The sequence below is a fragment of the Cynocephalus volans genome, chromosome 8 (assembly GCF_027409185.1).
Source record: "Cynocephalus volans isolate mCynVol1 chromosome 8, mCynVol1.pri, whole genome shotgun sequence".
NCBI classification, from domain to species: domain Eukaryota; kingdom Metazoa; phylum Chordata; class Mammalia; order Dermoptera; family Cynocephalidae; genus Cynocephalus; species Cynocephalus volans.
Window position 1 is genome coordinate 32,556,787 of NC_084467.1, and position 126,358 is coordinate 32,683,144.

The 126,358-nt window shown below is 40.0% G+C and overlaps 3 protein-coding genes across 10 annotated transcripts; all 3 read left to right on the top strand.

The window, feature by feature from the left end:
* The first annotated feature begins 10,102 nt into the window (after positions 1 to 10,102).
* Positions 10,103 to 51,905, top strand: SMAP2 (small ArfGAP2). 3 transcript variants are annotated; one of them, XM_063105128.1, is made up of 11 exons: positions 10,103 to 10,374; positions 35,620 to 35,753; positions 36,990 to 37,075; positions 38,075 to 38,153; positions 41,287 to 41,373; positions 42,578 to 42,659; positions 43,844 to 43,953; positions 44,730 to 44,895; positions 45,346 to 45,662; positions 46,595 to 46,657; positions 50,508 to 50,557. In XM_063105128.1, the coding sequence occupies exons 1-10, from the start codon at positions 10,272 to 10,274 to the stop codon at positions 46,631 to 46,633; spliced, it is 1,203 nt and encodes a 400-aa protein (XP_062961198.1). In that variant the 5' UTR covers positions 10,103 to 10,271; the 3' UTR covers positions 46,634 to 46,657; positions 50,508 to 50,557. The 3 variants fall into 3 exon arrangements, with proteins under 3 accessions (XP_062961198.1, XP_062961199.1, XP_062961197.1); XM_063105129.1 differs by having other exon boundaries at positions 46,598 to 46,657; XM_063105127.1 differs by lacking the exon at positions 46,595 to 46,657 and having other exon boundaries at positions 10,116 to 10,374; positions 50,508 to 51,905.
* Positions 51,906 to 66,152: 14,247 nt separating this feature from the next.
* On the top strand, positions 66,153 to 76,051 carry ZFP69B (ZFP69 zinc finger protein B). 2 transcript variants are annotated; one of them, XM_063104792.1, is made up of 6 exons: positions 66,153 to 66,238; positions 66,683 to 67,143; positions 69,411 to 69,496; positions 70,982 to 71,108; positions 71,364 to 71,462; positions 74,789 to 76,051. In XM_063104792.1, the coding sequence occupies exons 2-6, from the start codon at positions 67,017 to 67,019 to the stop codon at positions 75,955 to 75,957; spliced, it is 1,608 nt and encodes a 535-aa protein (XP_062960862.1). In that variant the 5' UTR covers positions 66,153 to 66,238; positions 66,683 to 67,016; the 3' UTR covers positions 75,958 to 76,051. The 2 variants fall into 2 exon arrangements, with proteins under 2 accessions (XP_062960862.1, XP_062960863.1); XM_063104793.1 differs by having other exon boundaries at positions 71,367 to 71,462.
* Positions 76,052 to 108,427: 32,376 nt separating this feature from the next.
* On the top strand, positions 108,428 to 123,990 carry ZFP69 (ZFP69 zinc finger protein). 5 transcript variants are annotated; one of them, XM_063104796.1, is made up of 6 exons: positions 108,428 to 109,017; positions 110,123 to 110,601; positions 111,935 to 112,020; positions 117,295 to 117,421; positions 117,736 to 117,834; positions 122,630 to 123,990. In XM_063104796.1, exons 2-6 carry the CDS (start codon positions 110,475 to 110,477, stop codon positions 123,766 to 123,768), a joined length of 1,578 nt encoding a protein of 525 aa, XP_062960866.1. In that variant the 5' UTR covers positions 108,428 to 109,017; positions 110,123 to 110,474; the 3' UTR covers positions 123,769 to 123,990. The 5 variants fall into 5 exon arrangements, with proteins under 5 accessions (XP_062960866.1, XP_062960865.1, XP_062960868.1 ...); XM_063104795.1 differs by having other exon boundaries at positions 110,143 to 110,601; XM_063104798.1 differs by having other exon boundaries at positions 110,143 to 110,601; positions 117,739 to 117,834.
* Positions 123,991 to 126,358: the final 2,368 nt, after the last annotated feature.

Below are 126,358 nucleotides of genomic sequence, written 5' to 3' on the forward strand. Positions count from 1 at the left end.
TAGGTTGGTTCCATGTCTTAGCTATTGTAAACAGAGCTGCAATGAACATGGGGGTTCCGGTATCTCTTCGATGTGATGGTTTTCATTGCTCTGGGTATATACCCAGAAGTGCAATTGCTGGATTGTATGGAAGATCTCTTTAGTTGTTTGAGAAACCTCCATACTATTTTCCATAGTGGTTGCACTAATTTACAGTCCCACCAACAGTGCAGGAGCATTCCCTTCTCTTCATACCCTCCCCAGTATTTGTTATTCACTGTCTTTCTGATTAGAGCCAGTCTAACTGGGGTGAGGTGATATCTCAATGTGGTTTTGGATGGCTAGTGATGCTGAGCGTTTTTTCACGTACCTGGTGGCCATTCGTATGTCTTCCTTTGAAAAATGTCTATTTAGCTCCTTTGCCCATTTTTTAATTGGGTTATTTGTTTTTTTACTGTGCAATTGCTTGAGTTCCTTCTGCCTTATGGATATTAATCCCTTGTTGGATGCATAGTTAGCAAAAATTTTCTCCCACACTGTATGTTGTCGTTTCACTCTGTTGATTGTTTCCTTCGCTGTGCAGAAGTTTTTAGTTTGATATAGTCCCATTTGTTTATTTTTCCTTTTGTTGCTTGTGCTTTGGGGCTCATGTTCATAAAGTCTGTGCCCAGACCTTGTTCCTGAAGTGTTTCACCTATATTTTCCCTTAGTAATTTTACAGTTTCAGGTATTACACTTAAGTCTTTAATCCATTTTGAGTTGATTTTAGTATATGGTGAGAGGTGCAGATCTAGTTACATTCTTCTGCATATGGATATCCAATTTTCCCAGCACCACTTATTTTTCTTAGATTATTGTTTTTGCTTTTTGTTGTTGATGTTGTTGCTGTGTTATTTAATGCATAAACTTTTGTAACTTCAGTGTTAAATCTGGGGTCAAAAATAGGTCTGCTGTTCCTACTAATAATAATATAGATAGTACTTGTTAAGCACATACAATATCCCAGATACGTCTCAGATACTTCTTATATATATTATTTTTAATTTTCATAACCACCCTTTTATGCCCATGTTACAGATGAAGAAATTGAGTCACATAGAGGTTAAGTACCTTGCCTGAGGTCACACAGCTAGTAAGCGGCAGAGCTTCTTATTATTTTGAATTCTCATGACAAGTTATACAGTATTATTTTCTCTGCAATCCAAGCACAAGTTTTCCATACTTTCTAAGTTTATTTACAGGAGCACCTTGTCCCACATGGTTTCTCCACATTCGAAGTTGGTTGTAAATGGCAGAGCCTGGTGAGTCAGCTAGAAGGCAAGGATTGTCTCCTACCTTTCCACAGAGTCAGCGTGGGTGGGGTGAACAGTAGTCCCCAGCCATCTCAGAGCTGTGAGGTGAATCCCCCACAGTGAGGAGGAGCAGGTGTGTGGCCATGGGTTCCTACTGTCAAGAAGCTATGGAATGGCTGCCCAGCTGGGTGCTCTAGGTCACCGAATAGGTTACATAATGAAGCCTGTTGGCTAGATATCATTAGTGCCAGAAACCAGGCCAGGTGAACCAACAGAGAGGAAGCCACTGGTTTCCAGATTCATGGACTTCAGCACGGGTCAGCAGGGTACCCAACTGAACCAACTGTACCTAAGGATATGCCAGCACCAGATGTGTAGGAATCAGATCAGACCCACCACACCTTGTTGGAGATCAGCAAAAGCAGTGTGTAAACCTGAGGTCTCTACCCCGTGATACCATAAGAGCATGACCAGAAGAGGTTCAGCAATTGGCGAGGACTTCAAGAACAGAAGAAAGTAAGCTAGCCACAATGGGTGACACATCTGCTTCCTGGTAAGGGACAGAACCAAGAGGAAGTTTGTATTATTTGTGCAAAACTGAATTTGTCTGGCAATTTGCAAATCAGGGCCACTTCCTGTTCAGGAACCAGTTGTGTAATATATTGGAATAAGTAGAACCCCAACTAGTGAATCAAGGGAAATTCCCACCTTAATCAAGGGTCCTAACAAAGTTGCTTGGAGGTCTGAGTCTACTTCGATGAATATTTCAGGTATGTGTCACCCAAAGGACTCAAACTCCAGAATTAGTTGGAAAGAATCAAAGCAACATCATTAGTGAACTGATTTAGTCATGTAAAAAGAATTTCTGCATCTTCTTCTAAAACAAACATTTTTTTTTTATTCAGTTGTTCAGTGTGATTTTTATGAAGTAATTTCTCTTTGGATTAAGAAAAGTAAGTGGTAGTATTCTGCCCCACTCTGCTTGCTCACTGCAAGTAATGACTACAAGCCTCCAGAGTTGAGGCTCTTCTGAAGACTAAAAGTTAGGAGCAGATCCAAATTATCCTGCTCTTTACCAGGAATCACAGGGATAAATTATAGACAAGAAGTTCCCTTGCCCTTGTCCCACTCTCCTTGGAAAAATCCACTACTGTCTCATATTCTGGTGTCTTCCTGGGGGTGATATTCTGGAGTTCCCCAGCTTTGATGGAGAGCTGATGGACCTCTCTTCACAGATATCCCATCTCCTCCTTTCTCATAATTTGAGAGGGGTGATGGAGAGCAGGATGAGAGGTTATTGGGGACAGGAGGGACTCTGTGACCTGGCAAGCATTTTTCACACACAGGGGGAGGGGAGCTGTGCGGAGGGTACCTGTCTCTCTTGGCACTTGCTGGACATTGTCCACTGCAGAGATTGCACAGGAAAGGGCTCTGAGCAAAAAGACAGAACCCTGGCTCTAGTCTGAGCTTGGTCCTTTTTTAGTTAATGTGGATCTAGAGTCTGGTCTGTGTCTGAATTTATGGTGGTCATGAATACAAAATGTAATGACTAACTCCTTGACTCCTTAATGAAGTGATTCTTAAACCTGTTTGGGTTACATACATCTTTGCAAATCTGGGGCCCTCTCTGCAGAAGGCTGCACATACCCACCCACTCAAGAAATTTATCATGCAATTTCAGAGGGTTGACAAGGTGCTAAAGACCATCTGTTGACCCAGGTTAATGATAGTAGCTTTAATGACATTAGGAATAGGGTGGAGTTCAATCTCCTCAGCACGGCACACAGGCCCTTCCTCTCTCTCCACCTTCTCCTAATGCTCGTCACATGTACCCTCTCTAACAACTCACAGTTCTCCTTTCTCATTTCTGCACTTTCATGCATAATAATCTCTCTGCCTGGAATATTCTCCTCCCTGATTGCCTGGAAACTAAATCAACTCTATGAAGGCAGAGTTAAGCAGTTCTTTTTCTGTGTGATACCAAAACAAGGCATTTTTATGAACTGTTCAGTCAATGATATCAAAGCAGCTGCAATGTCAAATCACCGTGTCAAAATGTAAAAATAGTTTTTCTTTAAACCAGGGTGGCTGAACAAGATTTTCTGTTCTTTTTTCCCCCTTATTCCTCTCCACTTCCATTTTTGATGGAAAGGGATTCTTTTAGCATAATGAATTATGATCACAGCCTCTCCGTAAGAGGCTGATAATATTAACAAGAATGAGATTTCTATGTCTTATAGATTCTCCCACCTGAAGAATGTGAAAATTCTATGGCTACTTTTGCAGCTGAGCGTCAACATCTTCCGTTGCTTTCCCGGGGTGGAATCAGGAATGATGTTATCCATGGCCCTGACCACTATTGATAGACATTGTCTGCTGGCTGCCCACAGCCATTCCCGGCCCACTCTCTCCTGCTGTCTCCTGCTATAGGGGCTTTCCTGGCCTCCTTTGTTGTTAGGGGTTGAGCCATGCAACTTGGTTCTGGCTAAGAAGTCTTAAGGGAAAGTCTGCTAGGAGCTTCTGGGAAAATGTTTGCTTAGCTGATAAAAAGAAACAGCCAGAATTGGGGACATTCCTTTTCTCCTCTTCCTTCATTGAAAGATAATGTGATGCTTAGAGCTGTGGTGACTGTCCTGTGACCATGAGCTGATTAGCATGAGCAGTGCATCTCAAACTCGAGTGCACATAGAATCACCCAGAGGGCTTCTTAAAGCACAGACTGCTGAGTCCTAACCCCAGAGTTCTGATTCATAGATCTGCAGCAGGCCTGGGAACTTGCATTTCTGAGAAGTTTTCAAGTGATGCTGATGCTGCTTGTCTGGAGACCTCACTGTGAGAACCACTGAAGATGAAGATGAAAATTCAATAGGCCGAGGATGACCAAGCAAAATGACAGAATCTGGGTGCTGATGACCTTGTCAGATAGCTGATCAATGGAAACCACTGCCCTGCTTCTGCATTTCTTGTTCAGCAAGAAAATAAACCATTACTTGCTTAAGCCATGGTTATTTGGGTTTCTTATGACTCCCATTCAAAAGCATTCTGGACTTACAGAGAGCTGGGCTCTGTGGGGAAGGCAGAAGGAGAGAAAAGTCCAGAGGGATGCTTATCTGAGCCTGACTTAGTACAGAGTAAAAACTGCCTTAACAGGAGATGTTTTGAACCATCTCCAAGAGTTCATGGGTGTTGATAATAGTAAGATAATAAGGTCTTTTTTATTTTAGGTTAATCAAAAAAATTTTTAGCAAAGTAAAACAGGTACATAGTTTTAAAAGTTAAGTAGTTATATAAGGCTTATAATGACATCAAGGGTTCGCATCCCCATACTGGCCAGCAGCCAAAAAAACTCCAGAAAGGCTTATGATGACAAATACTAATGCCCTACCCCACCCCTACTCACCCTGATCCTTACTTCTCTGAAGTAGTTATTTTCTACTCTTGTAGCTGTTTCTTCTGGAATTTACAAATTTACCTAAATGACATGCATATTACTACCATTATTTACCTCTCCAGCTTTGTTTATTCTCTTCCTGCTATGAAGATGAGGATTTAGATTCTCTATATAAACTCCCCGCAGACTTCCTCTCCCACATTTTCCCAATGCAGTTAGATAACCACAATTTGTTCAATTAATGTTCGATGTTTATGATATTATGACTTAATATTATTGACAGCCAAGCCTTGTATTCATTGATGACATTTTTCTAGTTTAACTTTTTATTTTCCCTGAATTTAATAATTGCTCCATTTGGGGGCTTAATTTTTTTATTAATCTATGACTAATTCTTCTTTTAATCCTCTAGAGAGGAGAGTTTTCTCTTAGTAGGTTCCAACACACTGGCTGATCTATAAATTTCACTTTTCTTGGCACTGTCCGTTCTAAAGCATCTGTCCTGCTGCTCCAATCTGCCATAATCTTTCTGCTGCATAACTGTCATCCTGGAAATTCCCTTCACCAGGACAGTGGCAATAGCTTTTATCTTTTTCCTGTGTTGAATGCTCAGTTTTCTGGATTTGGTGCTTTTCTTTTTCTTGATTACTCTTTCGTTTTTAACAAAGTATGCATGGGAGATGAATTGGTCAGGGTTCCAATAGGAAGCAGGTGGCCAAAGCAAAGAGGCCATTGAGAAAAGATTAAAGAAGGGACCATTTTTACTAAGTCTCAGCAGGGTTATAGAAAACCCACAAAGGGTGTGATCTACCTTGGGGCCAACAACAGCAGATGCTGTTACCCGCAAAGCCTGAAGGGACAACGGGAAAGGGTATTACCAGAACATGGTGACAGCCATAGCTATAGGAGAGGGCCACACTCACAGGTACTCTGGCTGTCACCAGAGGGAGGCAGCAGCTCTGCTGGCAGGGAGAGAGCAAACAGATAATTCAACTTCTCTCTCTTCCTGCCTCTGGTTTCCTGCCCCAGCCTCCCATTGGTTGAACACAACCAGAAGCCAGCAAGAGAGCCAGGTCATCTTAAAGTCACCTCTCAGGGCATAGAGCAGGGTGAAGGGCAGGGAGGTTATAGAGGGCAGTGGAACACAGCCAGCACAGGAGATAAAATTTTGAAATCTGGTGTATCTGAAAGTGCCTTTATTCAACACTGCCGCTAGAATAATTGGCTGGTATAGAATTCTGGGTCAGCAACTTTTTTCTTCTAGAATTTTGGAGGCAATGTTCCAAAGTCTCCTGGCTTCCAGAGTTGCTGTTGAGAACTCTATGCCATTCTGATTCCTGATCCCTTTTCATGTGACTTGTTTTTCCTCTTCGGAAACTTAGGATCTTGTCTTTTTTCTCAGTGTTCTGCTATTTCAAGATGATATTCTTTGGTGTGGGGCAATTATTTATCATACTACACAGTGCCCAGAGTAGGACTTGGCCAGGTATACTTGCTCAGTCTCTCCTAGGCTCTGAAAATGCAAGAACTGTTTATATAGATGCCCACTCTCCTGTGTCATCACATAGTTGCAGCACAACTGCTTATGTCTGATATCTGGTCATTATTATGCCCCTGTGGACAATGTAGCATGATTCCAATGGTGGTGAGTTGAGCTGGGATTCAGACACTGTGAACACAAAACAAGTCTGCCTCCTTTCCCAGAATCTGCATCAGTTAATAGTCATGGAAGGTTTTATTGTGAAACTAGGGGAGAAAAGGGAAGAGGGAGAAGTTTGGTAGACATAGAGGGCACAGGTTGTCTTGAGGAAAATGGTGGGTTGGTAGGCATGAAGTCTGTTCTTATCAGGCTCCTCAGTCTTGGCATTGGGGCCTGAGCCCCTATGGTTAGAAGGAGAGCTTCAAAAGCCAGCCATGCTGTGTTTAAGAAAAACTTTGTGAGACTGCACACAAGCCTAATTTGGGGCCTGGGTGACAATGTGTGACACAGAGTTAGGGAGAGGTCATTCTCTCCATCTTTGTAAGAGACCATTGACCACTGCTCACCTGGGATCCCAAGTAGAACTGGTGCAGTGAGCATCAGGAAACGGTGCCATTGATAAAGACTCTGGCTTCCCACAGTGGGCACCATCAGCAATGGCAAATGGAGGCTCTTCCAAGAGTGTCAGACTGTGGAAATGGGCACATGGGAACCGGAATAGGAGAGGAGGAGCATGTAGCTTAACCCCAGGGCTCACAGAGTTGGCTTATGTAGCAGATACGTTTTTGAGGCTGAACATGTGATCCACTGCAAGGCAGTGGAGGCTTTTAAATAATCACAAGTTCTCTGCACTGAAAAAAAATCAACCATTAGTTGAAGAGAATTAACTGAATGGACTATGAGTTTGTTTGAGACCCTTAGCTCATTTACATGTGTCAAATAGTACAGAGCTGGCAGTAAAATGGGGAGCATAATTATCCAGCTTTCTTATTGAAAAAGTCATTTTATGAATATTACCCTGAGTAGGTAAAGTGACTGATCAGTGTGTCAGAAACTGTTTTAGTTCAACAAATGCCTTGAGATTTGATTGCTTATCTAGAAGATAACGCTAATGAAAACCTCCTGTGGTAATAGTCCAAAAATATTCACCATACCACCTTTTTTGGTGTACTCTGTGCATTTTACTACAGTTGAAAACATTTTCTATTTTGTCCTCTTATTTATGTGAGTTGGGATTTCAAAATACACTGATTTAAAGACCAGGAAGAGAAATCATCTGGAAGTCAAGCATGATATGTAGTGTCAGGGCTCTTCAATTCATCCCAAATTTCTAACTGAAATCCACAGATGCAATGCAACCAGGCTGTGCCCAGTACCACTGGGACAGCTAGGGAACTCTATAACTAATGTGAAACAGTTTTATAAAATAACAGTACATTATGGGTTAGAGTGAGCATTTTTGCAAGAATTGTTAAGGAAAAATTCAAGACTTCACAAAAAATATGTGTACTTGGGAAGAGGAGATGTTTGCTTTGTCCATATCCTCAGCCTATAGGATATGCATTCATCTTCCTCTGCTATTAATAATGATAATAAAAAGAGCTAATACTTGATATTTCAGTTAGGATAGGCTAGGGCATGCTGTGGTAAACAAACAAACAAACAAGCAAAACTCAGTGACAACATAAAGGTTTATTTCTTGTTCATGCTGCATATCCTTTATGGGCTGGCAGAGGGCTTTTGCTTATCCGCTACTCTGGAATCAAGGCTAATAGAGCAAGCAATGTCTTGAATGTTGATGGTTGCCATGTCAGAGGGAAAGAGAATCAGAAGAGTCTCAAGAAGCAAATAAATGCTACAGGCACAAAGTGACACATCTTTTTTGTTCAAACTCATTGACTGTACCCAACCATAAGAAGGCCAAGAATTAAAATCCTACCATGTGTCCAGAGGGCAAAAAGCCAGAAATATTTAACATCAATTGTCTATCATTCATTATGTGCCAAGAGCTATTCTAAATATATTACAGGAATTATCTCAGCTAAGCCTTGCAACAGTCTTGTGAACTAGATACTATTAATATCATCATTATTCCTATTTTCTAGATGAAATAACTGAGGGACAGAGAGGGTAAGTAACCTGCTCAAAGTCACACCGATAGAAGTGGTAAAACTGAGGATTTAAACCCAGACATTCTGGCCCCATAGTGTATGCTTAACTACCAGACCACGAGATCTCTCATTAGATGAAAAAATTTGAGAAGTATTGCCATAGGGGATGGAGAGCCACTGAAGGATTTCTAAGCAGGAGAGCATGTTTTAATCAGATTTGCCATTTAAAAGCTCTCTCTAAAGAGCAGGGTGAAGAATTAATTTAACTAAATTTAGACTATGACAGGAAGGCTATTTGCAGAGTGAAGGGATGAAGATGAGGAGGATTTGAACTAGGCATAATCACCCCAGTTAACTGGATTATCTTGACCCTCTGTTTCATCAACGGAAAAAATGGTTATGTTTTGATGGTTTTTCCTCACGAAAAACACCTTAGTGAACTTGTGTGTTTATGAAAGTCAAGTCTCTTAGGCATGGCTAGAAGTAAAGAGCTTTAAACAGAGAATTAAATTGTTCTGATTAATAAAGTAATAGAAATTTTTAGTTTTCCTCTGATAAGATGAAAGTTTTGAGGGGAGCTTGGTCTTGGGATGAAGTAAAGAGATAGAGGAGAGGGTTTCACTAGAGAGAGAATAACTCTGAGCATCTGGTCTTACCAGCTTCAGTAATCCATTATTCCCACAGCAGTCAGAGTGATCTTTTAAAACCACAAATCGGATCATGTTATTCCTCCCTCCCCCAGTACAGTGCCTGATAACTAGAAGTTTCTCAGTAACAATTTGCTGAGTGAATGAATGAATGAATGAAAACACGAGCCATATGGCAGATGGATTCCCTAAAGAAAAGGACAGCCACCGAGAAATTCTTTGTAGCAAGGGTGGCTTTGGACGATTTTGTTTAATCACCATTTTTAAGTTGTTGCTTATTCTGTGTTATGCTGTAATCACCCAAATAAACCCCCACCCCTCACCCAAATAACCTTCAGAAAAGTCTGCTACACAAAATCGCACTGTTTTGTGAGAATTTAAGAAATGAAAGAAGAAACCTGTCTAGGCGCCAGGCAAAACAAAGTCCAAAGACGGCAGTAGTCACAGGAGGAAAGCTAGTGTATATCGGTGGGAACAGGCACTCCAAGGGAGAGATGATCAGGATCCTCTGAAAGTATGGGTAGGTTGTGACGTCCCCTTGTCGTGGGCTAGTGGCTTGGGCCCTTCTATTTGGCTGTTGAAGGAAAGATTAAGCTGGAGGACTTTGGGGTATCCACAACCCTGAGATTACATAAGGATGATAAGTGCAGTAATTAACTCAACCAGTTGCTGTGAGGATTATATTGAGATAATTTACGTAAAACGCTTAGCACAGTGCATGGCACAGAGTAAGAGCTCAGTAAATGTTAGTTGTTGCTTTCCTTCGCTTTCTTGCATTCCCTTTCTGCCAGGTTCCATTCATTCTTTTCCAAGGACACGAAGGGGGCGTGTCCACTCCTCTCTCCGCCCCAATCCCCGCCCCCTGTTTCTCCCCGGATTGGTTCCTGAGAGGCAGAGCTGCGGGAAGAGCCCAGGGCGGCGCGGTAGGGGCGGGACGCATGCGCGGGCTGGGCTGGGTGGAGGCGGAGAGGAAGAGCTGCCGGAAGTAGGCGGCGGAGGTGGTGGCCCGGCGGGCGGCAGCTGCCAGGGAAACCAAGGCGCGGGACGCACAGCCCGTAGACAGGCAGGCCGGGGGTCATCTCTGCGTCCGAGACCCCCTTTGCCTCGGCCGAGGGTCCCAGCAGCCTCCTCTGGACGCGGGCCTTTCCCTAAGACCGCCAGGGGGCGCCGCACTGAGGGGGCTGCAGGGGGTGGAGGGGCGGGCGCCGCTGCCGCGAGAGGGGGCTTCGGGCAGGGCGGGAGGAGAGGACTCTCACCTGCTCATGAGGTGCCCCTGGGCGGGGGATCGGGAGTCCTCACCCTCGGACTGAGTCAGGGGTTTCTGGGGGCGAGGAGGGCGCGTCGCCCTCTGCCCCCGCCGGCACCCTGGCCATGACGGGCAAGTCGGTGAAGGACGTGGATCGGTACCAGGCGGTCCTGGCCAACCTGCTGCTGGAGGAGGATAACAAGTTTTGTGCGGACTGCCAATCTAAAGGTAGCGCACCCCTCCCGGTGGGCGAGAGGTCCAGCCGCCGGGTCGCGGCGCGGGGGCGGCGTGGGGGGGGTTCTGGAGCTGAGGCCGCCCAAGTCATCTTTGAATGGTCACGCGTGCTGCTCTTGCCCATGAGCCTGCTAGGTTTTCTGCAGCTGGGTGATTGCTGTGGGGAGAGGTGGCGAATGTGTGTGCTTGCCCGGGGACGGGGGTGATGGTAGGCGTGGAAGTGGCCTGGCGTGTTCGGGTGAGAATATCTGCGTGTCAGGGCTCTGAATGAGTTCTGGCTTCTGTCAGTGCAGAGCTCGCAGCCTTAGACTTGCAAAGCTGGGGGTGAACTGCAGTGTGTGTGGTGTGTGTGTGTGTGTGTGTGTGTGTGTGTGTGTGTGTGTGTGTGTGTGTGTGTGTGTGTGTGTGTGTGTGGTGACAGAGAGAGAGAGAGAGAGAGAGAGAGAGAGAGAGAGGAGGGAGGTGAGATGACGGAGAGGAAAACCGCTTAAATGATTTTTAAAGGTGGCGATTCTTGCTGCCTGCTATTGGGATAGCAGCTCTTTCTGTCATTTTACAGCCTTGCTGAGATCTGACAAGAGTGCTTAGAAGGCTTTCTTCTTCCTGGATGTGTGCGGTGGGAAACTGCCCGATGCAGTGACACAGTGCGGATTTCTAGACAGCCTAGCCTTGGCTTATGGAGTGCGTTGGAGGCCTGATGTGTGTGGTGGTGGCAGGAACTAGCAGATTTTGGCAGTAGTGCTGTATCCGTTTAATCAGTGGAGAGAACGAAGCAAGGAATTCATCGAATTCGTTGCTTCCGTGGTAATAATTACACTTCTGAAGGTGAATTGTGATCACCGTAAATTGGCAAAACCATTTAGTCTTTGTTTTATGTGCCCTCAAAGATACATTATTTGATACAATTAAAAATCATATGATAGGAAAGCTTGATTATTAGTGAAATGTTTGCACTTGACATTTATAGATAAAAGCGTCTATAAATATTTTGTTTCCTTATTTTCTTTTTGAATCGTTTGGCATATTATTGGAGGAGTTGAGAAAATTCTTTTCCTTTTCGTTGGGGAGAAATGAGTAGTTATATTTCGGGGGCTGTTATTCATTTACTTTTGTCCATAATGCAATGGATTTGCCAGGGTTGTTTGTCATATAGCACATTGGGCATATAGTTTAAAACAGAGATTCAAATGTTTTTGTATTTATCTATTTTGAGAAAGGAAGTACATGCTTCTTTTTTTTTTTCAAAAGATGACCGGTAAGGGGATCTCAACCCTTGGCTTGGTGTTGTCAACACCACGCTCAGCTAGTGAGCGAACCGGCCATCCCTATATGGGATCCGAACCTGTGGCCTTGGTGTTATCAGCACCGCACTCTCCCGAGTGAGCCACGGGCCGGCCCAGGAAATACATGCTTAATCGATGCTTTCACTTAATTACCTTTTCTTTTAGAAAAATAAGGTTATGTAAGGAGAACAGGGGAATGATGCATTGATTTAGACACCTAGTAGTGTATTTTAGTGACCTCTACCAGTACATAAATGGAACATGCCATTCCGAAAGCAGGTCCCCAGATTTCTTTCCTAAATTTTTGCATTAGCAACAATTCATTTAAAAAGGTATTTTAGAATCAATTTATGTTAAATACGTTAATTTCTTATAGCTTGATTCTTGTTAGATCTTGTGCTAGATCAATTGGAAGATTTGGTTTAAAATTTAGGAGTGTATCTTGGCCTTACTCTAATTCCCTTATGTCCTCAGTTGACAGATCTTGAGTCACAGTGAAACAACCCTCTGGAGAGAGCATTGCTACATCTGGGGAGTCAGATGCCATTGTGATGATTAGTACCACCCCTCCCCATTTCTCATATTACACTTATACTTACTTATATTCCAATAAAATATAACATACAGAAGAGAGAGGTTGATTCACTACTTTCTCCAAATTTCATGTTGCTGTTTATCAGTAGCCTTACTGGGGATCAGATAATGAAACATTAGTTAATTCTTAATGAGAACTAGTAACTGCTTGCTTGTAAACTTTATTAACTGCTGTTAATGGTAGAATCCTGGATCCTTAAACAATTTCTTTTCCAAAGTTTGTTTCACGTTTTGCTATGGGCTTCAGTGACTTGGCCATTGTATTTAAAATGAGATGATAATGTGTCAGTCCTCTTTCATTTATGTTAAATAGGCATCTGTTGAGGCTTGGTATATCCAGTTTCTGAATTATCTAGCCCATTCCACCCTGTCAACCCCTCTCACTCATTTTCCCCCTCCTCTTTTCTAATTTTGATTGTTGTAATGACAACTATCAGATTTGGGAAGGAATAGACACTTGCATCAGTATGTTAAATTACGTGTTAGCTCTGATAAAAATACATTTAGTAGGAGGAGGAATTTAAAAACTGTTAGCTAAAATGAGATTTGGATTTCAGTTTATCTGTATCTCTTGTGTTCTCTCAGAAAACTGAAAGCTAACTGTACAGGATCTGGTGAGTGAATGCTCATCCATTAGTATTCAATCAGGTGATGTAGCCTGCACTACAGACATTTGAGCAAGTAATTTTGTAATGTTCCAAAATAACTCTTTGGCAATAATTCTTCTTTTTAAAATCTTATGCTTATTTAGGAATGAGATTTCTTTATTAATTGACTCTTAAGATACATAGTTTAAACGTCAGGATAGAGAACAAGTGTGTGTTATTTTTACTTAGTAGAAGTTTTGTTGGTCCTGGAGTTTTTAACTCTCTTGAGCATAAGGTTCACCAGTTTCTGGGACCTCTAAGGCACTGGAGCGATTTCATTGTAGGAAAGGAAGTTACATTGGTACTGCTATGACTTGCTTGAGGTCCAAGATGTGGTTTCCTCATCAACCAAATCCCCCAAGTTAATGTGACCTTTGGGGTAAATTTTTGGATGACTTAAGAAGTGAGAGAACAAAGGACAAAAATACTGAAAATTCCAGATATGTCAACAGTAACTGGCTAGTTGAGGCCTGGTTCCATTTTGGGTACCATAAATGGAATGGGTCATACTTCCTTCATATTGGGGTCATACTGGTCTTTAGCTCTTCAGTTCCAGATTTTATCAGTGTGTATGGAATTACTCCTAAAAAATCTCTTCAGAGACTGCCATTTAAACTAGACACTATCTTATTTATCATAAAGGATCTATCTTTCTGATGACCCGAATCCTTGTGTCCACTATTGACAGACTCCTTTCTCAGTGTCAAGGTTTGTGAGAAATTGAGAGCTATTTGATGGGCAAAGAATTCGAGTGGAAGAAACTTGATGGGCTTGAGGAATATTTACTTCAGATTGTGAAACACCGCATGGAATTCTGGAGCCTGACAGAAACTTCATTATTAATTTTTCACTTTTCCCTTCTGCTACATCCTGTCTGTGAAATGTTTCACCTCTAATCACCTAGCCAGTGCCTCTATTTCAATTTCAATTATATACATTTTAAATTTAAATTTACTTTTTGAAAAGTGTAGCACTTTCATGTGGTTGAAATATGAAAAAGTCCCAAAGGGAATAATATTTCAGCAGTGAAAAATTATTCTCTTGTCCCCGATCCCTTAGCCACCATTTTCCCTCCCTGGAAGTAACCACTGTTGGCAATTTCTTACGTGACTTTTAAGAGATAATATATGCATAGATGACTATATTTAAATATATTCCTTTGCAGTGATTTTATGCAAATAGTAGCATATTACCCACAGTTCATGACACCTTGCATTTTTCCTTCAATACTACAACATGGAGAGCATGATAATTCTCTCTCCATGCACGTTGACGAGCTGCTTTATTCCTTCAAGGTATCGTCTAAGGCTATCCCCAGGTTATCTTGATTATGTTTAAAGATATTCTTAAGTGATTTGAAAGACAGCTGCTGCCATTGAAGGCATCTTAGAAAGTGTCCCAAGCCCATCCATAGCATACACTCAAGCCCACCTTTCAGGTGGCAAAGAAGCAGAGCAGTGGAAGGGGTTGTAGACATGATGTTGGAACATCCAGTTAGATTCCTTTACTCTGCTTACTGTAGCTTTGTGACCTTCAGCACACCACCTAACTTTCTCACCTTAATTTTCCTAGTATGAAAAATGAAAGTGCTTTATAAACTAACATGTTACTCAAATGTACACATTATTTATTTTTTCCATTGCCGATCTTATTTATCTTATCTTGATTTTATTAGTATCACTTTTTTACTTTACTTTATTCCCTTAAAGTTCTTCTGTTACTGGAAGCCACAGTTGGAATGACTCACCCAATAATTCCCTAGTCTTTAAGCCAAAACCATTTCCTATGTATGGGAGTTCTGGCATTTTTGCAAATGTGCTTTGTGATACCCTTTAGGATGGTCTCTGATGTTTCCTGACTTTTCAAACTTGTATGAAAGATTACACCAGGGAATAATTTCTTTGTGTAGAAATTTTCTAATAGTAGTCCTAAATTTTAACTCCTGTAAATTAATCTCTAGCTTTGCTTTACATTTGTTCTCTGTTGATAGCTAAATCATTGCTTATTAAATATCATTCCTTAGAACGTGAACTTTCCTATCAATTTTTAATAATTTTAGCTGTATCTGTGGCACCTTTTGAGAAGTAAAAGAAAATTCTATTAGATCTAGACAACAGAAGGGGTTTTGCTTCTCTTTCTAGTTGTTAAATGCTCTTTTCCAGTCAAGATCAAATAACTTTGTGGGTTTTTTAGCTAATGCACCTTAACTCTGACAGTCATGGTTAGATTGACACAGTTTTACTGAAAATAATTTATCAAAGTTCCCATTAGATTGTCTTTTAATGTCAGCATGTTATACCTGTTCCCGGGGAGATTTTTTCCTATAAATATCATTCCATGGCAGTGAGATAGAGAGTATAAAATGCCATATCTTTAAAGGGAAACTCTTTGCAAGCTTGAGATCCCACACTACATATCTTCATTCAGAAAATATTTCTTAAGCACATACTTTGTGTCAGACACTGTACCAGGACATACAGATTAGAATATAGGGTCTTTGGTCTGAAGGATTTTACAGTCTAATGGTAAAGCAGGTGTGTAAATACATAAATGATGCAATGTAGTAGTTATCATTATGGCATTGCCTACAGGGAGAAATGAAAGCATTGAAGAAGGCAAACAAGTCTTCCTCAGGAAGTCATGGCTTCAAAGAGACAATTAGATTGTGTCTTAAAGGATAAACATGATTTTGCCAGGTGGATGTAAGGGACTTTGCATTCTAGGGAGAGGAAACAAGACACAAAGCCTCCAAGATGTGCTGTATTTGTGTGTGTGTGTGTGTGTGTGTGTGTGTGTGTGTGTGTGTGTGTGTGTGTGTGTGTGTGTGTGTGTGTGGTGGGGGGGGAGTATTCTTTAGTATATTTTGACTACACGTTGGGGAGTGGCAAGGGGTAGAGTTTGACAAGTAGTAAATCCTAGCTCTGTAGTTGACTTGCTCTGTGACATTGAGATTATGAATATGCATTATGCTTTAGGCTCCCTGTTGTGTAAGAAACCCAGAGTACTGTAGGTCCATCTGTTACTCAAATGGAATTATAAGTATTACAGGCATGGCATGATTTCTAATTGCTGAGTAGTAAGAAAGGTCTACGTATTGTGCCCATACTCCATGGAAATGTACCTTCATGGGTACATTAAATTATCTTAGAAAAGTCTAGTGAAATGCCAGGAGTAGATATTATGTCATTTGTGGAGCTGATCGTATTGGGATTTTTTTGTTTGTTTGTTTGTTTTGGGTTTTTTTGAACCTGAAATATAGCCCACATGCTATATTTCAGACTACAACACTGTGGGGCCAGCTTCAATATGATTTTTCCTCCTTTTGAAGCTGTTGATTTTTGAGGCTGAATATGCTCTTATGCTTAAGCAGGTCATATTTTGAATATGTGATGTGTGCTCCTGGTTGCTCAGTGCTTAGGATGTGTAAACAGGTAGTTGTAGCCTCATCGCTCAGTATACTCTTCAGCAAATCTTTTGTTTCCAGATAAATCAGAAAACTATCTTCTTTCTGCATTTTTCATCTGATGTCATTATGGTATGTAGGTGGCAGCTTTCTTGGGCACAGTAGTCTATGTAACTGTTCACCACATGAGTCATTTTCTGCTTCTATTCTTCTGCCTAAAAATTCATCTTGGAAATAATGTCATTCAACTGATGACTGTAACACTCTACACATTACATACATTGTGGCTGGCTTGGTATGTTATGTTGATGGAATCTACCTGTGCCATAGAGAAGGGATAAAAGAACTTATTGAGTTAGACTTAATTCCTCTATCCCCTTTGAAAAAGGTGCCAAGCAAGAGCCTGCATAAAACACACGTAAGTTTTACATTCTAAGTATACGGTGCCTAATTTTCATTATCGTGTCTGTTTAAATCCTTATCACAGTTGTTCTTCTGTTTGAGCAAGTGGCCAGTTTAAGTAGATACTAAACTTTGAAGAAGTTCCGTATTGGCCCCTGGAATGTGACAGTTCAGCATACCACATTGAAAAGGTAGGAACCAAGTCTATGTAGAGGAGAACACCTTAAAGTTAATCCACTTTTAACAAATTCCTCTCTTGTTAAAGCAAGATTCCTATATTGGCTAACTTTCTAAATCATAACTTGCCACAGTTAATATGTCCACTGGAATGTAAGCTCCACAAGGGCCAGGTTCTGTGCCTGTTTTGTTTACTTTTGTATTCCCAGCACCTAGAAGAGTGCTTGGCACAGACCAGGCTCTCAGTAAATATTTGTTTGAATGAATGAATTGATTTTGTCATCTATAAATCTTTTGTTCCTTATTAAATGAAGTCTTTTAGAGGTTATCCAAATAGTTGTTTTAATTCTTAGGAAAGCTATTAATTTTCTGAAAAATAAGTTTTAAAATATGTTTGGAAGGCCCTATATATCAGTCAAGGACCAGTCAGGGAAACAGAAACCATTGTATGTCATACAAGCAGAGGGAATTTAATATAGGGAATAGGTTACACTGGTGATATAAGAGCCAAGAAGCTAAACAGGGGCTGGTGAGGCACCCCAGGGATTACTACAACCTGGGAGCTACTATGTCCCTAAGGAAAATAGAGGGTGCTGGTGTCACCAAGGGCCTTAGCCGTCTGGTATGAGCTAGAAGCATGGGAAGAGGAGCTGTCTGATAGTAACTGGAACCCAGACCGAGTAAGAGAGAGAGCACTATTACCCTGACTTCTCCCCACTCCTTCCTGTTGTCCCCACCAGTGCCTCCCATTGACAGAACTTATCCAGAAATCAGTTGTCAAGAGAACCTGGGAAATGTAGTTCCCTGTGGTAGAGTGGAGCAGGGATAGAATCCAAGACACAAAGGCACTTAAAAATCTCCAAGAAGTAATTCTTTCCCCTCATTTGAATTATTTGGGACAAGAGATAAGAAGGGTTTTCAGGCAGATACAACCTCATGTGCTTCTAAAGGATCTCGACTGTTGCTGAAACAAGAATTAGTCCCAGGAAGTAATGTAACAACTCAATCATAGCCTATATAATTAGGGTGTGTGACTAGGCAAATTGGCATCTGTTGAACCTGTATTTGACTATTGGCTGCTGCTAGGAGCGATTTATCGTTTGGTTACTCAGAAATTAAGTTCCCACCCTGTTAATTCTGGGAAGCCTTAGGCATAGAATACCCACATTGAGACGTCCCATCTACAACTGGACGACTTGAGTAAGTAACACAGAAGATACACATAAAGAATTTAAGGATTGCAGCCTTAAAACATTGTAGAGCTTAGTCTTTCCTTAATAGTTAAGGTGATTGTGGTGGGGTTAATTCCACTGGGTTCCCCCCGCACTCCCATCCCTCCCCACATTCAGATACATTAGTACTGGGTGAGGCAGGTGAGCTCACTGGACCTAGTTTCTTCTACACTGGACCTGAAAAGTATTTTGTCTTGTAGGGAATGTTGCTGCTGCTTCATTTAAAGGCAAAGCTTCCCAAGATATTGCTGCTAGTTTTCTTCTTGATTATAAGTGCTTAATGAGTTACATGATACAAGTTCAGCACTTGCTAGAAGTGCTTTTTTTGTCAATCAGGTCACCTGCATTTGGGCCCTTGCTACGTTAATGGAATTGGTGGAACTAGGCCAGCAAAGGTTTTCAGTGCAGTGTGAGTATGTTTGCTTTTAGGCTGTTACTTTCCACAGAGGCCACAGATAAAGGATCCTCATTGGGTAAAGTTACCCACTGTAAAAATTGCATAGGTTTCATTGTTTTTCTCTATTCTTCAAAAAATTAATTTCTTCCTGGCAGGCATTGCTATAATTCACAGATGTAATTAAAATTTGTTATTTTAAAAAGCATGTCCAACTGCTTCGCAGAGTACCTGTTCTTTTCAGCCAGTCCATTTCAACTTATGAGGTACATCTATGAGTTTTTGAAACCTCATGTTTAATAACTATAACATTTCTCTACTGTGTTTGACTCTTCCCTTTTCCAAACTTTCTCCTTCCCTACCCCACTCTTCTGGATCCTGTATTTCCCCACAGGCTTTGTGAATGCTGGTCCATTGATGGCTGAACTGCAGGTATCTCCCCAGTGGAAAACCCCAGAGATGAGCCAAATCTTCCTTCAGCTGTGGACATCCATCAGCGTAAGGCTGCCCTGGTGGTTGTCTTCAGTTTGTCCAACTCTCCCCTTCCCCCCCATCCTCCCTCATGTGTGGCTGAAACTTGCCCTGGAATCTCACCTTTGGAACATGTCACTGGGTTATAGTTTTATTTTGGATTAATAAAGGGATTTTATTATTGCTGCCTCTTTTAATTTTCAATTAATGTTAAATAATTCTCTGACAATTTTTGTTGACCATATAGCCCTCTTTTCCTCTCAATCTGTATATTTCCTATAGGTACTCTGGTTTGCTTTTAAATACATTTAGAATACAGTTTACTTAAGTACTGGATTTCATAAGCCCACTTGCAGAATACTTTGTTGAACTTTTTTGTTTTTTATATCAAGTCAAAGTTTTCAAAAACAAATTTCTTACTTTGAAACCATGAGAACTGGGTGCCTCAGGCTTCATGTCATTTCTCCTCACCTAAAAATCAAATGTGTAATCCTCTCACTGTATGATGTATTGAAATAGTAAAGCAAATGCAGGAAGGAGAGAGACCTACCCTCAGCTGCAGGTGGTAAGCCTGTCATAGCATAGTGATTTGAGCAAATAGAGCACCTTTTCTGTTCCTTTTTTCACATAGCCATGCTGTCTTTTGCAGCAGTTGCTAGAGATGGAAAGACCGTAAATCTCCAGGCCTTTACCGCAGAGCTTACATCTTTAAATGTGGGTTTACATGTTAACCCTGCGATGTAACTTCACCCCATGTGACTGAAGTGCACACACGGTACATTTTGTTGTTCAACTTCTTCCTCTTTTCTTGTCTAATGGGAAGTCCCCAAATGTGTGGATTTAGAAATGAATTCTCTAGTATTTGTAGCTTTGAGTTAAAAAAATTTATCTTAATATTTTTTAGATTGTTGTTTTTGTTCTTATACCTTTGAAAAATAATTTCTTACAGGATTTTCTACGTGATCTTATGCTGCAGTATAAAGCTTGTGGGGGAGGGAGCACTGGTGTGTTTTTGTTGTTGATACTTTACCACTCATGTGATAACAGACCCAAGCCCTCAGAGGAGAAATAGGAAGGAAACTCCCTGTTCTTACCATGATAATTTTGTTCAAAGTAGTTGTAAACAGTACAGCTAATGGAAACCAATTTGAGTGTGACAACTGATGTGAGAAAGAAAAGAAAAGTTTCAGACCCTTTAAAAGCATTTTTATGAAGGAATAGCTGTTTGGAACAGGGGTTGACTTTGTCTCTCTGAAAGTAGGCATTGAAAGTAGAGTTTGGTTAGAGAAACTGTTGCAGACGGAGGAGAAATTTGACAAAAGGTCTTTCCTACAGTGTAACTGCTGTATTAACGTTCCCAGCTTGTACAAGAGAGAAAGGAAACTTCATTAAACCAACACTGGAATAAGGAAGACTCCAGCTTCACTCCTCTGAGCATTCTGATTTGGTTCTGAGCCTAGTTTGTGAACAGAACAGAAACAGACTCAAATCAGGCGTCCATATTATGGGCAGAATAAAAATAGGTCCCAGTTTCATTAGACTTCTCATGCATTCATGGGAAAAAAAAAAAATTTTTTTTTGTTACCATAGGAACAGACTTCCAGGCCAGTTTTTTTTCCTGTGGGATTTGGGGGGGTGGGAAGGCCCATGTGCTTATTATCTAAACGTCATTAAATACTGTTTCTTAAAAAGGCAAAAACCTTATCTTTTCTGATTATGAAAGTTATCCATATTCATAATAAAAATCATTGGAAAATATGAAAAACTATAATGATGCAGAAGATATTTCTCATATTCCTCACCACCCATTATTTCTTTGAGGTTATACCATAAAGATTTTATATCATTATTGTTTTACTTACCATTTATCATAAGCACTTTCATGACATTAAAAACATTTAAATACCTTTATCGTGTTCCATCACTGGAATACGGTCATTATTTACTTAACTCTTGCCCAGTTATTGGACATTTGGGCATTTGGGTTTTCAGTTTTTCAATATTACAAATAATGTTGCAGTGTAAATTTTGTGTTGCTGCTAGACTGATGGGTTATTTATGTGTTCAGATTTGAGTAGTCATGTGGGCCCTCTAATTTTAGAAAGTTGTCAAGGGGGTCCTCTGGGCTGAGCCTATGTAGAGACAGTTTTGCTGTGGGGGCTGTCATTCTGAACTGCTTCATTGTGGTAAACATCTGTTGAGGCAAGGAGAGGAAAGCTGGGGAGAACCCTGGCTTGACCACAAAGAAAAGCTTTATGCATCATATCATGGCAAGATGGGCCAGTACTTCCACATTATACCTTATATGTGGAAATACTGTGCCCTTGATTAGCATCTTATATTGTTCATACAGTCCTCCTTCACTTAAATTCAGTCCACTGGGAAGGTGGATTAGAAGCTCTGCATTAGTAGAAAGGGGATAATAGTGGTTTTTTGTTTTTTAAACAAGGGCGTTCTTTAGACTGTAAATGAAGGCAGTCTTTAGACTGTGTCTTCATGTCTGTCTGTATACCGAATGCACAGTGTCAGGCACACTGTCTCTGTCCCCATCGTGAACAGTATTATTCTACTAATGTGTGTTCAGATCACATTCTTTTTTTTTTTTTTTTTTTTTTTGCGGCTGCCAGTACAGGGATCTGAACCCCTGACCTTGGTGTTACAAGGCTGTGCTCTAATGTTTTGGTTTTTGACAGTCACCTTCATACTGTTAGCTGAGATATTTGAAGATGTGTGACATTCCAGGAAGCGGAGCAGGTAAATCTCATGGTTGCTTTGTGGTAATTGCTTCTTTGTGCCATTTCATTTGTGTGCTTCTGGCATCCATGCCGCCATGGAGCCAGTCACAAGGCTAGTCCTCTGCCCTCTCAGTAGGAGGTTTTGGTGTGACACATCATCTTGGGAAAAATGTATAGGGGGTGTGAAACAGGAGACTGAAATAGCAGTCCTTTAACCCTTTTGTGGGAGAAGAGTAAATATTTAAAAACTGTTTTCAGGTGCCACAGAATTAAATAACCCTGCAGCAGTTTTAGAAGCTCTCCTTGTACTCATTGGAACAGGTTTTTTTAATTTGAGGAAACTTACTTTGGCTCTGTTGAAGCGGTAATTCTTTTTTTTCCCCTAGACACCTGCCCTGTGTTCCTCTGCATAGTGTTTGCTTTGTAGGATCTTTTCACATGGCTGGCATCTTTGCCCCACCCCTCTCACCATACCTTTTGACTTTCACCTCATTACACTCAATACTGAATCACCTAGGTTCAGGTGAATGTTCTCTTTTTGAAAGGGCAGATCTCCACCTTATGCTCGCTTCCCTTAAGCCAGTGCTGTTCTGATGACTAACACTGAGCATGCCACTGGACTAACCATCTGTACTTTGATCCCAGACTTCAGTTCTTTTCTGCTGTTTGTTTAGAAAGGGAAGTTCTCTAGCTTGTTTGGATAGGTTGTGATTCAGTTAAACTGGCACTGGTTTTCTGTCTGTTTGCCATTGGTTGGGGCTCCTCTGATGTGTTAGGAAAGCTGCTGCACTCCATTGTGGAGAGAAGCTCACATGTCCATGGTTTTGCACAAGGGCTCATTTGCTGACCCAGGTTTTGTGTACAGCTTCTGCCTGGATGAAAGGCATGAGCTTCCCTGGAAACAACTGAAAAACATTTTCTGCCTGGCCACTTGGTCTTGAGCTCTACTAGTATGTTACACTCTTCTCCTCTTCTGGACTTCCTTTTGAGGAAGGGGAGCATAGATGGGAAGGGGTATGAATAAGTTTTCGTGCGAGAATAAGATACCAATTTAGTGACCCTTATTGAGCATCTACTATGCATAACACACATTTGGGGTATGTAAAGATCCTTCTAATTCCAGTTTAGCTGATCATTTCTTCTATAAACTTGGGCAATGACTTCACCTCTCTGGGCCCTAGTTTCTCCAACTGTGCTTTGACTAGATAAACCCGAAGTTCTTTCCAATTTTAGGATTCTATACTCTAAGTGTTTATCTTTGTCACAGTATAACAGAAAAGGCCTTTCCACAGAATTGGCATATTATATCTCACCTGCTTCAAACTAAATGGCTTAAAACCAGTTCTCCTATAGCAGGATATCTCAGCCTCAGCACTATTGACATTTTGGATAATTCCTTGTGGGGTTGTCCTCTGCATTTCAGGTTGTTTAGCAGCATATGTAGCCCCTGCCCACTAGATCCCAGTAGCACTTCCCCACCCCCCCGCCAGTTGTGACAACCAAAAATGTCTCCAGACATCGACATTGCCCTTGAGAGGAAATTGCTTCAGTTGGGAACTAGTAGTCTTAGGGAGAATGGTGGAACTATTTGAATATGTTTTTAATATCAGTTTTCATATTGTTTCTCTACTGCTTATGTTTTATCAGCAAGCATGTATTAAGTGCTTACTATGTGCAGGTGAGTGCCAACACTTGATTATGAGGGAGTGTAATGATTATAACGTCAAGTTTTGAAATATCAGGTTCCCCTGGCTGACTTTGAAATTATCTAGCTGCTAGCTCAGTAGTCTCTCTTTGCACACCTACTGTCCCCAGCCTATTGTTAGCCATTAGTTGAGGTAGTGATTGAAATGTGTGAAAGCACTCATCTGCAAAGGCTATCAGGTCAGCAACCGAGGAAGCCCCTGGGTTTGTGAGTTACGGATCAGGACCGGGTCTTGTGCATCCAGAATCTAGTATTATGGCAGTTATCCCTTCGCCTACCCAGGGGAAGAAATTAATCCATTGTCATCGTGGTGGGGCTGGGAATCTATCCTAGGGATGGAGGATGAAGAGCAATCTTATTGGTCAGTGGCCATAACACCCTTCTTTAGTAGCTTCTTCTAAAGATATACTCCCCCCAGTGAGCAGCTCACTTTGCATGTTCAGCACTTTCTTGAGAATATGAGTAATACTGGTGTTGCAAAGAGGAAGTTAAGGCTTTAATCTGAAGCAAGCTAAAAAATGTAAAGAATTGAAGGTCCCCAGGGAGTGAAGACAGTAACTTCTGGCAAACCAAGTCGGCCTGTGTTACCTGAATTGAGGTCATGAATACTAGGAAATTAGTTAATTATAATGTCAAGTTTTGAAATATCAGGTCCACCTGGCCAACTTTGAAATGATTGCCTCACTGTTAGCTCAGCAGTCCCTCCCTCACCTGCTTCTCCAGCCTGTTGTTAGCCATGGAAGTAGTGATTGAAATGTACTAGATTTCTCAGGAGATCTAATTTTTGTACTTGTTACATTTGCTATAAAATATAAGTTTAGGTTGAATAACCTTGAAATTGCTCCCAGTGCCCCCTGTTTTCCTCATTCTTTTAAATCCACATTCTTCAGTGGGTCGGGTGTAGAATGATGCTACTTGCTGATTGAGGTAGAGTGTGTTCTGTGAGCATCCTTGTTGAGATGCTCTGGGATCCCAAAGCCATGATTCAGATACATACGTAAGCCTGTGTCAGTCTCTGTCCTTGGGTCCTGACAGGCTCTGTGTTCCATTCCAGCTGAGCCTTTGCTGAAGTAATTGGCCACATGGAGCCTTCAAGCCAAACAATTGTTTGTGCTGAGATAGTCTCACTGTTTTTGGCTCCTAATGAAATAATCTTCTTCCTGCCCCCAATGAAAGCAGCTATTTTTTGTTTCCTCCCTCCCCTTTTCAGAGAAGCCATGTTTCAGTCACAACTCTTCTAGCTTATTCGTAAATGCTTTAAGCGGGGTCTTTGTGTAGAGGAAATTGGCTAGAGCCAAAATATCTTGGGCTAACCAGGAGACAAGGAATGTTAAGGACATCCTTTCCTCTGGCTTTCTGTTTAGGATGTTTAAATTACCTTGGTGTGATTTTCCATGAAAAGCAATTTAAAATTTAAATCCATATAAGAAAAATACTCATACTAGGTTTTTAAATATACTAAACTAGGCAGTTTTGTTATCAAAAGGAGCTCACAAAAATCAACAAAAACATACCCAACAGAATGACCGTGGGTGAGTGAGTCCGCTGAGAGGCAGCAAGAGCTGTGAGGGTCGAGAGGAAGGAGAAAAGGCTTCGTGGGGAGAGTGGCCGAACAAGATTTTCACAAAAAGAGGTTTTGCAAATTGAGGGAATAGCCCCTGTAAAGCTATTTATGAGAGATCTTGAGTTCATCAGAAAGTGTAAGTAGTTCTTGAATCCTAACATTTAAGTTAACAGCATCAATGAGTTTCTTCAAATCATCTTCTGACCATAGCCTAGGTGGTCTCCCTTTTCTGATTCAAAGTTGCCGTCATCCACATAATCAGCTTTAAAGACAGCAGGCAAATTTACTACCTCCAGCACAGTTTCAGTCAGAGTTTTAGCTGGGTCTCTTTATCATTTACAACCCACTGCATTCATGTATTCAAGTTTTCAGGCATTTCTTTCTTTAGTTCCCACACTCTGCTTCCTTCCTGTGGCTTCTTGGGAAGGCAGTTCTAGGCGTTCCTGAAGATGAGTGTTTCAACCACACCATCTATTATTTCCCTCAGAAGTTGTTCTTCATTCTTCTGAGATGCTTTTAGGGTGTTGGGGGCACCAGTCACGGGACTGGAGAGATTTTGATGCATCTTCGAGTGACCATGTCTGTCTGGCCTTGAAGGTGAGCCATCATCATCATTTCACTCCATGAAATGAACGTGTAGGGGGTTCATTTTTGTTCTCTTTTAAGAAAGGCTACTGTGTCTTCAAGTGAAGAGGTAGACTGTTCACATTTTTATTAGGTTTTGCCATACTCAGTGTTTAACATCAGAGGACTGGCCTTGAGGGCTTGTGTAATCAATCTAATCTCAAGGACTTTATGAGATTCTTCAACTCCAGCAGAAAATCTTTTGGCTAGCTCTTTTCCCTCCTTAAAATATGTCTGCTCTTTACTATAAAAACAATCATAGCAGCACATACCAGAATCTTCTAGGGAAACCCCAAGAGACTTGGGCCTTGTCTGAAGCTGTCAGAAAGCACCACCAACAGCACTGTACAGCTGCCCCAGGACCAGCTGGAAAGACATTTAAAATTTTTTTATTAAGATATAATTGACAAATGAAAATTGTAAATTTTTATAGTGCACAATGTGATGTTTTGATATAGGTATACTTTGATTTCTGTGGCAGTCAGGAGGCCCTCTGTTTGGAACTGGGGACTCAGCACACCCAGGAGTCCCTCTGTCTGTATCCTGCCCCAAATTCGAAATGGAACTCTTGGTGTCTGTGGGTAGGATTCATTCTCAGGTTTCTCTGTGTGGTAGGAACAGCTGACATCTATACACACAGTTTTAACGGGAAGTGATGTCATCGTTGGTGTATAGAAGTGAAAAGAGGAGTAATAAGAATTGATTCTAGAAAGGCCCAGATCATGGAAGAATTTAAACCATACTCAGAAGTTTGGAGTTCAGTGGATGGTACGGATCCAGTCACACACTTTGAGTGGGGCAATGACATCATCAGAACATACCTTGGCAGAATGTCCTTTTCAAAGCCAACAAAAAGACCAAACTAGAAAACTGTTGTTTCCCTCCTAAAGTCTTCCGGGGTATAGAATTGAGTAATAATGGTACAGGTTAGTTGATTTGATAGTTCTTTACTACCAGAAACATCACCTAAGTATACACCAATTACCATCCACTGTTGGGATAGACAGAAAGGAAGAGTCACAGCCTGACTTATGGTAAATTCTTCCCTAGTAATAATAAACCAAGGAAATAAGATTGACGTGGAGCTAAATTTACTGAAAGTTAAGTGCCCTTCCTTCAATCTTTACACCGTAGTTCAATGAATTTTAGAAGTATGATCTTTCAGAAAGGGTAAATTTTAGAGATAATCTAATCTCAGTAAGGAAATTGACTCCCAGAGAAGTGGATTGTCTTGCCTAAAGTCACAGAGCTAATTATAGCACAGTTTAGGTGACCCATATCTTTAGCACTCTGTGGATAGCAGGGGCCAGTTAAATAACGTGAGAAAGATGAAGAGCGTCTCCTTCCTTTCTTCCATTAGACCTCATTCTGCTTCCCTGTTGGTTTCCTAGAGGTACAGGCTTTAATGCTTTTTGAGAAAAGCCATTTCAAGTTAGCTGCTGGAATAGGTTTAGATGTAGTAGGTTGAGTGATCCTTTCATCAGTGAGTGTTTAGAAGTGTTTTACTTCACTAACCTCCTTTTTCCGATTACGTTGTAGGAAGATAATGTTGTTTGGCTTCGTCACTGATACCATAACAATCTCATTGCTACATCTTTTTTCGATCATGGATCTCTTGGATTAAATTGACTCAGCTGGCTTGTATTTTGAGTATATGATTAGCTGCTCTCTTCTTCTAGAATCTCCAAACCTCCATCTTCATCTTGCATATTTTCATATTTTATATAAATATGGGAGGAAAATTTTACAAAGCAGCACTAGGTGATAGAAATGGTAAGAAGACAGATTAGTGAAACTCAGTATAAGGAAGGCTTGTCTGATAATTAGTGCCATCTAATAGTTGAACCAACTGCCTCTCAAAATGGTACATAATTGATTTGGCACTGGACGAACAAGGTGGTCACCTGTAGAAGGATCTGCATTCAGTGGGGAGTTGGACCCAAGGACTTCTAAGTTTCTTTCCACCTCTGATTTTGTAATTTTAAATTCCTTGGTATAGTATTTACCATTATTCTCTAATCAATCTCAGAAATGTTTTAATTTGCTTTGTCTCAAACATTTAAAATGCTTAACTTTTGCTCTTTTTTCAAATGTAAGAATGTGGACAGTGTCTCTTTTTGACAAACGGAAACAACGTTCTTGCAAGATGGCCAGGATGGAAAGGGACTTCTCTTACAGAGCATTCTGAGAGCAGAGGTTGATTGAGTAAGCCTCATGGTTCCTTAAAATGTTTGTACTTACAGAAATTCAAAGTTACTGTTTATTGTTATTTTAGAATAGGGAAGTAGATGAATTCTCTTTGTTTTTGTTTGTCAGCTGGCCTGGCTGGTACAGGGATCCGAACCCTTGACCTTAGTGTTATAAGATGGCAGTCTAACCAACTGAGCTAACTGGCCAGCCTGAATTCTCTTTGGTATAGATGAAAATAGGCTAGTAAACATACCTCTCAATAGCCCTACTTGATTTCTCCAAGATGGTACTGGTGTTTCTGTGTATTCTTTGTAATGAATCAGACAGTGGAGGGACGTAATGAGGAGAACTGAGGTAACTGGCATTAGATTTGTTCTTAAAACAAATAGTGCTTCTTTTTTACTTTGACTTACAAATTTTGTTTGAGCATTAATAACAGGCTAAGTCAAAGAGAATTAACCTCTATTTTAAAATCAGAATTCGTTGATTTAGATTCTTACTTGTGTGTCACATTTAGGCCAGTTTTCAGTGCCAACCCCAGTTTCCCTGAACTGAATTTGATTCAGTGTTTTAAGTTCAGCAAGACCTAACGTTTTCATAATGTGATTATCTCATTCTGTGTTTTCAGAACATTGAATGTTAAACAGGAAGAGACCTAAAAATTCCCTAGAAATTATCTACTGCAGTAGTAGAAGAGACCTTAGACCTTATTGTTCACTCAACTCACTACATGGGGCTCATCTCTCTACCATCCCTGGGAGTTGATTACCCAGCCTCACTTGCACACCTGCACTTACTGGGATTTTACTATTCCTGGATATGCTGTATCTGTTCTCACACAAACTTAATTGTTAGAGAATTCTTCCCCAGAGTGTGCTAAAATCAATTCGACTCATTGGTGCTAGTTCTGCCTTTGAAGCTTCTTCTGAGTAGCCTAATTCCTTTTCTGTGTGTGATAGGAACCTTTAAAGTATGTAAAAACTTCTCCCTTCATTTTGCAAAACAGGAAATATTATATACTTTTATGCTGCTTATTAATGAATTCATTTAACAAATATTTATTGTGTATCATCTTCCATTTGCTAGCGTTGTGCTAAGTGTTTTTTGGGATAAATGATGAAGGGACATAGTCCTTGCCTTCTGGTGCTCACAGTCTATTTAGGGCAAGAGAGACCTGTAAATAACTAACTCTAATAAGATGTTAAGTATTAGAAGAGCAAAACATACAGTGGACTGTTAGCCATAGAGAAAGTCAAGATTTATTCCATTGTATGATCTCACAGAAGAGATGACATTGGACTGGATTTTGAAGTTTGTCAAGCAGGGAATGAGGGAGAAAGCCATTCCAGATAGAAAGAATGGTGTAGCAGAGAGGTGTGAGTGTATGGCATATTTCAGAATGATGACTTGCTAAGCATGTGTAAAGCACAAGCTCTTAACAGGCTTTATATGTCATGCTAAGGAGTTTCAACTTATCCTGCAGCCAGTAAGGAGCCATGGACAGTTCCATTTTGTTTTTTTAAATATCTGTACTATTTTTTCTCATTACAAAATTAATACAAACTCATTGCAAACAATTCAGAGAGTATATGGGTTGTCTGGTTAGCTCAGTTGGTTAGAGTGTCGTGTTGCAACACCAAGGTCAAGGGTTCAGATTGGCCAGCCACCAAAAAAAAAAAAAAAAAAAAATTTAGAAAGTATATAAAAAAATATAGACCAAAAACATATTTTACAACCCCATTACCCAAAGATAATAGCTTTTAATATTTTACATATATTCTTGTAGATGTTTTTTCTGTACATACATATACATTGATTCACATTTTTAGACAAAAATGGAATTTTTCCATGTATACTGTTTTAATGCTGGATTTTAAAAATTAATACATCATGTAGATATTGCTATATCAAATAGAGAGAGATTTTTTTTCCCTATTGTATGGTGGTATCATAATTCCTTTATGTAATCTATTGACATTTCTAATTTTTATAAAGATGTAGTGATGAATATTTTTAACGTATTTTTTTGAGTACGTGACCTGTTGTTTCCCTGATGTATTCTTACAAAGGATTTACTTACTTTTAAATAATTTTTAAACAAATTTTTCCTTCCTGCTATGTGTGAGGAACTCTGCTATGCCCCGAGAATATGGCAGTGAACGTCACAGATCTCGTGTCAGTCCCTGTGGCATTTACAGTTTAGTAGGAAAGAAATGTTGAACAATCCCACAAAAAAAAAAAAAATAATATATATATATTAATAGAATGTGGTACAAGTTAGAAAGAAAAAGTAAAGTATAAGTATAACCTTTAAAAAGTCCTTGTCTTTTAGAAATATATGCTTGAGTATGTACAAATGAAGTGGTACGATGTTTGGGATTTGGGGGTGAGGGAAAGTGAGTAGGAGTATATCGAAACAAGATTGGCTGGGACTTGACAATTGCTGATGCTGGCTGTTAAAAGCTCTGCTTTTGTTTGTTTGAAATTTTCCATAATAAAATGCAAAAACCAAAAGAAAGGGTGGAAGACAGATTAGATTAGGGAGTCAAGGAAAGGCTCTTTTGAGGAAGAAACATTTCAGCCAAGACCCTCGTGATATATAGGAGTTGGCCAGGCTGCAAGTGGTGGATGCTGGTTGGGGAAAAAGCTTTTTCAGCAGTGGGAGCCGTGTGTACAAAGGCAAAAAGCCTTAAGGAAGGAACATGTTGGTGCCGTGGGGAAATGAAAGAAGGCTGGTACCATACAATGTGAGAGACTGGAGAAGTAAGCACGAGCTAGACGTTTGAGGCCTTAGAGACCATGTTAAGGATTTTGTTCTTTAATCCAGCAGTCATAGAAGGAAGGCTTCCACAGAAGGGTTTTAAGGAGAGGAGTGACAAAGTGGCTTTTGCTTCTTTAAGATCTCAAGTTGCCTGTTTTGCGGAAAATAGTTTTGGTTTGGGCTTGGGAGAGAAGAGAATGTAAAAGTAAAAGTGGAGAGACATTAGGAGGTTATTGCACTGGTCCAAAAGATTCTGGTGACTTTAGACAAATAGTGATATAGATAGAGAAAAGAGATGCGATTTGACAGATGTTTGGGTCTTGGCGATGTGGGGATTTGAGGTTTCAAAGATGATGCATAAATTTCTGTCTGATGCAACTGATTGGATGGAGGTGTGATTGACTAAGATAGAGAAGAATGGAGGGAAAGAAGATTTTGTGACAAGAGATTAAGAGATCAGTTTGGAATATGATGTTCAGAAAATTCACTCCAATTTTCATTTTTACCTCTGTATATGAGACTACATGGAAGATTTATATTCAAAGGTCTTATCTGTACAGATTAGTGTTTTAGAAGGGTTATTCTGGTGGGAGTCTGGAGACCAATTAGTTGTTAGTCTGTGAGCTTTTCTAATTGAGGAATCTCATCTTTATGGTTTCTGCCTTTGTATCCCCAGTACTAAGCAGGCAGAGTGCCTGGCACACATGTACTCAATAAATAATGCCAAGGGTGGCACACTCGGGAGAGTGTGGTGCTGATAACACCAAGGCCACGGGTTCAGATCCCATATAGTGATGGCTGGTTAGGTCACTGGGTGAGCATGGTGCTGACATCACCAAGTCAAGGGTTAAGATCCCCTTACCAGTCATCTTTATTAAAAATAATAATCATGCCAAGAGAATGAATGCTTATAGGTGAGAGATGAGAAGGTCTAGGGAGAAATGGATAGACTCTGGAAAAGTTTCCAAAAAAGATTCAATAGGGCTTGGATGGAAGATGGAAGAGATTTTCTCTCTCTTCCCTCACCCCGCTTGTTGAAGAACTTTTCAACAGCTCCATGATGCTGGCAAGTCTAAATATGGGTAGCCATGAATTTATCAAATTTTTTTCCTAAGCATTTATTTGTTTGGAACTCCATAGATTAGAGATCAATGAGCTGTAACTACAATGAAGTAGTAGCATGAAGCTATCTGTAACTCTGGTTCTCTCCTCTGCTGAGTTCTCAAGCCCAGAACCCTTCTAATCTTGGTAGCTCTGGTTGTTGGGGAAGTTATAGCAGCAGGGGAATTTTGAAGCCGGGCAGCAGTAGTTACTCAGTAGTTACTTCTATAAAGCTGTACAGAAGTTGAGAATAAATTGGATATTACTTATGTGTTCTCCATTTTACAAATAGAGACATAAACCCTAGCGAGACTTGTCAAAATACATGCAGCCAGTCAATGTAAGCCCAGGTTTCCCCAATACTAGGCTGGTTCTTATCACACTCAATTTCTTTTTTTTTTCTTTTTCTTTTGGCAGCTGGACCATCTGGGAATCTGAACCCTTGACCTTGGTGTTATTGACACTGTGCTGTAACCAACTGAGCTAACTGGCCAGCCCCTCTATTTCCTGACTGATTAACTAAATCCGTATACTTTCTTCATTTTCACTGATTCCTTATTGCAGAGTGATTATACGTTAATTTTAATATTGTTTAATGCTGCCTGAACCTGGTCTTAGGCTCCCGTTGAATATATTCATTTAGCTGTGACCTTGTTCTTGTGTTGTGCTAATCACTACCAGTTTATATCATTTGTCTATCCTCTTTACTTTCAAAATTGTGTGGAATATTGCCTCTCAGCATCTCTTTCCATTTTCAATTTCAAAATTGTATCTTTTATATTTTCTCCTTGTTTGCCATAACCAATGTATATTGAACACTTGGTTAATCTTTGTAAGTGTACCAGATTTAAGTAGATTGGCCTTATAGCAGCAATGCCAGATATGGCAGAATCCAAGCACCCACCACTCAGGCTAACATCTTTGGGCCTTCTTCCTTTGTATGTGTAGTGGGGGTATGTGTAGCGGAAGGGGTTTAGATAGTGTGTTTCCAAAAATATTTTGAGGGAGATAAAGGAAGCTGCTTAAAATTTCATGTTTTCAGGGGCTGGCCCGTGGCTCACTCGGGAGAGTGGGGTGCTGATAACACCAAGGCCATGGGTTCGGGTCCTATATAGGGATGGCCGGTTCACTCACTGGCTGAGCATGGTGCTGACAACACCAAGCCAAGGGTTAAGATCCCCTTACCCGTCATCTTTAAAAAAAATTTTTTTTTTCATGTTTTCTATAAGACTTTAAAATTGGGTCATGGTAAATTTCTTCTTCCTGATATTTAGTCAGTTTTCATTCTGACATTTTAGGACCAGAACTCATATCCCTGTCTAGAAAGAAGCGTTCTATGGTGTTGGATAGGGTGTTGGTATATATGTATGAGTGAGTTAACTGACCCTTATCAGTGAAGATGAATGGGAAATGGGTTCTGGAAACCTCTCTATACCATGTTCTTATATGTAGCTCTCATTTATTATCGTTCCTGTGTGTTGTAGGCACTGTGAGGAGGGTATTACTGAATTTATTCTGTAGATGAAGAAACTGAGGTTTAAGTGTTTAAGTATCTTTCTGAAGGTCACACAAGTGATCATTGATGGCGCTGCAGTCAAACCTCAGTCTTTTCTGTATGCAAAGATTGTACTTTTAATAACAATGCCATTTCCCCACATTTTCAGCCGTGTATATGTAACTTTTATCTCTTGTATTTTTCTCTTCTCCAATTTCAGAATCTTTTGAAGAGCATGCAGTTATTGACTAATAAATCTGGTGGCTCAAAACTAAAAAAGACCGAGTGTGGGATAGAACTGTCACTATTCTATTGGGGAAAGGTTGTAGGAGGAATGTCAGGTTGGGAGGAAGTGGGGGATGGGGGCAGAATAGGCTCTCTTCCAGCTTTTCATGACAATATAGTTGCTGTATTTCTGTACTGAGGCCTCGTCAGTGGCTCCAGAGCATCAAGTCTTAGTTTTGCATTCCTAAGAGGCAAAAAGACTTTAAACTCTGGAGTGGGATCTGGAGAAATTCCACAGTTGTGACAGTTGCTTAGGTGATTAGGAATTGCCTTCTCCAGACTTAGGGCTAGGAAGCAAACAGCATAGCATTCCATAGCTCACATTTAGTAAGTGTTTTTGACTTTGACTTTGTTAGCAAAACAAATGCATTTTAACTATCTTATCGTGAATTCTAGACTTTAGAATCTGGAACAAAGAAAAATTGCTAAAGAAACATGAATTAAATTTGGTCCCATTTTAATCTTATATAACTTAGATCTTATCAGAGTTCCTTTATGAAAACTGTAACCTAAAATAGATATACAGCACCCTAAGAAATCTCATTTACATCTGTCTAGGTTTTTCATTTTGTGTTTGTGTAACACTCCACCACCCAAAACAATTGTGTGAATCAGTTGTGTATTTATTAGCTATGTGGCAGACTAACTATGCATATTCATCTAAGGATTTGAGGAGACTGAAGGTCTTTTTACAAGATAAATCTGAGCCTGTCAAGATAATAGCAGTGAGAAGGTATTGGGATACAATTTCAGGCAGAGAACACCACCTGGTGGTGATAAGGAGGATTTGAGCCTTCTGTATTCGTGGTATTTTTGCCATAGTAAATGAATGATATCTTTGTCAAAAAAAATTAATCTTATTTATAATAATCATGAACTCAGATCTCTAAGAATAATTTCTGCCACACGATTCTAACATTCCTCATTAAAACTGCTGTCAAAACCCGCAGGCTAACCAAATAATTATCTGTGTCCCGCAGAACTGAAGTCTTTGTGCCCTTTGTTGTTCTGAACACATGTCCTGATTATCTCTGTAGAAAATCAGTTAGTGTCTTTTCACGTCTTTATTGCAACCTCTAATTTTGATATCATGCTTAGTTTATGTGGTAAGTTTCTACTTAGTGGAATGATGGAGAAGGAAATATTTCTGATTTTTCAGAAAGTCTTTGGCAGGTGTCATATAAAAATAAGTCACTTTTTTCCTGTATAAAAATTATAAAGAGGAGTGATAATTTTCCAGAGTGATTATTAGGGTGAGCAAACGTGGCAGGGGATAGGAGACTTTGTAATAGTTTTTTGGTTTTTTTAAATTAAAATTCATATCTGAGATTTCTTTCCTTTTTTTTTTTTTTTATTTTGGCAAAAAGCAACTTTTTTATCTGGCAAACTTGAGTCTAGGTAATTCTATAGTTGGGTAAAGTAGGGACATCAGCCCAAGAGGAAAGGATTCTATTAAGTTAATGTGGATGCATATTTTATAGGCCTGGAGGGGAGGGAGAATAAACAAAGTTTTCAATTTCAGGTTGAGCCTTGGGCAGGCATGCCATGTCTGTATCTTTTTTCCTAGCAGGAAAACTGAATCCAGGTCCTATCACCACTGAAGTGTCTTGGGGGAGGGCTGCTCATGTAAGGTGCTAGGTTAAGTAGAATGTGACTGGCTTTGCACTGCTCTCCTGGGATTTTCCATTATATAAAGTAACAGAGTATTGTAACATCTGCATCTCAACACTCATCAACACTGTAAAAAACTGCACTATACACAAATGCCTACATATTGTATAATTCCATTTATATTAAATGTCCTTAATTGGCAAATCCAACAGAAACAGAAAGTAGATTCATGGTTGCCAAGGTCTTGGAGGGAAGCATTGGAAGAAAATGGAGAGTGCCTGCTAATGTGTTTGGGATAATAAAAACATTCTAGAATTTGATAGTGGTGACCATTGCACATCTACGTGAATATACTTTAAACCACTGTACTGTATACTTTAAAAAAAAAAAACGAAAACAAGCATAAAAAGCTGATCTGTGGAGGAATGAACAAAGTCAATAAAAAGGTGATTATGGTAAAAACTCTTTTACTTATGTTCTAGCAGAAATATTGTTTGATAACATTGCAGCTCGGGCCTTGAACATTGTAATTTGTGCTTTATTGCCCTGTTCCTGACCTCCATAGGGCCACGATGGGCCTCCTGGAACATTGGTGTGTTCATCTGCATTCGATGTGCTGGAATCCACAGGAATCTGGGGGTGCACATATCCAGGGTAAAATCAGTTAACCTCGACCAGTGGACTCAAGAACAGATTCAGGTACTTACTTACATAGCCCATGAGTGAATCACCTGCTCCCATGTATCCATGTGAAAGTAATTCCAGATGAATTTCAAACTGGGTATCAAGGTGAATATTAAAGAAAATTTAGTTGTTAAACACTATGTCAAATTCTCATACCTTAGTGAGGAAATTTTTAATCTTTTTATTCAAGATACAAGTTAATCTTCCTATATTTTATTTCCTCCAAAACACAAATAGTCTATGGTCTAGGACCTCATGAGTCCCTGAAAGTGTTAAGAGGGAACTTTGGATTATTTTCTAAGACCCTCAGCATTGACAGACCTAACATTTGTAGTTTTAAATATTCACTTTTTAAAAATCTTCCAAATCATAGACTTACAGTAATATTTTATTGCTAAAATGCATATACGAATCTTGCTTGATGTTAGCTCGGTGGGCTGGGAGTGAGACACTTAAGTTAATGATCTGGGTAGCCTAAGATCTGCACCCTGATGTAGCTTTACTGTCCTTTATTCTCTTCCTACACTGAAACACTTTCATGTTAAAAATTTTTGTTCTCTTTTTTTTTGGGAAAAGGGAGTCCCCAAAGAAAACCAGTTGCTAAAGTTGGTGATGGAAATAAGAGTTTATTCCTAACCATAAAATGGCTTTAGAAATTACTTTAGACTGTTTTTATGCATTCATTAAAGGTTTAAAAAGATGAGTTACATTTTTCATTTACATTTTATTGTATCTTATGAAGGAAATTATATGCCATGGAGTTATTTGGGAATTTGGAGATTTAAAAAGGTCTTGGGATTTATCCCTTACATGTGTAAAGGGATCTATTTCAAAAGCCTAATGGGATACATTCATTTATTGGTAATAAAGCTGAATAGGTTAATTAATAGTATAAACTCAGAAACTTAATGCTGATTATTGCCTGCCAGGTAGACATTTTGATTGGTAGCTAGGTATATTGGACTTGCAAATGATATCTTCGACTATTGCTGAATTAAATGTATCTTGGCAGACAAATCTTTCAGTAAAAGAAACCCATGGGGGAAAGGACGAGACAGCCATGGGGGTAAATGATTGGGAATTCCTAGTAGAGAGAATCATGGGCTGAAAATCAGAATACACAAGTTTAAATCTTGGTTCTGCCACTCTCTAGGTTGGTTCTTCAATTGAACAATTGTGGATTTGGGTGAGAAGTTTTTCAAGTCTCTCCTGATCTGACATTTCATGTTTCTACATTCTCTCTGATCGCAGTGCATGCAGGAGATGGGGAACGGAAAGGCAAATCGACTCTATGAAGCCTACCTTCCTGAGACCTTTCGGCGACCTCAGATAGACCCGTATCTTTTCTGGAGCAACTTGTGTTTTATTTTAGAAGGCTGAGTGGTATTTTGGTGTTTGGGGAGAGTCAAATAAGACTCAAGCCCTGTGATCCGACTGGTCCATCTCTATATGGATTAGTCAAAGTCCTTGCTTTTCCTCTCTCCTGCAACCAAGACATACAAAAAGCACGTTTACTTGCTAAGGTCAGAATTGTCATGTAGTGTCACATGGGGAAGACTAACTCAGGAATTAAGACTGCCGTGATTTCACTGTGAACTCTTCCATAAAGTGATATCTCCACTAGCTTTTGGATGTCTGAAACTACTGTTTGATAAAAAGAATAGTTTACTGTGCTCTGTCCAGCCCTTGCCGTCAGCAAACCCACCATTCATTTTTATCACCTTTCTACGTCCTGTGTGAAAGAATTAACTGTTGTTGACCAGTTTATCTTCCTCCATCCCTTCAACAGGGGATAGGAACTAAGATGTAAAACCAAACGCCCTAAAGGCAGTGCTTCTCAAAATATGGTTTGTAGACCATCTTGTTAGAGTTTGCTTTTTAGTGGGTGTAGGTGGAACCTGTTAAATGCAGATTTCAGGCCCTGAAGAAGACCCATTGATCAGAATCTGGCAGTGGGACACAGAATTTATATTTTTAAGGGGCACTTATGCCTTGTTTGAAGCTGATTGACCTAAAGGCTTTAACATAGATAACTATTTTACCTATATTCTAGAACAGCCACAGACATCTCTGATGTCAGGATAAAGATTAATCCCACTTGGTGCTGTCATCACTCTGAAGGGAAATCATAGGAAATAATGATTCCCTGCAGTAACCGTGAAGGAGGCATTTTAAGGTTTTGATCAGGGAAACTGCATATGAAGAGATAGGAGCCATGTGGAGAAACCAGGCCAGAGGGAAGGAAGAGAACAGTGTTCTGTGGAATCCAGATTGACCTTTTACATTCTTGCTGTTCGAGAAACTTGTTTGATTTATCCTTAATAAGTTTTTTGCAGAGCTGTCGAGGGATTTATTCGAGATAAATATGAGAAGAAGAAATACATGGACCGAAGTCTGGACATCAATGCCTTTAGGGTTGGTTGTAAATCTTTCAGGTTTTGTTCATAATAAGAAATTTGCTTAATAATAAAGCCAGGGAAGAATCTGAAGACCTGCTACCAAAATACTCCAGAACCATCATTTTAAAAATGCAGAAGCAGAAAGAAGCCAGTTATTGAGTCAATACCATGAGATATCATGAAATAAACTTTTGCCTCAGGGATGGGCAGGGCAAACTATCAGTGAATTCTTTGTCTTGATCTGTATTTAGATGATGTTAGTGATTCCAAGTTCCAAATTATTTCTTGAAATGGATATGTTGGGCATACTAGATCAAATAGAATAATACATGTGTATACATATGTACATATGTACATATACATAACTTTTTTTCTGTAAATGAAGTCAACAAAAGTAAGTGTAATAAAATCACCAGAATTTCCTCCATTTTGATCAATGCATATTATAGCATTATGTGCTAATAACCAGTGTGTTGGTGGACTGATTGCCAACGGGACCCTGTTCCTGAGATGGGTTTCAGAGGGAGACTACCAGCTGCAAAGACACATTTCATCCTAGGCATGGTTAGAATCTTAAATTCAGTGTAAGATAACTAGGAGAAGTATAAAATACAGGAGGAAATACAATATGGTTTCTGGAAGAAGAAAATATGCCTGAATAATGACAACTAAATGAGACCAGTATCTATGACTATTTAGACCTATAAAATCCTTTGACAATATTCTACAGTAAATTCTCTTAGGAACAATTGACTATTTCTCTACCCACAGAAGTATAGAGAGTATGGGATTCTCCAGTTCTAGCACAGGTGCTATCTGTCTGCCTGTCTATCATCTATTTTAGTTATTTATTTTAATGGGTGAAATGAAACAGTGAAATCACTAGGTTTTCATGGGGCCCTAAGTCCCTCCAGGTAATTAAAAGTTAAGCTGATTGGAATGCAGATTGATCGTTTTTTGTTTTTTGTTTTTTTTTTTTCTGGTGGCTGGCCAGATTGATCTTTTGAAGCTGTGTGAAAGGGGCATTAACTAGTAGGTGAATTTCAACATAGGCAAGTAAGTGCAAGGTTATACATGTAGTTAGGTAAAAATAATCCCTTCTCAACTAAGTATGAAGGACTCTTACCTTGCAGTCATCCAGAAAAGGGACTTGTCAGTTATCATAATTGTTCCAAGAAAGAATTAACCTGGTGTACAACCATAGCTGAGCTGGTATCATCAATGTACTTCAGGACCAAAGTACATGCATCTCCTTATATTCATAGAAAACTGTGGTCTGTCTGCCTAGCTCTGTTCATTCTGTCTGAAGACAGGAGATCAGATGAGGTCAAAAAAGGGTATTTGAGGTAATCCAGAAGGTGGAGGAGGAGGGGAGTTGCTATATGAAGATAGAGTTGTCAGGTATTCATAATTATGTTGCTGGCACCGTATCTATGGAAACAAGACTCTTTTACTCCCAGTATGTTTTCACTTAGGAAGGAAATTCCTCAAGCTTACCAAAAGCTATTTCAAAAATTTTAACCTGATATACTTAGATTTTTTTTTTATATTCTTATAAAGTTTTTTATGCTAAAAATTAATATTTTCTAAGTAAAGACATTTAATATCAAATGAAAGGGAACTGGCTTTGTTAAAGTATTCTTTTTTAATGGACAGATAGAGCTTTTTTTTTCTGAAAGCATTTTTAACTTCAGGATATAAAGTGTCCTGTATTAAAGTGCTATACTGTGCATAAAAAAGACAGCTGCATGTGTTGTGATTATAAAATCATTTTATAGAAAACATTAAAATTAAAGTGAAAAATTCATGCATCATCTCACTGTCTATTAATGATTATCATTGTGGTGTATTCTGTCTTTTTTTCTATACAGTTACTTTTGGGGGGCATAATTATAATATAGTTATGTAGAATGTCTCCTGCTTTCATTCTATTTAACATATTATGTATTTCTAAGTTATTTATGTGGTTTTTGCAATTTTTAATTGTTGCATCATCTTTTACTGAGTAGCTAAATCACAGTTTATTTTACATTTCCTTTCTGTGGCATAAGGGTTGTTATTTAAGTTTTTCTTTAGCACAGACAATTCTGGGGTGAATTGCTTACATTATAAGATGTGATATTATCTAGGTCCAGGGATCTCAATATTTGCTTCTTCGTATTTTTGCCAATATACTTTACAGAAGTTGTACTATTTACACTGTCTTCTCAGCATCATATAAGAGTACTAGTTTCACTTCGTTCCTAATACAACAGTAGGTATTATTAAGATCTTTCTTCCCCTTAAAATGCATTTTAAATTCTATTTTTGATAACTAGCGAGACTGAACATTTTTTTATCTGTACACTATACTTCCTTTTATGTGCCTCTATTCTTAAGGTTACTTTGTGGTTCTGTTTTGCATATAGATGTTTATTTGACGTTAAAATGTGACCAATAACTTTATAATCTATAAATGTATTATGAAACTGCCTCTGGAACTAACAAGAACAGAGAGATTTTCGAATATATATATATATTTATATCCTTGTTGGTTCTACACAGGCAACTCATGCAGGACACTCTAAAAAGGATATTTTAGTCCTTTTTTCTTTGGAATCCCCTAATTCTTTTTTGCCTTATATCCTTAACTTTTTTTTTAGTCTCTGAGCTTGAAATTAAGGTTTATTTTCTGATTTTTAAAAAAAGGAGGTGAATATTGAGCAGACCTATGATAGAATTTATAAAATCACAAAGGACATAAGCTGAGTAAGATGAAGATGAACTTACTCACCAGTATACCAAGATAAGGGGAAACCCCTCAAAGCATGAGCATGTTAAATTTGGGGCAAAAATGGGCAGCAAACTGGTGAAAATTTTTAGCGTCTGTAGATAGCCTAGCCTGCAAATTTCAAGTCATGAGTGAGCTAGACTATGAGGGCAGGTGCTTCAGGCATTTGGAGGATGCCTGGCACAGCATCGAGGCTAATGTGGAAAAGGTCAGCTCTCGTGCTGTACAGCAGGACACACCCCGACGTTTGTAAGACTCCTGCATCAGAACCATTAGGGATTTTTGAAGTCCTTCTTTGGACATTTTGAATTATAATTAATCAAACTATTAGTCATCATTTGGCATATGTTCTTTGTCTTGTTTTGTTAAATCTTTATAGAAAGAAAAAGATGACAAGTGGAAAAGGGGGAGTGAACCAGCTCCAGAGAAAAAAATGGAACCTGTTGTTTTTGAGAAAGTGAAAATGGTAAGTGGGAAAGCATTTGCCCTGTGCCTTAGGTATGTTTATATGGATGGAGGGGAGGGGTGGGAGGCTCGTGGTGGATGAGATGGAGCTGATACCACACTACCGTTGCACTTGGAGCTAAAGGGTTTCACATTTAAATTAGATCACCTGCTGCCATTTCTGCTTCTTTCCCATTACCTGTTGCTGCCTAATCTGTTCTGTAAGACTTCTCTTTGGGGCCAGCTGGGAGCTCGGAAACTGTATCTGTCCCATCTAATAAGCAAGAGGCATGTTCCAAGTCAGAATGCCAAGGCTATGTGACACCTTCTGAGCAGACACTACCTCCACATTGGTCCTTTTCTTGTTAGACCTTCTGTACCTCATTTTCCTGTTGCAGTTAAGACCAGTCCAGAAGTGAGTTCGTACTAATCCATTTTAAATGATCCTTTCTTGTATTCTTGCTATCGAAGCAGATACCTTTCTTTTTCCACAGGACATGCTGTGGCTGTAGTAGATATCCTCATATAAAGGCTTGGAATCTTGGGAGAGAGGACTTACTATTGCTTAAGAGTCTTTTCTTTTCTTTTTTTTTTTTTTTTGTCTTTTTCATGACCGGTACTCAGCCATTGAATGCAATGGCCATTCCTATATAGGATCCGAACCCGCGGCGGGAGCGCCGCTGCGCTCCCAGCGCCACACTCTCCCGAGTGTGCCACGGGCTCGGCCCTTTAAGAGTCTTTTCTCATCACTGTGACTTGCATTGTGTGCGGATACAGTCACTAGTGATATTGGCAGAGAGAATTAGGTAATCTTTAAACTGATCTCCCTTTTGGTGCTAAAGTAAAAGGTTTTCTAACCACTGGGAGATTTGTTGGCTCTTGACTCTTGTACTATCAGATACCTACCTTTATTCTTGGCTTTTCCAGGGACCAAAAACTGCTGCTTCTGTTGAGTACTCTGATCTGTGGTTGTCTTGGTTTCAGAAAGATCTGTCTCTTCAGAAAGCCAAACAAGCACAGATACTTTATTTTTCACTTTAGGTTTGGTTTATGCACTCATGCCTCCTGACTTGATTTTATCACTTGATACTTCCTGAGGTTTGTTTTTTTGGTAACTGTTTGAATAACAGCAACCACAAGAATATCTATGGCTTTAAAATTGAGAGGGGAAAAAAAGAGTTCAAAAACACCTGCTTATTTCCTTTTATAACATATTTTCACCTTAGCCACAGAAGAAAGAAGATCCACAGCTACCTCGGAAAAGCTCCCCGAAATCCACAGCACCTGTCATGGATTTGTTGGGACTTGGTAAGAGTTAGACTTTTTTTGTGTGTCTTTTTCGTGACCGGTACTCAGCCAGTGAGCGCACCGGCCAGTCCTATATAGGATCCGAACCTGCGGCGGGAGCATCGCTGCGCTCCCAGTGCCGCAGTCTCCCGAGTGCGCCATGGGGTCGGCCCGAGTTAGACTTTTCAACTCTCATATTCTTAAATTTTTGATGATTTCTCAGTGACCCTAGGAAGATAGGCAGAGATGGTATTCTCTAATTTGTGTCTTCTTCACTGAGATTGTTCTCTCACGTTCTTCCTGTTATGTTTTACATATGAACAGTTGCTCTAAGGAATTGTCTGCTGTGACATTTTTTAGAGACAGTACAGTGCAGTGGTTGAGAGCATGGCCTTTGGAGCCAGAGTCTCAGCTGTGCCACTTACTGTCTGCAACCTTGGGTAGTTTACTTAACCTCTGAACATTGCTTTCCTACTCTATGCAGTGAGAATAAAAACAGTCTGTACTTCAAAGGCATTTTTGGAAGGATTAAATGAGATAATGCCTCCAAAGCTCTTAGCCTGTGCCTGGCACATACTAAGCACTCAATAAATGTTAGCAATTTCACCAAACAGCACCTTTGAACCTTGTGCCACTTCCCTATACTCCACTCCCTGCCCCCATCCCTTTGCTTTTTCAGGTTGTGACCTATTTCTGAGATAGCCTGTTACCTTGTGGTCATTTTTCTCCAAGCCTTTGAAATCCTGAACTAGTGATTCTGCCTCTTTCAGAAAGAAAGCCTGTTTCTGCCTTTCACAGCACAGATAGTCAAACTTAGTTTCCGTCCACTTCTGCTGGTTTAGGTTATTGGCTACTTAGGCTTCTAATTTCTGTACTTTTCATTTTTCTCTGAAAATGAATCCTGTACTTGCCCTTCAAATAGCCAGAAGGCAGCCAGCCAGCCACCCCAGCTGTGTGCTGATGTAGCCTTCAGTCCTGGGTTTCTGCTGCCCTGTGCCTGATAGCCGAGCTATAGGCTTCACCAGTGCACTTTTGGGAATGTGGGGCGAGGCCTCTTTTGAGAAGCCCCACCCAAGCTAAATGATTCCAGAAGTTCAGATTTCCAGGCCCAGGCATGGGCCTTCTCTGTCTGCTTTTTGTCCAGAATGTAGGGAAGTGTGGGCTTAATGCGCAGTGCTACATTTAACTTTGATCTCTCCTTCTAGATGCTCCTGTGGCCCCCTCCATTGCAAATAGTAAGACCAGCAACACTCTAGAGAAGGATTTAGATCTTTTGGCCTCTGTTCCATCCCCTTCTTCTTCAGTTTCCAGAAAGGTGAGTCTTATGGGCTCCTCAGGATTAAAGAGCATTCTGGAAAGGGTGATTTTCATAACTTAATCATAGAACCAAGTCATGCTTCCTTAGTGGAATCGGACTTTGGTTTTCTTGGTTCTTTATTCTTTCCTTAACACTGTGTCACTGTTCATACCATTTTGTCTCCTGCCCCCAAAGTGTGGGCCCTTTCTATGGGCTTCTGTTGAAGGTGTGTCATGTTGTAAAGTCTGATACTTTAGGTGAGCTCCTCAGCCTGGGTTACTGCCAGAGCGTTGTGGGTATGAAAGACTTGCAACTTTAAATGGCTTCCATGTGTGGAATGCCTGCTATGTACCAGGAACAGTGCTAGGTGTTTTTTATATATCATTTTATATATTTCATTATTAATTTCAAATCTTCACCACAACCCTGCAAAATGGATATTTTCCAGATGAGGAAACAGTTCAGAAAAGTTTGTGACTTGCCTCTGGTTATACAACTAATAAATGGATACATGGGGATCTAAACTCACTTCTCTCTGCTTTATCATTTGTGGGTTGTTTACTGTGTTTGCTTTTTCCTACTAATCAGATTGTTTTGCTGAAGAATGAAGAATTGTACCAGAGCTTAACTATTAAGAGTTTTCAGATATTTGTATAGTAAAATGTCAGAAAGCAATTAACTAGAGCCATGAATTCTTATTGCAGATGTTAGAAGCAACAGAGAGGTGAGGGAGGTCCTTAAAGAGATCCCCATAAAAACTATTCCGGTTCTCCCCCTGCCCTCTTTTCCCAAAGGTTGTAGGTTCCATGCCAACTGCAGGGAGTGCCGGATCTGTTCCTGAAAACCTGAACCTGTTTCCAGAGCCAGGGAGCAAATCGGAAGAAATAGGCAAGAAACAGCTCTCTAAAGACTCCATCCTTTCACTGTATGGATCCCAGACGCCTCAAATGCCTGCCCAAGGTAGATTTCATGGGAGTCATGATAATGTACCAGGTGAAGACATGAGGACTTACATGCAGGAATTATTTGTTGTGACAGGGAACAGTTTTTTTAGGGGCTAGGACATCATATACCGAATAAATCTGAACATGATATTTCTTGTGAAGCCACAGTATCAGTAGATAGATATTCATATAACTCAGAGCCTTACTTCTGTGGGGTTTGAGGTCACACCTCTGTGAAGTCTGACTCAAGGCCTGGATCTGAATCCTAAAAGGGAAGTGGCTAGGTCAGCTGCCCACTGGTAAGCCATAGCAAATCTTGTAGACACTGTCTAACTGCTTTGCTGTGTAAAAGAGCATTCTTAGCTGAGTGGTCTGAGAAATTCTAGCTGGGAAGAAGTAGCCAGTGAGAGTTTGGGATAACTTTTTGTCCTTTCCTCTTTAACCTGTATGTGTGTTTTCTTGGCAGCAATGTTCATGGCTCCTGCTCAAATGGCATATCCCACAGCCTACCCCAGCTTCCCTGGGGTCACACCTCCTAACAGCATAATGGGGAGCATGATGCCCCCTCCAGTAGGCATCGTAGCACAGCCAGGAGCTTCTGGGATGGTTGCCCCCATGGCCATGCCTGCAGGCTATATGGGGGGCATGCAGGCATCAATGATGGGTGTGCCGAATGGAATGATGCCCACCCAGCAGGCTGGCTACATGGCAGGCATGGCAGCTATGCCCCAGACTATGTATGGGGTTCAGCCAGCTCAGCAGCTACAGTGGAACCTTACTCAGGTGAGCTGCCACATTTTTCCTGGGACAAGAGTTTTGAGCCTTCCTCAAGTCTGTCTCACTTTGCACCTCTTCCTAATCCTTTGAATCCTTTCCACGTAGATGAGATAATGCCAAAGACATTCTCAGCTTTGCTTTTTTTTTTTTTTCCTAGAAGATCTGTCTAAAGTCAGATTTTCTGAGACGTTCTGGGTTTCTGTAGAATAAGGGTAACTGCCTAAATCTGAATCTCTCACACATCCTCAAAAACAAAAACACCTATACAGACAGAGAATGCAAATAAAACCCTCCATAACCCACAACTAGTAGACAATACTACAAGCATCGAATGACATGGCAGCTGACATATGAACACCCAAATCCAGCAGACCCAGCATCACGGAGGAGACTATGTGGAAAGAGGAGAGGGAGCATAGGCCTAGAGGTGAAGAGCACAGATAAAACCACCCCTCAGAAGGTGAAAGACATGCAGTGATTGGAGACACTGAGAACAGGTCCGGGACCTGGTAGATTAGAACTCGGGTTACTGGGGTCTTGAAATCTATGGGATTGTAGGTGGTAGCCTTGGAAAAGCATTGCATCTGGGGGAGATGGGCATGACTTAGGAGGAGGAGGTACTCTTCTGAGACCTGGTGGTGAAGGGAAAGAAAGAAATGGGAAGTGGAAGAGAGAATTGCAGAATCCAAAGATACACCATCCTCCTTCTCCCCAAATAATCGCTTCACTAACTAACAGAAGAGAGTGATCTTGAGCTAAGGAATCTAGTAAGCATCCCCAAACCCTAACAGCTGTCTGTATTTTGCTGATTAGAAAAATAAGGCACTACAGAATAAACAGCATGTGACAGATGACGTTCATACAAAACTACTATGAGAAGAAAATAGAAAATGAAAATCAAAACATTTTAGGTAATGAAAATTCTCTCCCCCAAACAGCAGAAGAAAACTGTTATACAATCCACCAACCTGAATTAAATGTCCTTAAACAAACATTTTCAGGTAAGACAAAAAAGCTTGAATCAGAAATTTAAAAACTTAGAACCAAAATGGACAAAAAACTGGAAGTGGTGAAATGAAAGTTTACTGAGCTCAGGAAAGAAATTGAAGAAAAAGACTAAATTTTCTTAGGAATAAAGACTGGAATACAAGTTAGCAAGAGGAGAAGAGATTCAATTCTCTCTTTATATTTGCCATTGAGGAAAGGCATGAAATAGCTAAGAGAATGAAAACTAAATATAGAAAAATTTAAAAAAAAAAAACAGGGAGAAAGTAATACAGGAGTTAGGAAAAGAAAGCCTAAAGAAGAAAAACAAGATAGTGGGACATAATTAATATACTTAAAACTATAATACAAGAAAACTTTCTAGAAATAAAAGACTTGGATATAATATTGAAAGAGCCCACTGTGTATCTGGGAACATTGATCCAGAACAGTCAACTCTAGAACATATCCCAGTAAACCTTTAGACTTTAAAGAACAAGAAAAATTCTCAGGGCTCCAGCCTTCTCTGTACCTCTACAAAAATGTGTCACTTACAAAAAAAAAAAGAATACCCAAGTTGACATCAGACTTCCTAACAGCTACATATAAAAAGACAACAGTGGGAGTAAAATTTTCAAGACACTCGCTCACGTGCAAGACAAGTATTTTATAGCCAGTCAAGCTACCATTCAGGTATCAAGGCTATAAAAAAAAAAAAAAAAACCCAAAAAACAAAACTTAAGTACACAAGAACTCAAGGAATAGCATACTTTCAAGCCTTTGCTGAGGAATCTAACAGAAGATAAGCTTTATCCCTCTAAGAGATGACTAGGAACATTTTTGGCAAAAGGACTGATGGTGAGCATTGAATGTTTAATTGAGAATCTAACACTAAAAGTGGTGACAAGGGTGGAAATACATTTGTTGTACTCTGACAAACAGAAATACAACTAAAAATAATGTGTGGAGAAGGAAGGAAAAAGGGGGAAAGTAGAATAAGTTAATTGATTGTTACTTAGGAAATAGATAGAAGTCAGAGAATAAAAATTAAGCTGACAGACCAAATCGTGGCAGCTTGAGTAAGGAAAAAGGAAATCAAGAGCATTATAAAAAGTATTAGTATATGGGCTGAGCCCGTGGCGCACTCGGTAGCGTGCTGCGCTAGCAGCGCGGCGACGCTCCCACCGCGGGTTCGGATCCTATATAAGAATGACCGGTGCACTCCCTGGCTGAGCGCCAGTCATGAAAAAAAAAATTTAAAAAAAATAAAAATAAATTCTACATTTAAAAAATAAAAAAATTAAAAAATTAAAAGTATTAGTATAAAGGTAATAACTAGAACAAATTCTTTCTAAATACCAAAATAATTTTTCAAAATGAAGATAATAAAATACATAGACTATGAAATGTAGTAAATATAATAAACACAGTAAAAATACACTGAAATATGATGGAATTGAGACCAAACATATCAGTCATATCAATAGGGCAACTCTTCTATTAAAAGAAAAAGATGTTCAAACTGGCTCACAAAGCAATGCCTAATTTTACATTAGGTACAAAGAAATACAGCTGAAACAAAGAGATTTAAAGGGAAAAGGAAGGGACAGGCAAAGGAATACCAGAGAAGCGGTACGTGTGCACTGCACACATGCACGTACATGCTGTCTTTATCGTGTTTACTATACTTTTTAGAAAATATTACTATGTTTTCATTTCTCTCTGGTCTGGAATAATTTATGTAATAGGCTGCAGTTAGCTCAGTTGGTTAGAGTGTGGCGTCGTGACACCGAAGTCAAGGGTTTGGATCCCCATACTAGCCAGCACACACATACACACATGTATGTATGTAATATTGGTCTTTGCAGGTTTGGTAGAATTTCCATGTGAAATTTTGTGGGCTTTTTGGCTTTCTTTTGTAGTAATTTTTAATAATTTTCTGTTTCTTCAATGGAAGTCAGTTTTGGAAAACAGTATTTACCTCATTTATCTATTTCATCAAGGTTTTCAAACTTATTTATCAAAAGTTATGCCAAACAGTCTTGTTAATTTTTTCAAAGAACCAGGATTTTGATTTATTTATTGGTTCTACATTTTTCTGTTTTCTACATCAATTTCTGGTTTATCTCTACTATTTCCTTCCATATGCTTTCTTTTGGTTTACTTTGTTAATCTTTTTCTAGCTTTTATAGTTGGGATTTTAATTCACGTCATTCTTTCATTTTTATTTATATAAGTAATCAAGTGCTATAAAACAGATAGAAACATGTCTAAAGGACACATAAGCCAACTTCTATAGAGGCTCCCACTGGTCAAATGTGAGACATAAAAAAGAATGACAGTAATGGATTAAAACAAATTGAATGAAAAAAATCTGAATCCATAATGATAATTTTTAAAAAATTGAGTGTAGAATGGAGGAGGGAAAGCCTTTACAGAAGAATGACAGCTAATGATTGAGATAGAACAGGGTTTTCACACATTCTCAAAGAATTACCCCTTTGGTTTACTCATTAGTTACAATGAAAAAAATTTTATGGCTAATACTACCTTAGCCAAGTGATAAAACATAAAATTACCAACAATGGGACAGATTAATATCATATGCTTCCTAATATCTTGTACTGAGAAGGACACAATATCACCTACATTGAATTTTTGCCAAAAATGTATAACCCGAATCCAATCATGAGAAAACACAAGATAAATCCAAACTGAGGGATATTCTGCAAAGTAACTGGCTTGGGTTCTTTAAAATGTCAATGTCAGGAAAAAAAAGGAAAGAGGTGGGGTGGGGGGAACTGTTCTAGATTTAGTCAAAGAGATATGAAAATGAAATGCAGCATGTATTAGAATATCGTATTAATGTTAAATTTCTTGAGTGTGTTAATTGTATTGTGGTTCTAGAAAAGCATTCTTATGAGATGCCTCCTGACTTATTAAGGGGTGAAGTGTCATGATATCTGCAACTTTCGATGCTCATCAAAAAATGTTTTGAAGTTTGTGTGTAAAAAGAGAGAGAAAATATAGCAAAATGTTAACAATTGGTGAATTTAAGGAAGAGATATATGGATTTCATTGTATTATTCTTTCAATTTTTCTGTAAGTTTGAAATTTTCTTAAAAAGTCGTTAGAAGAAAATAGTCTTAAAGAAAAAGAACTTGTACAGAAAATGTACTAGGCTCAGGAAATTTAAGGTGTTTTTCTTTCATAAATTATTTCTTCTGCTCACTGCTGGGGCCAGCCTTTCAATCTAACTCGTAAAGAGTCCTCACCCCTCCCCGCTCCACATACAGGCCAAGCTTTATGCCACTGATTCTTTTCTCCCAGCTCCTTCCTTCCCATACGTTGAAGACTCTGTTGGTCTTTTTTTATTTCCTCTTCCTTTCTTTATTCTGAACAGTCTAGTTTCTTCCTTTTTCTTTTTTCCTCTGCAAATGAGCATGCACAAGCGCTCTCAACAGACACTGACAGTGCTAGCTCTCTGCTGGAGATGAGACAGGAGCACTGGAGTGCGAGCTTTTCTTTCAACTCTTAGGGTTGGCTGGGCAAGTTAACAATAGTCCCTTTCTATTTAGCATGAGGGTCCGGAAAGGAAAAAGAGCCTTTCATGCTGCTTTTCTATTGACTCAATTCCTTCTTTCCATCCTTGAGCTTTAGTCTCTGTCAACATCACATTCCTGAAAAGTCCTTCATGTAACATGGTCTCATGTCCTTGAAATAATCTATTAAGGTCCAGAGCAGTTTGGTACTATCTCAGTTTCCTTTTGTCTCATTCTCCCCCTCCCTGTAGGCAGGGGACGCCCCCCTGCCTTTTGCACTAATTGGCTGAATGCCTGGTCTGAAAGTCTCCTCTCTCCCTTTCAGATGACCCAGCAGATGGCTGGGATGAACTTCTATGGAGCCAACGGCATGATGAGCTATGGACAGTCAATGAGTGGCGGAAACGGACAGGCAACAAATCAGACTCTCAGTCCTCAGATGTGGAAATAAAAACAAAACACCTGGATGGCCACCACTCTCGCCAGCCCTCGCTCTCCCCTCTCTCGTCTTTCTCCAACTGCCCCCCGCCCATCCCCTTTGCCTACCTCTCTCTGTTTGGTTTAGAAATTGCTCAATAAGTCATTTGAGGTTTGGCATTCTGCCCAGCCCAACCACTTCCCAAACACACAGACCTCTCTGTTGCTTTATGTTGTACGTGTCCCCTTGCCATCCCCACTTCCTCCCCAGCCCCTAGTCCTCTCCTGGCACCAGCACCTTAGGAATTGTTGGCAGAAGGCACATACACTGCGGGAGAAATGTGCATACCCTTGAGTATTTTCCCTCAAGGTTAAACCTCCTTTCAGACTCTCAGAAAGGTCTGTAGGAGTTGTATATTAGGCAGAGGAGAGGGTTTAGAGGTCCTTACATATGTTACTAAGCTATTTCTAAGTGTTTAAGTTTCTGGTTGAAGAAGGAAGTATCATGTTCCCATGATTTACAGGAATGAGGAAAGCACTGAAATCAAATTAAATACTCCTTGGGACTTGGATCAGGTCGACCCCATCCCTGGGATGAGGCAAGCCCCCTCCTGTGAGGATGAGCAAAAATACCACTCTCCTTTGCCCTGAGTTGCTTTCTCAATCTGGGCTTCAGGACTTGCCGCTTCAGTCAGCCTTTATTAGCACCAAAGACATTGTGAAGTTCCCACACACAAACACACACCCCGTCCCCACCTCCTGCCTGCCTTCAGTGCGATCTGGCTCCACGGCTGGAGGACCAACCCATGCAGTGGGAATGCAGCGCTTAATTTAAGTGTGTGCTGCTCACGTTTGTGTGAGTGTGTGTGTGTATGTGTGTGTGTGTGTGTGTGTGTATTCCACTTCCCACCCTCTCCCCACTTGCTCTGGGTATTTTTGTTTTGTTTTGTTAGTTTTAGGTTTGCAACAGAGAGGAGTTAATTTATCAACAGTCTAAAACTGTTGCTAGTTTTTCTTATAGTTAAAAAAATTGCCGTCTCATTGATAGCTCCCTTCCACCTTTCCCTCCTCCCAATTTGCCAACCACTCTTTCATGCCTGTGTATCCAGGGTGCTCTGTTTTCCCACCTTTTCCAGGTGAACGAGGCAGAGAGCCTGGACAGCTTTCCTCTCAGTCATTGTTCACCCCACTTGAAAATTCAAACAAGAAAACTTTGCTTAAAAGATTTCATGTGTGGGAACCACAATTCCTGGTTGCCTTTCTCCTGTGTATGTGTAAATTCCTTAATAAATATCGCAGGGAAGGACCATTTGCTTGGCTGTTACTATGTGTCACTCTTGAAGGAGGGGAGTTACACCCGAGTTTTTTGCTTTTCAGGGGTAGTTCCTTCACTTCTTGTATTTTACAAAATTCTGTTCAGTGCATACACAAGGGCCAGACCCAGGCTCAAGCAGTCAGAAAGGGGGCTTCTCTTCAGTTGTGTCTAGAGTCATGAGCAGAGGGAACTAGGGGAGATTGGCACCTGCTAGAGTCACAGAACACCAGAACTAGGAGCATGGGTTTTTTCCCCTACCGATAGAGAAGCTGAGACCCAGAGAAAGAAAGCTGTTGGCCAGGGGTCTACTAGAGAACCCTTGGCTGAGCCAGCAGTAGAGTCAAAGTGTCTGAACTTCTTTCTCCTTGTCCTTTCCCTATACTATGGCAATTACATAGTGAGTTTAAATTTCTCCCTGCTGAGAGAGCAGTAGCTTTGTCTGGTAAAGGTAATTCAGCCCTCTCTGAGCTGTCAGAACAAAAAGTAGGAGCTGAGCCTCTGAACCTGTGTCATGAATTAGAGACAGAACACTCATCCTGGGGGTAGTATGTCCATTTCCTTCTCCATTTGACTCCCTTTCTGCTCTCAACAAAAGGGATTTTGAACTCTCCCTCCTTCCCATCCTCCCTTTCCCCCTCTATCCTCCCTTCCTTCCTTCTTTCCTTTGAGTATACTTGTTAGTGGACGAATAGCACAGTGGCTAGGAAGGTGACCTCTAGATCATATCCCTTCTTACTTTGGGACCTGGGCAAGCTACTAAACCCCTGTGTCTCAGTGTAAAATGGGGCTAATGGTAATACTTAAGATGAAGCAATTCCTGTGGTACAATTAGCACAATATTGGGCACTTAGTAAGCACTCAGATGTTGGTGAGTATTACATGCCAGACCCGTGTTAGGCATTAATTCATTCAACAATAACAAGTGTTTACAATGGCTAAAAATTGTCCTAGGCTCTGGAGATAAAGCAATGAGTAAAAATTCCCCAGTCTCATGGGATAGCATGGTAGGAAAGATGAACAATAAACAAGTACATAAATTGTTTTAATTTCAGATAGTATAAGACAAAGGGAGAGAGTGGGTATGGAGGCCATTTGGATGGAGTGGTCCGGAGGAGGTTACATTTGAACTGAGACTTGAATAAGCAGCCAGTCATGTGTGGATCAGAAGAATAAGAGCAGAACAAGTGTAAATGTCTGTGTTGGAAATTGTTTGGCTGGAGAATGAGTTTGGGAGTCATTAGAGTATGGATGGTACATAAAGTCATGAAGGCACCTAAGGAGAAAGCATAGCAAGAAGAGAAACTGAGTCTTGGAGCTTTTAGAATTTGGGAAGAATAGATAAGAAAAATAAAATGAATCTGACATAGTCCTTGCTCTTAAGGAGCTCATGATCTCATGGGGCAACAAATTTATAATTTTTTGTACAATGGATTATGGGACTGCAGGGGCGGGGGGAGGAGCTAGCCCAGTCAAGGAAAACTTCCTAAGGACAGTGGCACTTGAGCTGAATCTTAAAGAAAGAAGCAGCTAACCAGTGGGTGGGGTGAGGAGAAGAGTGTTCTAGACAGATAGTACCATGTGAAAAAAGATATTGAGACCAGCCAGAGCACAGACCATCTGGGAAAGCACAGCAGTTTGATAGTTCCAAGGTATGCTGTGAGTCAGGGTGAGGTAGAGGTGAGACAGGTGGAATCAGACCGGGTCACTGGGTTGAGGGCTGGGCTGGCGGGAGGGGAGGGTGTTTCCTATACCCTATGAAGGAGTTTCACTTGAAGTGTGAACAGTGGAATAATGTGGCTAGATATGAATTTTAGGTAGCTCAGTCTTGCATAACTGTGAACAACATGTTTGAGGGAACAAAACAAGAGCTAGGGGACCAGAGAGATGGCAAGAGCTGAACTAGGGCCACAGTAGTGGGGATGGGAAGGATGGAGTGGTTTAGAGCAGCAATTTATGAACTGCTTATGAGGCCAGATGTTAAAAGGTGTCCCACTGAAATGCTAAAATAAGTTTGTGAAAGACTGCATGATATATCACCTCTTACATCTAGAATATAATATCCTTAGTAATGGCTCTGAGAACTGTGGAGTACACATAAAGCAAATGTATTTCACAGGGCCTGGTTTTCCAGGGCCTTGCAGTTTCAAATTTGGCCTAGCTTCCTAAAAGTACATATAAAATGTTGACCTTGCAAAAGACAGGAAATTTTCCCCAGGCTAGTCTCTGCTGTAAGATAAAGAATTGTAGCACAGCAAGGTTGCTGGCTCAAAGACAGACAGGTTACTGATTGATATGTAAAGATACTGGGAAATTGCTGTAAGAAGAGAGAATGTTTGCTAAAATCAAGCTTTTGTTGGTGGATGAACTTAACTTCTTGCAAATTGCATTATGGAATGTCACCTTGCTTGTTTTACTGAATGTTACCAGCTTCTATTGTTAAACTTGTTAAACTGTACTTAGCAAAAACCCCACCTAGGTTCCGTTCCTGTAACTTCCTGGTCTGGAGAATAAATGCAGGAAAAGAACCCCAATTTGGCGTTAATTTCCCAAGTGGAAGGAATGCCTCTATCTTGAGGGTTCTGGGAGATTAATCCCTTTTCAGGGTTTCTCACTGCTCAGAAGAGATGGGCTTTGAGTAATCTTTTGCGGCTCCATCACCCAGGGGAAAAGGGGTGACAAATCCATGGGAGGCCAAGCAACAGAAAAGTCCTGTAGTAAAGAATTTTTTCATGATTTTCTAGCATTTACCAATACTTATCTTACCATGAAATCCATTTTTCTGGAGTATCTAATAACCATAGAATACTATTTGGGGAAAGCAACCAAAACAATACTTTAGTAGATAGAGTTGGAAGGTTATGGGTGAGATGTGGGATGGAGGGAGAGGAAGGAGTCAGAAATCTCCTATGTTTCTAGGTTATGTGAAAGAATTTACAGGAGGAAGAGAAACTGGCTTTTCTCTCTAGGAGCGGAGGAGAAGTGGATAATTAGGAGTTTGGTTCTAAATGTGTTGCCTGTGATATATCCAGGTCTGGGTGACCAGCTGGAAATTGGATTTAAGAGTGATTGGATTTAAAATTCAAGGAAGAGGTTGGTCTGGAGAACTTAATTTGGGAGTTAGCCACAGGGAGATGTAGCTGATGCCATGGGAGTGGATAGGATCACATATGGTGGATTTGTAAAGTAAGAGCAGTGGGCTGGGGACAGAACCTTGGGGAAATATTCACTTTTAATAGGAGTTAAGGAAGAAAGAATCATGGAGAGGAAGTGGAGGGGGGATGAGGAGGAATAGTCAGTTATGGAAAACAAAACAAACAAAAAAACTCCCAGAAAGTACAACGTCAAAGAACCCTAGGAACTGGAATATCTAGAAGGAGGGATGATCACAAATGTCAAATCAGCAGGGAAATCCAGTGAGATAAGAATGGATAAAAAGGGGCCGAGCCCGTGGCGCACTCGGGAGAGTGTGGCGCTGGGAGCGCACGACGCTCCCACGCCGCGGGTTCGGATACTATATAGGAATGGCCAGTGCACTCACTGGCTGAGTGCTGGTCACGAAAAAGACAAAAAAAAAAAAAAAAGAATGGATAAAAAGACTATTGAATTCAGCACTTGGAAGCTTCTGCAAAAGCAGTTTCACCGAAGTGGTAGGGCTGGAAGCCACAGTATGGTAAGTTGAAGAGTAAATTGAAGTAGTTGAGAAAGTAGAGAAACAGGCTGTATTAAAGTTAATATACATGGTAAGATTTTAAGGGCTACTCTTAAGAATAGACATAGAGTGTGTAAATTCCAAACTAATAAAGAGGAAAACATTGGAATAAGAAAATGCAAATAAACAAAAATATCAACAATCTCCTTCCCCCCAAGAAAAAGGCAAGATAAGAATTTTTTAAAAGCATAGAAAAGTAGGGCTGGCTGTTTAGCTTACTTGAGAGAGCATGGTGCTGGTAACACCAAGGTCAAGGGTTCAGATCCCCTTACTGGCCAGACACCAAAAAAATAAAACTTTAAAAAGCACAGAAAAGTAGAATAGATAGAATTAAAAAGCAATATGTCCTATACTAGTCTAAATATATAAAAATATAATAAATATAAATAAAATTAATATAGTTAAAATATTGAGATTTACAAATCAGACTTTTAAAATCCATTCCTTCTGGCATCTCAGACCTTTCTTCTAAGATCACTTTCCCTCACTTGACATAAAATCTTTTGTAAGTTACTTTACTGAAGGTCTCTCTGAGTCTTGCCTGAAGCATAAGGATAGAAAAATGTTTAAAATAAAAGAATGGAGCAAGCAAGGTCAGGCAAATACTAACTAAAAGTTAAGTGGGGATCATTTATATTTATATTCACAAAATAGACTTTAAGACAAAGCATTGTTAGAAACAGGTAGGATTTCTATGTAATAATGGAAGGTTCAATTCACAAGGAAAATATAACAATTCTAAACCAGTATGCATTTTTTAAAGCTTCAAAATAAATAAATAAAGCGAAAATTTATAGAACTTCAGGGAGAGACAGAGTCCCTCATCACTGCATAAAAAATCTCCACCAGGTATTTTGTGGAAACTGACAAGCTAATTCTAAAATTTGTATGGAAATGCAAAAGATCTAGAATGGCCATGACAATCTTAGAAAAAGAAAGAGCAAATTTCAAGGGATTACACGACCAGATTTTAAGGTTTATTATGAACTAGAGTAATTAAGACCATGGGTTAGGTGCAGGATAGACATGTAAATGACTGGAATGGAATACAGAACCCAGATATACTGATTCATAAAAGTGGCAATGCAAAGCAGTGGGTTAAGGGTAGTCTTTTTAAGAAAGGATACTGGAACATTAGATACACATATAGAAAAAGGTGGAAAAGAAAGTTGATCCCCCATCTCATAACAAAAAAATTCTATATGGATTATAGATCTAAATACGAAATTCAAAATAATAAAGCTCCTGTAAGATAATAAGAGAAAATCTTCATGACCATAGTGGAGGGGAATATTTACGATTTAAAAAGCACTAAAATATAGAGAAAGATTGATAAAATTGACTACGTTAAAATTAAGGACTGTTTGGGCCGGCCTGTGGCTCACTCGGGAGAGTGTGGTGCTGATAACACCAAGGCCATGGGTTCGGATCCCTATATAGGGATGGCCGGTTAGCTCACTTGGGAGAGCGTGGTGCTGACAACACCAAGTCAAGGGTTAAGATCCCCTTACCGGTCATCTAAAAAAAAAAAAAAAATTAAGGACTGTTTATCAAAAGGTTCCATTAAGAAAATAGAAAGGCTTGCCACAGAATAAGAGAAGATATTTCAAACACATGTGACAAAGGCATTGTATCTAGAATATAGGAACTCCTGCTAGATAGACATTCCTATGACCCAACAATTCTTCTCCTAGGTATATACCAAATAGAAATGCGTGTACTTGAGCATTAAGAGACATACACAGGAATGTTCATGGAAGCATTATTTACAATAGCTCCAAACTGAAAGTAATCCAAATGTCCATTGGTAGAAAAATGGATAAATTGTGATATATTTATACAATAGAATACTATACAGCAATGGAAATTATCAAACTACAGTTATATGTAACCACATAGAAGGATCTCACAATGTTGAACACATTTTTCACTATATTGTTCAGAACTATGTTGTATCCCTAAATATTTGAGCATGCACCACCTAAGAGTGATATTCTGTATAACCATGATACCATTATCAGACCTATGAAAATTAACAGTAATTTCATATTACCTACAGTCTGTTTTCAATTTTTGCCAGTTATCCCAAGAATGTCTTTTGTTGCTTTTCTTTTTAAACCAAGATCCAATTTAGGTTTATGCATTGCATTTGGTTATTATGTCTATTTGGCCTCTTTTAGTTTGGAACAGTGCCCCTAACTATTTTTCCATGACATTGGCTTTTGGAAGGGCTCAAGCCAATTATGTGGTAGAAAGTTCTGTGCTTTTGATCTTGCCAGAAACTGGAAGTCAGGTCTAGAGACTTGATTAGATTCCAGCTAAATATTTTTGGCAGGAATATCTCATAGTTTATTTTGGGCATATCATATCACATCAGGAAGCAAACAGGAAGCACATAAAGGAGGAGGCTTATACAGTCATTGGAAAAAACATGAGGAATTTGTATGAAAATATTGAGGGTTTTCAATCAAGAAGAGAAAGATGTAACAAAGTCTGGTGGTATTTATCGATATGGATGCACCTACCACAGATTTTGGATTTAATGTCCTAGATCCAGCAATTGAGCATGTTCTCATAGACAAAGCTGAACATAATACTGGCCTATCTTAAAAACTGAGATGACAGAAATTGCTTTGTGGAGAAAGAAATCCAAGAGGAATTCTGGGATGAATTATCAAAAATGTTATACCTTTCTTATCCCTGACAGAATCCTGCACACTTTTGTTACAAAAGAACTAGAATCATTATTACATGATTTAGCAGGCATTCTCTATAGGTCAAGAATGCTGGTGGAGTGTAAGAGTGCTTCCTATATTCAGTGGAGTTTTAATGTTTCCTATCGTAGCCTTTAATGATCACTCACCTGCAACTTATTGTTATCAGAATGGATACCCAAATCTTTAGAGGTGGTTAATTGAGGATAGAGTCCCAGATAAATCGCTGTAGTCACACTCGATCTGTATTGCCAAAATCCTCTAGGTTTGGAGACAGATAGCATTGAGATAGAAATGCAGCCCTGCATTCTACTGCTAGACTTGAGCTGGTTCACAGATTCAGAGTCTATTGAATAGTGCAGAGGCCAGGTATCCTGAGGGGGGATCTTATAAAAGCCCTACCAGTGCATAATGTGTCTCTTATTCCTGGCCTTCCCTAAAGGGACATATTACCATTTAATAGAGGTAACTTTACCCTGGGAAAACTACACAAACATTTGGACAAATGAACACTAGCTATTAACTATTATTATTTCCTGAATACCCATACTACTGTTGACCACTTGTCAGAGTGTGACCATGTGGGGACCAGGTAATGACAGAGTTTTGACCTAAGTTAGCCTCGCCATAGGCTCAGTGGAACCATAAACCTCTCCTCTAGTAGTTCCGTAAGTTCCTGAGTGTCTAGTTGGAAAAGATGTCCTTAGCAAGTGATAGAATCTCCACATTGGCTGGCTCACCTGGGAAGTAAGGGCTGTTAAGAAAAGAACGGAGAAGAGGCAGCTCCTGGAGCCCTTCCCCACCAAAATAATAAATCAGTACAGTACTACATCCCTGGAGGAATTGCAGATTAAAAGCCTTCATGGATGTGTTAGTGTTGATTGCCGTCACGTGTCTGTTTAACTTGTGAGCTCAGCTGGTGCAGAGATGGATGGGTTTGGGAGAATGACAGTAGATTATCATTAGCTTCATCAGGTGAGGAAACCCATTGCAGTTGCTGTTCCAGAAGTAATTCCCTATTCATTTTTTTTTTTTTTTTTTTTTTTTGGTGACTGTCTGGTAAGGAAATTGAACCCTTGACCTTGGTGTTATCAGAAGTCATTTCCTATTGAACCAAATCAGGATAGTGCCTGACAACAGCTATTACTAACATCACAGTTTTGGAGAGGGGCAGTCTATTCCGGTAAAAATATCAGAAGCAGTTTGCTTTAACTTGGTAGAACAGCAGTTTGAGTTGACCATCCCATCTGGGGAATATGTCAGCTCTTACAGCTAAGCCATAATTCAGTTGATGGAGGCTTTGACTATCTCACTATGGTATATTGTATTTTCCAAAGATGGCCACACCAATATATATCCTATCCCTCATACTTGTCTTATAGTGACATTAGCATCCTTCCATTGAAGGTTGGGGTCTATTTTCTCTCCCCTCAGATGAACCTTTATAACTGCCTTGACCAATAAAATACAGCAGCTATGATACTGTGTGACTTCTGAAGCTAGGTTATAAAAAGACAGTATGGTTTCTTCTTGCCTATCTCTCAGGACTCTTGCCTTTTGAGCCCAGCCACCATATTTTGAGGAAGCCCAGGCCACATGGAAAGGTCAGGTGTGGGTGTTCTGGCCAACAGCCCCAGCAAGGCCCACATGGTAATGAATAAGCCTTCAGATGATTCTAGCTCTTCGCCTTCAAGTCTTCCAGCTAGGCCCCCAACATCACAGAGCAAAGACAGACTGTCTGCACTGAGCACTGTCAAATTCCTAACTCATGGAAACTGAGAAATAATAAATTATTGTTGTTTTAAGTAGAAAGTAATAAATAATCTGTAATCTGTAAGGAGTCCTGTCACATCGATGAATTATTTGAGGCATGTTGGGATAACGCCTTTAAAGTGAAGAACAACTTGCTGAAGTTTTTAGTCCTCTCTATTAAAAGAGTATAGTACTTGGTGAGTCAGTTTGGATTTCTGAAGCACATGTGTCATATTTGGGTGTGTTGGTTCGACCAATTTTTTGGGTAATCTGAAAATTGCCTACTTCAAGTGGACCCAGAGTGGTGAAAGTCTCTTCTTGTTCAGGCTATACACAGCTCTTCCCTAAGGCCTTATGATTTGGTAGGTTGGTAGCAGATCTGGATACTGTATGGAGACTCTTACAAGTTCCAATGAAAGAATCACAAAAGAAGTAATTATAGTGTTTTAAGTTATGCCCTCTTTGGCATAACTTCTCCACCTGAAACTTGTGGAGATTGAACCACAGATCATGAGGCTCTTGGTGCCCTGGGACCAGAGCTGCCCACCATGAACTGGGTGGTGGTCTGCCTGGGGCATGTCCTTGGGGAACCACCAGTGTCAGTATCTTTAGATCTTTTATCTTAAGCCAATTGGAGTCACTGGAGAAGTTTCTTCAAATTTGCTACTCAGAGAGTATAGACCTGGGTGGGAGCATTTTGGGAAGAAGGTTAGGAGTCTCAAGTTCAGTGGGTGAATTTTCATTTATCCTTGTCCCATCCCATCCTCCATATTCAGCATAGTACCTGTCCTCAACTGGTGTCCTTCAGAGACCCCTCTATTTTATCCTTTCCCGAGGTGACTACTCCAGTCTCCTGAAGAGGTAAAAGAAGGGTAGTCACCTGATTGTAGAGTAGTGCAGAGATGCCTCTTCAACAGTTCTGTCATCAATATTCGACTTTTAGCATCACTTTCACTCCCCATTTTCAGGGGTACCCCAGGCAACCAATTTGTTTTTCGGGATTCTGCAAGGGAAATTAGGTTGCTTTCTGGCTTTCCCCACCGTCTGCTCAGCCTGTTCAGGACTCATAAATCTGACACCACTCATCCATCTGTTTCCCAGTTGCCAAAATTTTGTTGTTGTTTTTCTCTTCTTCCATTTGATTTGTCCCTGCGGGTTTCTGCCTTTGGTTTTAAATCTCTTTTTCTGCAATTATTATGGGATTTTATGAGGGAGTAGAGCTAAATGCATAAGTTCCATCTGCTCTTTTAACTAGAATTTAAGAGCATAAAACAAAGATAGGGAGGAAGGAAGGCCAGAAGATGAGACCCTTGTTTTGTGAAGGGATGCAGTTTTCCAGGGAACGGAGATGTAGACTGAGAGTCTCAAAGAAAAGGGCGCCTGTGGGATGAGGGTTGTGACCACAGTCCTTGTGAGGGCTCACATTGTTGAGTACTTTCTCTTTAAGAGAGTTCAAGTTAAGTACAGTTTGAATTCTGAATTTCCCTGACTCGCCCATAAAAATTAGCATAAAACTGTGCAATCTGGTTTATTAATTTTGGGGGGGCTTAAAGAAAGCAAGATGAATATGGTTTTGTTATTCTCCATTGTAATGTATAGCTTGATGAATTGTCTGCATTTATTTTTAATGTGTAATAGAAGAAATATAGCTGGTACATTAAATATGAAACTTCAAGGATGTTATTGCTTGGGATGAGAGTAATATAGGCTGGTAAGACATGATAACTTACCTTACAAGGACTCGATGACTTACAGGCTCTTTGTCCACACATTCAGTGATTGTAATTGAGGTTCTCTTAGAAGCAGATCCTGAGACAAGCACTGGAGTGCAAGTAGCTTATTTGGGAAACACAGGAAATACCAATAGGGAAGTGGGAGAAATGAGACAGGAAAAGGAAGATAGCCACTAAAGGGTACACTAGTAAGTTAGCTACCACTGTAGGTGACTAGAGCTTAATCTCAGTGAAACTGGAAAATTTTGCAAAATACAAACCTCAAAATTATGCCACCCAGTGATGAGCACACTGGGCATGCTCATACCAACCAATGACTCTTATTGGTTGAGGGCTGTTGGTGGGGGTGGGAGAGGGAGGGGTCAGTGTTAATTCCTTGACATTTGGGGCAGCTCAGCTTCAGGCACAGAGATGCAGATACTGGCAGCTGGAGCCACTGGCAGGTCTGAAGTATATGCACAGGACACAAACAGCTCTGGCTTCCGTAACTAACTTTTCCATCACAAATGCTCAGAAGAATGTATGGACTCCTTCTGCATTGTTTTCAGCATTGGTCTTCCGGAAGATGACAATCATTTGTTATGGAAAATAGGTAGAAAGATATATAATTGTAAATCAGAATTGGGCCTTACTCTGTCATTACTGATAATGTTAATTTCCTTTTAACCCTATCATGAATCAATGGTGAAAATAGTGTTTCTAAAAGATGAGGCTGAGAATTGTAATGGAAATGCAAACAGTAGTGGTGATTTGAATAAAATTTATTGATTATCCACAGGGAGAAGTGGGCATGAAGGTTTAAGATGAATACTTAACAAAACTGTTAAAATTGTTAGTCATATAAGAGTGGGTCACTGAATTCTCTCTTTTTCTCAGTTCTGTGAAGAGATGGGCAATGATTTTTAGAAGCTACTGTTTTATTCACAAGCTCATTGGTTTTCCCTCAAGAATTCCCATCTGTCTCTTCAAGATGCTAAAATAACTTCATCTTTCTGGTTCACATACACTTTGTGAGAGCATTTGCATAACTGGCACTGGCTCAAATATATTGGTCACTTGAACAATCTAAATTCAGTTGTACAAGGCAAGGTTTCAAACAGTTTACCACTTAGGAAATTAAATGCATTAAATTACATTGTAGTATAACTGTAGTTGTGGGGTGTACCTCTTTGTAATGGTAAGTCAGATTTCTTTTGTTTGAATTATATGATTATTAACTTATCTGAACCTGAAACTGTACTTTAAACAACATGAAGACATACTTAAAAGACTTGATAAAATATCTTCATGGGGGTTTTCCTAATCTGATGGCAGAGATGAGTAGATAAGGATCTTTCCTCAGGATCTTTGTAGATATAACCAAAAACTTGATACATTTTGAAGAACAGATGCTGGATATTGTATTAGATGTCCTATTGAAATAATACTTCAGTAAACAAGAATTTCTCATGATTTTGGTTAGTTTGTAATTGCACCAGAGAATGCCATTAAGTATCTTGCCCTTGCACACTATGCAGGCATGTGAATTAGGATTTCCAGGGCTGGTTCATATCAACATTGAAAATACAAACTTCTTATTAATATAGAAGGCCACATTTAAAAAAAATAATAATAAAATCAGGCCAAATATCTCTCCTCCTTTGAAACTGATAAACAATTCTATTCTTCTCATTGAGGCATGTTTTTTCAGAAATGTACTTCTGTAAATTGGTTGGATTTGTTATTTCTTTTCATTGTTTTATTTAAAATTCAAATTTCTTGGATTAACTATTTTTATTGTTTTCATATGGCATGTAATGATTTTCTGTTTATAGCAGACAAATTGTTCTCTTTTGAATACATTGATTAAAATAAAAAAGGGAGCTGAGAGCTTTGATATGATGCAGCCAACATCAGTTGGCATACACCCTGTATGGACTCAATGTTTATGTCCCCCAAAACTCATATGTTGAAATCCCAACACTTAACACAACTATATTTGGAGATAGGGCCTTTATGGAAGTAATTAAGGTGAAATAAGGTTATAAGGGTGGAACCCTAATCTAACAGAATTAATGTCCTTAAAAGAAGAGATACCAGAGAGCACTGACAGAGAGACACTCTCTCACCTGAAGCATACATAAAGAGGTCATGTGAACATACAACAAAATGGTAGACACTTACAAGCCAAGAGAAGAGGTCTCAGAATAAAACCTACCTTGCCCAGTAGGAAGTCCCCTTCTTGGACTTCCCAGTCTCCAGAACTGTGAGAAAATAAATTTCTGTTCTTTAAGCCACCCTGTCTGTGGTATTGTTATGGCAGCCTGAGAAGACTAATACAGTTGCTCAAACAGCTAACTAGTCCTAATAACATTACTGAATAATCCATCATTACCCAACTATTTTGAAATGCTACCTTTACGATATACTAAATTTAAAGTATCAAGTCTTATTCGGGACTTCCAATTTCATTTTACTAATTTATGAGTATACTTTGGTACTAGTTTATGTTATTTTGATTATCGTGCCTTTACAATACAAGATAGTATCTGGTAGGGAAAGATTGCCTTCATTATTATTGGAAAATGTTATTGATCATTATAGAACACTTATCATATCAGCTAAACTTTAGAATAATTTAATTTAGTAAAAAGAAGAGTTGAGATTGGGGTGTTAAAGTTTACGCTAACTGGAGGAAAAGTGACATATTGAGAATGTTCTATTCCAATTCATAAATATGGCATATGTCACTATTCTCTCCATTTATACCAACAACTTTTGTAGTTTTATTTATAATTTCCTGCATAATTCTTGTTTATTCTAAGCTATGTTATATTGTTCCAACATTGTATTATGAAAATATTTAAACATACAGAAAAGTTTAAAGAATTTTACAGTGAGCATCCATATACCACTACCTAAATTCTACCATTAACATTCCACTATTTCTTATGCTGTTTTTTTTGTTGAGTAGCAGATAGGAACACAGACTGCCTGGATTCCCCACTTGCAAGCTGTATGATGTTGGGCAATTTATTTGAAGTCTCAAAACCTCAGTTTTCTTATCTGTAAAGTGTGAATAATAGTAGTACTTACCCAAGGGGTTGTTATGATAACTAAATCAGTTGAAATACGTAATGCAGTTAGAGCAAAGCTTTATACTCTGTAAATACTATATACTAGTGTATTAGTTGGCTTGGGTTGCTATAACAAAATACAATCGACTGGGTAGCTTAAACACCAGAAATTTTTTCACAGTTCTGGAGGCTTGATGTCCCAGATTAATGCCCAGCAGGGTTAGTTTCTGGCAAGAGCTCTCTTCCTGGTTTGCAAACAGAAGTCTTCTCCCTAAGTCTGCAGGTGACCTTTCCTGCAGTGCTCAGAGGGGAAAGGGAGAGAAAGAGTGTTCTCTGTTATCTCATCTTATAGGGAGACTAATCCTAACAGATCTGGGCCCACCCTTATGACCTTTTGTAACCTTAATTACTTTCATAAAGGCTCTGTCTCCAAACACAGTCATGTTGGGGGTTAGGGCTTCAAGATAAATTTTGGGGGAACACGAACATTCAGTTCATAACAGCTAACAACTATTAGAGTTTTATTATATTTTGTAAATTGTTATTTTTGTAAGGTATTGATGAAAAAATGTATGTGAAATGATGTCCTCCTATTCTGTTGAGGGGAGAAAACCCAGCAAATAAAATAGCATTACAATATAATCACTTTTGTAGAAAATACCTAAAAATGCATGGAAAAACATAAATGGTGTGTGTGTGCAGGAAAGGCTGTGCACCAAATGTTAACAACGGTTATCTCTGCTTGGTGAGATCATAGGTAATAATTATTTTCTTGTTTTGGTGTATGTTCTGGCGTTTCAGAAATATAAGGAAAGCAATGTGAGAACTTTTACTGAATACCAGAACAGAAAGCTACCTGACCGTAGTTTTCTTTTAATAAAACACCGGAATCCATTCATTTTCGGTCTTTTTCCACGTACATACTGTTCAGTGAAAGTGGTATGGATCCTTTTATAGCAGTGTTGTTTCGACAAGGAAGCGATGCGGGTGGCTCCCTTTTGTCAAGGGATTCAGACGTCCACTCACATCACGGCCGCAGAGAGATGGTTCTCTTCTGTAGCCTCTGGTGCGCTAGAACACTGGCTCCGCCTCCTCCAGCAGGAGCTGGTCCGCCTCACACCGCATTGGGATCCACGGTGCGCCCACGTGCAGGGGCGGGCGGCCGGGCCAGCAGCCCACGGGGCGCGCGCGAGTGGGGGGAGGCTCCCGCGGGGCACGCCGGGAGCGACGCTCGAGGCCGCCGCGCAGGCGCGCTGGGCTCGGGGCCGCCCTCCGCGGCGCTCGCTACGTGGGAGCCGCTGCTGGCTGCACCGGGACCGGCAGGCCGCAGCGGGCGTGCGGGGGCATGCGGTCCTGGCAGGTGAGAGAGTGAGCCGGGGCTGGCCCGGGGTTGGGGAGGAGGATGAGCCGGGAAGCGCGAGCTCCGCCCCGCGCCGCCCGCGGTAGCCCAGTTGTGCGTGGTGCGCCCCGCGGCTCCGGGATCGGGATCAGACAATAGCTGCGAGGGCAGGGCCGGGCGGGCGCAGCCGGAGAGCAAGCTTTAGCCTCGCCGGTGAGGGAGGGGCTGGGATTCCAAATCCCGGAGTGGAGTGCTTTAGACGTAATTTCTGCCTAAGACAAAGAGTCGGGTGTGCTCGTCTCTTTGTACTTCGTGACACCTGCACGGTGTTTTGGGCCGTGTGAGCTGTGTATAGTCACCGTCTCCAGGTATCTTTTGTAAAAAAACTTTACAATGATTTGTGCAAGTGCTGGAATTCTGACCGTGTGACAAAGCCTTCTAGATCCTTTGCTGTTTTCTGCCCAGCCTGCAGGAGACTGTTGAGGTGACTGCGCAGAATAAACACCTGGTGCCTCCAGCTGCCGGCTGAGGAGACAGATGGAGCTCAGGATGGGAGATGTGTCTTGAGAGCCGTTGACAACAGTCCAGGCCCCAGATTTTACCACTGTATGTTCCCGAGTTCCCAGGAATGAGGACACTGAGGAGCAGGAGTCGGTGATTAGAGGAGACCGGGACGACTAGGAAGCCTCCCCTCAGAGGTTGCAGCAGTTTCCTCATCAGAAGTGGAGAAGCCCCGTCTGGACTCTCTGTCGAGTGGGCTGAGACAGCGAGTCCCTCAGAAAGGAGTTCGAGAATCGTCATGCCGCGACAGCTCCCGATCACCGTGCCCACTGAAGCCAGCACCTGGGTGAAATCGCACCATCCAGGGCAGGCCAAGAAAGGGGCGCCCCTGTGGGAGGATGTGACTAAAATGTTTGAAGGAGAAGGTGAGAATAGACAGACGGGTGGGAGGGAGGAAAAGCAGGCTCCTCAAGTGTGAGAAGGAATTTAGACACTTGAGTGGAAGCATCTCTTGTGGAAACAGTTGAGTGAAAGGTCTCTGGAGTTCTTGATTATGTTTCCTGGTCTGGGGTTTTCCTGGTGGTCACTTCAGCATAAAACCAATATTTTAGTGTCACGGCTGTGTATGTTGTTTTCGTCTTCCCCATGGGCGCATGGGGCAGGAAGGACTTGCCTGACTTTCTTTATTTTAACGGTGAGGAAATGTAAATAAAATGGAAAACTGTCCAGGGTCACACAGGTACTTGGAGGCTAGGTCAGAAGTAGAAGGCAGCAGGGGAAGTACCAGGTAAACCTGAAATATCTTGGGCAGGAAAGCAGGGAAGAGCTTAAAGACTAACAGACGTGTCAAAAGGATGCCAGCGTCAGATTCAAGGCTCCCACTGGACAGATTTGGGACGTGTAAGTGTCCAAATTGTAACACCTTGAATAGGTAAAATTCCACATGTTCACAAAGACCCTTGAAAATAAAGAATGGAGGGGATCTTATTTGCAAACATTGGACGTGATTATTACACTGATTGCTTATTTTGAAAATTTCTTATTATGGGAATGAATGATGCATTTACCTTGCTTTTGAGTTGGTGAGGAAAAGCTCTTTACAGAAAATACTTGCCAATAATAAATGTAGAAGGAATGATAGAATATTTTACTATAAATGAAATAATTGAAAGGTTAATGGGAACAGTTATTCCCATGGTGTCAAAGTATTGCCCCCAAAGATTACTTGCTAAATGCCAAGGAAAGAACATACTTTTCCACTGGTGGTCTAGTGGTCACTGTCTTAACCAAATATCCCAATAATGGAATAACCAGACATTTCATACTTTCTGGATAATGTAATATAAGGCACATGGTATCAACCATTAGGTATCCTACCAAAAATGTTTAAAGGCCTAGCATCTAGAATACAGAAAATATAGATGATGGAGAAATAAGGTAAACCCCCACCATGAGAATACAGACTGTTCCAGTTTCTTAAAAAGCCAATGTCATTAAAAAATGGGAAGTACCATTCTAGAATAAAATATATTAAAGATAACTTCCACTTTGTGTGAATCTTAACTCCTGGTTGGGCAAAATATCCAGAATAAAAGACAGTTTGGGAGTAGTTGATGAAATCTGAACGTGAACTGAGTATTTAGATGATACTATGGAATTATTCTTAATTTTCTTAGATGTGATAAATGTCATTGTGGTTATGTAGAAGACCCTTATTTGAAGTATTTACAGATGAGTATCATAATGTCTGCAACTTTGAAATGGTTCAGAAAAATATATTGGTGAAGCAAATATAGCAAATGTTAACGATTATTAAATCTGAGTGTTGAATGTGTGGATGTTCAATATTCATGATACAAAGTTGGAATAAAATACAAGGACAGTAATTTATGTGACTTAATCCCTAGTTCACATTTTTAATACCTCAAACTCAGGCAGTATTTCTTGAATTCTAGCAACCTGACAGGGTGTTACGCTTAGCACTTTAGCAGACGGAAAAAAAAAACAAGATACAGTTTCTACGAATATGCTCATACTAATACTCAATTGAGGGAGATAATTATACACATAAATATAATAGCAGACAGCCTGAGGTGGATACGAGCATATATATAAAAGTCAAGCTTTTGGAGAGCACAGGGGGGAAGATTTCTTCTCATTAAAGGTGTTTGAGAAAACCTCACTTGAACTGGACCTGAAGAATATCTGTTTTTCACCAAGTAGGATTTGGGGGAAGAGTACTGAGGTGGGTGCTATCCAGGTATGCTCAAAGAATAGCGAGTAGGATTGTGTAGGTAGGTGTGTCTAGTGGATGAAGGATAGTGTTTAGAGGGAGATAATACTTGGAGAAGAAGCTTTGGACTGGTTGTGGAGGATCTTGAGATCCATGGTGAAGTGTTTGGATTTTTCTTTCTTGTTAGTAGGGAACCTTTGAGGATTTTTGAACAAAGGATTGGCCTGATCTGTGTTTTTGGACCAGCACTGACCATTGGGAAATATTAATGTCCAAAGCAACATGCTGTAGCTCCTTCTCATTGAGGAGGCTTTAGGCAGCTGTTGAGTTGCTCTATCTGTCCGTCTTTGTGAATGTACCGAGGGAGGAGCCACATTCAGTGGGTCTGTGGGCAGTTTTTCTGTTTGGGGAATTTTCTATTTGGGAGATACAAACCTCATGGCTCCTTTCCTTCCCCAGCTCTGCCATCTCAGGATGCTGATGTGACCCAGGGAGAAGGTTTAGAGGATGAAGTAACCTCTGGGCATCCAACAGCAGAATCACAGGTGAGTTAGAGTTTCTTGTCACTTTTCTTCACATTGTTTCTCAGATGTTAAGAGCCCTGGACTTTCATTTTCTTTGGCTTCACTTCCTAGAGTGGTTTTTTGTAGCCTGTTCTTCCTTAGGAAACTAGGCCACATCAATTAATTTCACCAGTAATTTCCCCTCCTTTTGCTGGCGCGCGCACGCGCGTATGCGTGCATGTGTTTGTGTGTGAATGTAATGTAGTCCTTGAGAGAGAGACAATGCAATGTACTCCTTGCCTTTAAAACTCACAGATGATATCTGGGAGAAAGATAAACATTGTAAGACATTTCAAGCAACATTTTAAAATCAACAGAATCAGGTTCTGATATTCTTGGAGATGTATACATTTCATTCATGACCTTTAAGAGAGAATTTTGGTCAAGTCTTGGAGCAAAACTATAGGTGAAAAGTGCAATGAGTAAAGAAGATACTGGCAGGTCGTGAAGGGCACAAACTAAAGAGGCTGAGCAGAAAAGTAGGGAAAACTTCTAAGAGCAGTTTAACAGTGTGCTGTATATCATAAATGAGCTAATCAGAAAACAGATGGCACTGGCAGTGTCAAAGCTCTGCACTACCAAACCCCAGAGGCATAGGGAAACTCAAGAGAATTATGGAGTAGTCGGAGAAATAGAAGGAGATATTAGAGAACAGAAGAGTTTTAAAGTGGAGTAATCATGGCTTCCAAAAATCACAGGGTACAGGGTTTAACCCTATGTCTTTAACATCACTCACGTTCAGTTTTCTCATTGATTAAATATGGATGTTAACACCAGCCTAATAGGCTTGAAATGCATTCCAGAATTATTATAATACCTAAAAAGCATTAAAATTGTCTTGATATTTAAGGAATTTGTTATCTTAGCCTTCCGGAAAGCTGCTGAATTCTCTTTGGGAGTATTTTTTTTTTAATAACTATCAAATAAATGATTATTTAATTCATATAGATCATACTTAACAGGTTCTTGTACTTCACAACACAGAGTATCTGTCCCAGTCAAAAGGTCTACCTTACCAGGTAGAATTCATGCTCCATTGTGCTGTTTTCATATACTTTTCCTATTGACAGAATGACCCAGCTAAGGGTATTTTACCCATGCTAAAATGTTCTCATTTTAATCAGTTCTTTCAGCTCAACAAAAGTCCCTGTCTTCTCTTGTGGCCTTAGCCCCTTTTGAACTCTCCCCTTTCCCAAATGCTCCTGAACTTTATTTTCCTTAATCTAAATTACTGTACACCATTCTGTGACCTTCTTTAATATTTCATGAGTTTTTTCCCTTCAGCCAAATTGTGTTGCAAAGGCAACTTACATGCTCTATGTGTTCGTTTATAACCTCCAGCAGAGAATCAACTAACAATTAGCAAGAGGATATCTAGGAAAACTTGACTAGAATCTCTTAGCATCTATACAAGGTCAGAACAAATTCCCGAACTCTGGCTTAAAAGGAACATATTTGATGTTCTAGGAACTGTTAACCTTCAAGGACATATCTGTGGACTTCACCCAGGAGGAGTGGGGGCAGCTGGCCCCTGCTCATCAGAATCTGTACCGGGAGGTGATGCTGGAGAACTATGGGAACCTGGTCTCAGTGGGTAAGGATGGGTTCCTTTGTAAACAGAACCTTCCTGTTGAAAGAAAATCTTTATTTCTTAAAAAAAAAAATAAAGGCTTTGGTTTCAGTATTAGAGGTTTCTAATTCCTTCTGAACACTAAGTCAGAATTGTTGTGGTCTTTTCTGCCCTGGTCTTTCTGCTGTATCCTTCAGAAGGCTTGAATACCAAAGGACTATTTTAAAATTCTTGGGATGGCTCTTTGACCCCAGCACATAGTCTTTTCTTCCCCATAAGCAGGATATCAGCTTTCCAAACCTGGTGTGATTTCCCAGTTGGAGAAAGGAGAAGAACCATGGCTGATAGAGAGAGAGATTTCAGGAGATCCAAGTTCAGGTAAGAGCAAGGCAGATGGGGATTTTGTGATACTGGCCAGAGAATTCCCCTCAAAAGCCTTCTCCAGGCCATGGAGAAGGCTAAAGCCATCTGTATGTACACACGAAAAAGCTGATTCTTCCATCTGTCATCCCCTTCCTGCACTCACATCTGATTAGTCTCTCTGGAGTAAGAGGAAAAGAGATGCTTTTTTCATCAGGGTTAACCTTCATCATTTCTTTTGGCCTGACTTTCAGGATTTTCCCTTTTTTCTCCAGTATTCTAAACCTTGCCCCTATCATAATTTCTTTCCCGTTTACATTTAGATGCATTTAGGTCTTTCCTCATTAAACACAGTCCACTTACTCGATTTTCATATCATTTTATCATTGGTTTCACTTTCAATGATTTAATTTTTAATTTTTTTCTAAATCTTATTCTGTGATCACAGCTTCAATTCTGACTATCTTTTTAACCTGTGTAATTTAACTTTTTGTGCCAGATAATTTATGGCTCTTTGAGAAATCATCACAGAATTACTTCTTAACAGATCAATGGCTTTTAACAGTCTTCTTCAACGTCTAAGAACAGTAATAATGACAGGTATGTACCAAGCTGGCCTCCCTGTGAGTCCTGCATTAGCCCCATAGTACAAATGAGGAAAAGGGGACTAGTTAAGAAATGTATATAGGGCAATTAGCTACTACTTGGTGGTGTCAGTATTTTAATTCTAATCATTCTGACTTCACAGTTTGTGTTCTTATATAGCACTGTTCATGGCAGCATTAGATTATACAGACCTCGTCATCTTGATAGCCTTTCTTTCACCAGCTAGTTTAATAATTTTTGTCTCCTCTCTCTCTCTTACTGATTTCAGGGCTTCTTATCAATGTCTTTTTTAATGCAGATACATAATTTCTGCCTTAGTTAGGATAGACTAAACTACTGTAAAAAATAGACTCCAAAATTTTGCAACAAATTTTGAGCCATACATGATCTCACATAGAATATGAATTTATTTCTTGCTCATATACTGGTCAGGAGGAATTGTTTAGGTCAGTTGACAATTCTTCACCTGGCAATTCAGGCACTAAATTTCCTTCCATGTTGTGGCTTCACCTCCTCTTAGAGCCTCCTCATTATCTGCATTTAACTAGCATAGAATAAGAGCACAGAGAAGCTCATTTGGAAAGTTTTTATATGGGCAGCCTAGAGTGATTCACATTGCTTTCACTCACATTCACATAACAGGTGAGATCTTTGTGAATTTGCTCAATCTAATTCAAGGGAGAGTGGGAAATATAATCTAGTTGTATGTTGGGAAGAACAGATTTCAGTGAACAGGTAGTAGCCTCTTGCCACAATCCCTGAGGAGTCTCTGTCTTTTACACTGCTATTCTATTTCTGTACAAACTCCCACAAATGCACTGTAATGGTTTCAACTATCCCTTCTATGCCTGTATTCTCCATATTTTCATCTTTATCTTATACATCCATATGAACTCTATTCCCATGTATCCCTGGCATTTATGACATCTCTGTGTAGAAGCACTATCGTCACTTCAAACCCAGTACATCCCAAAACAGAAACCATCTTCTGTCGTAAACAAGTTTCTCATCCTAACATCCCCCTGTTATTTCAGTCTCTAGAAATCATGGTATCAGCAAGAATGTTTCATGTTTTCTACTCTCTTTGTTTTTTCCTCATTCCCTATAGTTTCTTCCTTGGTATTACCTATTAGACCCACTTCTGTTCTTCATCTGTGATGATGCAATGCTAAGCCAAGTTCCCATCATTTTATGCCTGAATTCCTAAAATTACTAGTTGCATTTGTTGATGTCTTATTTTCTTTTTCTGAATCATCTTGAATGTTACTGCCAGATTTGAACACTTAAAATATCACATTTATCTTGTTCTTAAACTAAAAGAAAAAGTTAAGTGACTCCCTATTCCCTCTAATGTAATCTAAACATCTCTGCTTGCTTTTTAAGCTCATTCCAAAATTTATCCAGCTGTTACTGAGCACGTTTTATGTGCAGTTACTAAAGTGAGGTTAGAAATCCTAGGGAATAAGATTTTGCTGTGAACAAGAAATACTGGTGCTTTAGAATTGCAGGGTCCAAAATGGATGGGTAGAAATAGAAAGAGTAATATCAGGGAAACTCTCCCACCCAAAAATGATGTGCCAGGTATACTATGGATGGAATATATAGTACCCATTCTTAAAGAATTTACAGAAGAGTTAATATTTTGTCACATGTTAATAAACCATTTTCCACCTCTTATGTAAACAAAAATTATGACGATTGACTAAATCCAGTGAGTATGCAGGAAAAAGGCACCCGCATTCACTGAGGGCACACACATCCACAGCTCAACAGTTCTTCTTTAGTAAATCCAATGAAATACTGACAGGAGTGTACAAGAATTTATGTATAATGATGTAGATTATGGTATGATTCGTAATAGTGAAAAACTGGAGACAAATATCGTTTATAGGGAAGAGTCAAATTATGATATGTTCATACAATGGAAAGCAATGCAGTTGTTAGAAAGAATGAGGTAGGCTGACTGGCTAGCTCATTTGGTTAGAGCACAGCCTTATAACACTAAGGTCATGGGTTTGCATTCCTGTACCAGCCAGCTGCAAAGAGAAGGAATGAGATAAATCTAAATGTGCCAATATAGGAGGCCCATAAAATATAGTTGAGTTAACAAAACTAGAAAGATGCAGACCTATAAGTATACCATGATCCCTTTTTTTACAAATATATATTTAAGACCATATATACCCAAATGCATACCTTCACGTATACATTTTATTGGGAAATGTCTGAATGGATACGTTCCAAAATCCTCAGAGACTGGAAGGAATCTCATCCCAGATCAGGAGAGTCTATCCCTTTTTAGTCAATGCGTCGCTATATTATTTAATGTTTTATTTTAATGTTCAAAAATTAAGAGATAAATCCTTTTTTAAAATACTGTTTTTCTTAAACAGAGAAAATTTTGTCACAGAAATATGAGCTTGAGATGATATGGTATTAGGATCCCATCTTCCTTAATCTTATCTTTTGGTATTTGCCTTTATTCTCTTCTTAGTCCATTTCTTCTTGTAATTCACATGGATGAGCTCCTCCCAATTTTTTAGTCATCTCACATACTTTTAACATCTTTTTCCTCTGACCACTTCTTCACTTATTTTCATGTCAACTCTCTAGGTGGCAATTTGAAGACAGTCCAAGCCTCCTGTACATAGTACATATATAATTAATTTATTTTCCCTCCCATTCTCATTGTGGCAATTTACTTTTTTAAAGTAAATTTATTTCTGGATTTATTTCAGCCTTAGAGAGTAAAATAGAAACCAAAGAGTCAAATTTAAAGAATGACTTTTCATGGGAAGAATTACAGCATGGCCTGATGCTAGAAAGGTCCAAAAGAGGAAACAACTTGTATTCCACATTGGGAAGAGTCTCCAAATGTGATAAATTAGAAAGGCACCAGGAAAACCAAGGAATGGGTATGGAGCAAATTCCCTTGATCTGCAAGAAAATGCTCACTCCAGAGAGATGCCAAGAATCTAACAGATTTGAGAAGAGAATTAGTGTGAGCTCAAAAGTTATGCCAGGACCAGTAGGTCTTCCAAGAAAAAGAGACCGTAAATATGACACATCTGGAAAGGGAGGCAGATACAACTTAGATTTGATTAATCATTCAAGGAGTTACACAAAAATGAAAACCTTTGAATGTAATATTTGTGAAAAAATCTTCAAACAGCTCATTCACCTTACTGAACACATGAGAATTCATACTGGAGAGAAACCTTTCAGATGTAAGGAATGTGGAAAAGCCTTTAGTCAAAGTTCATCCCTTATTCGACATCAGAGAATCCATACTGGTGAGAAACCCTATGAATGTAAGGAATGTGGGAAAACCTTCAGACATCCTTCATCCCTTACTCAACATGTTAGAATTCATACTGGGGAGAAGCCCTATGAATGTGGGGTATGTGAGAAAGCCTTCAGCCAGCGCATTGGATTGATCCAGCATCTGAGAACTCATGTTAGAGAAAGACCTTTTATGTGCAAAGACTGTGGAAAAGCATTTTTCCAGATTAGACACCTTAGACAACATGAGATTATTCATTCTGGTGTGAAACCCTATATTTGTAATGTATGCAGTAAAACCTTCAGCCATAGCACATACCTAACTCAACACCAGAGAACTCATACTGGAGAAAGACCATATAAATGTAAGGAATGTGGGAAAGCCTTTAGCCAGAGAATACATCTTTCTATCCATCAGAGAGTCCATACTGGAGTGAAACCTTATGAATGCAGTCATTGCGGGAAAGCCTTTAGGCATGATTCATCCTTTGCTAAACATCAGAGAATTCATACTAGAGAAAAACCTTATGATTGTAATGAATGTGGAAAAGCCTTCAGCTGTAGTTCATCACTTATTAGACACTGCAAAACACATTTAAGAAATACCTTTAGCAATGATATGTGAAATATATTCAACATCAAAGAATCTATATTAGAGTAAAAGCCTCTAAATCAGTGGTTACCTGGCTTTTGGGATTTCAGAAACCAATAATTTTCTTAATGATTTGAGACAATGTTGCCAACTGTTTAGCCATATTAAAAAACAGCCACCTATTAACATTTTTCTCAGAAAAGAAATGCATTTTAATATTTAAAAATGTATGAAGGATATAATCATGAAGAACAGCCATTTAAATTGAATTACATTTATGAAAATCCCCCAAATTTGTCTTTGCTTTTCTCATTTTACTATGGGCCAGTGAAAATTTCATGGCAGTCAGTGATCTGTGGATTGGCTTTTGGGAATCACTGCTTTAAATATCCCTTTAGTGAATCAGTAAAATATGGTACAACCATTTACTACATTGCTTTATATGGCTAGAAAAGATATGAAAGTACTCCAAAAAGTTCATGAAAAAATAGAATGAAAAGATAATGTGAATCTTTTTGAAGACCTCTTGTAAAAGTAAAAATGTTGGTTGGCTCATTTCTAGAGGAAATGATGTTAAAAGGAGTTTTCTAGAATTAATAGATAACCTACTATATATGTGATATTTAATTATATTTTATGGTTTTCTATAGAACAAGAATTAGCAAAGTTTTTCTGTAAAGGCCAGATAGTTAGTATGTTAGGTGTTGTGGGCCATGTGGTCTCTGCCACACTATTCCACTCTGCCATTTTAGTACAAAAGCAGCCAGAGACAATACATAAACTGGGGTAGGGTATCTGAACCTTGGCACTGTTTGTATTTTGGGCTGGATAACACTTTGCTATAGACAGCTGTCTTGTACATTGTAGGATATTTAGCAGCATCCTTGGCCCCTGCCTACAAGATGCCAGTATTAGTAGCTACCCACTCCCCCAACTGTGAAAACCAAAATGTCTCCAGATATTGCTGGGTTTCTATTGGAGGGTAAAATTGTCCCTCTTTGAGAACCACTGATATAAATGAATGCGTGTTATAGTGTTCTAATAAACTTCATTTGAAAAGCAGGTGTTGGGTTGCATTTGGCCCAAAGGCTATAGATTTCTACCCTGGCTATCTAGTATGTAAAATGATTAGTAACAGAAACAGACAATCATTTAATGTCAGATTATTATATTTGTGTATGTGCCATAAATTTTATTGTTAGCAACCCTTTTAGTATTTGCAGTTTTGTTTTTTTGTTTTTTTCTTTAATCAAAATTTTAATGCTGTCTTGGGAGCCTAGGAATTATCTTTAGAGATATGTATGCAGACTTCAGTCCATAGTGTTTTGTTGTTCAAATATTGTACAAAGTACAAATACTTTGGGATTTCTCTCTAAAAGATGAGCTCTCTTTTAAAACATAGCCACAATGCCATTATTATACCTTTAAAAATTGATCATAATTCTTTAAAACATATTGACCCCTTTTTCACTGTAGATATGCTGAGATTGGTGGCTGCCATTTCAGTTTTTTTTAACTTTCCCTTTGCCAAACATACAGTATAGGATTTGAAAGGGTCTTTCTGTTGAGTGGGAGGGTCTTTAAGATACCTCCCAGAATAACACATCAAGGGACCCACCAAAGAGAACCAGGGAAAGGTGACTGCAAGGAAGTTTAACTTCTTATGTGAGGTAAAACAAACAGTTCAATTGCTTGAGCATCGTAAGTGTGAACTACCCAAAGTAAAGCTGTAAATGCAGAGTATATGCCAATATGTCTAGATTTTTTTCTGTTATGCCACATTAAAAAACAAAACAAAACAAATCTGGTTTCTTAATGTTTTTTACATTTGTTCTACCATGTTTCTTTTCCTTCTTTTTTTTTTTTTTTTTGTGGCTGTCTGGTTTGGGAATCTGAATCTGTGAACTTCGTATTATAAAGTTGCACTCTAAATAATTGTGCTAACTGGCTAGCCCATCTATCATGTTTCTGTGGTCTTAGATTTCCCAAGAATTTGGGTTTCTTTGATTGCTTCTTTCAGTGAAAGGCATGTTTATCACTTTATCTACAGTCCCTGCCTCAGTGATCTCATACAGTCTTATGACTTAAGATACCATCCCTCTAACTGCAGCCAAATTCACATCTCTGGATCAGACCTCTTTCCTGAGCTCCAGCCTTATTCCTGCCTTTGGGCCATTGCACCAGTTGTTCAAGATATTCTACACCAATACCTTCTCATCTTTGCTCAAATGTTGCCGTCTCACTGAAGCTTATACTGACCATACTATCTAACATGGTGTGTCCTTCACCTCCCAACTCCAGCACTCCCGTACCCCTTTGACCTGTCCTACTCTTTCATATTTATTAAGCTTATTGTTTATTGTTATTTCTACCTACTAGAATGTAAGCTCCCTTAGGGCAGGGGTCTTTGTTCAAGGATGTATCACACGTGCCTGTAACAGTGCCTGGCACACAGTAGGGACTCAGTAAATATTTGTTCAATTGTTTTGGTTTGAACTGAATTGGACTATATACATAATGACAATAGAAAAATGCAATCCCTATGTTTTCCTACCTAGATTTTATAGATGAGGAAATTTTACATATATATTTTATTTCCTTTTTGTTTTCTTTGCAAGTGGACCAAAATTTATAGGCCTCAGTAACTGATAGTCATCACTGACGTACTTTAAGATAGATACTTAAAGATAGAAGGGCTTTTTTTTTTTCAGTTAATTTGCTAAAGATACAGTTAAATATGGCTAATTAACAACATGAACTTAGAGAGTAATTAGGGGAGGATAAATGACAATGGGGAAAAATACAGCAGCAGACAGATGTCAAACTTTTGATAGTGAGACAACAGAAGAGTGGTGTGGTAAGTATATTTTGGTTTTTGTCGACAGTTCCTAGCTTGTTCTAACCTGCCTTTTTGTCGGCGCTGGCCATAAAGAAATTCTGTGACCTGCCTTATCTGATTGTAGGTCATAAGAACAGCACTGCAGAAGGGGTCTTGCCCCATACCCAGGAGGAAGGAATGCTACACAGGTCAAGAAGAACCAGAACAGACAGGCCTTGCTGGGCTTCCCCACACAGAGTATTAGTATTAGATCATGCCCTTTTTGTCCAATCACATTTCTACATGGTCCATACTTCAATCATGCCTATATAATGAATCCTCCATAAAAACCTGAGGACTGGGTTTGGAGAGCTTCTGGATAGCTGAACACGTGGAGGTTCCTGGAGGGAGGGGTGCCCCTTCCCCCCTGCCTTGCTCTATGTATCACTTCATTTGTATCCTTTGTAATCACCTATATAATAAATGGGTAAACGTAAGTGTTTCCCTGAGTTCTGTGAGCTGCTCAGGAAATCTATTGAGGGGGTTGTGGGGACCCTGGTTTATAGCTGGTCAGTCAAAAGTTTCAGAGGCCTGGGCTTGTGACTGGCATCCGTAGGGGGCAGTCTTCCGGACTGAGCCTTCAACATGTGGGATCTGATGCTACCTCCCGGTAGATAATGTCAAAATAGATATGAATTAGAGGATACCCAGCTAGTGTCTGCTGAAGAATTGCTTGCTTGCTTGCTTGCTTGCTTGCTTGCTTGCTTGCTTGCTTGCTTGCTTGCTTCCTGGTAGGGAGAAACCCCCACACATCTGGTCACAGAAATCAGTCTTCTGTGTTGATTGTGCTGTGAGAGCAGAGGAAAAACTTGTTTTTCGTCCTCTCAAGTGGTGAATGATCAGCAGAGCCTACCATGAAGTATTCAGCAAAAAGGAGGTCCCTGGGAAGGCTGAGTCCTTGGAGACACTAAGCTTCATGGAAGCCAGAGGAGCTGAAAATGGTGATTTGCTGGAATTCTTTAGCTAGATCCCTAAGTCCCCTCACCTACCCCATACAGCAGGCTGCTATGCACACATTCCTCCCTCCATTTCGTTACTCTTTCCTCATCCCAGAGGAGACTAGAAGTTTATTCTCTGCAGAAGGACCAGAGTTACTCTGGAATCAGGGACACCAGGCACAGTAGAAACGAGGGGTAAGAAATAGGGCTGAAATGGGGGCTAATAAAAGGCTGTATACTTAACTGCATATTGAACCTAGCACCCTTCCCTCGTGAAAGCCAGGTTTTCACCCCTTCACCAGTCTTCCTCCCAACTCCAGCAGGAGGATGAAGGACTCTTCTCTGGAGAAATTGGATGGCCCCCAAGAACAGGTACTGACATTTGTGGATACCTTAGTGAAAAAAATCAAGGCCAATGATCCAAACACCCTGTACATAAAGTCCAGGCTTTCAATCTCCATGAAGAGAAAACGAAGGGTAGGATATATATGCATATACATAAGATAATTTTTCAGAATTGAAGAACATGAATCTTCATATTAAAAGGGTCTTCTGTGAGCCCAGCACAGTAAATACCAATAGCTAACATTTATAATGTACTTACAATGTGCCAGATACTGTTCTAAGTATTTTATATGTATTAATTCATTTAATTCTCAAAACAATCCTCTGAAGTGGGTACTACCATTATTCCCACCTTACAGAAAGCACTCTAGTGTCTCTTCTTATAAGGGCAGCAATCCCATCTTGAGGGCCCAACCCTCAAAACCTCATCTAACACTGATTACCTCCCAAAGGACCCATCTCCATATACCATCACATTGGGGATTAGGTCTTCAACATAAGGATTTGGGGGGACACAAACATTCAGTCTATAGCAGTTAATAAACTTTTAGAATAATAAAGGTAAATAGAGGAAACTAACCTGCCCTCTGCCCACCCCCATCATTGTGTGAGCACAAAGAGGACATGAGAGCACAGCAAGATGTTGGTATCTACAAGCCAAGAGAAGAAGCTTCAAAATGAAACCTTGCTAGCACCTTGATCTTGGACTTCCCAGCCTCCAGAACAATGTGAAATAAATACCTCAGTCTATGGTATTTTGTTATGGCAGCCTGCAGTGGATTACATTGTGTCCCCCAAAGCCTATATGTAAAAAACTTAACCCCCGCTGTGACAGTGTTAAGAGAGTGGGGAATCTTATTATGGTAATTGAAAGGTGATGCCTTGAAGAGGTGATTAGATTGTGAGAACCATTCCCTAGTAAATGGAATAACAAGTTGATGGTTTAATGGTGGTTGAGGGCGTGGTTCCGAGGGCTTTAAAAGGAGAGTGCACAAGGAGCTCACTCTCTGCTCTGCCATTCTGCCATGTGAGACCCTTGCATCACTGTCACCACCAACAAGGCCTTCACCAGATGTGTTGCCAGGACTTTGTACTTCCCAGCCTTCAAAACTGTAAGCAATAAATTTCATTTTCTTATAAATTACCCAGTTCCAGTTATTTTTATTACAAGCAACAGAAATGGACTAATACACAGCCCGAGAAGAATAATACAATATCATGCCTATTTAAAATTCTGGACAAACTTTGGAATTCCACATTACTTCCCCCGACCCTCATTGGATTTGTGTTCTCTCTCTCTTCCTCTCTGCCTTTTTCTGTTCCTCTCTCTCCCTATCTTATTTTAATTTTCTAAAAATATTAAAGATGCAATATGAGGGTACGTTAAAAAGTTCATGGAAAAATTCATATTGTTTAATTTTATTTTTCCATGAACTTTTTGAAGTACCTTCATACTTATTTGTGGGTGGGATATGTGGGTAGGATATATGGGTGGTATATATACACAATGGAATACTATTCAGCTATTAAAAAAAATGATATCCTATCATTTGCAGCAACATGTATAGAACTGGAAACCATGTTAAATGAAGACAGGTACAGAAAGACAAATACTGCATGATATCACTCATATGTGAAACCTAAAAAAAAAAGTGGTTATCACAGAAATAGAGAGTAGAATAATGGTTTCCAGAGGCCAGGAGGGGAGGGGGATGGAGGAAGAGAAGTGGTGGACTAACTAGTACAAAACTATTCTATCTACCCTAAGTGAATCATTGTATATTATATGCATGTATTGAAACAACCCAGTGTACTTCACAAGTATGTATGCGTAAATGTTAAATTAAAACTATGCTCAGATCTTAAGCATTCATAGCAGAGTGGTAAAGAGCTTGAGCTCAGGAGTCATAAAAAAACTATTCATATTCTAGCTTAATCACTCCATAGCTTTGTGATGTTAGTTAAATTATTTAACTTTTCTTATTTTTCATCCATAAAGACACGTTTAAAAGTCACTACACAACAGGTTTGTTATGCCAGGAATACATAACCACTAAAAAATTAAAATTACTAACTTGCATGTTGTGGTTTTTTACTTGTTAAAAGTGTAAATTCCTATTTATAAAAGCACAGAGATATATAAGGAAAACAAGCATGACAGTGTTGTCAGGCACCCTCCCGCAAGAATGCTCTTACGCGCCACTCGTGCAGAAAAGGGCAGTTTATTCACTCCAGCTGGCCAGCGACCATCTCTCAAGGAGCAGCCAAGGGAGAATGGCCCCAGGCCTTGGTCTTGTGGGGTTTTTAAAGGCAAAAACCACAACCCGTTGGCACATGGGTTTGTCCAGGTACACAAAGCAAGCTAGGTAGCTGGGTTACAGAAGCCAAGAATGAGACAGAGCAATCAAGCATACAAATTTTCATTGTGTATGGTTCCTGTTCCCATGTAATAGTTCACTGTGTATGGCTCCTGTTTCTATGCAACAGTTTTTGTTTCTATGAGAAGGTCAATGGTTTCTCACGCAGAAGTGGGGGTAGTCTGCAGGTCAGACGGAGGAAAAATGGAGTTACTTAGGTTAAGCAAGCAATTCTACAGAAACAGATAGCATACATTATGAGGATGTAGGGAGCTCTATTTCAACAGAACCCAGGTATTACCAGTGTTAATGGTGGTTACCAAGAGCTTGTGGGGAAGAAGTCTGGGGAGTTTAGTGGATACAGAGTCTCAGATTTGCAAGATGAAAAAGTTCTAGAGATCAGTTTCACAACAATGTGAATACACTTAACACTGCTGAATTGTACACTTAGAAATAATTGACGTTATGTGTTTATTACCACAGTAAAAAAATTTTTTTTGATGTATTTCTTTCCAGCAGGCACATCTGGGGTTGGCCACAAGATACCTGGTCTGTTTACCCAGTCGGTTGCACACCAGTCTATACTTTTAGAATTATAGTGTGTTTACAGAAAGTTGGGCTAGTCCAGCCCAATTTGAGGGTATTATTGGGCCAATGGTCATATGTATGGTTTCTTTGTTCCCAGCTGAAAGGGCCAGTATGTCTTAAATGCCCAATGGTGGGAGTTAATCAAATAAATTGGTCCCAAATTTGGAGATACCCATCAGGGGTATACCTATGATTGTTGGGGCATCAGTTTCTTGCAAAGGAATATCCACCAAGGTAGGCCTAGAAGTGCTGGAAAGAGGAAGAAGCCCACATATCGAGCAAGAATCTACCTGAAACCTGCAACATAGTGCCGGGCCCATTGTAAAAACAAGTTGGAATTATTTGCTTGGCACAGCAACAGTATATGTAAGAGTAGCAATAGTAAACAGTTATTAATACCCATGGTGTTAATTACTTTCTTTTTAAAATAGAAGTTGACATTTTCCAATGGCTCACAAGTCCACGGATTAGGTTTAGGTTCTTTTTTTAGTGGTGTCTTTTTCACCCATGTGTGGTAGATCCAAGGCTTAACACTGGCAAGCTTTAGGAAAATATGGGTGGTTTTTAAGACGTCAGGAGGAGCCATCCACTTCTTAGTCAGTTGGTGGTCTGGGCCCTGGTCTCACCACATCTTTAGCAACATTCTGTCTCCTGGGTTGAGGGGTGCAGAGGTTCATCTGCTGGAAAAACTGACCTGCAAAAAGCAAACTGATGTAGATTGGTTAGAGTTTGACACAACTCTTGTATATAAGCTTTCAAGTGCAGTCATGTTCTTTGTCTGGAGGGGGTGTCTCTAACATGAACTAAATTTAAAAATATACAATTTCAAAAAGACTCAACTTGAGTCCACTTCTAAGAGTTACCCTAATATGTATCAAAGCAACAGGTAATGCTTTATCCCATTTTAGGTGAGTTACCTGACAAATTTTAGTCAAAGTCTTTTTTAAAGTATGATTCATTTTTTCATTTTTTTCCTGTGGATTGAGGTCTTCATTATGAGAATAGTTTCCATTTGATTTGTAGAGCTTCACTCACCTTCCATTTTATTGTAGAAATAAATGCAGATCCATTGTTGCTTTGCATTGTGCTGGGTAAGCCAAATCTGGGAATTATTTCTTTTAATGAAAACCTGGCTTTATCTGTGGCCTTTTCAGCTTGGGTAGGGTAGGTTTCTACCCATCAAAAGTGTCCACGAACACCAACAGAAATTTTAAATTCCCCATAGTTTTGGGCATTTGGATGAAGTCTATTTGTCAGTCCTCAAAGGGGCATAACACTTTGTATTGTACTCTCCTCCTAGGTAGTAGCCTTTCAGGCTTGGGATTATTTCTAGCACATAGGTGGCATCCTTGAGTGATTCTTTGTATAGTCTTCTGAGGATGGGGTCCTCTTAAGTAAGGTCTGACTAAGACTGACAAAGCATCACGGTCGTAATGTGTCTCTTCATGTGGGTATTTTGTAACCAAATATAATAGGGGCTTCAGGGAATAAAATCATCCAATAGGCATTCCTCTTCCATAAAGAGTTTAAGATTTTATTTGTTTTTTGTTTTATGTTTTTTAAAGATTTTTATTGAATCATAATTTATTATATGTATTTTGGGGGTTCAATGTTGACATATGTTATCAAATCAATATTACTAGTATATATATTGTTACAAATTGTACTTATACTTTATGCCCCTTGTCCAATCTCTCCCTATCCCCTTCTCCCTCCCCACTCCCACGTCTGATAACCCTAGATTTCTTCTCTCCCTTTGAAAGAGTAATGGTTACTTGGTTAATTTGTTACCTAGACGATCTGTTCAATGCTGAGAGGTGTGTTCAGGTCCCCCAATATTATCATAGAGTAGATGCTTCTTCTGTCACTTTGGAGTGGGCTTTGTGGAGAGAGACATCCTCTTCTTTTCACTGGTCTCTGCTGGTGACTCTCCTTATGTCAATGCACTCCAGTGGCTGGTGGACCATCACGTGGTGGTTGTGACGTCTAACCACTTTCACAGCAGCTGTAGTTACTATGGTGGCTGTGGTGGGCCACTCACATGGAGGTGATGTTTTTGGCATGCTCCTTGGCACTGGCGGTGTGCCTGGTTGTTGGGGTGTCTGGTCCTGGCTCTATGCCTCAGGACCCTGGGTGGGCCCCAAGGCACTGGTAGTGTGCCTGGTTGTGGGCAGGGGGATCTGGTCCCTGGCTCCAAGCCTCAGGTCTCTGGATGGGCCCTGACAAGATTGTACTTGTAAAACCCCATTCCTGAGCATGTTCCTCATCTCACTCTGGGTAATGAGGCTTAAAGTCAGATAAGTCCACATGAGGTATCGAAGCCCCTAGTAGCTGTATCGCCCTAGCTGCCTGCTTTGTTGCTCTGTTGACTCCTCATTTTCCCTTAGTTATTTAGGAATCATCTCTCTAATGGCCTGGGCAGTCCAATATGGTAACCTCAACTGGCAGCAGAACTGCTTTTAACAATGTCAAGATTTTTGCTGGATGTTTTGTGTGCCTCTTGTTGGAAGTTAATGACCCTCTTTCCTTCCAAATGTCCCCATGGGCATGCACTACCATGAATACATATCTACAGTTGACATAAATGTTTACTCTTTTCCCTTTTGAGAGCTCAATGGTTCTTGTAAGGGCAATCAATTCAGCTTTTTCTGTAGAGGTACGAACGGGAAAAGTGTGGACTTCTGTTACCTCTTTCACGGCAACCATAGCATACCCAGCTCATTGTTATGTATTTTCCATGAAACTGCTACCATCCATGTAAAGTTCCCAATCTGGGGCTGACAACTGATTCATCTGAAATACAAGGAATCATTCGTATATGATTGAATGATATAAACAACTATATGCCAACAATGGTCAATCAGATCTGGCATGCTGGAATAAACTGCATCCAATATTTCCAGGCAATCAGGTTCAAGATTAGAACCATCTTCTATATCTAGGAGCAGAATGGCTGGGTTTAGAGCCATGGTATTTTTTAAGTCACATTGGGATTGTCTAACAAGATTGCCTGATATTTTCAATCATTTGGTTCCCCACTGTCAGTTGCACCCAGGGCTCCTGTGGGGAAATAACTATCTGGGTATTGTCTTAATGGAAGTTGCCCTACCCCATAAAGGGGAACACCTGGGCTGAAATGGGTTCCCTGTTGAGTCTTACAGGGAGAAACCAGTCCATTGCCTGAGTCACACTGGAGTGGAGCAGTAGCCCCAGCAGGTTCCAAGTCATCTGGTAAGTTTTGGGAAGGAGGTGGTGAAGGCAAACCTGCCATGGGAATAAGCCCTGGGGCTTGTGCAGCGTTCTGATTACCCTGTAGGTTTGGAGGGTTTAATGTTGCTAGCCAGTTGTACTCCTCACCCTCCTTTTCTTCTGGACAACAGCTATCTGGCTATCTGGGAGAGGCTAAATAGCTCCTTCTTTTTCCTTTTCTTGGGCCATAAGCCTCCCTGTGAGGAGTCTTTATTATGTAACAACATTAAACCTTCTTCAGAACAATCCAAACCTAAAGTTAGCAGATGGAAAGAAATCATTAAGATCAGAGCAGAACTTAATGAAATTGAAACCCAAAAAACAATACAAAAGATCAATGAATCAAAAAGTTGGTTTTTTGAAAAGATAAATAAAATTGACAAACCATTAGCATGGCTAACAAAAAAAAGAAGAGAAAAGATTCAAATAACAAAAATTAGAAATGAAAAAGGCGATGTTACAACTGATTCATCTGAAATACAAGGAATCATTCGTATATGATTGAATGATATAAACAACTATACGCCAACAAATTTGAAAATCTGGAGGAAATGGATAAATTTCTGGACACACACAAGCTCCCAAAACTGAACCATGAAGACGTAGAAAATTTGAACAGACCAATAATAATAAAGGAGATTGAAGCTGTTATCAGAAGGCTCCCAACAAAGAAAAGCCCAGGACCAGATGGATTCACAGCAGAATTTGACCAAACATTCAAAGAGGAATTGACACCGATTCTTTACAAACTATTCCAAAAGATTGAAACAGACGCAAATCTCCCAAACTCATTCTATGAAGCAAACATCATCCTGATACCAAAACCAGGTAAAGATATAACCAAAAAAGAAAACTACAGGCGGATATCCTTGATAAACATAGATGCAAAAATCCTCACTAAAATACTAGCAAACAGAATACAGCAACACATACGTAAAATTATTCACCACGATCAAGTGGGATTCATCCCAGGGATGCAAAGTTGGTTCAACATATGCAAATCAATAAATGTGATATACCATATTAATAAAGTCAAACACAAGGACCATATGATCATCTCTATAGATGCTGAAAAAGCATTTGATAAAATTCAGCACTCATTCATGACAAAGACCCTCTATAAGTTAGGTATAGAGGGAAAGTATCTCAACATAATTAAAGCCATATATGACAAACCCACTGCCAATATCATCCTGAATGGGGAAAAGCTGAAAGCTTTTCCTTTAAGAACAGGAACTAAACAAGGATGCCCACTCTCACCACTCCTATTCAACATAGTGTTGGAAGTACTAGCCAGAGCAATCAGAGAAGAGAAGGAAATAAAGGGCATCCAGATTGGAAAAGATGAAGTCAAACTGTCCCTGTTTGCAGATGACATGATCCTATATATCGAACAGCCTAAAACCTCTACAAAAAAACTGTGGGAATTGATAAATGATTTCAGCACAGTAGCAGGATACAAAATCAACACACAAAAATCAGTAGCATTTCTTTTCTCCAATAGTGAACATGCAGAACGAGAAATCAAGAAAGCCTGCCCATTTACAATAGCCACCAAAAAAATAAAATACTTAGGAATTGAGTTAACCAAGGAGGTGAAAAATCTCTATCATGAGAACTACAAACCACTGCTGAGAGAAATTAGAGAGGATACAAGAAGATGGAAAGATATCCCATGCTCTTGGATTGGAAGAATCAACATAGTGAAAATGTCCATACTACCCAAAGTGATATACAAATTCAATGCAATCCCCATCAAAATTCCAAAGACATTTTTCTCAGAAATAGTTTTCTCAAAAACTATCCAGACATTTATATGGAACAATAAAAGACCACACATAGCCAAAGCAATGCTGAGCAAAAAAAATAAAGCTGGAGGCATAACACTACGTGACTTTAAGCTATACTACAAAGCTATAATAACCAAAACAGTATGGTACTGGCATAAAAACAGACACACTGACCAATGGAATAGAATAGAGAATCCAGAAATCAACCCACACACTTACTGATCTTTGACAAAGGCACCAAGCCTATTCACTGGGGAAGGGACTGCCTCTTCAGCAAATGGTGCTGGGATAACTGGATATCCATATGCAGGAGAATGAAACTAGATCCATTCCTCTCACCGTATACTAAAATCAACTCAAAATGGATTAAGGATTTAAATATACACCCTGAAACAATAAAACTTCTTAAAGAAAACATAGGAGGAACACTTCAGGAAATAGGACTGGATACAGACTTCATGAATACGACCCCAAAAGCATGGGCAACCAAAGGAAAAATAAACAAATGGGATTATATCAAACTAAAAAGCTTCTGCACAGCAAAAGAAACAATTAAAAGAGTTAAAAGACAACCAACAGAGTGGGAGAAAATATTTGCAAAATATACATCTGACAAAGGATTAATATCCAGAATATATAAGGAACTCAAACTTTACAAGAAAAAAACAAGCAGCCCAATTAAAAAATGGGCAAAAGAGCTAAGTAGGCATTTCTCTAAGGAAGATATACAAATGGCCAACAGACATATGAAAAAATGCTCAACATCACTCAGCATCTGGAAAATGCAAATCAAAACCACACTGAGATACCATCTAACCCCAGTTAGGATGGCTAAAATCCAAAAGACTCTGAACGATAAATGCTGGTGAGGTTGCAGAGAAAAAGGAACTCTCATACATTGTTGGTGGGACTGCAAAATGGTGCAGCCTCTATGGAAAATGGTATGGAGGTTCCTCAAACAATTGCAGATAGATCTACCATATGACCCAGCTATCCCACTGCTGGGAATATACCCAGAGGAATGGAAATCATCAAGTCGAAGGTATACCTGTTCCCCAGTGTTCATCGCAGCACTCTTTACAATAGCCAAGAGTTGGAACCAGCCCAAATGTCCATCATCGGATGAGTGGATACGGAAAATGTGGTACATCTACACAATGGAATACTACTCACCTATATAAACGAATGAAATACTGCCATTTGCAACAACATGGATGGACCTTGAGAGAATTATATTAAGTGAAATGAGTCAGGCACAGAAAGAGAAATACCACATGTTCTCATTTATTGGTGGGAGCTAAAAATTAATATATAAATTCACACACACACACACACAAAAACCCGGGGTGGGGAGGGAAGAAGATATAACAACCACAATTACTTGAATTTGATACGACAAGCAAACAGAAAGGACATTGTTGGGGGGGGAGGGAGGAGAGGGAGGAGGGAGGGAGGTTTTGGTAAGGGGCAACAATAATCAACCACAATGTATATCGACAAAATAAAATTTAAAAATAAATAAATAAATAAATAAAAATAAATAAACAGATTTAAAAAAAAACCTTCTTCATAAGTAATTTCATCCCATTTCTCTAACCTCTCACAAAACAACTCTAATTGGAGGATAGTATAGTAATTATGGGAACCATTTAAAGGCCATCTCTTTCAAGTCCAAAATATACATGGGCTAAGCCATATTGTAATAAAAGAATTTTTCCGTTTTGTCATGGATTATAACTGGACCATTTAACTAAAATTCATCCCAAGGGACCTAGCTGAGATTGAAGGTGCAACACCCATGTCTTCTGAGGTAGCAGCAGCGCCAAACCCAAGAATGAGGATCAAGAATTTGTCTCCAGCTTCCCAGTGGAGAGTTGCCATGGTTAATGGGAACACACACTTTACAAGATTTTACACAGATATAATTATCTATCCTGATGGTCTAATAGCCAGACACTGCATGCACAAACACTGGTGTAATGTTTTCTGTATTTGGGTGTTTCCCAAGTGCCCGTTATTGGTTTCTTGAAAATGTACGTGCATCCCACCAGTGCTGGGTCACGTCTTTGCACCCCAGAATCACATTTTTTTTCAACAAACAGAGCTCCTAAATGAAACGTTGAAGTACTTGGGGCCAGCCCACACTGTTATAACCAATGTAATTCAAGATTCAAGAGACCAATGAGTGCCCTGAGGAGTTGAAATCTGATATTGTGACCAGTACCCACATCTACACAAGGGTCATCCCATTGGTTTGCCTCAAAGAAAGAAAGGAGCCTTAATGACTCTCAATGACTGAGAGCTTGTAGATACTCCTATTCCTGAATGGAAAAGAACAGGGGGTCTTACTGGCAGTCTGCTGGCATTTAAATAAAACAGTGAGATTTTTCCAAGGTGTACCTGCCAACTCAGGAGGACAAGTCGGATCAGCATTAGTCTAGTGTACCAGCTGCTGTAAAACAGTTAGAGGAGAAAAACCCTGAGTTCTCTTCTCCCAACAATTCAAGACAAAGTTAGAATGTTTAGCCAGAGTGACAAACAGAAACAGACAAGTGCCTAACAGACTCCCCAGCCTGGGGAACTGGATTACAGTCCTTGAGTCCCTTCCTCCCCAGCCAATCAGTATTGCAGATGACCCAAACAGGTCCAGAGAACCCATAAAGCATTCAGTGGGGCAGGGTGCTCTCAGCATGCATGCTGATACCACTTACTGGTGAGAAAGGCTCGTCAGCCTGTCTAGATAGCTTTGTTTCCTTCACCAACTGAGAGTGAAAACGGCAGATGGCACTTCAGTTCGGAGAACAGGGAGTGTCCCCGGAGGGGGAAATACCCTCCAGTGGTTGCTGGGAAAGTCCCTAAGATCACAGTTGCAGGGTCAGCTAGCCACAAGCAACCAGTGCATCTGAACTGCCACAGCCTCTCTCTTGGCAGTAGCCAAGGGGGCTAGGCCCCCCAGATTGCACAATGCCCTCAGGCCACCATTGCCAGATTTGTTACTGAGCCCTCAAAGGTTTGTTTGCTTGCAGCTCAATAGCCAACAATCAAAAGACAAGAGTCAGTGTAACAAAACATATCCTTAAATCAGGAAGCTGACAGCCTGGGGAAGTGATGGACTTATGTCTCAAAGACCATCTCTGCCTGTCCCAGGTTTGCCAAAGGGTTTTATAAGGGTCTCTGGTGGAAAGCTGATTAATGGTGATGAAGCAGGGATGTGCAGACATGCTTGAGTGTTTCAAATAATCATGAAGGAACTTCTCGGGTGGGAGATAACCAGCATCATACTTTGTTCCTGTTTTTTTTTTTTTTTTTTTTTGTCGTTTTTTCGTGACCGGCCCTCAGCCAGTGAGTGCACCGGTCAGTCCTATATAGGATCCGAACCCGCGGCGGGAGCGTCGCTGCACTCCCAGCGCAGCACTCTACCAAGTGCGCCACGGGCTCGGCCCATACTTTGTTCCTATTATTCTCAAATAAGATCAGGTTAGTGAGCTAATAAAAAATGGCCATCTGGGCTAATTATTTTTCTCTATTTTGTGTACAATATGAGAGTGAAAGAAAGTGAGCCAAGACGCCTGGTACTGATCAAGCTTTATTAAAGGAAAAGAATCTGCCGGGCTGCCCTCAAAGGGGAGGGCAGCCCAGGGCTGCCTTCAAAATTGAGGACAGCACCAGAAGTGGGGGTGAGAGAGCTTCTATAGGGTGCCAAGGGCTGGCTGATACAATCAAGGAGGGGCATTATGCTAATGTGGAAGCTATGTGACCAGGGTGGAGAATTGCGCCCTTGCAGCAACAAAAGGGTTTCTGTTTTGCAGAAGTCACGATGCTTCTCCTAAAGGGAAGTGGGGAGAGGTTTGGTGCTGGAGTGGAAGACAAGGCCGGCAGCTATTTTGTGCTTATTATGTGCACAATGGATCTGGTCACGTCCAAGATCCATCAGAGAGCAAGAGTCATTGTGTTCTGGTAGTTAGCTGCAGGCTATGTGGTTTGGGTTACAGGAGAGAACAAGTTTTTAAATTCAAAGGTTTAATAAAATGGAGTCACTTCGGTTCAGGCTGTTACATAACCAGCTCATGGATTAAGAACAAATTATAGCATTCCAGAACCCCTCTCCATGCCCCCTTCCAGTCACTGCCCTCTAAAAGGTAACCTCTAACACCATAATATCACCTGTTTTTGTGCTTTGTATAAATGGAATCACAGTGCGTACTCTTGTTTCTGGCTTCTGTCTGAAGGTGGACCAAGAGCAGGCTGTTGTGGGAAAGCAAAATATTTTGGCCTCAAAATATATTTCTTTGACATATTTCAAGATGGCTAATTCAGGGAGACTGGAAAAACAAGATTAGCTAGAAGGCCAGTTTTTTGTGGAAAGAAATTTATATTTGTAAATGCAATCAGCCAGGCTTCCTCTGAGGCAACCCTCCTTCTGCTACAGTCTGTTCTGAGGGGAGCTGTGAGAGTACCTGACATATTTTCATCTGCATACAAGATGTCCTACTTAACTAACTTCTGTCTTCCTTCTTTCACCTGTGACGATTCCTCCCCCAAGAGCCTCAAGAAAACTTGGTGTCAGGCCACTGTTCTGGGGCTTGTACCTTCCCCCATCCTCTCTCTCTTTTATGAATGTAACAGGCTGAACAGAAATGACTCCATTTTGTTCAACTTCTAAATTAAAAAGGTGTTTTTCTTACTCTTGTAACCCGAACTGTATAGCTTGCAGCTGAACATTAGAATACAACGATTCTTGTTCACATGATTGCTAGAACATAATTGCTAGACTTTTGCTCACATTGTACACATAATAATTATAGAAGAAATTATTAACCCAAGTGGCCATTCTTTACTAGTTTACTAACTAGGTCTTTTTGAGGTTAACAGGAACTGAATCCATGACTTGACTTCATGGAGAAAGGTCACCATGAATCAGCTCCCACCCAGGAAGTTCTTTGATGTTTATTTGCAATTTTATGATTATGCCTGTTACCGACAGGACAGGTTCAGCTTACCCTCTCACATTAAATAAATGACCTGAAAGTCCATAAATTGGTGCAAGGATTGGAAGGTTTATTCAAATTACTGGTACTCAACTAAATGTCTAACCAAGCAAACAAACAAAGAGAAAAGAGAAGCAGTGGGGTCCAGTTTATCCTAGTCCCAATCAGCAGGGCTGATTTATTCCATTAACAGTAGTTGATAAAAGCAGTTCTCCCCACTGTTTTCAGCATAAGGAAAAAAAGTATCGACTAGATTTAAATCAGAGAAACAAAGCATAGCCAGGAGCCCTCCAGGGTACCCCTATATAGAATAGAAAAGGGCTCAGAAAATCAGAAACAAAGTGTAGCCGGGAGCCCTCCAGGGTGCACTTACACAGTAGTGGATACAATGTAACCAAACAGCAGAAGGGGGCTCAGAAAATCAGGGAAAGGTGAAGAGAATAAAGCATTGCCTTGTCAGAATTTAGGCCAGGGACTCCAGGAGAGATCTACCAGCAGCAGAGACATGGGAGCAAAATAGTGCTAGTGACCACGCCTCTTGCCGCTAGAGTCTTCTCTGGTGTACAAAGCTTTCCAATTTTTGCCAGTGATTAAAATAGGCTCTCAGATTCCAAAGTCATAGAAATAAACAGTGTACCCAACAGTTAAGCAAGCAACGCTTTATTAAAAGAGGAGATAGACTTATGCGTAAGGGGGGTAGTGACAGTAAAGCTAGCCCCCCTGTTCAGTCTTGTATAGGGAAAGGAGTTAAGGGATATAGGCCAGCGTCACTGGAGGTGGTCCGTTCTGTTCTTCCTGGTTGCATCATGGGTGCATGCTCTGTAGGTCCAAATGGCAGTGGTGTTCATCATTGTCACCCAGAAGGGTCATTGTAGCAGTCACCTTGATGCTTTGTGCACAAGTGGGAATTCCTAAAGGGGTCTTAAGGTTAATCTGTAACTTTTACAATTATAGTAAACAAGCCTTGGGGAGGGGTTTTGCAACTCAGTAAATACCTGTTTCCTCTTTTATCTCAGTCTATTTTGTCAGGGCAGCCCATGGGGTAATCATTTGCTCTGGGGGTCTCATGACTGAGGAGTGGAAAAATAACAAAGTGTCCTCTGCAGGGAAAATGGAGTCAGTTTGGTTCACAGGCCTAGCCTTACTGTTGCATGCCTGCACGTCTCCACTTAGGTCACCATGAATCAGCCCCCTACCACCTGTTCCTATAAAACCCTTTGGCAAGTCTGGGGAAAGTGGAGATGGTCTTTGAGACATAAGTCCAACATTTCCCCAGTGTGCTGGCTTCCTGATTAAAGGCTACCTTTCCTTACACTATTGGGTCTCATAGCTGGCTTAGCTTTGGCGCAGCCATGTTGAGTGTTGTTGGGAAAATAGAATAGTTTGGTCAGGGCTCTCACCTCAGGTCCAGTTGTGTGTGGTTCAGCATTTTTTGTAAGCAAATTGCGTGTGTGTGTGTGTGTGTGTGTGTGTGTGTGTGTGTGTGGAGTTAGTGTGCAAGTGTGCCAATGTGTCTTTTTAGTTTTGTTGCTATTCTTGTGTTCTTCTGGCGGGGGGAGTTTAGTGAAGCAAGCAGGCGGGTGTCGGTCTCAGGCCTCTGCCCCGCACAGCCATGCTTTCCAACCTATGGCTCCAAGGACCTTTTTGGCCAGTTACCTAGCTCGTAGACCTGCGTGTAAGGCTTCTGGTGACACAGCCTGGCGTATGAAGGGTTTGTGACCCAGTCTGTGAATGGGTTTGAGGGGTCTGGGAGCTCCAGACCCAGCCCTAGCTCAACAATTGGCCCAGTCGGCAGGTTTACTGGCAGGTAAAAGAGCCCGACAACTGGCATGGTCACCTAGCTAGACAGTTGGCATCACAAACAGGACTAAGAGCTAGACAATTGGCGCTGTGAGGATTCCAGGTCTTAGTCTAGCCAGACAATTGTCTTTCCACCTTTCCTCCCCTTTCCCCCTTCCTCTCTGGGAACTGAGATTCCTCTCCTGGGAAGGGGTAAACATTACCATTATCATCAAAGGAATGTCTTGTGGGCTGTGTTTAGCAGGCTTCGGGCTGGAATGCTTTGTACTGAGATAGTGGCTAATCAAGAGCCTATGCCCTAACCAAACCAGACGACCAGACATTATTGGACCACGAGGGCTGTGTCACCTTGCATACCTCTGATTTTGAAATTGCCCAATACTCTGCCAGAACCCTCCCTAAAAGTCTTATAAACCTCCTGTTTTCCCTGGTTCAGGAAACTGATCTGGTTCAGTCTCCTTTCCACGTTACTGGAATAAAGCTTTTGGCTGAAATGGCACCTGGCTCGGGTCTCTCTCTCTTCTCTGTCTCACTGAACCTAACATACACCAACACTTGTCTCTCAATTATTGGCTATTGAGTGGCGAGCAAACGGAACTTTGGGGTTTTAGTAACATGAACACTGGTATATAAGCTTCTGTACCCCCCACAGGAAATTGGGACATTACTCTCTTGTGATTCCCCCATGGTTTGCCCCCTCCCAGCATGTTAAATAATAAAATTTGTTATGCCTTTTCTTCATATTGATCTAAATTTGTCAGTAATTTTTTTATTTTTTTATTTTTTTATTTTTTTATTTTATTTTTTTTTTCAACCTTGTTATTTATTTATTTATTTATTTATTTTTTAATTTAATTATGTCGATATACATTGTAGCTGATTATTGCTCCCCATCACCAAAACCTCCCTCCCTTCTCCCTCCCCTCGTCCCCCCCAACAATGTCCTTTCTGTTTGCTTGTTGTATCAACTTCAAATAATTGTGGTTGTTATATCTTCTTCCCCCCCCCCCCCCGGTTTGTGTGTGTGTGTGTATGTGTGTGTGTGAATTTATATATTAATTTTTAGCTCCCTCCAATAAGTGAGAACATGTGGTATTTCTCTTTCTGTGCCTGACTTGTTTCACTTAATATAATTCTCTCAAGGTCCATTCATGTTGTTGCAAATGGCAGTATTTCATTCGTTTTTATAGCTGAGTAGTATTCCATTGTGTAGATGTACCACATTTTCCGTATCCACTCATCTGATGATGGGCATTTGGGCTGGTTCCAACTCTTGGCTATTGTAAAGAGTGCTGCGATGAACACTGGGGAACAGGTATACCTTCGACTTGATGATTTCCATTCCTCTGGGTATATTCCCAGCAGTGGGATAGCTGGGTCATATGGTAGATCTATCTGCAATTGTTTGAGGAACCTCCATACCATTTTCCATAGAGGCTGCACCATTTTGCAGTCCCACCAACAATGTATGAGAGTTCCTTTTTCTCCGCAGCCTCGCCAGCATTTATCGTTCATAGTCTTTTGGATTTTAGCCATCCTAACTGGGGTTAGATGGTATCTCAATGTGATTTTGATTTGCATTTCCCGGATGCTGAGTGATGTTGAGCATTTTTTCATATGTCTGTTGGCCATTTGTATATCTTCCTTAGAGAAATGCCTACTTAGCTCTTTTGCCCATTTTTTAATTGGGTTGCTTGTTTTCTTCTTGTAAAGTTGTTTGAGTTCCTTATATATTCTGGATATTAATCCTTTGTCAGATGTATATTTTGCAAATATTTTCTCCCACTCTGTTGGTTGTCTTTTAACTCTTTTAATTGTTTCTTTTGCTGTGCAGAAGCTTTTTAGTTTGATATAATCCCATTTGTTTATTTTTCCTTTGGTTGCCCGTGCTTTTGGGGTCGTATTCATGAAGTCTGTGCCCAGTCCTATTTCCTGAAGTGTTTCTCTTATGTTTTCTTTAAGAAGTTTTATTGTCTCAGGGTGTATATTTAAATCCTTAATCCATTTTGAGTTGATTTTAGTATACGGTGAGAGGTATGGATCTAGTTTCATTCTCCTGCATATCGATATCCAGTTATCCCAGCACCACTTGCTGAAGAGGCAGTCCCTTCCCCAGTGAATAGGCTTGGTGCCTTTGTCAAAGATCAGATGGCAGTAAGTGTGTGGGTTGATTTCTGGATTCTCTATTCTATTCCATTGGTCAGTGTGTCTGTTTTTATGCCAGTACCATACTGTTTTGGTTATTATAGCTTTGTAGTATAGCTTAAAGTCAGGTAGTGTTATGCCTCCAGCTTTATTTTTTTTGCTCAGCATTGCTTTGGCTATTCGTGGTCTTTTATTGTTCCATATAAATGTCTGAATAGTTTTTTTCCATTTCTGAGAAAAATGTCTTTGGAATTTTGATGGGGATTGCATTGAATTTGTATATCACTTTGGGTAGTATGGACATTTTCACTATGTTGATTCTTCCAATCCACGAGCATGGAATATCTTTCCATCTTCTTGTATCCTCTCTAATTTCTCTCAGCAGTGGTTTGTAGTTCTCATTATAGAGATTTTTCACCTCCTTGGTTAACTCAATTCCTAAGTATTTTATTTTTTTGGTGGCTATTGTAAATGGGCAGGCTTTCTTGATTTCTCGTTCTGCATGTTCACTATTGGAGAAAAGAAATGCTACTGATTTTTGTGTGTTGATTTTGTATCCTGCTACTGTGCTGAAATCATTTATCAATTCCCGCAGTTTTTTTGTAGAGGTTTTAGGCTGTTCGATATATAGGATCATGTCATCTGCAAACAGGGACAGTTTGACTTCATCTTTTCCAATCTGGATGCCCTTTATTTCCTTCTCTTCTCTGATTGCTCTGGCTAGTACTTCCAACACTATGTTGAATAGGAGTGGTGAGAGTGGGCATCCTTGTCTAGTGCCTGTTCTTAAAGGAAAAGCTTTCAGCTTTTCCCCATTCAGGATGATATTGGCAGTGGGTTTGTCATATATGGCTTTAATTATGTTGAGATACTTTCCCTCTATACCTAACTTATAGAGGGTCTTTGTCATGAATGAGTGCTGAACTTTATCAAATGCTTTTTCAGCATCTATAGAGATGATCATATGGTCCTGGTGTTTGAGTTTATTAATATGGTGTATCACATTTATTGATTTGCGTATGTTGAACCAACCTTGCATCCCTGGGATGAATCCCACTTGATCGTGATGAATAATTTTTCGTATGTGTTGCTGTATTCTGTTTGCTAGTATTTTAGTGAGGATTTTTGCATCTATATTCATCAAGGATATCGGCCTGTAGTTTTCTTTTTTGGTTATATCTTTACCTGGTTTTGGTATCAGGATGATGTTTGCTTCATAGAATGAGTTTGGGAGATTTGCGTCCGTTTCAATCTTTTGGAATAGTTTGTAAAGAATCGGTGTCAATTCCTCTTTGAATGTTTGGTAAAATTCTGCTGTGAATCCATCTGGTCTTGGGATTTTCTTTGTTGGGAGCCTTCTGATAACAGCTTCAATCTCCTTTATTGTTATTGGTCTGTTCAAATTTTCTACGTCTTCACGGTTCAGTTTTGGGAGCTTGTGTGTGTCCAGAAATTTATCCATTTCCTCCAGATTTTCAAATTTGTTGGCGTATAGTTGTTTATAGTAGTCTCGAATGATTCCTTGTATTTCAGATGAATCAGTTGTAATATCGCCTTTTTCATTTCTAATTTTTGTTATTTGAGTCTTCTCTCTTCTTTTTTTTGTTAGCCATGCTAATGGTTTGTCAATTTTATTTATCTTTTCAAAAAACCAACTTTTTGATTCGTTGATCTTTTGAATTGTTTTTTGGTTTTCAATTTCATTCAGTTCTGCTCTGATCTTAATGATTTCTTTCCGTCTGCTAACTTTAGGATTGGATTGTTCTTGTTTTTCTAGTTCTTTAAGGTGAAGTGTTAGGTTGTTCACTTGCCATCTTTCCATTCTTCTGAAGTGAGCATTTAATGCAATAAATTTTCCCCTCAATACTGCTTTTGCAGTATCCCACAGGTTTTGGTATGATGTATCATTGTTTTCATTAGTTTCAATAAACTTTTTGATTTCCTGCTTGATTTCTTCTTGGACCCATATGTCATTAAGTAGAATGCTGTTTAATTTCCATGTGTTTGTATAGTTTCCAGAGTTTTGTTTGTTATTAATTTCTAGTTTTAATCCATTGTGGTCTGAGAAGATACATGGGATAATTCCAATTTTTTTGAATTTATTGAGACTTGATTTGTGACCTAATATGTGATCTATCCTGGAGAATGATCCATGTGCTGATGAGAAGAATGAATATTCTGAGGTTGTTGGGTGGAATGTTCTGTAGATATCTGCCAATTCCAATTGGTCTAGAGTCTTGTTTAGATCTTGTGTTTCTCTACTGATTCTTTGCCTAGATGATCTGTCTAATATTGACAGTGGAGTGTTCAGGTCCCCTGCTATTATGGTATTAGTGTCTATTTCCTTCTTTAGGTCTAATAGAGTTTGTTTTATAAATCTGGCTGCTCCAACATTGGGTGCATACATATTTATGATTGTTATGTCTTCTTGATGGATCAGTCCTTTTATCATTAAGTAGTGTCCCTCATTGTCTCTTTTTATGGTTTTTAGTTTAAAGTCTATTTTGTCAGATATAAGAATAGCTACTCCAGCTCGTTTTTCTTTTCTGTTTGCATGGTAAATCTTTTTCCATCCTTTCACTCTTAGTCTGTGTGAATCTTTATGGGTGAGGTGGGTCTTTTGTAGGCAGCATATAGTTGGGTCCTGCTTTTTGATCCAGTCAGCCAGTCTGTGTCTTTTAATTGGGGAATTTAAGCCTTTAACATTAAGAGTTGTTATTGAAAGGTGTTGATTTATTCCTAGCATTTTATTGGTTGTTTGGTTGTCTTAGGTGTCTTTTGTTCCTTGCTTTCTGATTTACTGTTTGGTTTCTTTGTTTGTTGGTTCCTTAGGTTGTAGATAGTGTTTTTGTTAGCTTGTTTTCTCTTCATGAATGCCATTTTTATTGTACTAGCGGGTTTAGATTTTTCTTAGGTTTTTATGGCAGTGGTAGTTATTTTTCAGGAACCAAACCCAGTACTCCCTTGAGGATTTCTTGTAAGGGTGGTCTTGTGGTAGTGAACTCCCGCAGTTTTTGTTTGTCTGAGAAATATACTATTTGCCCCTCATTTCGGAAGGATAGCCTTGCAGGGTAGAGTATTCTTGGCTGGCAATCTTTGTCTTTTAGTATTTTGAAAATATCATCCCATTCCTTTCTAGCTTTTAGGGTTTGTGATGAAAAGTCTGATGTTAACCTGATTGGGGCTCCCTTATAGGTGATTTGACGCTTCTCTCTTGCAGCTTTTAAGATTCTCTCTTTGTCTCTGAGTTTTGCCAATTTGACTATGACATGTCTTGGAGAAGGCCTTTTTGGGTTGAATACGTTTGGAGATCGTTGAGCTTCCTGGATCTGAAGATCTGTGATTTTTCCTATACCTGGGAAGTTTTCTGCCACTATTTTGTTGAATATGTTTTCAATGGAATCTCCATTTTCCTCCCCTTCTGGAATACCCATGACTCGGATATTTGAACGCTTGAGGTTGTCTGATATCTCTCTCAGATTTTCTTCCATGTCCTTGATTCTTTTTTCTTTCTTTTTGTCTGCTTGTGTTATTTCAAACAGCCCATCTTCAAGTTCAGAGGTTCTCTCTTCAACTTCGACAAGCCTGCTGGTTAAACTCCCCGTTGTGTTTTTTATTTCGCTGAATAACTTCTTCAGTTCAGCAAGTTCTGCTACATTTTTTTTCAGGACATTGATTTCCTTGTATATTTCCTCTTTCAGATCCTGTATACTTTTCCTCATTTCATCATGATGTCTAGCTGAGTTTTCTTGTATCTCATTCAGTTTCCTTAGAATTATCACTCGAAATTCCTTGTCAGTTATTTCAAGGGCTTCTTGTTCTATAGGATGTAGAGTATGAGATTTATTAACTTTTGGTGGTGTACTTTCTTGATTTTTTGTATTTCTGGTGTCTTTTTTTTGGTGTTTATTCATTGTGGCAGGGGGTTTCACAGTCCACCGGTTTGAGACTAATGACTAACTAGGATGTTGCTGTGGTTGCCAATTTGGTATGGCTCCCGCCGTGACTGCTCAGTTGGCCTCTAGTGTCTTGTGTGTGTGGTTGCCTCGGGTCTTGGGCTTCTCCGGGGATCCACCTTTCTGGTCAGCTTGTACTCTGCTGGGCTGGTGGATCACGTACCACAGGGTGTGTGATCTCTGTTGAGCTTTCACTTTCTGTACAGGACTTCTCCCCGTTCCGTGTGCTCTGGCCCAGGCTGTTAGATCGTGCAGTGGCGACCCCACCGGGTGTGTGGTTTCTGTCGAGTCTCCGCCTCCCTGGCCGCACGTCTCCCCCCTCTGTGCACACTGTGCTGGGCTGGGGTGTGTCTTCTGCACCCCTCGTCTATCAGCTGGGCCTTCAAGACCCTGCTCAGCACCGCCTCGCCCAGGAAGTCTACCAGGTTTCTGCTAGGCACAGACGACCGGTCTCTCTGGGTGCCTTTGTAGCACTGTGTAGATCTTTCTCGGGTCTTGTTCACCTTTGTATCCCCCCGGTATAAACCGAGTCTAGTGCCCGCCTGCAGCCTGCTCTCCGGCAGGTTCAAGCGGACCTGGGAACTCTCCTGCCACACTATTCCCAACCAGAAATTCGTTAGGCTTTTTTCCAAACTGGTGTTCGCAGAGATGGTATCTGCCTCCCAGTAACAGGAAGTTTACCGGGGTGGAGTCCAGGGTGTGGTGGAGTGACAGTCGGCCCGCCCGTACTTCCTAGCCCTCCCAACACTGGTCGGGACGCCCCACACCCCCAGCCCCGCCAGAGAACCGCGGAGGGAGTGGGAGAGGAGGCCGGCCCGCAGGGTCCGGAAAGCCCCGCGCCAGGCCAAGCAAATGGGCTCAGTGATGGCCGAGCAGGGCGGAGCTGCCCGCACCTGGGAAAATGGAGGCAGCACCGGCAGTGAGTGGGCTGGTGGTGCAGGCGGGAGCCGCGTGGGCATCCACCCCCCGAACAGAGCTGTGCCAGGGATCACTCACAGTGCTGTGCCAGGTCGGGCGCTCGCTCTGTCTCTGGTTTGTTGCCTTCCGTGTTCTCGGCGCTGCCGCCTCGGGCTGTTCCGTCGCGGCGCCGCTCGGGCGCTCCCAGGAATCTTCTTTAATGCCGGCCTGAAACGTCGAATCCTGAATAGGGCAGCTGGCCGCCTTCAGTGCGGCCCCAGCCTCCGGGATCCTGGCTGCATCCACAGCAGCCCTGGCGCCGTGTTCCCTGTTTCAAGACTCGCTTTTGCAGCTAAGAATCAGTTCTTTTCCTGCTCCACACTTCAAAGCTGTTGCCTGTAAATGAGGCAGCCTCTCCTGCCGGGGGCAAAGTGGCGTTGAGCCTCCACGACCGGCCAGCAGCAGCAGTCCTCCCTTAAGAGATGGCCAGAGGAAGGTCCACAAGTTTCCCGACTGCCTGAGGCCCAGTGGCCACCTTTTCCACCTCAGCTACTCCGCGCCAGCCGCCGCAGCCGCCGCCATCTTGAAAAAAAAAAAAAAAAAAACTGTCAGTAATTTTTTTAATGAAACTTTAGGGGTGAAGAAGTTTTCCTTTGGCCCCTACTCTGTCCACCTAAATAGATAGGTTTCTGGAGGCCAAACAATGAAATAGGCCATTCCATGTGATAAAGAAAAGAACTTTATCACAGAGTAATGGGTTGGTTGGACAGTGATCCAAAGGCATATGCCAGGCTTCTCTCCGCAATATCTCAAGGCTGACCTCAGGTTTATGTAGGCAGTTTGTAAAGAAGCTTAAGGTTACTGGCTCTAAACGTTGATGCAGGTGGCCAGACAGGCTTATCACCACACCATCAGTCAGCTCATTATCACATGAAGACAGCACTTTAGAGATTCTAAGGATTTTCAGAGTTGTATATCAGGAGATGGGTACAAAGATCAAATATATATTTTCACACTGGGAATCCAAAAGCCCAGGTCCTTTACCTGGAGGTGAATGAAATTCTAAGATGTCTGAGTCTGGGGTTCTTCCCCACCACCCTCCTGCATCCCCCACTCTTTGCTGGCTTCTCCTGAGGTTGGAAAAACTCAAAATTAAAATTTGTTACCTGCTTGTGCAGTGCCCCTGTAGCTAAATGTGCTTATTGACCAAGACCCCCAGAACGCAGCCCAGATAATAATCAACTGCCTGCCTGCATTCCTCTTCTCTGTGATCTTACTTATATGCCTGCTTAGGTCACGGGAATTCGGAGAAGCTGAAACCAGCAACTGCCTGTTTAAGATATATGCTTAGAAACTGAAACTTAAAAAGCCCGCCTAACCCGCCTGTAAAAGGCCCCCAAAACTTTGGTTCAGAGTCCAGAACTTTAGAGCGGTTAGCTCATCTGGACCCGCTAACGTAATAAACTTCTGACTCTCCACCTCCCCGAGTGTCTGCCGCTTCCTTGAGGAATCCGATTCTACAGCACTGAAAGCACTTGCTTACTACATCACTTGCACTGTAGTGTTGGCTCAGGAGCTTCTCATCTAATACAACAGCAGATTTAAACAAAGTCAAGTTGACAGGACACCGTAGAGGTGTGTTATCAAAAATCCATGTTTGCAGTTCTGCCACCTAACAGCTCCATGGCATGCAGCAAGGTGCCCAGAGCTCAGAGCCTCTCTTTCCTCATTTGTCAAATGAAAATAATAATGCCCACTCTGCCTACTGCATGGGTTGTTGGGCAGATCAGATGAAATCATGGATGGTGGAAGTGTTTGAAAGTTGCCTACAAACATAAGGAGACTAATATTTAAGCTAAAATGAAATTTTAACTTAAAACTAAAGTCGCTAATAAATAGGTTTTCAGAAGAAACCAAATCAACTGCAGTTATTAGATTCGGTAAACATACTTCACATGTTGGTCTCCTCCTACCTCTTCCCCACATTCTTCATACTTCTCTAAATGTTTGCTCTTCTTTTGAGTAGTCCATGTGTGTTTCAGATAATGACTAGAGAAAGTTCTGCACAGGCCTCTTTGTCTCAGTCTCCTATCTAGGTAAAGAACTTTGCTATGTCTACCACTGTCTGCCAATGTCCACTACCCACTCCTGAGTACTGCTTTTAATTTTATTAGTACTTTAGTTCTTTCATTTCAGATTGCACTGGGTCTTAAAACTTGAGGAAGGAAATAATTGTCTCCCTGAGATGTCATAGATCATAGTTCAAATCCTATACTTTAGATTTTGTAACGTCATGAATTGATGGAGCACAATAAAATAGAAAAGAAAAAAAGGAAAAAAACCCCCAAACATATATTTTCACAATATCATAGCTGTAAGGTAGGAGCAATATGAATATCCAATTGACCAAGCACCAACTTATTAAAAAGACCTTCCTTTCCCCACCCTTGTCATAAATAAGGTGTATCTGCATCTGGACTCTATTCCTTTCCATTGGTCAACTTATCTATTTTTCCATCAACACCTACCTCGTTGTCTTAGTTACTATAACTTTATAATAGGTCTTCATATTCAGTAATATGTCTTCCAGCTAAAAACACACATTTTTTACATACAAAAATTTAATGTTAACGAATACCTCTACCCTCCTCCAAAATAGTCCTTAGAACACTTTACCTCCATTCACTCCTTTCCTGACGTATATATTATTATCCTTGGGTATTTTAATTCTATTTCTTAAACCTCACAAATTATTAAGATTTTATCTATATCATTAATGCTCATTTAGATTTAGTCGCATATTTTCTGCTTTGTTTTTCTTTCTTTTTTGCATTTTTGTCCTTTCATCTGGAATCAATTTTCTTTCTGCCTGAAGTTCAACCCTGAGAATTTTCTTTAATGTAGTCTGCTGGTGGTAAACTCTCTCAGTGTTTGTTTGTTTGCAAATGTCTTTATTTCACCTGTATTCTTAAAGGATTTTTTTTTTTTTTTTACTGTGCATTGAATTCTGGGTTGTCAGTTATTTCCTCACAAGTTGAAGATTTCACTCCACTTCCTTCTGGATTCCATTATTGCTGGTGATGTCAGCTGTCACAATGTCACCCATGTTAGTTATCAATTATTTTGCCAATGTATTAGTTTTTTGTTTTTTGGTGGGCTTTTTTTTTTTTTTTTTTTTTTTTGTAGCTGGTTGGTACAGGAAATTGAACCCTTAACTTGGTGTTACAAGGCAACACTCTAACCAACTGAGCTAATCTGCCACCCATGTATTAGTTATTGATTGCTGCATAACAACCCAAAGACTTAATGGCTTGATAAAATAAACATTTTTTAATCTCAAAGTTTTCATGGATCAAAAATTCAGAGGTTGCTTACATAGGGGGTTCTGGGCTCAAGATGCAGTCAAGATGAGGTTGCAGTCAAAATATTGGCTGGTACCCTGATTGGATCTTTATACAATGCATGCAAGTATTGAAACAACACAATGTAACCCATAAACATGTACTATTTTTTTAATTAAAAAAATTTTTTAAGAAGTTTTTTTAAAAAAATGTTGGCTTTGGTTGAAAACTGAAGGCTTGATTGAGGCTAGAGGATATGCTTCCAAGACGGCTCACTTACATGGCTGGCAGGTTGATACTGTTTACTCAGCTGGCTTTTTCCAGAGCAAGCAGGCAAAGAGTGTGTAGGGTAGAAGTGGCAGTGTCTTTCATGACTTAGCTTTGGAAATCACACACTATTACTTCCATCACATTCTATTCTTTAGAAGATAGTCTGCCTCACATTCAAGAGGAGTCTCCACCTATTGGAGAGAGGGGTGGGCATATTTTAAAACCACCACACACACACTTTTAAGATTTTCTCTTTGTCTTTAGTGTTGTGCAGTTTCACTATGAAGTATCTAGATTTTGATTTTTTTAAAAATTTATCCAGCTAGAGTGTTATTTGGCTTCTTACATCTGTATTCATGTTGTTTTCATAGGTACTTAAAAATATTCAGCCATTGTCTCTTCAAATACTGTCTCTGCCCCAGCTTCTCTCCTCTTTAACTTATGCTAGATCTCACTGTATCATCTGTGTCTCTTATCTTCTCTTTTGTATATTCCATCTTTTTTGTTTGTTAATGCTTCATTCTAGATAATTTCTTCTGACCTACCTTTCTTTTCATTTATTCTCTATTCTGCTGTGTCTAATCGGTTGTTATACACATCCACTGAGTTCTTAATTTTGTTATTGTGTTTCTGTCATAGAATTTCTATTTACTTCTTTTTTACATCTGCTCTATCACTTTTTATAGTTTCCAGGTACCTTCCAAAATTGTTCAAGTTATCTTTTATTTCTTCGATCAAAGAAAACATTATTATTTTTTGTGTGTGTGGCTGGCCAGTACAGGGATCTGACCCTGGACCTTGGTATTATCAGCACCATGCTCTAACCAACTGAGCTAACCAACCAGCCCAGAAGATATGATTTTATAGTTTGCATATAATAATTCCAAAAGCAGTTGTCTTTGCAGGTCTATTTCCGGTGTTTGTGTTTCTGCTGGTTCTAAAATAATCTACTTTCTCTGTGTACCTGGTTATCTTTAATTCCATACTTTGTGTGGGAACAATTTGGGGCCTACAGTTATAATGTTTTCCTCCAATGAGTGTTTGTATTTGCTTTTGCCAGGCATCTGGTGGCACCACAGTCAGACTACTTTAAACCAAGATCATGACTTGAGACAGGCAATCTGATCCCAGCCTGTAAATTCCTCCCAACTGCTCCACTTGCAATTCATCCTCACCCTGAGGATGTAGCCATCTGGGGTCCCAGTTTTTGTAAGGAGGGTCTTCTATTTCATTCCCTGTTCACTTTCTTTATTTTTTTCTTCTTTGAAGTACAAATGGAAGGTTATAATTTTGAGGGCTAGGTAAATGCCCTCAAGCAAAAGCAGCTTCCAAGCTAGATTACCTCCCTGGATCCTGGCTTTCCTGCTTTTGGTCTGGTAATTTCCTAGTATTTTTCCATTTTTAGATGCCTTGTTATGGGCTCAGTTGTATCCCTCTCCCCCTTCCTATCCATATGATGACATCCTAACCCCCAGGACCTCGTAATGTGTCTGAATTGGAGACAGAGCCTTTAAAGAGGTGATTAAGTTACGATGAGGCATTGAGGTATGCTCTAATACAATCTGACTGGTGTCCTTATAAGAAGAGGAAATTTGGACACACAGAGAGACACCAGGGCACACACACAGAGGAGAGACCATGTGGTAACACAGAAAGAAGGTGGCCATCTGCAAGCCAAGGAGAGTTGGAGTGAGCAGAACTGAAGACATGTTGGAACATAAAACTGCCGGGGCTGTGGAGGGGGGTAGATTTTAAAACGGACTGTTTTTTCCTCTCCACTCTTTCTTCCCATCCCCTGACTTCCTTATCTTGCTCGGTAAGTAGGAAAACAAGGCCAAGAAGCTAATTAGTACTTTGCAAAGCTAACAGTTCCTTTTCTGAGACTTGTAGAGTTTTGAGAAATGATCAGGGCCAAATGACTGGAAGCGGACCTTGGGCACCAGCCAAGTACACTAGCGCAAATCAAAATCTTGCAGGGTCCTGAGATAAGAGCGAAGATGAGAACAGAAACATGATGAGGCCTTGACTAGACCTTGTACCTGACCCATAGAAACAGACCTCTCGTAACTCACATCTCCTTCTCTCCTCCTTTTCACTTCCCATATTACACTCTCTCAACCCCTCCTTTAAACACCCTCAGTAAATCTAAGTCCTTGAGATGGCATAGCCTACCATCTCCTTCAGCTGAATTCATCTGCTTTTCTAACACCAGCCATTTGACTTCTGAGGGTTTTTTTCTTTCCTGCTCAAGGGGGCAGGCAGCCCGACCTGTGTTCGTAAGGAGAAAGCAAACCTGCCCACAGTATATCTTGGATTTCTGCCCTCCAGAACGGTGAGAACAAATTTCTGTTAAGTCACCCAGTCTGTGGTATTTTTTATGGCAGCCCAAACAAACTAATACACACCGTCAAAAACTCTAAAAATATATATTCCAAATTGTTATTTTTTAATTTTATTGTTGTTTTCTGAGGTGGATTGATATATACACATCCTAGCCCACCATGGGAATTTCTGCTGTCCTCTATCCCCCCTCTCCCCACCCTGCTTCCTTTTTCTTCATGGCTCGTACCACCGCCTGAGGTATCATCTACTTATTTTTCTATTTGTTATTATCAGTTAATTTCACCAGAATTAAGTTCCAAGAAAGCAGGAACTGCGTTTTGTTTACTGCTGTATCCTCAGACTATAAGAATGTGCGGCAGATCTTAGTTGACTCAGAAGACAGTCGAACGAACGAATGAATAAATGACAGTGAAGGGGCCTTCCCACCGCGCCACAAGGGTTCTCGGGGACTACTGTCAGGTGCCGCAGGCTGGGGTCCGGGTAGCCCGTGGGCGCGCGCACCGGGACGCGTTCGGGCAGCTTCCGGCTTCCGGGTTTCCGGGGCGCTCTACTTCCTGGAGAGGACGTGCTCCGCGGCCGCCCCTCGTGGGCGGGGCCAGCAGCCTGGCTCGCGCGCCCGCCGGAAGCTCCATCTGCCTCGCGACCGCCTGTGGTGGGCCGGACCCGGGCCCCTGGACAGGGGCGAGGACGGCCGGTGGCGCGGGCAACGGGGAGGGTGCGTCCCGAGGGCGGAGGCACCGGGAGACGCCCGGCTGAGGCCTAAGAAGCCGGAGGCCGGGGCTGAACTTGGTCGCTGCCGCCGGCCCCGGCATTAAAGCAGAAGCCGGCGAGCTGTATCCTCGCCCGGCTCTGCGAGAAGCCGGTCCAGGCTCCCCTTCTATTCCGACCCCCAAAAGCTCCGCTCCTGGGGGTGCGGAAGGCCCACCAGCCCTACGAGGGCCCTGGATGGGAATTTGAAAAAGACTCTGGTCCAGTCCAGAGGTCGAGGGTCTTCTGGGCTTCCGAAGGAACCCTACGTGAGCACTGGACGTTTTTGGGGGGAATCATTGCGTTGAGTGAAGATGTGGTCTGTCCATGAAAAGCTGGGAAAGAACTAATCTGCTACCACCCAGTCCTTCTCTAAGGAAACACTCGTTGCAGCTGACAGCCTCCGGAGCGAGCGCTCTCACGCCCCCATCTCGGGCCTGCCTGCGTCCAGGGCCGATCTGGTGAGTAGGTGCTTCCGTGTGTCTGCAGTCCTCCGCCCAAGCTTGGCACGTCTGCGAGCACTGTGAGTGAGGACGGGGCATCTTCGAAATGAAGCTTCTCAGTCATTAGCTCTTTCAGAAGTAAGATTAGAAAGTTTCTGCGCTTTGGTAACAAGATTTTTTGTACATTCACTGGTAGGATATTTTGCACAAGCTCCAATCTCTAGGACGCACTCAAGTCACATACCCTTCCCTTCCTCACAAACTTGAAAAACTTGAGCTGGCCGTCTTTCCACGGAGCTAGGACTTCTCTTGGGGGCCCAGATACACTGGACCTGGTCACGGTAGAGGCACCTGCTCAGATGCCAGGGGTTGGATGAGATGATGGGTTTGGTTGTTTCCAAATTTGCCTGTTACAAACAATTCTTCAATAGTCCTCATTATACTTGCAGTATTATATTTCGTCCATTTGTCGACATACCCCTTTCCACCAATTTTAACATTTCTGAAACCAGAATGCACCTTACCAGTGAGGTTAAAAGGGACTTGCCAGTTGCTGGATGTCTGCATGGGAAGTGATGTGTCTGTCACTGCTTGCTCATGCCAAAATGCAGCTAGGTAATTGTTCTATCAGTTGAGAAACTTGAAATGAGCTTTGAATTTAGATTTCTACTTGTTTCTTAAAAATAACTTTAAAAGATAATGCTGTGATATAGCATTAAAAGAAAAGGTTTATAATAATGTTTGTTATAGGTTTGCTGTATGCCTAGCATTGGCTCAGTAATCAGCATTACAGTCCTATGAAGTACAATTATTTTCCCCATTTTGTAGATGAAACTGAAGCTCAGAGAGTTGAAGTGCCTCAGAGTTTTTACCTGTAAGAGTCAGGGTTCTAAGCCAGGTTGTCTGATTTCAAAACCTGTGTCCAGGCAGAAAATGCATGTAGCTTTCAAAGAGGGAAGTGAAGGCAGGGTCTGTGCATGTTTGTGCATCTTTGGGTGTTGTGTATCGTTGACTGATTGTGTATGTGTGTATGTATGGAACTGGAAGATAGATCCACATCCAAGAACATTTATTATACCTATTCCATCATCGATGCCAAATCTTTGTTTTGGATCTTTTGCAGTTTTAAATATATTTCTGCAGGTTCTGGAGTTCTGGCTGTATGACAGGTGCTTCTGGATCCCTCCTCTCTTTTGTTCCTCTAGAAGAGAATATAGACATGTACTCAAACCTACCCAACTGGCTGCCTCCCAAAGAAACAGTGCTTAATTTAAGAGGGGAGTCCGTTTTTCAGAGTTGTTGAAGTCACACCAGCATAAAGGATTCTCCAGGTCCTGGCGCCACAGGGATATGTCAGAATTCTGAGAGCAGGAGACTGTGATCTGAGGAGGACCACACGACTGTAAAGTCTGTCATCAGAGGTTCCAGCAGTTTCCTTACCAGAAGTGGACAAGTCCAATCAAGCAAGCATCATCATGCCACAGCAGCTCCTGATCACCCTGCCCACAGAGGCCAGCACCTGGGTGAAATTGCACCATCCAAAGAAGGCCAAGGAGGGGGCGCCCCTGTGGGAGGATGTGACTAAAATGTTTGAAGGAGAAGGTGAGAATAGGCTGTAAAGAAGGAGGTCTTATAAGTGTGTGAAAATATAGGTACACACTTCATTGAGTATGGTCTCCTGGGGAGAAAATTGGGGGAAAGAGATCTTGGGGGTTCACGCTTGTGTCTTTTGGGAAGTGGGTATCTGTAAGAGAAAATATTGGGCTCTCAGCATGGGCCCCTGTGACACACGCTCTATGCTGCTTCCATCTCTTGTCCTCAGATACAACACATGACAGGAAGGTAGAATACAGGGTGTTCCCTACCAGTGGCTCCTGAGTGTGGGAATGTGGTTCATGGATAGGAGGTCAAAGGTTTCTGTCCGCTTAAGTTCTCCAAGTGTTTTCCTGCACAAGTTCCAGTGATTTGAGCTCCAAACCAATATTTTCACAAATAGCAGTTTTTTCTCTTTTCATCTTCTGGCGAGAGGCAGGAATGACATGCATGATTACTCTCATTTTACCTTGAACTATGTGGGTTCCACAGGAGACATGCTTATGATCACACCTTATTTAGTGGTCTGGTCAGGAGTATATAGACGACAGTGGAATTCATGCATCTTGTGTAGTGTCTTAACTCATACCTTTAACACTTCATTTTCAGCCAATATTATGTTCTAGCTGATTTTGGCTAATCTTGACAGATGGAAAAATGAATAATTATTTCTAATGTTTGTTATTAATTGATACAGATAGACAGACACCCAGATCAAAATAATAAAAGGTAGCCTAAGAAAAGTTCTGTTGGAATACAAGGGATAGGAAACTTTCTTCTGATAGTATGTATTTGAGAAATTTTCACAAAGCAGATAGTATCGAATTGGGCCTTAAAGAATGTTTTAAGTTTTTTGTAGATAACTTAGGGAAAGGATAGAACGGTGAGTATTTTGAAGAGTGGTTCAGAGAATGGGAAGTATTTCGTCTGAGGGTTAAGAATGTGGTGTGTGTGTTCCATGTATAAAGAGTGGTAGTTTAGAGGTAACCAAAATTGAGAAAATATGCTTCAGGCCCGTGGTAGGATGCCTTGAAGTCAATGGTGGGGTGCTTGGATTTTTTTTTCTTGTCAGTGGGGAGCCTTTGAGGACTCTTGAACAAAAGCCTTGGCCTGATAGATCTGTGCTTTTGGACCAGCATTGACCACTGGGAAACATTAATGTCCAAAGCAACGTGCTGTAGGTCCTCCTCATTAAGGAGGCTCCGGGCTGCTGTTGAGTCACCTAAATGTCCCCCTTTGTGAATGTATTGGAAGAGGAGCCACATTCAGTGGGTCTGCAGGCAGTTTTTCTATTTGGGGGCTTTAGGGAGATGCAAACCTCATGGCTCTTTTCCTTCCCCAGCTCTGCTATCTAAGGATGCTGATATGACCCAGGGAGAAAGTTTAGAGGATGAAGTGAGCCCTGGGTCCCCAACAGCAGAATCCCAGGTGGGTTGGAGTTTCCTGTCATTTTCTTGACATTGCTTCTTGGTTTTTAAGACTATAACATGACTTTTTTTAGAGGAGGGTTTTGAGACTAACGACTTCAACCTAGGGAGCTCAACACAAGTTGCTCTTTATACAGAAAATTGGGCTTCAGTGATGGCAACTTCCCTACCCATAGTGGCTTCTCTCTGTGTAACTCTTATTTTTCACCAACACCTAGATCTAATATAGTGCTAACTTCTGTAGAGAAAGCAAAATGAGTGATACAAGTGTAGCCTCTAAAACTCAGCAGATACCACTTGGGATCTAAGATAAACCTCAATAAAATACCCAAATTTAAAATTTGTAAGTGAGAAGAAAGTTCTGACATTCTTAGTGATGTACACATATCACTATGAACTTCAAGAGGTGACCTTTAGTACAGGTTGAGTATCCTTTATCCAAAATGCTTGGGACCAGAAGTGTTTTAGATATCAGATTTTTTCAAATTTTGGAATATTTGCATTATACTTACATTGAGCATTCCTAATCCAAAAATCCGAAATCCAAAATGCTTCAATAAGCATTTCCTTCGAGCGTCAAGTTGGCACTCAAAAAGTTTTGAATTTTGGAGCATTTCAGTTTTGGGGTTTTTGGATTAGGGATGCTCAACCTGTCTAGTATTGAGAGCGGAAGTCAATCTTCAGCCAAAAGAGACATGAGTAGAGAAGAAATGTTCAGGCCACATTTCACAGTGCACACGTTAGACAGGCTGGGCACAAAAGCAGTGACAACAGGGTGTCAGAAATGTGGTGGTCCTCACCACCTGGTGGAAAGATAGGCAAGACAGAACGAAAATTATAGAGCAAATGTGAAAGAAAGACTTTTAAAGAGGAGATGTTGTTGGAAGACGGAAGAGTTTTAAGTGAAAAGAACTTGGGTTCTGAAATTAGATGGTACAGAGTTTGATTTTATTTCTTGTCTTTACTTGCTTGGTGATATGGGGTGATTTTTTTTTTTTGCTGTTTACAATCTCAGTTTCCTCAATTAAGAAGTTCAGATGCTAATCTCTGCCTTCTAGGATAAAAATGTATTCCAGAGTTATTTACAGTAATATGGAAGAAGTAAAGATAATTGTCTAATTATTTAAAGAGTTATCTTATCTCTACATTCCACCTGTCTAGAATTCCTCACTTCCTGACATTTATCATAAACCAATGGGATTTTTAGGACTGGGAAAGTATTAAATTTTTCTAAATTGAGGTTTAATTTACATACAGGAAAATACACTTAAGTATATGGTTCTATTTTGATATATGTATACACCATGCAACCAAATCAAGGCACAGAACATTTTTACCATCTCAGAAAGTTCCCTCATGCCTCTTTCCAATCAATACTCTGCTCTACTCTCAGTAGAGAGTACATGAGATCTCTGTATTATTTCTTACAACTGCATGTAAATCTACAAGTATCTTAAAGAGTTTAAAAACGAATGTGTATTTTGCAGTTGTCAGGTCTAGTGTTCTGTGAGTGTCAATAAGGTTAAATTGGTTGATAGATGTTCAAATCTTCTATATCCTCTGAGTTTTTGTCTCCTTGTTGTATCAATTACTGAGAGGAGTGTGAAAATCTCTAATCATTGTGGTTTTGTCTGTATCTCTCTTTAGTTCTGTCAATTCTGCTTTATTATTTTGAAGTTCTGTCATCAGATGCTTAAACACCTAGAATTGTTGTCTTTTTGATGAATTGACCATCTTATCATTATGAAATATCCTTCGTTTTGCTTAGTAATATCCCTTTTCCTGAAGTCCACTTGGTCTGGTTTAATATAGCTCCTCCAGTGTTCTCTTAATTATTGTTTCCAGGGTATAGCTTTTTCCATCTTTTTACTTTAAACCTATCAGTGTTTTGTATTTAAAGTATGAACCTCTTAAATATAGCTGGGTTGGGCCGACCCCATGGCTCACTCGGGAGAGTGCGGTGCTGGTGGCGCCGAGGCCACGGGTTCAGATCCTGTATGGGGATGGCCGGTGCGCTCACTGGCTGAGCGTGGTGCGGACCACACCATGCTAACGGTTGCGATCCCCTTACCGATCAGGAAAAAAAAAAAAAATGTGTGTGTGTGTGTGTGTGTATACATATAGCTGGGTCTTGCTTGTTTAGTCCATTTACAGTTAAAGTAATTGTTGAAATGATTGGGTTTGAGTGTATCTGCTAATTCTTTGTTGTTTGTCCTGTCTATTTTTTGTTTCTTTGCTCCTCCTCTCCTGCCTTCTTTTGGATTGAATAGTTTTTTAGTATTTGATTTTATGTTCTAATGATGTTTTAGATAACTTTGTTGATTTGTTTTTAGTGGTTGCTTTTGCTATTACAATATGCATTTTTAACATATCACAGTCGCTTTGAATTAATGTTATACTGCTTCATAGATAATATGAAAGCCTTATATTATATTTCCATTTACTCCTTCCCATTCTTTGTACTATTGTCATCATACATTTTACTCTACATGTTATAAACCACACAATACATTGTTCTTATTTTTGCTTTTAACAGTAAATTGGCATACAAAAAATAAGAAAAGGAAAAAATGGTTCTTTCATATTTGCCTACATATTTACCAAGTCAGACACTCTTCATTCTTTCTTTTAGTCCTAGATTTCTATCTGGCATCATTTCTCTTCATCCCAAAGACTTTGTTTAGCATTTCTTGTAGTGTAGGGGTTCTGGTGACAAAGTTTTACAGTTTTTGTTGTTCTAAACATGTCTTTATATTTTCTTCCTCTTTTGGAGATCTTTTACTGGATATAGAATTCTGTGTTGACTGGTTTTTAAGCACTTTAAAGATGTTTCATTATCTTTTAGCTTGTATTGTTTCTAATGAGAAGTCAGCTGTTATTCTTACCATCATTTATGTAGTGTCTGTTTGTTTCATACCAACTTTTTTTTGTGATTTTGTTCCTCCTTTCCTACCTTCCTTGCCTACTTTTATGATTATCTCTTTTATCTTTGCTTTTCAGCAGTTTCACCATGATGTGAATAGGTGTGGTTTTCTTTGAGTTTATCCTTTTTGGATCTGTGGGTTGATTTTTTTCCCACAGATTGGAAAAAAAAAAAAATTGGGAAAATTTTCAGCCATTATTTTTTCAAATATTTTTTCTGTCCATTCTCTCTTCTCTTGAGATTCTAATTACATGTGTATATATTATCCCACAGATTTTTTTTCCCTCTTGGTGCTCTAGTTTGAATAATATCTATTGGGCTGTTTGATCTTTTGATCCAAAGTTTCACTGATCATGTCTTCATCAGTGTCTAATCTGCTTTAAGCCTGTCCATTGAATTTTTCAGATATTGTATTTTTCACTTATAGAATTTTCACTTAGTTTTTTTTTTTTTTTTTTTAGCATTTCTTTAGTTCTCCTGAACTATCTCCATCTCTTCACTCATTGTATCCATATTTTATTGCAAATTTTTTAACACATATTTTAATAGTGTTACCAAACCCAAGTCCAGCTGCCTGCCCCATACAAAAACCCTGACTTGGCTTGCCAATATCTGTTGCCCCAGGGCATTCATCTCCTGGCTTGGCTTGACAAAATCTTGTTATCAAACCCAAGTCCTTTGTCTGCCTCAAACAAAAACAAGAGTCAAATGTTGGTGGAATAGGAAGTCAGCTTTATTCAGGAATACCAGTGACCTGAGGACAGATGTTAGGCTGACTCATCTCTCCAGTAAACCTGAAGGAGAATGGCCAGACTAAAGCCATCTCAAAGACTCAGGTTTACTGAGAGGTTTTTAAGGAGGGGATCGAGGGAATGGAATGTGGGAAGTGAAAAGCAGAAGGGAGGGGGATGTGTAAGGGGCTGGTACAAATTCTCTCCAAGGCTTTGTCTACCTTCTTTTCTTGTCCTTGATGTTATCTTAGGGTTCTATAGGGTTTTTCTTTGGGATGGAATCATTGTAGCTTTATTGATGTCTTCCTTGATTTCTCAGGGTCTGGAATAGTGTTTGTCTCATTGCAAGTTTGCAGCTCCAGGCTCAGTGGAAAACAACTTTACATTTATGTAAATAATGTCATTCTGCCCCCTCACCAAAGTTCAAAATATCAAATAACCATGGGAAAGAGGGAACTCAGAAATGCATGCTAAGAAAAAAACTGTTTCTCTCTTTTTTTTCTAAAGCCCATGCAGTTTAAGGTCCCAACATGGCTTCAGTCCTGCTCACTCCAACAATAGTTGCTTTAAGTTTGTCTGCTAATTCTAATGACTTGGTCATGTATGGGTCTGCTTGTATTGATTTTTATTTTTGTAATTATAGGTCATATTTTCCTCCTTCACGTGTCTAATAATTTTTTATTATAGTTCAGATATTGTATATAAAATAACAGTGAAGGATAAAGAATGTGTGTATGTGGTTTGTTTGTTTGTTTGTTTTGTTTTGTTCTATTTCCATGACTCTGAGTCCTTTCCTCTGTCTGGTGATTAAGGTGAGAGGCTGATGATTCACATTCCTCCTAGAGATGTGGCTGAGGTCTGGCTGTGATACAGGTTTAATTTGATTAAATTTACTTATAGTTAGCTCAACTGCCATTGCCCTGCCCCACCATTGCTGAGGGACTGATCGTTTATCTTTACGGTATTTGAGCTAGGAGGGGGTTAGACTACATACACGTCTAGACAGTTTTGTTCATCTTTGGATTAAACTCCAGCAGGGCCCCAATATTTAAGCACAGCAAGAATGTATAGGCCTTCAAGGCAGTAAGTACTTACGGGTGGGGGAAGCCTCTCTCCCTGTCACACCTCACCCCCCACCTCTACCTCTCTGATCCTATCCCCTTCCACTCTCTCCTTCGTTAACCTGCCTCCAGCTTGTGCGGTTCACCTTCCTGTTCCTCAGACAAGCCAAGGATGCTGTCAATTTAGGTTCTTTGCATCTGCCCAGAATCCTCTCCCCTCAGATTTCCACATGGCTTGCTCCCTCACTGAATTCATCTCTGTTCAAATATCACTCTTAGAGAGGCCTTCCCCAACCACCGTACATAAAAGATCATCCCTAACCTCACTATGAATCTTGCTATTCCCCTTATCCTCCTTAGTTTTTTTTTTTTTTTTTTGTAAGGCATGTGTGACCATCTGTCTTCTATATATTTAGTTATTTATAATAATCTCAAAACAGATCCAGAGGAGGATCCTGATAAAACTAGTTTAAAATCTCTCAGAACTTAGAATACTGTCAGAACTCCTTGGAGCTTGATAGGGTAGTCCTTGGCTGAAAAGGATATTTTTGATATTCTAGGAACTGTTAACCTTCAAGGACATATATATTGACTTCACCCAGGAAGAGTGGGGGCAATTGGCCCGGGCTCACCAGAATCTGTACCGAGAGGTGATGTTGGAGAACTACAGGAACCTGGTGGCAGTGGGTAAGAATGGGCTATCCATATACCCAAAAACCTACCCATTATAGGATAGTCATTATTTCTAAATTATTGATGTTGTGGATTCCTTGAAGCTTGGCCTTGGGTTCTGTATTAGAGATTCTTATTCCTTTGAAAACCAAGCCAGGCTGTATCTGATTCTCCTTCCTTAGGGTACAACTTCACTTCATAGAGCTAGAATAGAAAGTCATACTCCATTCCACTTCCAGAGACCCTGAATACCAGAAGACTGGAACTAAATTCTGGGGGTGGTTCTTAGATACCAACGTAAACATTCTTCTCTTTTCATACTCCATAAGCAGGATATCAGCTTCCCAAACCTACTGTGATTTCCCAGTTGGAGAAAGGAGAAGAGCCATGGATGACAGAGAAAGAAGGCCCAGGAAATCCCAGTTCAGGTGAGACCAAGGCAGATGGTACCTTTTAATATGCAGGCCTGAATGCCCAAAGTCTTCCCAGGCTCTAGGAAAGGCTCAGCGTCTGCGCAGGGTATGCATTAAACCTGACTTCACCCCTCACTTTACTCCTTTCCTTCACTCAGCCCTTGCAAAAGTCTCTCTGACGTCAGAGGGAAGAGAATTCTTGTCCTCATTAAGGTTAAACTTTACCTCTTTCCGTATCCTAAAGTCTACTCATCTAAAGCTGCTTTCTCTAAGCAGTCAGGTGTATGTGGTCTCTCTACAGAAAACAGAACTCTTTTCAGGACTCTTGTTACAATCTATAAATCTTTAATTCTCTCTTGCACTCTATTTCCTCTTTTTGTCAACTTTCATTTTACCATCCCAGCTTCAATTCTCATTCTCTTTAAGATAGTCATGTGTCTTAGTTTTTTGTAACAGCTACTTCATGAAAACTTCTGCAAGAGAAATTACCACAGGATTTCTTCTCACCAAATCCAGTGGTCTTTAACAGTCTCCTTAAACTTTGCTTTTATGAAATATTTCAGACATTGAGAAAGGCATAGAGAACATTAAAACAAATTTCTATGTTGCTTCCACCTATATTAAGGACTAAAACAGAGTTGAAGCCCTACTGTTCCCCTTCCACCTTTCTAAATAACCACTATTCTGAGTTTAAATATTATCATTCTCATGTCTTTATGCTTTTATTATATACATATATCCCTAAGTAATATATAGCATTGTTTTGCATGTTTTTATTCGTTAGATAAATGGTATATATACTTCTTCCACTTGCTTTTCTCATTGTTGATATTTCTCCATGTTGTTCTAGTTCATTCATTTCCATTGAATTAATAAGCCACTGTTTATTCATCTTCCTGTTGATAGACATTTATATTTTCAAATGTGGGGATTACCAAGATGCTGCAGTAAAACCTTCATGTATATATCTTCTTGTGTGTATGTGTGTGTGTGTGTGTGTGTGTGTGTGTGTGTGTGTGTGTGTGTGTGTATATCATATATACATATATGTATATCTCATATATATATGCAAGTGTTTCTCTAAGATAGCTGTAGAAGCAAAATTGTTGGGTCAAGGAATACATGTACTTTCATTTTGCTAGGTTTTACCTACCAAATTGCTCTTCAAAGCAGTTACACCAATTTGTATTGTTTTGAGAGTTTCCAGGAACTGAGCATCTTTGTCAACACTTAGCATTGTCAAACTTTAAAATTTTTATAAATTCAGTGGATGAATGTGGTATCTTGTTTCTATCATTTTGCTGGTTACTAGTGAGTGGAAGCATATTTCTCATGTTTATTGAGCATCCATCCAGGATTCCTGTCCTGTTTATAACCTATATCCCAGGCCGGCCTGTGGCTCACTTGGGACAGTGTGGTGCTGATAACACCAAGGCCACGGGTTCGGATCTCTATATAGGGATGGCCGGTTAGCTCACTTGGGAGAGTGTGGTGCCGACATCACCAAGTCAAGGGCTAAGATCCCCTTACTGGTCATCTTTTAAAAATAAAATAAAATAACCTATATCCTTTGCCAATTTTTCTATTGTTTATTTATCTTATCGATTTATAGAAAAAATATGTATGTGTATGTATATATTCTGGATACTAATCCTTGGATAACTTTGTTTTACAAATGTTTTACTCTCACAGTAGCCCATCTTTCACTTTTTAAAAATAATGTCTTTTGATGGATGTGAGGGTTTTTTTTTTTTTTAATAATTTATTTTATTTATTGAATCAAAAATAGATTATACATATTTTGGGGGTTGAACATTGAGATATGTTGATTAAATCAGTATTACTAGCATATATATTGTTATAAATCGTAATTATTCTTTATGCCCCTGTCCAACCTCTCCCCTTCCTCCATTCCCTCCCCCTCCCCCCTCTAATTGCCCTAGATTTCTTCTCTCCTTCTGAAAGAATAATGGTTACTCTATTAACTTGTTGCCTAGATGATCTGTCCAATGCTGAGAGATGTGATCAGGTCCCCCAATATTATCATAGAGCAGATGCTTCTTCTGTCACTCTGAAATGGGTTTTGTGGAAAGAGACATCCTCTTTTCTTTGTCTCTGCTGGTGACTCTTGTGTGAATGCACTCCAGTGGTTGGCAGACCATCTGCGTGGTGGCTGTAGTGTCTAGCCGTTTTTGCAGCAACCATGGTTATTGTGGTGGCTGTGGTGGGCCACCCACGTGGGGGTGCTGTTTTTGGCATGCTCCTTGGCACTGGCGGTATGCCTAGTTGTGGGGCATGTTTGGTCCCCTTCTCCATGCCTCCCCTTCTCCATGGTCCCTGGGCAGAGCCCAAGGCACTGGCGCCCTGTGCCTGGTTGTGGGAGAGGGGTGCAGTGATGGATGTGAGTTTTTGAATTTAATGTTAGTGAACTTTTTTTCTTGTTTGCACATTTTATGTAAGAAACGCTTTTCTGCCCCATTACCCTCCATTTTATCATATGTGTGATGCATACACACCCATATATGTAGAATATATATATATAAAAATGGAGGATTTGTATATATGTTCCTATATATATTCCTATGTTTTTAAAGTTATGCTTTTCATATTAAGTTTAATTCATCTGGATTTATGTTATATATAGTATGAGGTGGAGATCTAGTTTAACTTTTTCCACATGAATAATCAGTCCAGAAACCATTTGTTGAGCAGTTAATGCCCCTCCATCACCTGTCAGGTTTCTTTATATGCTTTGGTCTGTTTCTTGGCTCTCTCTATTCTGTTTCATTCTTTTTTCTATCCCTACTCTAGTGCCAGGTTGTCTTAATTACTGTATTTCATAGTGAGACTTAATATCTGGTAGAGGTAGTTTACCCACCTTGTTCTTTAAAATTGTCCTGGCTATTCTTAGCCCTTTGCTTTTCCATGTGAATTATATAAATTACACACATAAATACTATGCTGGCATTTTGATTGGAATGGAATTGAATTCATAGAACCATTTTGAGGAGATATTGTTAGGATATTAAATTCTACTATCCAGGAATATAATATATTGCTCCATTTATTGATATCTCCTAATATTTTTTCAATAAAGTTTCAAGATTTTTTCCATAAAGGTCTTGTACATTTTGCACATCTTTTGTTAGATTCATCCTGAAAATCTTATATTTTGTTGCTATTGTAGATGGTATATTTTTAATTAATTAATTTTTTGGCAGCTGGCCATACAGGGATCTGAACCCTTGACCTTCATGTTACCAACACCATGCTCTAACCAAGTGAGCTAACGAGATTATCTAAATCTCTATTCTACAACCACTACAGTAATTGATTTTTCAAAGCATAATGAATATGTTATTAGCATTTATAAATTTCTTTCAGACTTGAAGAGTAAAGCAGAGTTAACTACTTTTCGTGAGTATGTATTAACACAAGTGATTTTCTTTTTTTTTTTTTTTTTTTTGGCAGCTGGCCAGTACAGGGATCCAAATCTTTGATGTTGGTGTAACAACACCATGCTGTAACCACAACTGTTTTCAAATATTGATCTGATAGGCAATTGCTTTGTTTCACTCTGTTATTAATTCCAATAATTGTATATTCTCCTGGGTTTTCTCTTCTTCGACTTATAATAATGAAAATAATAATAAAACCTACCATATATTTCTTTCCCTGCTTCTAGATGAAATCTCAAAAGGTTCCTCAGATGGTCGAGTCCCTTTAAATAATAAGAATAGTCTTAATTTTAATAAAATTTTTATTTAGTGTAATAATAAAATCTTCCAACTTTATTCAAAGTTAAATCTTCTCTTCTCCCCTCCCTTGGGCTTGCTTTAGGCTTGGATACTGAATTGGGGAGGGGTACACAAATAGCTTCTTTTCTCTTCCCCTTTTGTGTTCTCTTCCTCCTCCCCTATTCAGGACCAGAGTCAGGGTCCTGTAGAGCATAGATTTTTATTATTGCCTCTGTTCCTTTAGGATTTGGGATATGGAAGTGCTAGTGATCCTTCTGTGTTGACCAACAAATCTTACAAGAAGTTAAACCTTTCAGGAATACAGACCTGTCAGTTGAAATATTAGTAATGGTGCAACAAATTACTAAGTAAGAAAACTAATCAGAATTTTAAAGGTTAAATGATATTTTCCTAGAACCGAGCAGCAGTAGCAACATAGCAGTCTTGGTTTCTTACAACATTTCAATGGATATATTAATAACTACAGAAAGCAGAACAATGTATATTAATAGAAGTTTCAATGAAAGATAGCATAATGTTCTTGTGAATGTTCTTACTTCAAACGCCATGTTTTGAACTAGTGTCTCCTGCTGCTGCTGGAGTGGGGAGAGGGACATCTTTTTCTGAGATTGTTTTTTGTCCAAAAGTAGTTGTTAATATAAGAAATGTATATAGGCTGGCTGGTTAGCTTAGTTGGTTAGAGCACAGCCTTATAATAACAAGATTACTGGTTTGTATCCCCATACCGGCCAGCTGTCCAAATAAAAAAAGACTTATATGAGTATTCTTAACACATACCTCTGAAATTTATCTCTGAAATTTATTTGTTAGTATTATTAGAACAGGCCTAAAAGACTCAATTTTACTATATATAAAATGACATTATTAACCTGTTCACTGTTTCTTAATTTCATCTTCTGTTACCTCTCCAGGCTGCATAACCTTATTTAAATATATTAAAAATCTCACGTACTGATATGTATTGTTATCTAAATCTCCATTCCACAACCACACCATAATTGATTTTTCAAAGCATAATGATTATGTTATTTGTGTTTTTAAATTTCTTTCAGACTTGAAGAGTAAAACAGAAACTAATGAGTCAACTGCAAAGAATGACATTTCACAGCAACAGTTATATCATGACATTATGATGGAAAAGTTCATGAGGGATGATATCATTCATTCCACATTGAGAAAAGTCTCCAGATACGATGATGCATTAGAAAGGCACCAGGAAACCTGTGGGAGAGATGTGAGACGAGTCATCTTGACCCACAAGAAGAGAGGCCAAGAAACTAACAAATTTGGGGAAAATACCATTGTGAGCTCAAATATTATCAGAGAACAGAGGCAACATAAATGCAATACACCTAGGAAGAGGAACAGATACAAATTAGATTTGATTAGTCATCCAACAAGTTTTATAAGAACAAAAACTTATGGATGTAATATATGTGGAAAAGTCTTCAAACAACCCATTCACCTTACTGAGCACATGAGAATACATACTGGTGAGAAACCTTTCAGATGTAAGGAATGTGGAAGGGCCTTTAGTCAAAGTGCATCCCTAAGTACACACCAAAGAATCCATACTGGCGAGAAACCCTTTGAATGTGAAGAATGTGGCAAAGCCTTCAGACATCGCTCGTCACTTAATCAGCATCACAGAACTCACACTGGGGAGAAGCCCTATGTCTGTGATAAATGTCAGAAAGCTTTCAGCCAGAACATTAGCTTGATCCAGCACTTGAGGACTCATTCTGGGGAGAAACCCTTTACTTGCAGTGAATGTGGGAAAACCTTTCGACAGATTAGACACCTTAGTGAACATATAAGAATTCATACTGGGGAGAAGCCCTATGCATGTACTGCATGTTTTAAAACCTTTAGTCACAGAGCATATCTAACACATCATCAGAGAATCCATACTGGGGAGAGACCCTACAAATGTAAGGAATGTGGGAAAGCCTTTAGGCAGAGGATACACCTTAGCAACCATAAAACTGTTCATACAGGAGTGAAAGCATATGAATGCAACCGTTGTGGAAAAGCCTATAGGCATGACTCATCCTTTAAGAAACATCAGAGACATCACACTGGAGAAAAACCTTACGAATGTAATGAATGTGGAAAAGCCTTCAGCTACAATTCATCACTTAGTCGACACTATGAAATACACAGAAGAAATGCCTTCCAAAATAGTGTGTAAAAACAAATACTCAACATGAGAACAAAAGCCAAGTCTAAATTAGTGATTCTATGCTTTAAAATTTCAGGACTCAGATAAATTTGAGGAAGTGATATAATGATGCCCCTTGTGTAAATAAACACTACATTGATAACCGCTATCCGTTAACACCTCTATACATAGTACTTAAGAAGAAAATCTGGTCCTTTTAAATTAAATAAATTTGGCATTATGAAAAATTCACATTTTTTTTCTGGTTTATGGTAGATTAATAAATTGTTCTTCATGGGAATTCACAATTTAAAGGACAGCACTTGGGAACTACTGCATATTATTTAAAATATTACCACTCCTATTTTTTTAAGTTAAAATTTTACTTTTTTAATGAAGGTTTTCACATGGTATAAAATTCAGAAGGCACAGGCAATTGTATACAGTGAAAAGCCTCTTTCCTCCATTTACCACCACCAAGTTCTACTAACTAGAGGCAACCATTTTTTATAACTAATTTTTTATGCACCCTTACAGATTTTTAAATTTACTCCCAAGACAATACAGAGTTCCCTTTTTCTTTTTAAGCAGAAATGGCAGCCTCCTATGCAAGCACATCTGCACATTACTTTTATTACTCAGCATTATATCATGGAGGTCATTTCACTTCACTGTATAAAGTGCCTACTCATTCTTTTTCGTAGCTATATAGTATTCCATGGTATGAATGTACTTTAGCCAGTTCACTATGGACAGTCTTGGGTTATTTCCAGTCTTGTGTTTATACATCGTTGCAATGAATAGTCTTAGGCATTTTCATTTCTCACCCAAGTACATATGTAGGGTAAATGCCTACAATTGGAATTTCTGTGCTAGACGGTATGTACATCTGTATTGACATCCACAGAGGTTGGGCCAGCTTATTTTTACATCTGCAAGATAGGAGCCATATCTGGTCCTGAAGCATCTACTGGACCAACAGTCCCTATGAGCCATCAAAGAAGCATCAGCTTGTGTCAGCAACACGGTCTAGAAGTACTAGCTGAGCTGCATCCCCCAGAAATAGCAGCACTCACCAAACCTGGAGCCAGAGAGGAGACTGCATCTTCTTGAATAGTAGCCAAGCCCAGCAAATTCTCTCTCTGGAAAAGAAGGAGACATACTTCCACCAACTGCTCCAGTCCCTGATTTCTGAGGCTGAAACTGATGGACAAGAGTCCCTTTAAAGAAACTGATCCACTTAGCAAATATAATCTTAGCTGCAACCTCTTTGACTGGAATGGAGGAGAACTGACAATTGAGACAGGGTACTTAGGATGGTAGGGTTTACTATCGATGGTTGCCTGGCTGTGTGTAATACTTTATGGGATGATTGTGTTAGGGAGTTATAGTTAACACATGGGGGGAGACAGGAGGGACACAACTTACTAATAAGCACTAGTTAATGAAGACATTAATAGTTAACATTGCTTATTATGTTGTGAAAGCTGAGTACCAAGGCCAGGAGCACAGTGGTTTTGTACACGTTAATTTTTCAATCTGATATCATTTTATTAAAGTTTTAGTGATTCTGTAAATGATATTAGAGGGGTATATCATGGAGTTCAGGGGTCAGGGATTGCAATACATGCTAACAGTGTACTGGGACCAGAACCTGAAGCACTTTTCAAAAACCCAGGTAGTTTTTTCTCTCTCTCACCTCTGCTTCTGTTCCTTCATTCTGGCCTTTTTTTTTTTAAGCACCTCATTGCAAATCATGGTTACGATCAGTTCCAGATTTTACATATATTCAGCTTCAATTATCCAGGGAAAAGCTGTCTTCTCTTTCTCACTTCCAGTCTCAAATTCCTGGGGAAGGATTCTTTTTTATTATTTCTTTTTCATTTTTTATTCTTTTCTTTGGGAGTGGGGGAGGATTCTTATTGGCCCAGCTAGGTCAGGTGCCCACCCACAAACAAATCAACTGTAGGCAGAGTCTCAGCTTCTGTGGGAACTGTGTGGATGGGGTGGTGGCTGGAAGGGCAGGAGAGCAGATCCCAGCAGAAGGGGTTACTGTTCATAGAGTTGCAAATCCTACCCATTCTTCAATGTCAGCTCATAGGATCAAGATTTTAGAACTGGGCGGGGTCTAGGAACTCACCTAATCTAAACCTATAATCTTATAGAATAATAAATGGAGAATCCCCTTCTTTAATTCCTCGTATCCTTTTACCTGAGTCACATTTTTTAGCATCTTTTCTCCAATTTTGTTATCCTAGCTTTCCAAACAGCTGCCTTTAATTGGTTGAACATAGTCCCCTTTGCTGTTCTTAAGGCGTTTATTTCTTAGGTCTACTGCCCCAAGAGGTATTTCTGTGATGCTTCAGAGCCTACCCATTAGCTTGGCCTGTTCTCAGTGCTTGTTTGTTCATTCTCTTTACCTCACAGGCACTTCTCCCTCTGCTGATCACAGAAATGTTTTTCCCCAGGGCTGTGTCATGAGGCATATTCTCTTCTCTAGCAACACATTTTGTCTGGTCGGTCTTCTTGACATCCCAACACTTCCACGTCTCTATCTACGTCTCTATCTTAGAAATCTCTCCTGAGCTCCAGAACATTACATTCAGCATCCCATTGGATA

Bases quoted from the DNA above. Each gene is read 5' to 3' on its own strand.
- SMAP2 (XM_063105127.1), top strand. From the start codon at position 10,272: ATGACGGGCAAGTCGGTGAAGGACGTGGATCGGTACCAGGCGGTCCTG. The intron at 10,375-35,619 runs GTAGCGCACCCC...TGACCTCCATAG, and splicing joins TGCGGACTGCCAATCTAAAG to GGCCACGATGGGCCTCCTGG. The intron at 37,076-38,074 runs GTATCTTTTCTG...AGTTTTTTGCAG, and splicing joins CGGCGACCTCAGATAGACCC to AGCTGTCGAGGGATTTATTC.
- ZFP69B (XM_063104792.1), top strand. From the start codon at position 67,017: ATGCCGCGACAGCTCCCGATCACCGTGCCCACTGAAGCCAGCACCTGG. The intron at 67,144-69,410 runs GTGAGAATAGAC...TTCCTTCCCCAG, and splicing joins TAAAATGTTTGAAGGAGAAG to CTCTGCCATCTCAGGATGCT. The intron at 71,109-71,363 runs GTAAGGATGGGT...CTTCCCCATAAG, and splicing joins TGGGAACCTGGTCTCAGTGG to CAGGATATCAGCTTTCCAAA.
- ZFP69 (XM_063104796.1), top strand. From the start codon at position 110,475: ATGCCACAGCAGCTCCTGATCACCCTGCCCACAGAGGCCAGCACCTGG. The intron at 112,021-117,294 runs GTGGGTTGGAGT...TTGATATTCTAG, and splicing joins CCCCAACAGCAGAATCCCAG to GAACTGTTAACCTTCAAGGA. The intron at 117,422-117,735 runs GTAAGAATGGGC...ATACTCCATAAG, and splicing joins CAGGAACCTGGTGGCAGTGG to CAGGATATCAGCTTCCCAAA.